This window comes from Magnolia sinica, chromosome 18, assembly GCF_029962835.1.
Source record: "Magnolia sinica isolate HGM2019 chromosome 18, MsV1, whole genome shotgun sequence".
NCBI lineage: Eukaryota > Viridiplantae > Streptophyta > Magnoliopsida > Magnoliales > Magnoliaceae > Magnolia > Magnolia sinica.
The window spans coordinates 1,599,105-1,743,283 of record NC_080590.1 but is presented as its reverse complement, the minus strand read 5'-3'; the positions used below and the strand labels follow the sequence as shown (position 1 = coordinate 1,743,283).

At 39.7% G+C, this 144,179-nt stretch overlaps 7 protein-coding genes and 1 non-coding gene across 14 annotated transcripts; 4 read left to right on the top strand and 4 right to left on the bottom strand.

The window, feature by feature from the left end:
* Nucleotides 1-24,685: 24,685 nt before the first annotated feature.
* Nucleotides 24,686-66,477, bottom strand: LOC131233135 (GPCR-type G protein COLD1). Its single transcript, XM_058229739.1, has 13 exons — nt 66,248-66,477; nt 65,263-65,363; nt 60,191-60,298; nt 51,327-51,447; nt 43,190-43,319; nt 39,940-40,018; nt 38,292-38,380; nt 28,521-28,613; nt 28,332-28,358; nt 28,038-28,124; nt 27,393-27,464; nt 26,447-26,580; nt 24,686-24,935 (listed from the first exon to the last, which is right to left on the bottom strand). The coding sequence occupies exons 1-13, from the start codon at nt 66,460-66,462 to the stop codon at nt 24,782-24,784; spliced, it is 1,410 nt and encodes a 469-aa protein (XP_058085722.1). The 5' UTR covers nt 66,463-66,477; the 3' UTR covers nt 24,686-24,781.
* A 12,677-nt stretch (nt 66,478-79,154) lies between these two features.
* On the top strand, nt 79,155-88,216 carry LOC131233968 (small ribosomal subunit protein eS10z-like). Its single transcript, XM_058230880.1, has 5 exons — nt 79,155-79,261; nt 79,342-79,390; nt 79,535-79,817; nt 79,901-80,039; nt 87,949-88,216. Exons 1-5 carry the CDS (start codon nt 79,259-79,261, stop codon nt 88,024-88,026), a joined length of 552 nt encoding a protein of 183 aa, XP_058086863.1. The 5' UTR covers nt 79,155-79,258; the 3' UTR covers nt 88,027-88,216.
* Nucleotides 88,217-91,773: 3,557 nt separating this feature from the next.
* LOC131233680 (pentatricopeptide repeat-containing protein DOT4, chloroplastic-like) lies at nt 91,774-93,895 on the bottom strand. Its single transcript, XM_058230470.1, has 2 exons — nt 92,971-93,895; nt 91,774-92,603 (listed from the first exon to the last, which is right to left on the bottom strand). The coding sequence occupies exons 1-2, from the start codon at nt 93,893-93,895 to the stop codon at nt 91,774-91,776; spliced, it is 1,755 nt and encodes a 584-aa protein (XP_058086453.1).
* Nucleotides 93,896-103,358: 9,463 nt separating this feature from the next.
* Nucleotides 103,359-111,802, top strand: LOC131232658 (protein FAR1-RELATED SEQUENCE 5-like). Its single transcript, XM_058229051.1, has 3 exons — nt 103,359-103,485; nt 108,868-108,918; nt 109,506-111,802. The coding sequence occupies exon 3, from the start codon at nt 109,514-109,516 to the stop codon at nt 111,776-111,778; it is 2,265 nt and encodes a 754-aa protein (XP_058085034.1). The 5' UTR covers nt 103,359-103,485; nt 108,868-108,918; nt 109,506-109,513; the 3' UTR covers nt 111,779-111,802.
* Nucleotides 111,803-122,188: 10,386 nt separating this feature from the next.
* On the top strand, nt 122,189-125,668 carry LOC131232520 (protein FAR1-RELATED SEQUENCE 5-like). Of its 5 annotated transcripts, none has more exons than XR_009164874.1 (4): nt 122,189-122,674; nt 122,834-122,889; nt 123,085-125,356; nt 125,461-125,668. XR_009164874.1 is itself a non-coding variant. In XM_058228810.1 (3 exons), the coding sequence occupies exon 3, from the start codon at nt 123,093-123,095 to the stop codon at nt 125,265-125,267; it is 2,175 nt and encodes a 724-aa protein (XP_058084793.1). In that variant the 5' UTR covers nt 122,189-122,674; nt 122,834-122,889; nt 123,065-123,092; the 3' UTR covers nt 125,268-125,401. The 5 variants fall into 5 exon arrangements, 1 of the variants encoding a protein (XP_058084793.1); XR_009164872.1 differs by having other exon boundaries at nt 123,065-125,356; XR_009164875.1 differs by lacking the exon at nt 122,834-122,889.
* A 5,180-nt stretch (nt 125,669-130,848) lies between these two features.
* LOC131233935 (protein FAR1-RELATED SEQUENCE 5-like) lies at nt 130,849-135,433 on the top strand. Of its 3 annotated transcripts, none has more exons than XM_058230809.1 (2): nt 130,849-131,305; nt 132,787-135,433. In XM_058230809.1, the coding sequence occupies exon 2, from the start codon at nt 132,795-132,797 to the stop codon at nt 134,943-134,945; it is 2,151 nt and encodes a 716-aa protein (XP_058086792.1). In that variant the 5' UTR covers nt 130,849-131,305; nt 132,787-132,794; the 3' UTR covers nt 134,946-135,433. The 3 variants fall into 3 exon arrangements, with proteins under 3 accessions (XP_058086792.1, XP_058086793.1, XP_058086791.1); XM_058230810.1 differs by having other exon boundaries at nt 130,849-131,523; XM_058230808.1 differs by lacking the exon at nt 130,849-131,305 and adding an exon at nt 131,558-132,459.
* Nucleotides 135,434-138,697: 3,264 nt separating this feature from the next.
* On the bottom strand, nt 138,698-142,231 carry LOC131232981 (uncharacterized). Its single transcript, XM_058229523.1, has 4 exons — nt 141,970-142,231; nt 140,864-140,978; nt 140,605-140,677; nt 138,698-139,330 (listed from the first exon to the last, which is right to left on the bottom strand). The coding sequence occupies exons 1-4, from the start codon at nt 142,169-142,171 to the stop codon at nt 139,058-139,060; spliced, it is 663 nt and encodes a 220-aa protein (XP_058085506.1). The 5' UTR covers nt 142,172-142,231; the 3' UTR covers nt 138,698-139,057.
* Nucleotides 142,216-142,289, bottom strand: TRNAV-CAC (transfer RNA valine (anticodon CAC)). The gene has a single exon. It is a non-coding gene; the product is annotated as a tRNA-Val (tRNA).
* Nucleotides 142,290-144,179: the final 1,890 nt, after the last annotated feature.

The following is a 144,179-nucleotide window of genomic DNA, read 5'->3' as shown; positions in this document are numbered from 1 at the left end:
GCAAGGGGCAAAGATGTAGGAGGAACGAGACTACATGGGTAAAGTCTCATACACATCAGCTATTAGGAGTCTCATGTATGCTATGGTGAGCACGAGGCCAGACATTCCTCAAGTAATGGGAGTTGTTAGCAGGTTCATAAACAACTCCGGGAAGGAACATTAGGAAGCTGTGAAGTAGATCCTCAGATACCTGGTAGGTACTAAGGATGTAGGGCTGTGTTATGGAAGATCAGAAATCAAGCTACAAGGCTAAGTGGATTCAGATTTGGCAAGAGATATCAATAGCAGAAGAAGTACTACAGGTTATATTTTTTCTCTGGATAGTGCTGCAGTCAGTTAGGTCTCTCAGTTACAGAAGATAGTATCTATCAGTACAATAGAAGCAGAATATGTTACGGCTATAGAAGGGTGCAAGGTGATGGTATGGATGCAAGGTTTCATGGAAGAGTTGGGTAAGAAGCAAGCAGATTGCAAGCTATACAGTGACAGTCAGAGTGTAATACACTTGGCTAAGAATTCTGTCTTTCATTCAAGGATCAAGCATATTGCCATCAGATATCACTCCAGACGTGTGTTACTGAAAGATAGATCGATTGCTCTGGAGAAGATTCATACAAGTGATAATCCTGCGGATATGCTGACTAACGCGGTCACACGGGAGAAGCTGAAGCTCTGTTCAGCTTTGATTGGTTTTTAGGCTTTAATACGGGGAGGTGGTGCACTCCGAATGTAAAAGACCAAGGTTTATGGCAATGTATCTCCAAGTGAGAGATTGTTGAGATATGGAGCTACATCTGGGGGCCGCTCGACCAGTCAAGTGCCCTGCTCGACCGGTTGAGTGGCCCACTTGACCAGTCGTGGACTGGCTCGACTCAAAGTCTAGCGAGTAGTAGGTTTTGGGTTTCGAGGTGCTCGACTGGTCGAGGCTCCTGCTCGACCAGTTGAGGTTACGCAGATTCATTTTTGAATTTGATGCGGACTGCAAATTTTTGAGTTGATTTTCGCAGAGGTACGAAATGGGAGTTGCCTAAACTATAAATAGGAATCCCTAGGACTTTTCTAGGTATTATTAGAGTTATTCCAAGGTGTGGGCAAAGGATTTTCTCTAGACTTCCAAGGGAGAAGTTAGTATATTGCCTTGTAATCTTCATTTTTCTTCATAGCGGAAGTTTGCATCCAAGATTTTTTACCCTTGTTTGGGATTTTTCCACGTATATCTTGTCTTGTGGTTTGTTTGGAATGCTTTGATTCTTTTTTTAGTTTATATTTCTTCTTGTTTATCGTTTGTAGGTGAGACCGGAGATTGGATCTCAGTTTATTACGTTGTTGGCGTGCTACGCAACAAGGGTAAAAAACCACGGATGCAAACTCCCACTTTGAAGAAAACGAAGATTACAAGGCAATATACTAACCTCTCCCTTGGAAGTACAGAGAAAACCCTTTACCCACACCTTAGAATTATTTCTCATACCCCAGAAAAAGCCCTAGGGACACCTATTTATAGTTTAGGCAACTTCCTTTTCGTACCTCTGCGAAAACTGACTCAAAAATCTGCAGTCCGCATCAAATCCGGAAACGAATCTGTGTAACCTCGACTGGTCGAGCATGGGCCTCGACTGGTCGAGTACTGCGGAACCCAAAAATCAATGCTCGCTAGACTTTGGGTCGAGCAGGGCACTTGACTGGTCGAGTGGCCCCCAAATGTAGCTCCACATCTCAACAGTAATGATATACAACAAAAATCCCACCCAATTTAAATCGCGTGGTCCATCCCGTAAAATAAAAAAACAAAACAAACAGAGACAGACATTACACATGACAACTTTTGGTACAAGGGCCTGAGTAAGAGGCACGTCTGGTTAGAAGTCACTGCGCATTTGACAGTGAGACTACTTTCTACGATCACTTACTATTAATGCGCACATGACGTAACTGCCCCCTTCCCTTGTCAAGAAAATGTAAAAACACCTTGGATGCATGCAATGATTCAAGATCATTAAAACGATGTGCCACAACTTAATTGGCCAGACACCACGGCCAATAGAGCAACTCCAACTTCTCCCACTTTTCTTTTAAACCATCCATTTTCTTATTGTCAATTTGGCAGGTACGAGCAACCGATGGCAACGTTCTTTAACTGATGATGGTACATTCACATGGCCTCCGCACTGGCCACATCTCACGGATGCACTGTTTAATATGATGAGACCGGATCCTCTGCAATTATTCCACAAAATGCTGCTGGTGTGGCCCGCCACAATCTACACATAGCATCAGTCAAGAGTCGCCCAACAATGAAAGTGGGTAGCCCAATATGTCAGAAAAATTCTATCATTACGTGGACCACTAAGTGAATCTGTAAGTTTTGAAGTAATTTCGACTAGTTTCTTTTAGTTTGGCCCATCATATGATTGTATGGTCCTAATCTTTTCAAAATTTCAATCATCGTGGTGGGGTTCACTTGATAAGTAAGTTGTGCACACAAAATGCCAAGCCATAAAAAATCAAATCACCTATGAACCTCTTATTCAAGTGGTGGCTAACGAAATAGTGGGCCCCCCTGATTATGAGAAGTCTAAGATGATCCTTGCAATGGATTGTATTTCATGAAAATATCAAGGTGGGGCCATGTGCAATAGTTGTCAAATACACTTGATCTATTAATGTTGTGATGGATTCTCGTCACATCCTATAATTCAAGTATAGAGTTTGCACCATCTAACTCGAGTTTTAGATCTCAACTGATACACTAAGTATATTTAAATCGGTTAAGTATATTTAAATCAGTTAATTGAACAGTCTATTCAAAGACAAGGGTTATGTTTATTTTAAGTTCCATTTAGGTTCATCTATTGTTATTCACACATAATAATTAAATACCAACATTTATAGAACATTTAAATTTCTTTCGCTAAATGCCATCAATTAAGTAATATATTCAGCCTACCATTTGTAACAAGTCTAAATCAAGTCAAATAAATGTAACCAATCCAATACTTAAAATCTTAGAATTTATTTCAATATGCAACGAATATTAGTTAAACTGGTCCTAACAAATAAATCTAAAAATAGATAATTAAGAACGGTCCAATGCGCCAATTTCCTCTTTCGACAAGTATGATTACGTCTCACATGAATCGTTCATAGGCTCAACGACATCCTCTTATTCCTGGCCAACTCATCAACTACAATTTTACATGTATGATTTTCCATCAATAAAACATAAATTGGCCAGGCCTAGAAAGAAAATCCAACATATTTCATACACATCAAGATTAAAATAACATAACAATATAGAATGCATAGTGGTATGGATGCATATGTTGAATGAGTGCTTCTGATGATCGCTCATCTATTTGGGTTGGATAATTATCAACCCACATTTACCCTTTAGGTAGACTTTCACCTTTTGGTAGGAATGGCCATGGCACGCATCTAGTAATGATTAGAGACGTACATGAACTAAGTTAGCTTGCTCGACTCAACTCGAAAAAGCTCGATTTGACTTGGTTCGAAATTGAGTTCGAGCTGATTTTTTGAGCTCGAAAAAATTTCAAACCGAGTTTGAGCTTGCTCGAGCTCGAATCGAATCAGTTCGATGACTTAGTTACTTTGATACTGATATTGCTCACCAAGTATTTGATGAAATGACTCAATGAAGTGTGGTCAGTGGCAAGGAAGGTATTTATATGAAACAAATAATATTTTTTTCTTGATTTTTATGTTGCTTAGAAGGTGTTTGATGAAATACGTGTAAAACCACTGCTGTTGTTTTACATACAGTGAGATTTTGAAGGTGCAGTCCATGTGTTTGTGAAAATACTGCACAGGTGAACTCGGCTCAATCTTGGCTCGAACTAGCCCGAGCTGGCTAGTCAGGCTAGAGGATCGAGCCGAGCTGAGTTCGAGCTGGGGTCAGCAAGTGGCCGAGCCGAGTCGAGCTGTGCTCAGCTCAACTCAGTTCGACTTATGTACACCTCTAGTAATGATTCTACCATGATCGACATTCTTTCAGGCAGGTCCCACAGGATCGACTATACGATATATAATGCAATGAATGATGTTACGTTTCACCATTTCTTAAATGTTTACATATGCCTATCTCTTTCATGATATACACATGTGAATCTAACGTATAAAATTACCATAATTCAACATATGAGCATAAGATTAACATGCGAACACAATAACAACATCGAGATAGCACATCAAAACAATACATCAACCAATTAAACAAATATAAACAAACATATTTTAATTCCAATGAAATCAAACACGTTGGGATCACTCACATGTATCTAGTGAAGATTATTCCAAAACATAGTCAAATCGATTCGAGTTTAAGTTCCCTAATAATCATACTAATGAAATTATTTACTAATATATTATTTCACATAGTGGGGCCCACCTTTGATTAGACAAGTTCCCACAATGAGGTCCATACAAAAGATCATATGTTGATCAATTGATTCTCAACAGACCGAACCCTTAATACGAGCTTGTAAGCACTATACGTTAGCGTATAGCCCACTTAATCATACCAAAGTACTTAACCATCGTTCAACAACCCATAATTGGTCCAATGTAAGTGAATTTACAGGTATTATAAGTTATTAACCTAAATATTACAGTTTGGAATGAAATGGATCATTCTATGGCACTATCGATCGATCGAATTAAATCGATGGCTCCTCGATCGAATCGAGAAAAAAGAAATTCAAATAGTAAATATGTCTATTAATCGACTTAAATCGATGACCCGTTAATTGAATTAATCATCGATCGATTGAATCGACAAATTAGAGATTTTGAGGTTTAAGTCTCTAGACCAATTTCAATCCATTTGATCAATCGAGCTCCGACTGAAGGTTAAATCAACAATCGTCGATAGAGCTAGGTATTAGACCAAGTCGAATCGGATTCGATCCAACTCGACCCGGTCCGGATTCCTCATGGGCAAACTCAAACTCGGACCGATCCACGACCGAGTCTGGGTCAACTGACTCGGACCAACCAGAACCTCTGCTTTCCTGAGCCGATCCGAGTCCGACTCGGTCATGAATACCAAGTCGGATCGAATTGGACAATGTTCGGATCAATATATCCTTTTCTGGACAATTCATTATGGACCCTACTTGATTAATGGACCAGTTTCCAGTGTGGCACAAAAACAATCCTCAATCGCACACACGTTAGGCCTGCTCATAATCAATATAGTTGGCATGTTACTTGCTTTCCAGAAGCAACAACTGGTTCACCCCATTCCATGGCCTTCTTCTCAAGTGTCTCAAAATCAGTCTTCCCAACCTGCTTAAACACCAAGCTATCCATAAGACCTAAAAAAGAGATAGGACAGAGGGGATGACTTGAGATAAGTCGCAAACCTCGATCAGCGCCCCAATTTCTGAGTCGAAACTCTTGTACCGCTTTTGAACAAGCTCATCCAAAGAACCATCCTTATAATCCATGAAAATCCACAGTCAACAATCCAATAAAACCCACATAAGTTAATGGTTCTGTCAGTGAACTCACCTCAATTAACTTGGCAGCATTGCGGAGTCGATAGGCCATGGTATCAATTCCAGAGATGTGTGATATGAAAAGGTCCTCAACATCTGTACTCTCTCTCTGCCTACACTCAAGTTTAATCAAATTAAAATGAAGGGCATCGAGCGCTGAAGAAGAAGAGGAGACTTGAAAGGAAGAAGATCGGGAAGGGGAGGCTGGAGAGGAGGAGGAAGAAGAAGAGGCTCGCTCATTCGGCCTAGGGTAAGAAAGGAGGGGAAAGGTGAAAATGAGCTAGGGTAAAAAATTAAAAGAAATATTTATACTACCCGCTCTGGGTCGAGTCGGGTCTATTCAGGCCGGATCCTTTCAGTTCGGGTATCCGGGTCGGATCGGTCCGAATATACCTCTATTCGGACCCGACCCAAAAAACGTTCGGATCTTGATTTCTACAATCGATCGCGCCCGATTTAGGCCATCGGATCTATTCAAAATGGTTCTGATCGGGTTTGAACGGGTCGGATTCATCAAATCGGGTCAGAAGTGGCCACCTCTAATCGTCGGATTAGATCTATTTTGTCAATTTAAATCAAAAAAATTGAGGATCTTTCTTATTTTTGGATCTAGGGTCTAATTTGACAGGTTGGAAAGATCCAAACCATTCACCGGTCCTCTCTTGCTCGATTACAAGAGAGAGGTCTATTGATCGATTGATCTAAACTACTCATGTTATACTTTAATCAAAAATATAAGATTGAATAAATTCAATCAGTACAGCCTACCATATGCTTAGTTCGATCAAATAATTAGGGACTTAATGTAGTTTAATTCCAATGATTGTATGGACTAGTTATATCATATTGAATCTCGCATGTCCGAGGATTCGGCACGATCAACAATACATAATAGATATAGCATATAATTTAGATTCATGTGGCCTAGCTAATAATTAGATCATATAGATATTTGGGGTCTCAACATGTTTTAACCCTAGAAATTGCATGAACGGTGTGGATCTAACTACCCACATCCCGATGGCCCATCTTGATCCTCTGCACCAAGTGACAACAACACTTGCATAGAAAATTAAGTTTCAATTATTGGATGTTACATATTTTATAATGCAATGACCGTATGGCTGATTTAGTCCGTTCATTACATTGCTCAAATAGTTACAACCTTAAATTATCGGAATTAATAATTCAATCAATCAATCCTAAGGGTATAAAATAAATCACCTCTCATCAGATGCAAGGAGTAATTCTATGTGCTGAAAGTCTAAAGCTATTTGCACAGGAATTTGAATATTTATTCATAAATGTGTACGATAGACGGATGGCTGATCTAAGCTGTCCATCACACAAATCAAAACTACAATACATCAAGAATGTAAGAGGACATTGCACCAACTGGGTATGTAGTGGGTAAGAGAGGAAGTTGAGAGATATGAAATCTCTCTGTCTCAAATTCAAATTTTGAAAAAATAAAAAATAAAAAATTAGCATTACAATTCCCAAATTATTTAGGCACTTAGAAATGGTACACTTGGCATATATTAACTCCGACTAAAACTATCTACTAAAAATCCTAACCTCTAATGTGTGGACACTTGTTTTTTAAAATAATCCATTTTAATCTTTTTCATCTTTACCTTTCATTCATTGTCCAATAATCTAATAGTTAGATAACCACATAAAAGTAGTTTTTTATTCCTAGCGCATCTACAGTTTAGACAATTTAGATTGAATTACTTGTAAATGACATATAAAATTTTTCTGATAATTATAAATGACTACATATAGTCCATTACACTGTACTAAAGTATTAAATTACTTCTTATTTTTTAGTCACTGAAAAACTTTGATACTCTGATAGGATGGGATGGTCAATACTCATATATTCAAAATTTGCAGAGGTTGTATCTAATGAACTAGAGCTAAACAGCCTGAAGTAGTTTGTAGCGCTTTAGAAGTTGCTTATTTTCTAACAGTCCCAAATAAAATTAAACGGATAAAATCCAATTAAACCAATCTTTGGCAATGACCTACTTACACTGGTTTCGATGATTTGGAAGGTTCAACTTGAATTATGATGTGTCTTTCGAATGCACTAGTACGATGAATTCGGCGCTGAATGGGTACTACCCCCACCAGGACCTCGCCGGATATGGATAGTCCTATCAGGGGCCTTGTGGGGTCCACTGTGATGTTTATGTTTTATCCACATTATACATCCATTTTGACATATCATTTCACAGCATGAGACCAAAAAGGAGGTAGATTGAAGGCTTAAGTGGACCACACCATAGAAAGTAGTGGGGATTAAAAGTTTTCTGTTGAAAATTTCTTGACGGGCACAGAGGTTTTGGATCAAGCTGATATCTATTTTTCCTTTCATACAGGTCTATGCAATGCGCTAGGAAGTTTTCAACTGTAGGAATTCAATCCCCATTGCTTGTGGTGTGGTCTACTTGAGCCTTTAGTCCGCCTCCTTTTAGGGTTCATGGCCTAAAATAAACTGTCAACGTGAAGGGATGGCGTAGATAAAACATATACATCCCAGTAGGCACCACAGATTCCCTGACAGGACCGTCCGTCTCTTGTAGGTCCTGGTGGGTTAGAACCCAATCCGCGACCGATGCATTCGAAAGACAAACCACCCTATCAAATAGGGATGGCATTGCGAGGTCAGGGTCAACCCAAGACCTGTATACTTACCTAACAGGCCAAGAGTCTTTACCCAAAGCCAACCCATTTAAACTTCAACCAGCTTAAGCCCGGCCCACCTAACCCATTTAATTGCAATTGAGTTGGGTTCGAATGACCCATCTAGCATGACCATGGTTTGAAGACTCAAACTAGTCTGATGCAGTTGCTCCTGATCCAGCTGATTCGGACCCGACTCAACTCAGGACTAAATGAGTCAGTCGAGTTACTGAGTCACTCAACCATGACCCAACTTAAGTGGTAAAAGATACACCCAGACCGGCCCAACTAGTAAATACATACATTGCATACAGACATCATATCCATGTGCCTGTGCTTATCTTGCATTAACTTGTTTCAAGCTAAGGTTTAGGTCAGATCTGATCAAAAGATCATCCTGTTAATATACGGCCGGTTGGGTTAAACTAAGCTCAACCCATTTACTTAAATGGGCTACATTTTGTGGCCTGATCCTAACTGCTTTCATTTAGCTTACCCCAGCCTGCTCAAGGAAGCTAGTTGACTCACAGCCAACCTGGCTCATTGGCACCCGCTGATATGAATATAGAGATAAATCTCGTCCTCGGGAATTTCTCAGCCTGGAAAATTTTAAGTGATTTTTATCACGAAATTCTTGCCAAAATAAAACATTTATGGTAAATTAATAAATAATTTGTAATGGTCAATCACCACTATTTCCTGTGGTGTGGTTCACCTGAGATTTGGATTTGCTTCAGGCTTTCAGCCCACGTCCTAAAGTGAACTGGAAAAACCGAATGGATGGCGTGGAAAAACGTAGCGGATTGTGTGACTTCAGTGGCGTGTTGATGTCACTAGGTTATGCGTCCCTCACCATGATGTATGTATTATATCTACACCGTTCATCCATTTTTGTGAGATCATTTTACAAATCGAACTGAAAAATGAGGCAGATCCAAAGCTCGAGTGGACCACTCTACAGAAAGCAGTAGGAATTTTTTTTTGGTCAAACTGATATTTGTGTTTTTCCTTCATCGATACAGGTACAAGTGACTTTATAAACAAGCCGGGTTACAAGTAAACATCATAGTAGACCTTAAGAATGTTTCAACAAATGGCAGCATCATTGTCTCAATACTTTCTTGATATAGTCCACTTGAGTTATGAATCTGTCTAATTTTTTACCCATGCCCTAAAATGATCGTGCAAAATGAGTGGACCATGTGAATATAACACATGCTGGGGCCATATGATCGTGCAAAATGAGTGGACCATGTGAATATAACACATGCTGGGGCCATAAAATCTAGTGACGTCAGCACACCAGGGAAGTCAGTAGCGTGTGGCACAACGGGAATCCGCTTCCGTGGGAGGGAACGGATTAAGTGAGACCCAGACTCACTTTAGACGGTGCAACCTTTTCTGTAGGGCCCACTTTGATGTATTAATGCTGTTCATCAGTTTTCTCAAATCATTTTAGGGTATTATCTCAAAAATAAAGAAGATCAGAATATCCAGTGGGCCATAATCTAAGAAACAGTAGTTATTGAATGCTAAACGAATAAAACCTTCTTAGAACATACCTTAATGTTTCTGCAGTATTTATTTGTCATTAATAGGGCCACAGAAGCCTAAATTAAGAAAATAGTGAGAATGGATTGTGTATGGATAAAATCATCCAATTTTCCAACTCATTTTATGGCATAAATCCAAGAATGAGGCAGATCCAAATATCAAGTGGACCACACTACAAGAAATAGCGAGAATTAAATATTACAGAGAGTCCTAAGAAGTTTTTAATGGAGGATGTTCGGTACTGTTTTTCTATAGGATAGTACGTTTACATTTAGATCGGCCTCTTTTTCCTATGGCTTACATGTAGATCTATCTCATTTTTGGGTCCATGTATTAAAATGAACTGGAAAAATCGATGAACAATGTGGATAAAACATCAACATGATGGTGGAAACTGACGCAAGGGAGGATGTGTAGAGGTTGATCACCGTCTTCCTCAAAGGTATAATTGTTCCAAATCCACGGAACTTCTCTACACTCCTCACATAGATACCTCAAATCCATAAGGAGAGATAGAAATTATAAAATAATTCTAATAAAATTCGTAATAATTTGATTGATGATGAAAAAAGAACTTACAACCTTTTAAATAATAACATAAACTCTAGGAAGAAGTTCGAAATCATACTATAACTAAAACTCCTAGAAATCGTGACTTACTATAAATAGTAAAATTATTGATGGTCATGATTTCCACTAGACCGTGGAAAAATACTAAGTGGCTCAAATGTGCTATTATCCTAATTATTCAAGCTTAACATATGAAGAGTTATAATCAAACAAAAACTTACTATAATTAGTAAAAACAAAAATAAAACGAAAACTCAACCATCGATTTGATAGAATCTCGCAAATTCGGTGTGCACAACTCGGTGTAACAGGATTGGGTGGCTAAAGTATCTCGTCCTACCTTAAAATCATATATGGCACGTCTAGATAACTCATCATCTGTTTTAAGTTCTGAAGGTCCGAATCACCTTACTCCAATCGGAGCTTTTCTAGTTCATCCTCACCATGATATTGTCTGTGACCCACTCTACATCATGCGGCTTGCAGAGCTTTGACACAGCTAGGTGGCTCGCTTTAATGCCAAACCGCATCAAGATCGGCAGGCATGCACACCCACGTGTGTAATCCGGATGCATTAGCTACCGACAAGCTGAGTAGTGAGACAGACTACTTAAGTGACGTCATCAAGTTTCATAGCCCCACCATTATGTATGTGTTATGTTGATGCAAAAATCTGTACCACCCACTGTCGAGCCTTTAGTGCTCTGAGTGAACCCTGTACTTGTACAAAGAGAAGACAAAGGAGACCCTGGCTCAAGTAGGGGACCCTCCGATGCCAAGGTCAGGCTAAGAAAATTGGGTCTAAGTTGTGTAGGGTAAAGTGAGGGTGCTAGATGTTGCGTACCTTCTACTGTAGAAATGACCTATATTTATACCCGTGAACCACGCTGAACGTGTCCGATAATCTCAGGACAGTCATCGCTACTACGAGATGGCTATGCGCGCAGTTGTCGACGGTTACCCAGAGATCGTGCGCTGAGCATAACTCTAGTCGTGCATTACTGGAGTGATTCATTAAATGATGTTGTTGATTAGGCTCTCATCCGAACCGACCTCCTGGTTCGGCTCTTACCCAGTGACCCGAGCCGAGCTCACGGGTGAGGCAATGCGTTTGAGGGTAAGGTCGGCCAAAGGTGGAGTACGATCTAGCTCGAGTGTGAAGGACATGTCGGCTTGCTACTGCTCCAAAGTCGTTCTCACGAGACGATGAGATGGTCGGGTCGGCATATAACTCTACCATAACCCTCCGAGTCGAATGTTTTCCTCAGCTCGGATGTTACTCATCCGAGGCTTTCTTCAGTGACCCCGAAGTTAACCTGATGTAGCTTGGTTCGGATTTACCCATAACATGTTATATCCACACTATTCATTCGTTTGGAGAGATCATTTTAAGGAATGAGGTAAAGAATGAGTTAAATCCGAAGCTCAAATAGACCCAACACAGAACCTAGCGAGGAGAGTGCCGCCCATGTTAAAACCTTCTTAGGGTCTGCCGTGATGTTTATTTGAGATCTAACCTGTTAATAAGTTAACACGGGAATGAACAAAGGGAAAAAAAAATATCAGCTTGATCCAAAACTTCTATGGCGCTGGTAGTTTTTAATGGTAAGCATTCAATCTCCTATGTTTTCTATGGTGGGGTTCACTCGAGCACTGGATCTGACTCGTTCTGTTGCTCACGTGTTAAAATAATCTCTACAGATGGATAGACGGTGTGGATACAACACATACATCATGGTGGGCCCACATCACTTGGTGACGTCACTTCGAGTCTCCCTAATAAACCTGTTCAGTGGCTAATCCGCGTCCGTGTAATCCAGGTTGTGTTGGAGTAGTGAACACGATACCTCTTCCTTGCCGGGTAGAGAGAGAGGGAGAGGGAAAGAGGGAGGGAGAGAGATGGCTTCTTCTACCTCATCCTCAGCTGAAGACCCCAAATATAATCTTCTCAAACAGGTCTCTTCTTTCTCCCTTTTCCTTTCCTTTTTCTTCTAAATTCCTCTCAGTTGCGCGACTGGGCTTTGTTTTCCTCTTTAAGCTTTTACGCCATGAAACACGCTATCGAGGGTTTTAAAAGAAGGAACAAAACTTGCGTTTGGGTGTTTCAGATAAGAAGTCACGAGGTTTCAATTGCGGAGTTGAATAGTCTCTCTTCCTCGCGCGTGTGTTACTCTCTCTCTCTCTCTCTCTCTCTCTCTCTCTCTCTCTCTCTCTCTCTCTCTCTCTCTCTCTCTCTCTCTCTCTCTCGTTCGTTCATTTCGCTTCCATCGCGACTCGGGATCGACCGTGTATTGCTAGCTACTGGGACCCACATGCGGAAATTGTCCAATGATCACAATCATCCATACTCTTGTCAATACAATAAATAAGCCATTACCTTTATAATCACGCTTCATTATTGATCATGACCTTTGATTTCATAGTTGAATGCGAGACATTTAAATTCTTCTTCTTCTTTTTTTCCTTCCATCATTCTAAATTCATCTACAGATAACGATTGTCACAATCATCCGCTCAGTGTAGTTTCATTAAGATAGCATGTTATGGCATAGAGTCGACAACATTGACGGTTCTGATCATTGGACCTCTCAGCGTGTAGGTCCCAGTAGGCGTCAACATAGGATGGATCCTGAGCTGGGATGGAGGCAAAACGAACTCCTCTCTTTTGCTTTCCTCATTTTTTCTTCAAACTATTAAAATCACCTTCCGAATATATATATATATATCTTGGTGTGATATTGAATCTCATTGAAATTATTCAGGGATGCATGTACCGACAGTACATTCCGATATTCCAGATGATTAAAAACATGAGTGTAATACTTTCTAATATTTCAGTGTGTTTTGATACATGTTCGGTATTGAATCATTCAAGTAATTTACAGTGATACATATTGAACTTTGCTACTTCAATTCCAATAAATGGAAATTGGGTGTATGGAAATCAACCAGGAGTTATTTGATAATTTGGGACATTTTATTTGATGGGAATCACAATAAACAGTCTTCTTGATCTTGGAGGTGTGTTTGATTCTAACCACCCTTTCCTATCCATTGGTAGAAATTTGGTATTCCCATTTCTAATTTTGAATGATTGGGTTTGGATGGACTCTTGAATTGAATTGCAATGTTTAGCTGGAACAAAAAAAAAAAAAGGAAATTTGAGTGAGTTGCGAGTACCTTTGTTTAATGGCTAGGCCAGGTTCCAAATTTCAATTGCATTACTTTCAGGAGGGGGGCGCAAAACTGCATGTCGAGGGCTTTTCCTCATTATGGATACTAGAAAATATCATTACTCATTTCCTCTTCATTGAAATGGGGGCTTGTGCAATGCTATTCGACCATGCATCTAAATGCAACCTTCCATACAAGAAGTGTAGTTTTCAGGTTTTGTCAGGATATTGACCCTAAAAAAATCGCCTCTGTCAGATTTGGTTGTGCAAACCTTCTATTGAGGTGCCACTCCCCCTTTGAATTGCACTCCTAACTCGCCCTTCCTAGCTCGTTATACTTGTGAGCACAAATGCTTCATTGCTTCCATCTCCTGCAACCGAATTTGTTGTTGCTTCCTTTCATTTCTTTGTGCAAGTATAGTCAAGATGCCAGTTATTGTTTTTGGTCCAGTATCCATTTTTCCAGGTTGTTGGGTCTGCTTATAAATATCTCAGGCAGCTGTTGTCAATCAATGTGGTTGATGTGAGGTAGATGATAGGTGGACAAGGTTATGATGGCAGCAACAACAATAACGAGAGTGATGCAGGCGACGAAGGTAATGGTGATGATGAGTAAAATGCTTTTTCAATCCAAAAGAAAAAGCCTAATTGAGTAGGGAGACTTGTACTGGTTCACATGTCCAATGCTTAATCCTATCTGCAATTGTCTTATGTTGTCACAGACTTAGGAGCTTGGGGAGGGGGTCCTTGCTCTTGCTCCGGTGGTAGACTCTTAGGAGTTTCAACACCTGGTCAAGGGTTCGAACACCCATAGGTGGTGAAACCCCCCTAAGGCGTGAGTGTTTGGTGGTGTGTGCGCGTGTGTTTTAAAAAAAATTTAATTTTTTTTTATTTTTTTTTAAAAGGAGCTTGGGGAGGTGAATTCCACATTACAAGGGTTCTCATTGACATGAGAACGCAATATTTTCTGTCATCTAGAGAAGAGAATGGATAGTAGTGCAAAGTTGCGGTCAGATAAGTAGCAGTAGAGGACCATATTCTGTGGTTGTGGTGAGTTTTGTTTTGTGGTGGAAAGCTAAAGATGTCGCATCTTTGTTCAAGATATATGGAAAATTTACAGAACTGTCATCCCTAGAAACATGGAAACTAGCAAGCCTCAACTGTATGTGTTTGTCAGATTCTTATACATGGACAATGTCTTAAAGGCCATTGGCATGTTGGGTGGGAGGAAGGTTTAAGGTTGGGTATTATCAGTAAAAATGGCAAAGCATGGAAAGAATGAAGGTGTTGGTGCAAGGAACCAGGCTTGAATGGATGGTGCATCAAAGTTCAAAATGACAGAAGAGCCATCTGGAAGATCTGGGAAGTTGGAGTATATATCAAGCAACTGTTGTGATTTGGGGAGAAATCATTCGGTGATGCATGTAGAGGGAGGGGACCTTGTAGCTGCTCAAGGGGCATGGAAAGAATTTTTGGATGGAAAAATGAGGGTAGTTGTGAGAGATTTCAACAAGGTCATTGTGGAAGTTTTGTGGCAGTAGGTTAATGATCAGTGAAAAACTATGATTTCAATGGGGTGAAGAAGTTAGATTAGATGTTGGTTCTGTTCATGCTGTCATCTAAGAGGGAGGCTATGAGGGTCCTCAGCAAGGGCTGGGTGTATTCAGACACCCCAATTGAATCCCTCAATCGCTGAAATGAAGCTGCAAGATCTTCTGGTAGGTCTGCATGGTTTTTAGATCTGGGGTGTGCCCTTATAAGCTTGGGATGGTGAGTTGTGTGTGGCTTTGGGCACTTGCAACAGCTCAGCGTTGGGCATCAATCCAAGTTCCATCAGAGGCATGGAAGGCCAGGAAGGTTATGGTTCTGTTCAATGGAATTGTGTGCTTTGAGATGATTGTGTTGCTGCTAGTGGAAGGCAGATGGTACACTTAATATTAGGGAGGAAGGACAACACTCCTTAGGAAGTTCGGGGAAGCAGCATACTCCAATGCCTAAATCTGTGAGCTCACCAGTTTCCATAGCCCAGTGGGATCACTGACCCAATGGAGGCCACATGGATAGTTGCAGCGTGATGGCTACAAACAAGACCATAGAATGTACTTTTGCTGAAAAGATCATGGAGAGGCTTTTATATTGACAACAGTGACTTGGTGATCACACGCCTCCACTTTGCAAAAGGCACACTTCTTTTACGTGAGGTGTCTATGGAGCATGATGGGGACATCAAAGGACGTACTTAGGTGTACCATAGACGAAGGCAACCACCCACATCAGCGCTGCTCTCTTTGTGGATGAGAGATGAATTTCAGATGGAGCCCGCCGGACCACTTTGAAGACCCCATATACATTGGAAGTGCTTCAAGAAGACCCCACTCAGGAATGATGCATGTGGGCTGCTTAGGAGAGTTTTAGTCATAGGATTTTATTTTTTTTTCGTGGCGATCCGGTCATTGGATCTTATCGATTAGGCCATCGAGCAAGATCTGGGGCACTTGGACCCTGATGGTAAGTGTTTTAGTTTTTTTTTTGGATGATGGGCCATGTCACTTAAGTGAGTGGCATGTTTATAATTTTTTTTTTAAGTTTTAACATAAAAGCAAGGGGTGTGGGACGTCCAACCCTATTGAAAAGCTTGAGAGAAAAAAAGTCTTCCTTTTGAAACTGTGCTCCTACTCTTCCTTAAGGGTTTGTGAGAAAACCATCACTTCCAATCGAATTGTTTAAGGATAGAAGCTTGCTTGGTAGTGGATTCCTCCAAGGTGTCTTTCTTCCTCTCTCTTCTCCAACAAGGTACACCATTTCTTCACTTTTCTTCTTCTCATTTCCTTACAACTCCTCTAAACCCATCAAAACCCAACCTAATCCATCTCCTTTCTCTTTCCCCCTACCCATCCACACATGAACACAAAAGCGCGCGCGCACGTGTGTCCATATGGGTTGCCATGTGTGGGGCCCCCTTTTGGTACTTTTCCTTCCCAAAGTCCCCCCAAACCCTACCTATAATGAAGCCCTAATCCCTAGATTTCTTAATCCCTATATTCTAAAATTTCCAAACCTCAATCTCTAAACCCTAAAACCCCTAACGCAAATCTGATTTTTTTGTAAAAAAACTCGTTCCCCAAATCTGATTTGGTGTCATTGTTTTCTCACGTGGATGTTGCACCACATATGCTAGATTGGAAGTCCTTACTTCCAAGTGGGCCACTCTCGTAGTATTTTATATCTCCGTGCATCGCGTATGTGATAGCCTAGGCCATTTGCATTGCTAATCTGAATTTTCTGAATTTATTATGTGGATGTGTTTGATTTTATATGTTGAATGCTGAAATTGATGCCTATTTGATCTCACATCTTACATCCTAGGTTAGTTTCACTCATCCTACGTCAGAGCAAGTTGTTAATTTTAAAAGCATTCTCAAGTGCTTTGAAGTGGTATCTGGTCTTTGAGTGAATCTTGGAAAGAGTGCATTGGCCAGCATGGCAGCAAGTGAGAAGTTGGTCAGGGCCTTATCGACATGAATAGGATATATCTATATTTCCTTGTGCTTTATGGGTCTCGCCTATAGAGGGGAGCTGAATATTGCATCTATTTGGGATACCATTGTAGAGAGAATTGAGAGGAACTTAGCGAGATGGAAAGGGGCCTATCTCTCATTTGGAGGGAAGGCTACGTTCATTAAAGCCGCTTCATCTAATCTACAAGTTTACTTCATTTTCTTTTTCAAGATTCCAGTGGTTGTGACCTCAAAAATTGAGAAAATCTGGAGGGACTTTTTGTGGGAAGGGAAAGAGTCGTCCATAAATTTCATCCTATCAATTGGAAGGGGGTGCAAAAGCCTAAGTAGTGGGGATTTTGGAATCATCAATGTGAGGGAGAGGAATTGGGTACACCTTAGCAAATGGTGGTGGAGGGTTGGGGAAGAAACGAGGACTCTATGGACATCTATGACTTGTAGGAAATATGGTGAGTTGGAGGATGGGTGGCTTTTGGGACCTTACTCTAGGCCCATGGGGTCAGAGCTCTAGAAAGCCATTGGCAATTTGATGTAGAGAAATTGGATGCTCCTTAGCAAATGGTGATGGAGGTTTGGGGAAGAAGCGAGGGCTCTGTGGAGTTCCCGATGTCATCCCAATATGCTAGCATATAGTATATAGCTTCATGCAATATAAACCTATACAACTAAAATGAGAAATCAGACCTTGCCACCCATAGCACATGTTCTAGATGAGAATAATAATTTTAAAAAAAAATTTAAAAAAAAAATAAAATAAAAGCTCTGCTTAGCCCACACGCATGCATAAGTCAGCTAATGCACACACCACCACATATGCTAGCATGGCAAACAGGTGAAATATCCAAGCCATCCATCAGGTGGACCTTACCATGTAGATGCTACTACCCAAAGATAAAGGTGGTCCATTCAATAGGTAAGCCATGATATTAAAAATAAGTTGACAGGTTATAAAACTTCCATCTGTTTTTTTTTTTTCGCATCCATACATTGGTTCAGTTAACTGTGGCCCACCTAACGGGTGGACTGATCTGATTCTTGGGGTAGGGAATCTACATGGCAGTACCCTTCTGATAAATGGCTTGGATATTGCATGTATCCGCCACCCTGGCATATGTGGTGGCATGTGCATTAGCTGACTTGTACAGTGTGTTGGCTTAGCAAAGCTAAAATAAAATCCCCATTTTCTTGCAAAAATTAAAGGGTGGAGATCTTGTGATGAATTTTGACGTGGTAGATGATCAAATGGAATATTGAATGGGCCTTTGGCAATACTAGTTAGAGCTTTGGAGGGGACATGAGTGCCTATTTATAGATAAATGTGCACCAAATTGGAAAAAATTTAAAAAAAAAATTAAAATAATTAAAAAAATGACTGTTGGGAAATATGCAATTGCATATTGGTCACATTAAAGTATGCCTTGGCATACTTGCCAAATTGCATATGCCATTATTGCATATGCAATTTGATCCACAGTATGCACATATGTGATCGCATTTGACAACAATGCTTACCCTAGATACAGAAACTAGGATAGTTCATCTTTAGAAACTTTCTATGCATTGGGACATTTGAGTGGTGCTCACAGCCTGTTGTGCTTACATGCCATTGTTGTTTTATGCAGCTTCCCGGTCATATTGGGCACTTGGGACTGTTGCTCTGGTGTGCCACCACATGGAATGGGCTGTAAGCTAAAAATTCTAGTGAATGGACAATCAGACTATCCAGCTGTTGTGAATTTTGCTGGTTCAGATCATTCCTCTGTTTTGGGCTAGCTGTTCCTTTAGTAGGCCATAATCAGATTGCTGCTACGGTCCAACCACTGTGCTTTTGGAATATGGCCTATTGATGTGTTGACCCACAAAATCAACACTCTTGATCACCACACAAGTTTCCCATAACCACGAGTCCCATGAGGTAGAAGTTCAATGCAACTTACATTGCGAGCTGAATAGTAGCATTTCTCTTACTTTATATTCCTAAATATCTGTCTAGTTTATGATTTACATATGTTTTATCATTTAATGCTTCTAAACACTTACTGTATGTACTATCTATCTGATGTTTTATCATTTGGTTATTCTGATTCTTTTACCCGATCTTGTTTGAGGTGGAACACCTGGTATTTGGTTATTATATAGTGGGCTTTGTTTTGATGACCTCAGGCTGTCTATCAAAAAAATGGTAATATCTTCTTCCGGACAAGTGTCAAATCAGCAATTGCATCCGAACAGAGTAAGCATTCCTTGAATTCCTTTATCAGCCTTCTCACATCATCATCATTATCTTCTAAGCCTTATCCCAATTACTAGGGGTTGGCTACATGAATCCTGTTCTGCCATTCCGCTCTGTCAAAGGCCATACTTTCAGTTAGGCCATAAGTCATTAAGTCTTTTCTTATTACCTCCATCCTTGTCCTTTCGGGCCTTCCCCTTGCCCTTTTAAAACCTTCAACTTGTACCAACTCACTCCTAACCGGCATGGTTCTTGGTCTCCATTGCACATGATCGAACCATTTATGTCAACTTTCCCTCGTCTCATTACCCATTGGTGCTACGCCATTCACTTCTAATTCTATCCTTCATAGTCTTGCCACTCATTCATCTCAACATTCTCATTTTAATTACACTAATCCTATGGACATGTTGTTCCTTAATTGCCTAGCATTTTATCCCATAGAGCATGGCTGGTCTTATAACTATCCAATAAAATTTCCCTTTCAGTTTGAATGGCGTACGACGATCACATAAAACTCTAGAGGCATATCTCAATTTCTTCTACCCAACTTGAATTCTACAGGCAACGTCCTTTTCAATCTCGCCATTCACATGAATTTTTACCCAAGGTATTGAAAGTAGTCATTTGGGGAAACTTCCTGATTAGTAATCTTGACTAATTCCCTGTTTTCACTCCCATTGTTTCTGAAATTGCACTCCTTATCCCTTATTTTAGTCCGACTACTTTTAAATCCTTTAGATTCTAGAGCTCCCCTCTTAGCTTTGTGTTTACGCTCCCCTAGCTTTGTTGTTATCTGCAAACAACATACACTATGGGATCCCTTCCTGCTAATGCCTCATTAACTCGTTCATAACCAATGCGAAAAGGTACAAACTCAATGCTGAATCCTAGTGCAAGCCTACAATAATTGAAACTCACTTCTCTTTACTAGTGGTCTTCACACTTGTTACCGCTCCCTCATATATCTCCTTAATCATGTCAATATATCATCTTGAAACTCCTAGGTTTCCCAACACCCACCAGATTAACTCTTTAGAGACCTTATCATATGCTTTCTCTAAGTCAATAAAGACCAGGTGATGATCCTTCCTCCTCCCCCTATATTTCTCCATCAATAGTCTAAGTTGGAAAATAACTTTAGTAGACCGAACCAAACTGGTTTCTGAGATATTCATCTCATGCCTTTGTCTTTGCTCAATCACTCTCTCCCAAAGTCTCATAGTATGGCTCATAAGATTAATCTCACAATAATTAGTGCAGCTCTGCATGTCTCATTTATTGTTATAAATAGGTACAACAATACTTTTCCATTTGGCTGGCATTTTCTCCTATCTTAGAACTTTGTCAACCAAAGTAACTCAATCTCTCATACACTTCCATACCTTTATTTGTATACCATTTAACCCAGGGCCTTTCCTATTTTCATCTTTCTCAAAACTTCTTTCACTTTAAATATCCTCATCGTACGAAATTATCTATGGTCTCTAATGTCATTTGAGTTTATGGTTCCTTTCATCCATCTACTCTCAAAGTGGTTGTTATTTAACAAGCTTTAAAAATAGCTTCTCCACCTTTCTTGGATCTCAATATCCTGTACTAGTAACCTCTATTTATTGCTCGTAATTCATCTAACGCAATCTAAGTCCCTCCCTCCCTCCCTCCCTACATTCTTGGCAATATTTTTGGCATTTGTATATTGTTAAAAAAAAATTATTGCTACAGTCCCTTGCCAAGCTTTCAAACATGAATGTTTTTCATAAATAGTTTTTAATACGCATCATTCCGCCACCAAGTTTTCTTAGATGATTGGCTTTTTCCACTTAAGTATTCCTAAAACTTCTTTTGCTACTTCCCTAATAAACTCAGCCATCTCATTCCACAGCATTTATTTCTTCCTTGACATTTCACTTTCCTTCTTCCATCAATTTATTTCTGAATGACATTGTTTCCTCCCCTCTTGAATCCAACCTAGTTTTTGGACACCTATTAATTTCACTCCATTTCCTCTATCTCTTAATGTAAACATCCATAACTATCTATATTGCACTATCAAACAAACTCTATCCTAGTATAACATTGCAATTCTGCCATATTAATCGTTTCATTTTCCTAAATAAAAATAAATCCATTTGGCTTGTATATGATCGCTTTCGAAAGTTATTAAATGTTCATCCCTCTTTCTTAAAGTATGTTTTTTTGCTTTGTGAGAGAGAGAGAGAGAGAGAGAGAGAGAGAGAGAGAGAGAGAGAGGATAGCATCCCCTATCTTATTACTTCTACCAAAACCATATTCGCCATGTACACTATCATATCCTCAACTCTCTCTTCTTCTTTTCTACGTGACCATTTAAGTCACCTCCTACCAATATCCTGTGTTCGGAATTTCTTACATCAGTTCATCCATATCCTCCCAGAATTTCTCTCAATTCTTTCCTCTGGCTCTATCTGCGGTGCATATGCACTACAAACATTTATTATCTCCTCTCTTAACACAAGTTTTAGTCACAAAATCCTATCACTTGCTCTTCTAACATCTGCAACTTTATCCTTTAAATCTTTGTCTCCCACTATCCCTACCCTATTTCTATTATTGGCCTTTCCTATATACCACAATCTATATTCATCATTTCTTTAGTTTTAGCCCTTTTCCACTGTCTCCTGAATGCAAGCTGTGTTAATTCTCCTTTGCTTCATCGTATGTACTAACTCCATACTCGTACCTGCTAATGTTCCTATATCCTATTTTCATTGACTATTGCTTCTTTACCTGAATGTGTCCAAAATGGAGTGGGAACCCTTACCGACTTCTTATAGTAACCAGGCATTATTGTGGCACAGCGCTTCCACGGTCTGTCATAGCCAAACCCTTTCTCACTACACTTGAGTTCTAATACAGTGGGTAGCTTACAAGGAATGCCCTAGCATGAGTTTGGAATGTCAGATAGTTCGGATTCATAATGAAAGTTATGGCATAAGTTTGATGCTGGCCACCAACCTGACACAACCTTCCTTTATCCAGGCTGGGGACCGGCTGCCAACCTTTTCACGTAATAATCATTTTCCTTGTTTGTATTTTTCTGTTTCCTCATTTTGTTGGCTGTGATGATTAGAGCAAGCTGATTTGGCGAAAGCTCAGCTTCAAAAGCTGAATTCTGCTTGACACCTCAGCAGTTCCGCCGCCCCTTTAATGGTGATTCCTGTACGTAGATGTACAAGCCCCAGGTACTATGAATTTACACATTGGGATGGTTCTATGTTATCTATTGGTGAGATTCTATTCTTAAAACCTTGGCCCAGCTAATTTGAAGATCTTTTGAGTTGAGATCTTTAGTTTTGCTACTATGTGTAGATTATGAGGTTGTGTTTGGATTCATTATCCATATGGATTGCAATTTTTAGTCTAACGAAGTGGAAACTAACCTAATTCCCTCAGCATTCATGTGGAGTGTGGATAGAATACAACTATGTTAATTTCAAGTTGGAGTTGGGGGGTAACATCACTGAAAATTTTTGGCTTCTTTGGCTTCTTAGTTTACCACCAACCATTAGTTTTTGACTTATCAACGCCTTTAAATTACACTGAATTCTCGTTCACAAGCCATCGATAACTTGCAACTAGGCCTGGCAACAGGTGGGCCCATGGTGGGTTCGGGCTTGGATTTTGAATGATAAGGCCAGGCCTAGCCTATTCGAAATTCTGATTTTTCCCTAACTAGGACTGGTCCATTGCCTTCAGATTTACTAATCATCATTGCCCTCAATGCCATCTCAGGTTGCATCTGAGATTTTCTTAAGAATTATTTTTTATTTGGTGTTGTTGGCAGGAATAACATATGATCTTTGACACATATCCCCAGCTAAGGTTGAAAATGGGCCAGGTGGCCCACCTGGCCTGACGGGCCACACCCAGCTTTGGGCTGGGGCTGGGGCTGGGCCTCACATGCATGGCCCGATCAGTTTTCAGGTCAGGCTTTAGCTCTAATCATTTTAGCCCGCCCCACCTAACTTTACATGTATCTGTTATACCCTAGAAACATGGCATTTCAATTCTAGGTTTGGCAATACATTCATCTTGAATTAACCATTGGTTTCATTCCTCCCAAATGTCTATTTCTTCGGGCAAGTGTGGCCCACTTGATCAATGGATATATTTGTAACATTCAACCGGGGCAATGGGGATTTTATCAACTTTCTGGCCATGCATAACCAATTTTTGGGCTCGGGCCTACTGTGCTAGGTCCATTTGGGTTCAGCCTTGGGTGTGAAGTGTTGGGCTGAGGCTGCCCTAGCCTCGCCAAGCCCGTTTCCACCTCTACCCGCAGCATGCTTAGGTTTACGTTTTTTTTAAGCTGACCCATACACTAAAAAGGAAAACGCTTGCATACCTTGCCCCAGGTACCCACTAGGATTTACTTTCTCTAACCTGGGGCAAACGATTTGAACGTACCTGAAATCCACCATTCATCAGGTACCCCTTTTTGTCCTTGATCCCCAAAATCAGAATGATTCAACACTCAGGTGGACCGCTCATAAACTATCTATAATTCGCATTGTATGGCCCACGAGTTTTGCAATGCCATGATTTATAGGTAATTCTTTCATCCTGAAGAGGCACATCCAATGAATAGATTAGATGGCATATCAATACCACGATTGGCCTTTCACAGAACTAATGGTGGACGGTCCATCCCAACAGCTTCCCATGGCATGGCCTACCTGAGCTTTTGATTATTTTTTGGCAATAAACTCTTATAAAATAGGGCATTGTTGGCCATCTAAGCCAAACAAACTGGCTAGTTGGTGAGGGTGGGAATGGGCTTGAGTGATGCACCGAGACCGGCTTTGGACCCTTCTTGGGACTTTTAGGACCATAAGCTGAGCTTGGATCTGGCATGTAAGGCCTGACATACATGCAAGCTAGGTAGGCTTGGGCTTAGATTATTTTCGCCCAATTTGATCTCCACAGCTAGTGGGGCAATTTCTTTCCACAAATCTAAGAAGACGCCAAGGATTTAAAACGAAGGACATTTAGGTAATTGCAAGACACCCCAGAGGAACTATGTCAATTTAAAATTTTGAGGAAGTTGCCAACACTGCGTGTGGGCCATATGGCGGGCATACAACACCAGAGTTCTCTGACGACTGTTGTTTATGTGACACCGTACATAATGTGAGGTCCTAACCACGTGTATCAATCGAGAATTCCGGTGGGCCACACCACGGAGAATTTAAAATCACACTTGAAGCTCAAGTTAACGTGGTGTGTCCAGTCTAGGTCCAACTGTAAATTTTCAGGCTTGAGCTTGGCCCTGTAAGTCAATAGCTTAGATTTTATAAGTCGGAGATCTAGCAACCTTATCATGGATGGCTTGCATTCCAAATACCATACCTACATAATGGGTGGGTTTTCTTAATTGCGGAAGGGTAAGAAAGAAGAGAAAATGGCATTAGAGCAAATGGAGAGGAAACCACAAGTCTACATTACTTTTTTTTTTTTTAAGAGAATGTTGCAATAACAAAATCAATCAATGGGGTGCTTATCAGTTTGGCGAGATGTGTAATGTGCAGAAAGCAATAGCAGTGAGAGGAAAGCACTCGCCACAAATATCGCATCAAACCAGCGATGGTAGAAATCAAACTGAATGTCTCCACCCAAAACATCTGTGATTATTATCCTGCCATGAGAATTTAAAATAAAATAAAATAAGGATTAAAACAATATAATGGAACATAAATTTTCAACAGGCCAATTCCTGTGCCCTAGCAGTTATAAGTTGTAATGTGGAGGTAAAGGCTAGAATCATCTGTTTCATGAGAGCTCCATCCCAGCTAATCCACAAAAAGACATCAAATAAAAAACTAAATACATTGGTTTGAAGATAATAGTTTTCAAGAGAACTCTTGAAAATATCTTGATCAGGGAAATATTGGATGAAACAGGATGAACTGAGAAGGTTATGACCGGCAAACTTTGGAAATTAGAACTGCTATTGAGAGTCGAATCATAAACTGAACAGTTTAAACATCTGAGGGGGAAAAAAAAACATTATTTTTCATGGTTTTTTGCTTTTACTTGAACAGGGTATTTGTCACAGGGTAACCTATTACGGATGCCTGTGAAGCTCCATCTCACACAATTGTTGTGTTTTTTTTTTTTTCTCTTTGATGAATGAGGAAATTTCATTTAACCCAAGAAAATCAAATATAGAAAGGGGCTGATACAAAATCCCTGGAGAATCCAAAATATACAAAACTAACAGACCGGCAAGAGCCCAAAGACTGCTAAGTGCTGACCTGCAAAGCAATCGCCCATATAGACATTGACTTGCAATTGTTCAGAGTTCCATTCATGACTATTTAAGGGGGCACATCATGTTAACCAAAAAAAAAAAAAAGCTTACAACTGGCTGAGCCCTTTTTACACCCAGGAAATATGCTAAAGGATTTCTGTGCATAGCATCCCCACAATTTTTTTCAGTTATTTTTATTCATATTCTTTCTTCTACTTCTTCTTCTCTTGCTACGAAATTGTGCCAGATCAAGTTTGTGTTTATAGGTATGATAAGTTTTTTTTTTTTTTTCATAAACCCAAAGCAGCACCAAAGCAAATTTCTGATGTTTTGAGAACATGGGTTTTTCCATTAAGGCAATATTTGGATACATGGAACCCAAGGGAAAATAAAGGAAATGGAGAAGGTTTTCCATCAATGTGACAATTTGGGATGTTTGGATAAAAGAGAGGATTCCAAGCAGCAATTAGTGTGCTTTTCCATAGTAGCAAATGAAACGATGTGGCCGTTATCTCACAAATATAAGATTTTCACTTGTCATCCAAATAAGATGTCCAATCTTGGAATCTCTAGGAAAATATTGCTCTTGGAAATAATGATTTCCCCCCTTCCCTTTCCATTGCCAGCTATCCAAACATGGCCCAAGTGATATCAAGGAACAAAAAGGTTTCACCTATGATAACAAGTAACGTACGGAATTTGGCAAACAATTATTTTGGTCAATCATAAACAAACTTAAATCTGCTAGCAAATTTATGTTCTCAGAACATGGAAAATAAACAAGTGATATCAAGGCATGATCCACACATGATACTATGCAAAGGAATTTGGCAAAAATGATTTTGCACAACCATGAACAAACTTCTTCTGCTAGCAATAATGGGCAGACAGAATACCTGTACTCAGTTGCTAAACTCTTCCTTATCAATAGAATTGATGATACGAAATACATGCCCATGATCTCAGACAGGAAAAGAACAACGTTAGTTGTTGATCCACCGCTCCCAACTCTTGAAACCGCAAAGAAAAACTGCACAGAGGCAACAATTGTGAGCTAAGACATTGGAAATCAAATTCTGTTTCAATAAAAACCACTCTTTTAATTATCTGTGCTATACCTCGTAATGTTATGCTGTCCCTGGAAATATTATTAAATTCTCTACACAGTCTGTTACTTGTTAAGAAAAATAAAATAAAATTGGATAATCTTGTGTTCTCCCAGTTGTGAATATTTTAAGTTTTTCCGAGCGTTGTTGAAAAGATGCTGTGCCCTTTGAAAACTGAATGAAGCTTTTCAAAACCTGAACCAGACCAAATGATCAGGGACCATACCCATAATTGGCCACCAAAATGGCTGGAGAACTGTAAAGACAGGCCCATTTAGTGATGAACTATTTTCTTACAAAAAAAGGCAAATACACTTGTAAAAGCTCAAAACCATGACCCACATTCAAAACCCCATGCCCTAACCACTATTCTTGCAGTGGATTAACTGTTAGTTCTTTTTATTTCTAAAATTTCCATTTAAGTAGATTTCTGGGTTGGAAAGTGGATTAACTGTTAATTCCTATTATTTTTAAATTTTACATTTAACTAGATTTCTGGGTTGGAACAGCTACAGCGGCTCAGACATGGTTGAACCAGAGGTTGGAGCGAACTACACACAAAAATGGTTGGGATTCCAATCCAGGTTTCTATAACATACAAGAGCAAATTGGATAATGTACCAATACTAATAGTGATGCTCTTAAGTTATATGAGGGGGAAAAAATTAAATATAAAAATATATAATTTATATAATTAAAAAAAAAACAAAAAAGCGGAGTGTTAAAAAAAGCTTACCTTCATAAGATTTGTTAGGAAACCACGGATAGAAATCACGACCAGCATCCCAATGAATAACAAAGAGATATACTGCAATTAAGGGAGAAATGGAAGGACAAAAATAAAGTCAACCAGCCATCTTTGATCATGCAAGAAGAAACTACATTGAAAGAACAACCATGCAAAGAATAATAAAGCAGCAGCGATCAGTTTGTTTTCTTCACCCAAACCAACTGCTACCCTGGTATACATCTATAACAGTCAGGATGATTTTTATATTTGTAGACCTCAACATAATTCCCAATCTTGTAATTGAAAGCCTTAAAGCATAGAATTTATTGCTAGTTTTCTAAGAATATGCAAATTCAGATGGAATCCCAATCAACAAATACACAGCACATATAATCTGGTGGGGCCAAGTTCAATATTAAAATTGAAAAAGTGAATACTTAAAAGGCCAAATAAACAGAACACCCATTGTAATTGAAAGTTGTAAAGCATCAAATTTATTGCTAGTTTCTGAGAATATGCAAAAGTGAATCTTCCAGCAGGTGCCATTTGCTAGAGAAGCATTTTATTGGGGTACCATCAGTAGATATAAATCAAGTTATAGTGAGATGAGAGGACCTTCTGTCATAAATGTGTTGGGTGAAAAAAATAAACCTGTGATAACAGTTGAGCGTTTATGCCTATATCAAAATACTGCAAGAAAATGCTGATTGCCATTGTCACCGGATCAACTGAACCAGCCTGTGAAACAAAGCAAAACAAGGACAACTGCATCATTTCCTAATTTCTTGAACCAATGCAAATAACAAAATTACAACATGCAAAAAACATGAAATGTGCGTGCAACCTAACTGGAATGTAAGACCGATATCTTGGAATAGATTTACAGGAGAATAGTTGAACAATTTTGATTTAAGAGGGATCCATAAGGAATTTACAAAAACATACCTCCTTGAAAACCACACTCTGCAAAGACTGCAAAAATCAACGATAACAGTCACATACCTCGCTCAATAGTATAACCGTGTAAAACCAGGTAAAGAAAGAACAGATGATAAAAGGACAAGAGCGTAATCTGGTCAGAGAAAAGATTGGAAAATGAATAAAGAAAAGATGCCTAAGGTTTCATATGCATACCTTAATCATTTTATACACACAGTACACGGAGCAAGCATAGCCCAGCAAATTCTGCAAGTGCCCCCGCCAGGTTCGAGAATATGCTGCGGCTTCCTGAAAATACACATCAAGTTAATATCCCAATCTGCAAAAGCATAGGAAAGCACCAGACTAATAACAACATCAGCTAGATTAACTGCAACGGCCAAAGATGGCATCATCATCATATCCTTGTCCCAGCTATTTGGGGTCAGCTTTGTGAATCATGTTTCACCAATGACCAGCTGCCTACCAGACATCAGCCCCCAGTAAATGGGCTGCTGAAGATGTTCTTGATTTCATTAATTGAGAAAAACAGTTTTGAAGGCACCAGATTAGATGGGCTACCCAACACCCAAGAAACAAAGTTGCAAGAATATCCTTTGACAACAAGCACCAATTTAGTTTTCTTAGAAAATGGTACTTCTGTCATTGATTGCTTCACCACTGCCCCAAAAAAGCAAAGATGAATGAAACCATTTTCATATATAACATCATCCTTCAAACCCACCCAAATTTCCAAAACCCGTGAGGTAGCGGAGTCCATCTTTCAACCAGCTTCGATGGAAAAACACTACTGTGAACTGAATTTACCAAACCTTGATGAAGGCTTGAGGCAATACACCTTTAATCTCTGTCTGGCCCATTCTGAAATTAATAAGCATACTTACGATCTTTTTTCTCACCAAATCATATGAAATTTCAATGTCCACTTCGTCTGTTTCTTTCCTACTAAATGCCCCACAATATTGTCAAAGGAAGCTTTATCCTATAACCTTGCCAAGGATGCTTCTTAATCTTGAGAGGCTCAGCTCGGCCCCAGCTCGAGCTCAGCTTGGCTCGGCCTTCAAGCTCAACATGCTAGCTCACCTCGGCCCAATGGTTCGAGCTGAGTCGAGCTTAGATTGAGTCGAGGCGAGTCGAACTGAGCTATCTTTAGTAAAAGCTAAAAGCCTAAAAACAAGATATGAACGATACATGTAATTTAAAGAACAGTAAATCCAAAAGTGTAATCTATTCAACACCATCAATATTTTAGAAACATGTCTAACAAAATATAACAAATGTTAAACCAGTAATTTAAAAGTGTAATCCATTCAACACTACCAATAACAATAGAATATGAATAATTGACCTCCTTCAAACAAATGGAGGTGCAGTCTCGCCTAGACTCTCGATCTCATCCTCTTCCTCTTCCTCTTCCTCTTCCTCAGCATCAAAAGTGCAACCGCCACAAATCGGTCGCAACCAATCTTGTGTACAAATGAACGCTTTAGTTGTTTTTTGTGCAAGAGAGCTTCAATACTTGCTCACGACCCTACTCCTCGTGCTAAATACAGATTTTGATGCCACCATTTTAATTGGAATTGATAAAATATCACATGCCGACAACGAGAGTGTAGGGTATTTTGCTTCACGAGCTCTTATCTTCTACCATTCCAAAACTTCAAAATCTGTGCTCGAGGCCTTCACGATTGGCTCTTTGAGATATATGTCTAATTCTGACTTGGTTATATGCTAGTTTAATTCTTCTTGCTCTAAGGCCGAAAAGTATTCATCAAACACATCGGCACTAACTGCAGATGAACTACAACCATTTTCAACTTGTTTAAGTTCCATGTCTTGTTTTCTAGCCAATTTACCAACATACAAACCGTACAATTCTTCAACCGCAGCACAAACATTGGCGGTTTCTTTTATTGACTTTTTAGGCGAATAATTCTTCTTGAAAATGAAACTAATCATCCCCATCTTGCTTCGTGGATCAAGAACACAACTCTAAGGCCATTAACAAATGACATTCGAACCACTACTTTTCGAATTTCACTTGCATACATGCAGCCATCATCCGTAGAAAATCTAGACCTGTGATGACACTTCTATGTAGAGCTTCCTTAATCTTCCAAAGGGAGGGAAGAAACAAATTTGCGGTAGGGGGATTTATTTCCAAAAAAAAAAAAATCTTCGTGCAGTTACAATAAAATTTCAAAAACCCATGAACCTATTCAACTCTTGTCCAATCATCTTCTGTAAGTAACCAAACATATGCTTTATCACGCGCTACATATTCATGGAATGCAAGTTTCAACTCCATAGCTGAATCCAACATTTCAAAAGTTAAATTCCAACACGTACATACATCTAACCTCAACGCTTTTTGAGACTTAATATTCAAACGTTGAAGTATATCATTTCATACAAAGTCTTGAAGGTGACCCCCTTGTATATTTAACACTCTCTTATATTATTTATTGTGGGATCAATTGATTGTAGCCCTTCTTGTACAATCAATTTAGTATGTGAGCACAGCATCGAACCTCGAATATTCTTCCGCGAAAAAATAAATTATTGATCGCCTTAAATTGGTTCTGCAAGTAAGAAATCACACTATCATTTGCAGACGCATTGTCTAATGTAACTGCATATATTCTCTTCTCGATGCCCCATTCTAGAAGACAATTATATATGCAATATGAAATAACCAAACCAATATGGGGGAAAGATGGCGAAAGTTTAAAATTGTCTAGCACATATTCTAATCTGCATCAACGTATTATGCAGTCAATAACATGTACCCATTCCTTGATTGGACACTATCCACAAATCTGAAGTCAAACTTATACATAAGACTGATGCTAAAAAAGCTTTCATCTTTGCTTTCTCATTTAAATACATCTTCATGCACTCTCTTTGCACCATTACACGTGAAACCTTCTCAACTTTAGAATTAAGGTATTTGCTATATTCAATCAAAACTTTGCTATCTAGAAATTTCAATGGTTTCTCTTCGACAATAATTATTCTTGCAAATTACTCTTTTAGCTTTTCTTTCCCAAACTTATGAGTCATGATGCTAGCTTAAGAGTGGTCCCCTACATATGGAGAAAATGAAAGCATTTGTTGGCCTCCACTCGTGGTTCTTAGTCTCATTGGACAATTTTTTATGTATGTGCTAGTGAGAAGATGTCCCCACGAAATGCTTGCCAAAAGTTATTTTGCAATGCTTACATATAACCTTTGTCCCACCACCTCTCATCTCTTCATAAAATTCATCCCACACCATTGACATTTTCATCCCTTTACCCGAAGCTGAAGAGTTTATGTTTTCCATCACATCTCCCTCCACAAGATGAGATGTGGTCGACGCACTATTACTGGGGTAATTGGGACTTCTTCACTAGTCATCTATAAATATAAAGATAAGAAACACGTGATATTTAGTAAATTCGATTCCACAATCTAAATGCACAAATCTAGTTATCCACAAATCTAAATGCACAATTCAATTCCACAAATCTAATGATTAGGGATTTCATCACATCCCCAATTCAATTCAAATCCCTAATTAGAGATTTGATAAAATCCTTTCACAAAATCAAATCCCTAATTTGGGTTTTTTTATTAAAAAAAAAATTAAGAAAAAGAAAAAGGTGTGGAAGAAGAAACCGTGCGAAGAGGAGGAAGAAGAATCGGGAGGGAGAGGAACAGAGAGAGAGAGAGAGAGAGAGAGAGAGAGAGAGAGAGAGAGAGAGAGCATACCTTGAGAGGGATAGAGATTGAGGTGGCCGCTTGCGTGCGCGGGTCGAGATAGACAAGAGGGGGGGACGAGGTCACAAGGGAATGGAGATGGAGGTGGCCATTTGCGGGCAGGTTTTGAGAGGGAGATGAGGAGGGATTTTTTGCATGGAGAGAGAGAGGGTTTCAAACTTGAGAGAGAGAGAGAGAGAGAGAGAAAGGGAAGCGAGCTTTACTCGTGGCTCGAACAGGAGCGGGAGGTGATATGAGCCGTCCTTAATCCTTTTAATCCAACAGTTCTTGGCAAACTAGTGCAAATGGCGTGCAAGACATGCGCGAGTGAAAATTTCACATATTATATATATATAAAGAGCGAGCCGAGTCGAGCTTCAAGCTTCGAGCTAAGCTAAGCCAAGCTACCTGTTGCTCGACCTTGGCTTGTTTTTTAATAAGCCGAGTCAAACAGGCCTCAGCCCATCCCGAATCCCCCTTTTGGGCCGAGGCAATCTAAGCTAAACCAAGTCAAGTTGAGCAAGCTTTTCGAGCTAGCTTGGCTCATGTACAACTCTAATCTTGACGCCAACACCTTGGCCAAAATCTTGCATGGCCCCACTATCAAGCTAATGGGTCCGAAGTCTTTTAATTGTTCTTCCCCTCCACTTTAGGAATTAGGGCAACAAAAGTCGCCCCAAGCTCGCCAGATAATTGACCACATTCATAAAATTTTGATATAAAGTCCATAACGTTGTTCTTCAGGAAAGAAAAGCATAGGAAATACATCGGGGTCAGGCAACTTGTCACCACACATGGAGTCTAATGCAACATTTACTTCTTCCAAGATACCCACTTCAAGCAACCTGGCATCCTCAGATGAGGGGTGTTGGAACTGGAGATAGTCTAGGCATGGTCTCTCTCATTAATCGGCAGAAAGCAATTTCTTATAGAAATGGACTATTACATTGCAATTTTGCTTCTTATCCAACATACGTTTTCCATCCACCAAATTGAAAAATCCTATTGGTCCGAGCTCGAGCACTATCCATGTTATGAAAAACTGTGTATTTTTGTCCCTTTCTTTGAGCCAAACCGCTCTAGATCTCTAACACCATCTACTCTCTTCTTTAGCCCGATTTGCATAATTCAACTGAAGAGTTGCCCTTCTCACTCTATCTGTCAGAGATAAAATCCCACTCTCCTTAATAACATCAAGTTCATGAATTTGTTCCAACATTTTATCAAACTCCACCTCTCGAATCCCAAGAGTTTCCTTCTTCCAGCTATTTATCTTATTCTTCAGAAGTTTAGGTTTCCTGACAAACTTGAACCCTGCATATCGTTCCACAATAAAAGGAGTTTTTCCACCAGTCTGAAACCAACTATTTGAAACCCTCCATCTTAAGCTAGGCAACCTCGAACCTAAAAGGTCTCAACCCTCGATTAACAGCAGTAACATCTAGAATTATTGGGCAATGATATGATACAATCCTAAGTAAGGTTTGGTGAGAAACTAATGGGAATTTTCAATTCAATTTGTCAACACCAAAAATTTGTCCAACCTTAATAAAATTGAAGTTTGTTGCCCGTTGGTCCAAGTAAATTTTGCCCCCTCCAAAGGAAGATCCACCAAGTCACTTCGAGCCACCCAATCTGCAAATTTCGACATATTGCGTGTTATGCGACTTCCTAAAGATTTCTCATGGCTAAATCTGATAACATTGAAATCCCCACGAACGAACAAAGGTTCATTCCATCTCTACCTAGCATTGTCCAGCTCTGCCCAAAAGGAATTGCACAAGCTATAAGAGCAAGGACCATATACTACTGTGAACATCCATTGAAAACTAGAAGATATCTCGCAACATGATTGAAACAGAGAAATCCCTAGAGAAAGAATCTACCTTCTTCCAAATATCAATGTTCCAAGCAACTATGATACCTCCAACAGAACCATTCGCGTTAACGACAACCCATTCCTTGTTCCCAAACCCCCAAACAGAATCGATCAAACCTTTGTCCACTGCCTGAAGCTTAGACTCCTACAATGTGATGATATTTGCCCTTAGACTTCTTACATAATTTCCTAACCTAGGTCCTTTTAGAGTTGCATCCTAGCCCCCTGACATTCCAAGATATGATTAACATTGAGAACTTGCTTTCCCCGATCTAGCCCTTTTTCCTGATGTAGGATGATGAAAACAATCCTAAGATGCAAGATGAGAGATCAATTACATATTAATTTCAGCAATCAATATATAAAATCAAACATATCCACATAATAGATTCAGAAATTCAGATTTATAACACAAAGATCCTAGGTTATCACATACGTGGTGCACGAAAATATAAAATCATTCAATAGTGGCCCACTTGGAAGTAGGAACTTCCAATCTAGCATGGGTAGCGCAACAATTACGTGAATAGACAATCATGCAAACAAAATTCTGGTTTGGGGAAAGTTTCACAAAAAAAAAAAAAAAAAAATTCATATTTTCATTAGGGTTTTGTATTCATGAATAGAGATTTAGTGATGGGGGTTTTAGGGATTCAAATGGTCTAGGGTTTAGGGAGTTTTGGAGGGAAATCAAAGGAGGGAAAACCACAAACGGGGGCTGACACGTGGCTGCCCGTAGGGACGCACGTGCGTGCTTGCGCGCGTGTGCACGTGCAAGTCCACACGTGGCTAGATAAAGGGAAAGAAAGAGAGGGAAGATTGAGTAGGGTTTTGATGGGTTTAAAAGGTTGTAATGGAAGGGGAAGGAGGAAGACAGGAGAAGAAAAGTAATACATTTTGAAGAAGGGAAAGAGGAAGCACCTTGGGAAATTTACCATCAAACAAGCTTCTACCCTTCCACAATTCAATTGGAATGGAAGATTTCTCACAAACCCCAAAATACAAGGAGGAAAATTCCTTCACACAAGAAAACCCCTCTTTTTTCTTCTCAATAACTCCACTAGGGTTGGATGTCCACCCCCCTGTGCTTTTATAATTAAAAATTCTGAATAATTACAACTATGCCACTCACTTAAGCGAAATGGTCAATCATCCAAAATAAGAAAACTAAAACACTTATTATCAATCTCATCCATCAAATAAATCCTTTATAAAAAAAAAAAACATAAATGAAGCAAGATCAGAGTCCAAGGGACCCAAATCTAAAAGATATGGTGACCCGATGGCCTAATTGACAAGATCCAATCGGATCAACACGAAATTAAAATCATATGACTAAAATGGTCTCCTTAGTAGCCCACATGCATCACCCCAAAGTAAGATCTTCCTGATGCACGTCCGATGCATGTGAGGTCCTCAAAATAGCCTGGCGGGCCCCATCTGGAGCTCGTCTCCCATCCACGAGGAAAGTTGCACTGATGTGGGTGGTCGCCTCCATATCTGGTGTAACTGAGTAGGTCCTCTGATGTCCTCATCATTTCCTCCACTTGCTGTTCCACCCATGTCATAGTTAATAGAGCACTCGAGGTCGTACGAACCCAAGGAGATGAAGCTTCAATCATCTCTTCTTAAGCACGGCACATCGCAACCTCCCAGCAATCTGATGCAGAGTTTCTCTCCTGGCATCCTTACGAGTTGCAGTCCTCCATCGTTGATCGAAGAGTGTCTTTGAGAGGCAATTCTAACTGGCTTTCCCGCAATGCAATGAGAATACCACCATCCTTTTCTTCTTTCGCATGTTACCTCAAAATCAGGTTGGAGGGAATTCTTCGAAGAAGAACAAGGGTCTGGGACTCCCATATTTTAAAGGAGGTCGAATTGACATGTCACGTGTGGTGGATCCACATGTTTGGTCTCGAATTGGCATGTCACTTGAGGTAAATTCACTCGTTTGGTCTGTTTGATGTGGCATAAGCAAGTCATGTGCAGAAGATGAGTCAACATCCACACGTGTTTCCATTGCGGGTTGAACATCCCTTGCTTTTAATGAAGACTCCTGCCACATGTAAAGAGCATGGGCCTCTTGAATATCTGATTGAAGCTTCGAAGCCCCCTCCATGTTCCCTAGAAGACACGTGTCCCAAGCCTAAGTCGGAATCTCTGTGAGGCGATCACCACAGCCAGCAAAGAGGTTCGGAATCCGAACCTCCATTCGAAATGAGGTTTGGGGAGGCACACCTATGTCCCAGTGATCCTACAACGCACCGAAGATCATGTGTTATCCCCTCAGCAAATTCAATCTCACCTATACCATCTTTGTCGCTCATAACATGGCACGCATCCCCCCTGTGAACTAAGGGCCCATTTGGCCAACTGCATTAGGTGGGATTAAGGTGGATGGAATTGTAAAAGTAATAATAAATGTATGTGTAAGGTATTGTTCCTGGATTGGGTGTATCTCATGTTTTCCAATACCATGTTTGGAATGTATGCAATTAAAAGTAAATCCCGGGATTTCCTTTCAAATTACACTTGGGTAAAGGAAAAATTCATCATCCATGGGATTTGGAAATCCCATCTCACACTTTCCAACACAAGGCTCATTTTCCAAAGTCTATAAAATTAATTTTAATCCCATCCCACACTCCTTCCAAACATGCCATTCCCAATCTCGAGGTGGGATTAGCCATGCAATCCCATTTAATACAACTTAATACCACTGGCCAAACAGGCCCTAAAGCACCTACAAAGCAAAGTAATTGTGCTCCAACAGCCAACGTCTCTCTTCTGCCATTGTTGTCGGATGAAGGAGAGGCCTCCCGATTCCTCCAAATATCGCCCCAGCGAAGAGGAAGACCCCAAGATCTCATCAGGATCTAAAAGAGCGCTCTTCCTTCTCACATAGACTCGGGCTACCTCTAATTCCTCTCCTTTCTCAGTAGCTCCATCTATGGCCATCACCTCTCCCAGACAAGAGGCAGCCGCAACGAAAAACTCTCACGACCACAACTCCAAGGGTATCCCCCAAATGAGATACCACTTCTGCTCCCTTCCAAAAAACGAGAAGTCCTCCCGCTTTCAGATCTTCCTAATCAGCCTGTCTTGTGCATGCCACCCACAACCATTACCAATTCGAGATTCCTCTCAAGGAAAACCCAAATCCAGACCACAACGTCCCCGATAGGTCTGATCGAATCATCTTCCCTAAATCATCCACACCAGTCTTCAAGATAGGTTTTGATTTGGGGAATGGTTATATTAAGGTCTGTTTCAGCAACAACCGACCACCAGAGCAATTCTGTAGCCTTTTGGAGCACCTTCGGACTCACCCTCATTTGTTTTCTACCACTAATATCTTCCACCAAGTAGCATTCGTCATCCTCCACTTGTAGATCCTCCTACTAGCGGGATTGAGGAGCCACTCCCATGATTGCATCCCTATAAGATGAGGGTTTTTCAACCTGGTCCTGTCCACATTACTTCCCTCCATGATTTGGATCTGACTTCCTTGCCGCTACTTTCACAGATTTTTTCTCCTAATTTTTCTTGATACCTTCCTTGATTTGGAGTTTTGGGCCATACCTAGCTCTTTGAGCCAAAAGCTTGCTACTGCTGAAACTTTTGCCATGGAGGAGCTTAATTGTGCAGGCTAGCTCTTCCTCTGATCCCATCTAAACGAAGGCAAATCCCCTTGGCTGAGATGAAAGTCAACCTCGACGGAGAACTACCTCCATTACCGCCCCAACTCTTCCGTACACACATGAGAAGTTGATGGGTAACCAAAACTCCGAGAAGCCAATGACGGAGAGAGTCGGAAAGGAAGAGATGTTCCATTTTTTACTATCATGCTTTGCCTTTTTACCTACTGTAATCTAATCGCGATCCTCCAAACCCTCGTTCCTCCTTCCAAATGTAGCTCTGATGTTTCCTTGTTGCTGTTTGTTACGATCACTCTTAACTCATCCTTCTTTCCTCTCCTACCACATCAATGTTCTATTGGATTCGAAAATGATCTGAATCCTACAAACTCAAATCCAGATTCTTCGGTGGGGTTTTCACTGGCAGCAAGAGCAGGACACCCTTCTTGTTTCTTGCAAAAGTTTATCCGAAATTGCTGGGATAAGGCTAAGATGTCAACAACGATCGAAGAACCATTTCATCTCACTAGAAAATATAAATATAAAAATCCTGAACTTGATCAACCATGGGCAGATAAGGCAAATAAAATCGAACCAAAGAAGCATAATGAAAACCCAACAAATAGATGAATAGAAGGTAAGCTAATTAACTCCAATAGTGAGGGAATGTGACAAGCATTCTTCCACATAAAATCCAGAAAAACAGACCTTGGCTTGGCGAAGCTCATAGATCTCCAGGAATAGCTGCTTCGAGAGCTCTTCTAATGCTTGTACTTCAGCTTCCATGGTTTTAATATCTATGGAATATCATGGAAAGAAAGAATCAGAGAAGGACATAACTCATGATCAGAAAATAATATAGTGAAAAGCTCAGCATGAAAAGCTTCCAGCTGCAAATAGAAAACAACTGCATATACTTGCATGAAAGAAGTTAAACATCTTTGATCTTTTATTATGAATTATCTACATAAATCATAGCATACATGCACACTCATGTGTGAGTTCAGACACCACCAAGGAATAAAAGCATACATGGATGTGGTCATCCCCACGATCACCAAAATTTACCAGCTTAGGAAAAATCATGAAAGTAATCTTCGATAAAAAGATCACCAAGTCCTGGAAACCCACCCCACCAACGTAATGATGTATCCTTGATTTGGGGCATGAATTATATAAAAAGTGGAGAAAACAAAACAAAGAGGTTTACTATGTTTCATTCTCATTTAGAAGCTTGCGACTCAGCCTGATAATGACCTAGAGGCAGTGTAAACCTCATATAAACCCATGATACCCAAGTCCTTCAAATCCTCCCAATACCCTTGTCAGATATGACAGGACATGGGTATGGGGATCCATCTCCTACATGGCTCAGCAATGCTTTCAAAATATGGGTATGCAGAGACACTAAGAAATATTTTATATTAAAATGATTGAATTTTATAAAACATCTAAAAGTAACTAAATTTTAAGTGTTTTTTGTAATAAACTTACTAGCATGTTAAGTAAACAGCCAGGTCCCCTTACCCCAAGATTTGGGGGTTGAGTGGGTCCAAAGATATGGACTTGTACAGCCACCCATAGACCCAGGTAACATGGTCAACAACATGGTGGCACCTCAACAAACTAGGCCAAGTTGAAGTGCTGGACTTCAATCTCCTACTGAGGCAAGCCTTGTACAGAAACTCCAAACACTTGTCCAGCAATGCGGAGACATAGTCATCAAAGTGGAATCGATGCAACCATTAAATTTAGACTCATTCATGCCGTCTATGTGGATGTAGAAAACATTAAGACCTGGAAAACTCAAGCCTACATTTATACAAGTGATGCTAGAATAATTGTAATGGAAATGTAAATTCACACATCTGGAATCGATTTTATCTCCCAGTCATTGAGAAGATCATTCAAAACAAATGCACATCACTTCGCCCAGAGTCTAGGTCCATAGGACAGGTATCAGGTAGCAGATGAGACTACGACGTAGTGTCATTCATGGCATGCAATGTGTTCAGGACCATAAATAGCAACAATGCTCTGGTTTACCTAACAGATGGTAGCAATTGATATCGATTGAAAGCAAGCCCAGGTAAATATTTCAAAATCACATTCATCTCTGAACATCAGATACACAACCATAGCATGCATCTTTTTTTATAGACAGTATCGCTTAACAAATGAACATTCCAATGTGACTTGTACAGTTAACACAAGGATAGTGTGCAAGTGACAAAAATAAGAAAGAGTACTATTTAAGGCCAAAAGATAAAAACCTGTGAAAGATAGTTGAGGTTCTTTAAGATAAGCGGAATAGGTATCATTTATAATTAGCATTAAAAAGAAAACAAAAACTTACCCTGCTCCTTTTGATCATCCTGCACAGAACGTACCACTGTTCCAACTATACGCTTTAAGAACGATCTAGCCTTCAGCTTCTGCAATAAGAATTTCTAATAAGCTATAGGGAAGCATGGCAGAAGCGTCTCAGAACTTCAACAGTGATCATTTCTAATTTCAAAGTGATTAGTGAAGAGTTTTCATTTTCAGACCCCTAAAATAATTGATACAGAGATAAATAATATATTTTAGAGGATGTACCATCAAGAACGACGAGCACTCTACACAAGATTATTGGATTAACATCAGCCATGCAGCCATTACTTACAAACTCTACTGGATGAATCATCCAATAGAAAGAAAACAAACTATAACTATAAGGAATGTACTTTATGCGTTTGACAAACTATTAAGTGGGAATATCAAGAATCAAATGCATTCATGTTGCTTTTTTTTTTTAAGAAAGGCAGCGTCAGTCAAGGAATTCTGCAGAGATAAATAGCCGAGGGAACATACAACGCATTGCTTCAAAACTTCAAGGTTTAACCAAATATAAAGCAGATGGATTTAGGGTTTTTCAACTCTTTATAAAGTATTTGTATCATTTTAAAGCATCTTTAAAAAAAAAAAAAAAAAAGACTCTACAGAGATCAAACTCCCCCCAAAATATATTACTCAGACCAAATGCCCCCTCATCTTAATTTTCATTCTACAAAACCCATACCTATTGCAACACCATCAAGACGCAACCAAATATAAAGCAGATGGATTTAGGGTTTTTCAACTCTTATAAAGTATTTGTATCATTTTAAAGCATCTTTAAAATAAATAAATAAAATTAAAAAAATTAAAAAAAATTAAAAGAAGAAGAAGAAGAAGAAGAAGAAGAAGACTCTACAGAGATCGAACTCCCCCCAAAATATATTACTCAGACCAAATGCCCCCTCATCTTAATTTTCATTCCACAAAACCCATACCTGTTGCAAAACCATCTAGACGCAAACCCCTACCGTAAACTGCTGCAAATTTTAGATATAATTTTCCAAATTTGCACTTCTCAAAGATTAAGAGGGAAACCAAAAAGACTTTCTAATATATTCGTCTCATGCCTTAGGCTTTGCTCAATCACTCTATACCAAAGTCTCATAGTATGGCTCATAAGTGTATTCCAACGATAGTCAGGGCAGCTATGTATGTCTCCTTTATTCTTATAAATTGGTACCACAGTACTTTTCCTTCATTCATCTAGCATTTTCTACAATCTTACAATCTTGTTGAACAGCGTTGTCAACCAGAATAATACAGTATCCCCATACACTTCCAAACCTTTATTGGTATACCATCTGGTCCTAGGGCCTTTCCAGTTTTCATCTTTGTCGAAGCTTCTTTCACTTTAGATATCCTAATCTTACGAAAGTATGTATGATCTCTAAAGTCATTTGAGTTTATGGTTCCTTCTATCCCTATGCTCTCAGAGTGGTTGTCATTTAATAAACTCTGAAAATACCTTCTCTGCCTTTCATTGCTCTCATTGTCCTTTACTGGTACCCCGGTTATCACTCTTAATGTCCCTATCCTTCTCTCTCTCATTTTTTCTAGTCTGAAAACATCGTTTCACCTTGTCTTTGTCCCAATCTATTGTAAAGGTCACGTTATTTAGTCCCTTGCCAGGCTTTGAAGCATGAATGTTTCTCATGAATAGCTTTTTGTACATCGTCATTCCACCACCAAGTTTCCTCATATGATTGACTTTTCCCTCCAGATTTCATAAAACATCCTTTACCACTTTCCGAATGCACTCATCATCTCATTCCATATAACATTTACTTTTTTCTCGACATTCCACTTTCCTTCATTTCTGAATAACATTGTCTCTCCTTTAAATTCCACCACCTGGTTTTTGGACACCTATTAATTTCACTCATTTTCTTCTATCTCTTAATATAAACATCCATAACCATTAACCTATGTTGCACTGTCAAACTCTCTCCTGGCATAACCTTCCAATCCTTACATATTGATCGATTTGTTTTCCTAAATAGAACTAAATCTATTGGCTTGTATTATTGTATTTCTCTTCTTAACTATATATTTTGTAGGAAAAATCAAAAGCTTATGGTTGTCCTATCGCAGAGAAATCTTTGTTATGGGTGAAACTCAAGAGACCAATGGGGTGGAATACAGAAGCTAAGAAGCATGGACCCCAGTTCTAGAATAAAAACTAAGCACGCAATACAAAGCCTCAGGTCGAGTGCAATTCCTCTTCCTCTGGACTCCCATCAAGATACCTGCAAAGTACATTCGAGAGGTGCACTTTTTTGGCACTTAGCACCCACATGTGCCAACATGTGAAAGAAAGAATCTGTTCATCAGATGGACACCACAATATAGATGGTTTATATCAAAAATTAGGTTAACCGGTACTAGGGAACACATATGTTGAACGAGATTGTTGGTTTGTTTCTTCCAATCGTCCGATTCTTTTATACCCATGTGGCCCACCTAACGATCAAGCTGGCCTGATTTTTTGGTAAGGCATCTAAAAAGTTGGGCACACCTGATGAAAGGCTTGGATTTTGCATATGTGCCAACTGCCACATGGTACATGTGAGCAGCAAGCACCAGAAAAGTGTGCTTGTTGCACTTTGCAATGACATGGAGAGAGGTCTTCACAGTAAATAGATGAACATGCCACCAGTGTGCTATTCTGGCCATTCATCAGTTTTGGCCCATCATGAAAATGCTGATACAAAACTCAGACCATTCCACTCATCAAGCAAGCTACACATGTATGCTGAATGATTGTTGGTCAATTTCTTTTCTATCCATCCATTTCCTTTGTGCATGTATCGCCCAGCTTAAGAGTGTGCCGTCCTGGATTTTGGGCCAGGTGAACTTCAAAGGTGTCACCGCCAAATGAGTGGCAATGATCTTACAAGACGAGTGGTGCAAATTTCCATTTAAATCTCAAACACATGTTAGGCTGAACAGCAAGAGCTGAGGTTTCTTTTCCTTTTATTTAAACTGTAGGAAATGGTAATTTTGGAAAAGATAATTGATATCTAAGCTAAGGTGAGGGGAGCATTTTGACAATTTATCAAAAGCAGGGGGTTTTGCAGAATGAAACCATAATGAGGGTGTATTTGGTTCCTATGTTCTATTTCAGGGGGGCATCTGGAAATGTTCCCCTGTAGATGTTTGTATTATTTTCGACTTTATATGGACATCTTTATCATTTTAATGCAGGAAGCAGTTAGATGTGTTAGTACCTCCTCTGACCCTTGAATGCGCTCTATCTCCATCTGTGAAAGTATGATTTTCTTTTTCTTTGTGATACAAGTCTCTATCGATTGCATCAATTGTCTTTCCAAGCCTTTGATGTCTGTTTCCTCAATCTCCCTACCACATTCAAAGAGATATGCTTAAAATTAGGACATCAAGAAAATAAAACAATTAGCAAATCTACTCCATCAATGTGCTATCCATATTAATTAAGGAGATCAGTTCATAATCCCAATTATTCATCGCGTGCTTAATTATAACCATCACAATGATGCTAGTAGACAAACTTATGTAATAACAAAAATTAATCAGGATAATTCCCTGGAAGCAATTAATGAGAAGTTGACCACCTTGACCCCAGCCACCATGTTAGTGGGATATAAAGGTGTCATTGTGACCAGTGTTCGAAATATCGGTATCGCGCAATGTATCGCACCCTTGGGATACAGATACGTATCGGTTATCGCACGGGATATATCGTTTGTATCACATAGTTTATCGCACTTTTTGGGAAACATGGGGAAACATTGGGAAAATGGTTGAATTTTTTAATGAAACTTTGGGGATTGTTAAAAAGGCCCTTAATACACACTTTTAAATCATAACATCTCAAAAAAAAGATGCACATAATAAATTTCCTTTGTATAGGATCCTAAGCTATGTGATGTTTAACTGAACTAACGCAATTATATTTAAATTGAATGTATGATATTTATAAATATATCATAGTCATATTTATAAATATATCATAGTCACATTTATAAATAAATTTCCTTTGTATAGGGTCCTAAGATTCACATTTTTTTTCAATATGGTCTTCATCTGTTCTCGCACATCCTGTGGGCACTTAAGGTACTAAACAAAAAATGAAGCAGATAAATAGCTCCAGTGGACCACATCAAGCTGCAGTGATAATGACACCAACCGTTGAAACCTTTCTAAGGGCCATCGTGATGTTTTTTTTACCACTCAACCTATTAATAAGGTCATTCAGACCTGGATGAAGTGAAAACACAAATTTTAGCTTGATCCGACACTTCTCCAGCTCTGAAGAAGTTTTTAATGGTGGAGGTTCAATCCCCACTGTGGTCCATTTAAGCCTCGAAACTACCTCAATTTTTGGTTCATAGCTTAAAATAATCATATAAAAATTATTAACGGTATGGATAAAATACTTACATCACGGTGGACCCCACAAAGGCCTGCCCCAGACGGATTACCGTCCGGGCGGGGGTAGGACGCAATCCGCGTCCCTTCCGCGCGTGGGGAGACGGATTGGCTACTCCCCCTGACACTGGCCTCATGGCTGGTGGTCAGTGCTCTATGGGCCCCACCATAATGTATTTGTTTCATCCATTTCTACAGATCATTTTATGGATTGATACAAAAAATCATAGGGATATAAATCGCAAGTGAACCACACCAAAGGAAAACAATAATGATTAGATATTCACCATTAAAATCCTCCTAAGACCCACTGTACTGTTTATTTGACATCCAATCTGTTGATTGGGTCCTAAAGACCCAGATGAAGGGAAAAAATAAATATCAGGTTGATCCAAAGCTTTTATGGCTCCCAAAACGTTTTTATGGTCAACGTTCATTCAACGTTGTTTCCTGTAATGTGGTCCACTTGAGTTGTGGATATGGTTCAATTTTGGGCTCAACAACTAAAATGATCAGTAAAAACGGATGGACGGCGTGGATAAACCACGTGTAATCACGATGGGCCCTACAGAGTTTACTCAGTAAGATAAGAGCGTAACTCAGTACGCATTTAACATATGTACGCCCGTCACTGACGGTGCACGAGACGTCACCAAGTTACGTGGGTCTCACCATGATGTATTTTTTCTATCTACACCGTCCATACATTTGAAGAGATCATTTTATAGCATGAGCCAAAAAATGGGTCAGATGCAGAGCTCGAGTGGACCCCACCATAGAAAACAGTGGAGAAAGGTTTCAACGGTGGAAATCACTATCACCATTGTTTCCTGTGGTATGATCTTAGATTTTTCTAAAATTTGGGATCAACCCTTGAATTAGATGGGAAAACGGATGGACGGCGTGGATGGACCACATACATTAAAGGTGGGCCCAAGTGAGTTTACTAAGTACGATAAGAGCGTACTGAGTAACGCACTACGACCAGCCTTTACCCCATCCGCGGAAGCGGATTGCGCACTGTGTACTGAGTAAACTCTGTGGGGCCCACTATCATTCATGCATTTTATCAAATCCGTCCATCCGTTTCATCATATAATTTCATGGCTTTAAACGAAAAATTAATCATATCCAAAGCTCAAGTGGAGCACACTACCTGAAACAGTTTGAATTGAAGTCTACCGTTGAAAAGTTCTTGGGGGCCCACAGAAGTTTTAGATCAAGATGATATTTGTTTTTCCATTAATCCATGTCTTTGTGATATTATGAACAGTTTGGATGACAAATAAACATCATTGGGGGCCTTATAAATATTTCAACGGTGGAAATCAATACTTCCACTGTTTCTTTTGGTATGGTCTACTTGAGATTTTGATATACTTTATTTTTGGGCTCAACCCGTAAAATGATCTGGAAAAACGGATGGACGGCGTGGATGAACTATATGACGTCACAATGGGCCCTACAGAGTTTACTCAGTACATAAGAGCGTACTGAGTCATAAGAGCGTACTGAGTGACTCAATACGCAATCCGATTTCCCATCCGCGCCCCTCTTTCACTTTCCCTCTCCGTTTTTTACCCCCGTCCACGCAGTCCGATCCGTCTTTCACGCACGAAGGGTTCTCCCCTCAGATCTCGTTCCAGAAGGAACATAATCGTCGATCTGGCCTGATTCCTTGCCAGAATCTCCGAGAAAGAGGGAAGTTGAAGAAAATGGCAAGATTTCTTACCTGTCGAATGGCCCACCTCCGATCACCGCTACAGCCAGGTACTCTCCGATTTCTTTCTTCTTCTTTTTTCTAATTCAAATTTTTTTGATTCTCCACAACCCGGATCCAATTTTTATGGTGTTTGTGGGTGGTTAGCTACAGTGGGACTCGTAAGTCCCCTGCAATCTACCCGTGACTGTCCGTGCGTCGATGTCCGACAATAATGGAGAGAAAATCGCGCGATATCGTCGATATATCGACTGATATCTGGATTTTGGATTTTTTGGTATCTTCCGGGGGTTATCGCGAGTGTATTGTCTCGCAGTGGTGCGATAACGATAATATCGGCCGATAGCATCGATATTTGAAACACTGATTGTGACTTTGGGATTTATGTAGCCGACCCCAACTAGTTGGGATAAGGCTACGACGATGATGATTGTGACTTTAGGAAATCTCATGTATGAAGGTATAAGACTGAGATTCACTCAAACCATAAAAGTCATTCTCCCCTATCACAACCACAATTTTTTAATAGGTGGTTTTACTAATACCAGATAAACATAACAAGAAGAGTTAAGCCCAATGCAAGTGACCCTCTCATCACTTATAAATCAGGCTACCCATAACCAAACAGGGAATGGGGAAAAAAGAAGAAGAAGAAGAAGAAAGAAAGAAAGAAGGAAAAAGGGGATCAGAACATTATCACAACCATCTACAAACACTCCCAATTTCCCCAAAGATTTTCCTTGGAGCAGCCTCGGAAGTGCCCAAATGATATTCATATGGAAGATCCTTCTTTTATACCATCAACCAACTATATGGTATTCTAAAAAATTCTGGCATTTCTCTCCTTCCACAACAAAGATAAAATCCATCACAGCACATCTCCCAAAGTGATTCTTTAAAGCCATCGAAAGGACAAGCTAACTATTCCACCACTGCATCTATAACCAAGTGGTCAACCGATTCCTCATCATTCTTACACATGATAAACATATTAGGGAAGGCCATCTTTCACTTTTCCACCTTATCTAGCATAAGGATATTGGCAGTAGCAACCCAAGTGAATGCTTTAACCCTCTCTTTTTCTTCTTCTTCTTCTTTTTTTTTTTTTTGGGGGGGGGGGGGGGTGTTGGGCTTCCATACCTTCGCACATGGAGGAGATGAACCTTCCTGTGTTGTCAACCCCGAGAAGAAAGATTTAGCCAAAAAAATGCAGTTGTATGACATTCTCCGAACTTTCCTTTCTTCCAAAATGTCAACATGTGCCTCCGTCGGTTTGCTAAGGAGGTTAGCAAAAAGCCTCGATTCCGGATTAGATAAATTTCTCATTATCCTCACGTTCCAAACCACAAATCCCCCCACCACCTCATAATGATCCTCAATCCTCCTTGTCTATGGCTAGGTTGAATAGAACCCTATAAGAGAACTCTAAAGATTCATCATATAACCAGACATTCCTCCAGAAATGAATTCTGCTGCCTTCACCAACCAACAATCAAATGCCCTTCCCAGTTCCCAACAATATTCAAAATGACCATATCATGAGCATCTTATTGTTTGCTCACCTTGCTAATTTCCTTCCACACAAGGGAGCCCATTGCATTATTGCCAATGCTTGGAAACCATCCCCTTTCCAGCATGCCATATTTTGCAAATAATGCAGTCCTCCATAATGCCTCCAGCTCTTCCCCAAACGTCCACCACTTGTTGTCAGCAGTGCCCAATTTCTTTCCCTCACATTGCCAATCCCAAGACCCTCCTCCCTTACAAACTTTTGAACCTCGTTCCAATTAACAACATCAAACTTATTTCCTTCACGCAGAAAATTTCTTTGAATCCTCACAATTTCCTTCAACAGTAAAGAGCCCCTTGCACTAGAAAAACACCCCCCTTTGGGCATGCCATATTTTTAAATAATTCATTACTCCATCATGCCTCTAGCTCTTCCCCAAACCTCCACCACTATTTGCTTAGTAGTGCCCAATTTCTTTCCCTCACATTGCCAATCCCAAGACCATAGAAAATTTCTTTCAGTCCTCACAATTTTGAAAGTCACAGCAGCAAGTAGGGGTGTAGACGGTTGAATACGGGTCAGATACAGATACAGATTCAGATATTAACCAAAGAAGTTGGATACAGATATTATCCAAGTAAGTCAGATATAAGTTAGACAATAGGGTAATTGGATATCCAACTAAATTTTTTTTAAGGTTATCAAATATCCAACTGATATTTAATTAAAAATTAAAAATTAAGTTAAACACCTAATAAAATCAAGAAAAATGCCTAAAAATAGAAAAAACAATTTTCACCATAGATACATACCAACTAAACTAGTAAAAATAGCAATTTCTGTAACATAATTAGCTAATATCAAGCTACAAATCCTAAACATTTAAGCAAAAAATTACCAATTTTGACAAAAAATAAAAGTGAATTAACGACAACGGTCCATATTAACCTCATCACCCATGTCAATGTTAGTCAGCATAGTAGAATTTTATATATCATATATTGGTATTTAATATTTTATTCAAAATATTATTAGTAGGGTAAATAATCAGGTAAGCGGATATGGATATGGTAATATATGTATCCGATCCGCTTAGAAGTTGAGTAATCTGATAATCAGGTAACTGGGTTTTTTTTAAAAAAAAAAATTGATAGGGTAAAAATCCCGTATCCTTATCTGATTTCTAATGTCATATATGTCAGGTAATCAGGTAAACGGATATCTATTGCCAGCCCTAGCAGCAAGCATTTTGAAAAGACAGAGGAAATAAACCAAGAGATTTGAGAAGCGGCTTTTTATGAGAATAATTTTTCCCTCGAAGGAAAGATACAACCCTTTCCATTTATCAATTCTTTCAACAATGGGATTCCCAAAAGAAGCAGTATTCTGCTTACCTCCAAGTAGGAGCCCCAAGTATGTACACGGATGATCCACATTTACATTACAATCTCCTCACCAAAAGTTGAACCGCATCTTCATCTACAGCCACGACCCACCACGGCCATGGCACTTTTCTTTTTCTTTCTTTTTTCTTTTTTTGAACAATGATGATATATATTAATCAGGCCGAAGCCAAAACTTACAAATATACAAAAATAATAATCATAATAATAACCCTAACCAAAGCTCCCCCGAAAGAACAAGAATACAAGATTGGAACATCTATGCTTCCCCCCATCCCTTCATGTTAAGAATTGCCCTATTGAAAACTTGCAACGGTCCACTCATTTTGTTGAAGCAGAGTCGGTTCCTTTCCCACCATAAAGCTCAAAGAGTCGCTAATAAACTTAAATGTCATACCCTTTTCCCTTCTTTCCCTATCCCCCCATCGTGCCAAGCAATGAGACATTCGAGAATCATCTTCGGGAACACCCATAGAACCCCGAAGAATTGGAGGAGAAGACCCCACACCTCCTTGGCAAATACATAAGGAATGAATAAGTGATCAGTGTGTTGTCAAATGCGACCGCATAATCACATACCATGGCTCACATTGCTTATGCCATGGTCGCATACGCCATGCAAGAAGTATGCCATGATTATGCAATGGCATAATCACATAATCATGGCATACTTTAGTATGATGGCATAATGGCCAGCAGTCAAGTTTCTTGTAGATTGTAATAAGTTGTAACTTGTAACTTGTATTGTATGCATCAACTCATCAAGATTCAAGTTATTAATACAATTTCTATATTTGTAGTTTTCAATAATTAATTCTTTCTTAGTGTAACTTGTTGATTATTTAAATTTGTTTTGTTATATATAATATAATATAACTCAACATATACATGACCTAATAGTCAAACTACAATGAAATAGGTAAATAAACCCAATCCAATCACTTGTAGTAATTATACATAGTTTTTCTTAATTTTTTAGAATTTTTTTCTATTTTTACCAATTTTTCGATTTTTAAATTTTCAAAAAAAAAAAAAAAAAAGCCATCAGCCTAAGCGATCACTTATGCGATTATGCGATGGCATAAGCGATCAGCCCAGGCTGATGGCTTATGCGATTTGACAACATGAAAGTGATCTGCAGATTCTGCATCTTCGAAGCACATCAAGCAAACGTTTGGGAGATGCATGTTTTGCTTACAAAGATTGGCACTTTTCTTATCTTAACCCAAAGATCTAAAACCACTTCAAACATCTATGGATGCTTTGCAGATTGCTGACTTGTTCCTCCACCAATGCCTTGCATGACATAGGAGTGTCATCAGCGAATTGAAGATGCGAAATCTCCATCTCCAGATTTCTGACCGAGTCCCTTAACCAATAACCATCTTGACGCCTGAGGCTCTCGACATCAGCAAACTCAAAGCTTCTGCCACCACTGAAAATAGTAAAGGTGGCAACTCCCTAATGAAGGCCTGTAAAGCTAGAAAAGGAACCCATTGGTGAGCCCTTCACCAAAATCAAGAACAAGGCTATGGAGACGCACGCTAACATCCACACGATCCAATTCTCCCCTAACTCACCAAGAGTGTAGGCTAGAAATCCCAGTCAACATGATCATATGCCTTTTCCATGTCAACCTTCCACAAAATTCCAACCTTGCTGCTTTTGGCCCTCATATCAAGGAGCTCATTAATAACCAAAATGCCACCCAAATTCTGTCTATCTGTTATAGAAACCCCTTTGAACAGCATATTACAGAAACCATGGCTTCACAAAGTCTGAAAGAGAAGAAAGTTTTGCACAGAAACCATGTGAGGAAGGGTTTACACTTTACACACACCAAACACCAATTTAGCATTCAACCATATAAACAAAAGTAATATCAGATCAGTGGCACACAAATTTGCAAATTCAAAGTATATTATTTTGTCAATTAGAACCAAAATTATTCTGGAATGAGAAAACATTGCAGTTTTTACATCTGATGAATCACAGGAATGTCATGAAAGCTTTTAGCTATTCTTTTCCATATAACGATAAGATGGCCGTTTAGCACCTAGGAGTCTTATACAGCTGACTCTTTAAAGCATGGAACGTATTACTATCTTCTTGCAGCAAGTAAAATTCTACAGGAAAGGAGCAAGCTACAATCACATATGGATTATTTTAGAGTGAACTTTCAGGAAAAAGAAAGTTGTATTAACACGATATTAAGATGTTGGGTGGAACATATGGCTAACTAGAGGATACATGCCCAGCTAAGCAATTCATCAATCAGGATGTTTCATTAAATGATAGAGTGGATGGTAAGTAGTATCTACAACCTGATGAACAGTGATAAATAACTGTATGGTAGATTGACAGCTCCAAAACCAGATAGTACAGACATGACAGTCACCCCTATCACTCCAATTCTGCTAACCAACTGAGGCGTCGTAAAAAACCCTGGAGACAGAAGTGGTCAGCATCTAGCCACTAGGCAGAAGGATCTTGTATAAAACAAAGCTGGAAAGTGGGATTCCTTTTATATGAGGCACCATAACCACAAAATGGTAAAAGAATTTGGAATAACCCACTGTGAATTTAGGTTATAGTACTAAGGAAGAAACGTGCATTGAAATTAAACAATGATGAATTATAAGGTCCTTCTGATCAGCAAATGTAGAGTTTGCTGGTGTTTGCAGATGCACACGATTATGTACATGTGGAGCTCATAGTTTTGGTGACCCAACCAATTGGTCCCATTTTTTATAGGGATACGCAGAAAATCTCCCAGATTGGAAGATTCTAAACCTTCAATATTTGACCTTCTCTTCATTGAATGTGAATCATTGCAATATTTTGTCATAGCCATCTGTTTGCAGACCACCATATCAAAGGCTCACAACTTCCAATGCAGGCATTAAACATCCACAGCCAGTACATCAGATCTACGGTTTGGATCATTGACATTTGGCCCACGTGTAATGAATATGGTGCATCAGCAAACTATACCATTGTTGATGAGCAGGACAATCTGATCCTCTTCACCAATATCAAAATGAAACTGGATTTTCTTTTATCAAAAAGAGTGGCAACGAATGCAAGTTGCAAACATTGATATTGCCATCAGTAAAATGGACAAGAGGGACAATGGAGTTAGATGCCAAAGGATGAGAGAAAGGCCTCTAACGAAATCAAGTGCATAATCCCGCGTTAGCATGTCGTGTGATATCTGGTGCATGTGTGTTGCATGATGCGTGCAAGAGGGGGATGAAGGATGGAATTCAATCAAATATCCTCAGCACACCTTTTTAGAATACAAAATGCGATTCAAAGCAGTGGGACACCTCTCCCCTCTGTTTTGAATTATTGTAAGTACCTCCCCTCTGCTAGAGACATGAGAGGAATCTACCAAATGACAACAATACCCTCATCTTGAAGAGTTCGCTTTGCCTTCTTGTGGGCCCACTGTTGTGTGTAAATGGTATTGATGAGGACACAGGTGCATTCAAGGTGTACCAACGAAGAAAGCGCCAACCACAAGTGCCGTCCTTGTGGATAGGCGAATATTGAGGAGCTGAAGACCTTTCACATGTGATTGGACATATAGAAGACCCCACTTAGGGAAGACACATGTGAAGGAAGATTGGAGAAAGAAGACCGAGCGCACAAAATTTCCCATACTTATGTTATTTGTGCATTTTTTGACTTAGTTAGGGGTCTTTTAGTAATCTTATATCTTTATTTGCTTATTCTAGGGGTATTTTAGTAATTTTATGTCTTTATTTGCTTATTTAAGTGGGGTAAAGCCCTAAACACGAATTTCAACTATTGATGAATGAAAAGCAAACCCTTTGGTTGCCTCCTTCCTCTCTTCTCTCTAATGGTGCTTCTTCTCTCCCCTTGATCTTCTTCTTCTAATTTCTTCTTGTGCCCCTCCAACTTCCTCAAGGTAATAACTTTCTTTCTTTTATTTTTTGTTTTGGCTAAGTCCTCTTCGATCAAAATCTTGAGAACCGATCTAAACCCTAAATCCCCAAATTCTCAAATCCCTAATCCGAGAAACTTCTTGGTTCTTCGGACTAGTGATCTTCATTGATCGATTGGGTGTGACCATGCAAGATCGGGAGGTCTCATCCTCGCCGGATCCAACCTAAGTAGTAATTGAATTCCATACTCCATGGTTGTAGTGATGGCCCGCTCCATTGCATGTTTCCTTTATGATTTTCTCAATTATGATGATTATTGTTAGAATTTTAGATCATTTATTCCTTTTATTGCTGTTTAATTATTTCCATGAGCATGCATCATAATTAGGGCTGTCCTACGTCAAATTTGGTATCAAAGCCTAGGCTTGCATGGTTTTTGTCTAGATCGAGTTATCAAATTAGAGTTTTGATTTTTAGGTTTAACTTAGGAAAGTTCTAGGTTTAGAAAGTTTTCAATTTTAGAAACTTTTCAATTTTAGAAAGTTCCTAATCTGAAAAATTTTCAGATTTGAGTTGTTTCCTGTTTCAACTTAATTGTGTCAGTTCATAGTAGTTTTGCATTCATCGCATTCATCTTGAAAGTCATAACACCTAGTAGTCTAGTTAGGTAGAGTTTGGTTCAAGTCTTCATTGTATGCCCACGAGAAGAGGTAGAGGTTTCGGACTTCAACCTACCATGAATAACGAGCAGTTATCTGAGCAACTTGCTCAATTGATACAAAAGATAACCGCCCTAGAAGCGGGTCAAAGGCGTGAGTTTGCCCGCCTTGAGAACCAAATTACCACCACCATGACTAAGGTGGAGCAACTAGAGGCGCCCCAAAAGGAAAACCCCGCTGTAGGGGAAGATGTGCACTCCCAAGTGGAAGGAATCATGGAAGAACGTGCTGCCACACGTGGTGGTAGTGAGGATAGAGATCGTGGTAACAGTCGTGGTGTGGTGCGAGAGGCACGAGCCACATGTGGTCATTAAGACTGTTATGATCCAGATGAGCGTGCGATGAAGAGTGTGAGAGTTGAGGCTCCAAGTTTTGATGGACGCTTGGATCCCAAGGCATTCCTTGACTGGGTTGCTGACATGGACCACTACTTTGAGTGGTATGACATGTTAGAAAACCGTCAAATGCGGTTTGCTAAGATGAAGCTTGTGGGTCAAGCCAAGCTCTTCTGGACCAACACCGAGCGTAGGGTAGAGAGAGTTGGTAGAGCCCCTATCACACATTGGTATGAGATGAAAGAGAAGTTGAAGGAGAAGTACCTTCCTCTCTCATACCGTCAAAGCTCCTTGACCAATGGCAATCCTTACGCCAAGGGTCAATGCCTGCGCGGACTACATCGCTAAATTTGAAGAGTATGTGATGCGATGTGATATCCGAGAAGACCCTCTAGTAACGCTCTCGCGTTTTAAGACGGGCCTTTGTGCGGATCTTCGCGAGCTTATTACTCGGCCCTTAACGGACTTAGATGAAGCATATCAAGTCGTGCAGGAGTTAGAGCAGTATCTGAAGGCTCCTGTCTTTCGTCGTTTTGAGTCCCGAGACTCCAATGCTAGATCTAGTTCCCAAGGAACTAGACCTAATATTGGTAATCAACCTAGGGCACAGGCGACCATTCCGCCTAAGCCTAGGGAGGACAAGGGCAAAGGGGTTCTTGGTGCCGGTCCTAGTAACATGAGCCAAGTGAGGTGCTATGAGTGTGACAACCTTGGTCACATGTCTAATCAGTGTCCTACGAAGAGCCGTGGGAGAGCCTTAGTTATAGGCGAGTCCGACGAGGGTGGAGATGACTAGGGTGATTATGAAGTTGAAGAGTATCACCCTGAAGGAGGACTTACTGATGAAGAAGAAGTGAATGGAGAAGCAACGCTTGCAGTAGTCAGGCGTGTGTTAGCTCAGTCTAGAAGTAGTGCTGATTGGCGTCAAAGCACTATCTTCTACACTATTTTCGAGTGTGGTGAAAAGAATTGTAAGGTGATAGTGGACAGTGGAAGTTGTCAGAATGTGATTTCCACTAGCACCTTAGATCGCTTAAAACTGAAATCCACACCTCATCCAGACCCGTATAAAGTTTCTTAGGTTGACAAGACATCCCTACCTGTCACCCAGCAATGTCTAGTCCCCATCGAGTTTGGGTCATACAAAGAGTCCCTGTGGTGCGATGTTTTACCTATGGATGTGGGACATGTTATCCTAGGTAGACCGTAGCTATTCGATAATGATGTCACGATCTTTGGCCGTTCGAATGCGTGTACTTTTATGTATAATGGTAAAAAGATCAAACTTAATCCCATGCCACCTGAGAATACACTAGGGAAGAAGAAGGATGAGAAGGCAAGTGAGCCTAGAGAAATGGGGAAATCCAAACCTAAGTCTTTACATATAATCATCGCAAGAGAGTTTGAATATGAGGCTAAGGAGGATTCTATGGTGTATGCCCTTGTGGGTAGAGTTATTAAACCTGAGGTTCCATCAGAGTTGCCGTGAGGTGACCTCGGTCCTGAAGGAATACGGTGATGTATTTCCGAAGACTTACCGAATGAGTTGCCACCTATGAGGGACATACGATGCCATTGATCTTGTCCCAGTGGGTCTACTCTACCGAACCTTCCTCACTACAGGATGAACCTTGCAGCATGCCGAGTTGAAGAAGCAAGTTGATGAGCTTCGCAAAAGGGTTTCATCCAAGAGAGTATGAGCCCGTGTGCTGGCTTGCATTGTTGACGCCAAAGAAAGACGGCACGTGGCGCATGTGTGTGGATAGCCGTGCCATAAACAAAATTACTGTCAAGTATAGGTTCCCTATACCTAGACTTGATGATATGCTTGACATGATGGCCAAGTCCACTATATTCTCTAAGATAGACCTCAAGAGTGGATATCACCAAATTCGTATACGCCCAGGAGATGAGTGGAAGACGGCGTTTAAGACGAAAGATGGGTTGTATGAGTGGTTGGTCATGCCCTTCGGCTTGACTAACGCACCTAGTACTTTCATGCGGGTGATGACCCAAGCTTTGAGGCCGTTCATGGAAAAATTCCTAGTGGTGTACTTTGACGATATTCTTATTTATAGTACCACTAAGGAATCACACCTTGAACATTTAAAGAAGGTCTGTAGTGTCCTTAGGAAGGAAAAGTTGTACGCTAATCTTAAGAAATGTGCATTCATGTCTAACCAAGTTGTGTTCTTAGGATTTATAGTGTCATCTGAAGGGATGCAAGCAGACCCTGAAAAAGTCAGGGCCATAGTTGAGTGGCCAGAACCAAGGAACATTCATGAGGTGCGAAGTTTTCACGGCCTAGCAACTTTTTATCGTCAGTTCATTAGGGGTTTTAGCACGATCATGGCTCCCATTACCGAGTGCATGAAAAAGGGAGAGTTCGTGTGGTCTAAAGCCGCCGTCAAGGCTTTTAAAGAAATTAAGGGTAAGATGGTGGAAGCTCTTGTCATGCGTCTACCTGACTTTTCTACAGTCTTTGTAGTAGCGTGCGATGCGTCTGGTGTCGGTATAGGTGGAGTGTTGAGTCAAGAAGGACACCCAGTGGCCTATTTCAGTGAGAAACTGAATGAGGCAAAACAAAAATACTCCACTTACGATAAAGAATTTTATGCGGTAGTGCAATCCCTGAGACATTGGCGACACTACCTCCTACCGCAAGAATTCGTTTTGTTTTCTGACCATGAGGCTTTGAGATATTTGCATTCTCAGAAGAAACTCAACCCAAGGCATGCCAAGTGGGTAGCGTTTCTTCAGGAATATTTGTTTGTTTTGAAACACAAGGCCGGGGTTGAAAACAAACCAGCGGATGCCCTTAGTAGGAGAGTGGCGTTGCTCAACTCCTTGAGAGTAGAGGTAGTCGGATTTGAGCAACTGAAAGAAGAATACCCAATATGTCCTGATTTTGGGGGTACTTACGCATCATTCTCTAGTGACCAGCATATTATGGGTGAATATGTTCTTAAAGATGGCTTTCTTTTCAAGGGAGACAGACTTTGTATTCCCGTATGTCCCTTCGTGAATTCCTCATCTGGGAGCTTCATTCGGGAGGGATAGGGCCATTTTGGTCGTGATAAGACCATTGCCCTCGTGGAAGATCGTTTATGCCAAGCCTCAAGCGAGACGTAGCCAAAGTTTTAGGGCGGTGTCGACTTATCAACCGGCAAAGCAAAGAAAGCAAAATACCGGCCTGTACACCCATTGCCCGTGCCACATGCTCCGTGGCGGACATTAGTATGGACTTCGTGCTCGGGCTTCCCAAGACTATAAAAAGCAAGATTCCGTTTTTGTCGTTGTGGACCGTTTTTCTAAAATGGCGCATTTTCTCCCATGTTCGAAGACGTCAGATGCGTCTCATGTTGGTCGTCTTTTTTTTGATGGTGTGGTGCGTCTCCATGGGTTACCTAAAACCATAATGTCTGATCGTGATGTTCGATTTACTAGCTATTTTTGGAAGACACTGTGGCACATTATGGAAACTCGTTTGCAATTTTCTACTGCTTACCACCCACAAACAGATGGTCAAACTGAAGTGGTAAACCGTAGCCTTGAAAATCTTCTACGTTGTCTAGTGGGTGAACATGTTAAGACTTGGGACCTAATTTTACCAACTGCTGAACTTTCTTATAATGGGTTAGTTAATAGATCTACAGGGTTGAGTCATTTTGAAATTGTAAGTGGTTATAAACCTAGAATGCCCATAGATCTCTTACCTATGTCTATTACCCAAAGGTCTTTTGAGTCAGACGATGCATTCGCATGCCATATTCATGATTTGCATACACATATTAGACAGCGGTTAAATAAGAGCAATAATAATTATAAAGTTTCAGATGATTCTCATCGTAAAGTGCAAGAATTTCAAGAAGGAGACTATGTAATGGTGCGAATAAGGCCAGAGCGATTCTCTCAAGGATCTGCAAAGAAATTATAAGCCTGTAGTGCTGGACCATTTAAGATATTACAAAAGGTTGGGTCCAACGCGTATCGGGTTGACCTTCCACCGAAATGAGCATTAATCCAACTTTTAATGTGGAAGATCTAGTCCGTGCCCATACTCCCATTATTGATACATCGTCCCTTTCATGGCCTTTTTCTGGAGTTTGCTACCCAACCCCTTCCACCACCTCCTCCACCCATTACCTATAAAGAAGCAATTGAGGAAATCTTGGATGACGAGATAGTATCCACGAGAGATGGGGGTTTCCAAAGGTATCTTGTCAAGTGGAAGAACAAACCATCGTCTGAATCTACGTGCTGTCGGGCGACGCATTGCAGGGTATTGATCCAGATCTACTCGAGCGCTACAAAAGTTTCAACTCGTCGGAGTCGAGTTTTTCTCACCCGAGGGGAATTGATGCGGACACAGGTGCATTCAAGGTGTACCAACGAAGAAAGCGCCAACCACAAGTGCCGTCCTTGTGGATAGGCGAATATTGAGGAGCTGAAGACCTTTCACATGTGATTGGACATATAGAAGACCCCACTTAGGGAAGACACATGTGAAGGAAGATTGGAGAAAGAAGACCGAGCGCACAAAATTTCACATACTTATGTTATTTGTGCATTTTTGACTTAGTTAGGGGTCTTTTAGTAATCTTATATCTTTATTTGCTTATTCTAGGGTATTTTAGTAATTTTATGTCTTTATTTGCTTATTTAAATGGGGTAAAGCCCTAAACACGAATTTCAACTATTGATGAATGAAAAGCAAACCCTTTGGTTGCCTCCTTCCTCTCTTCTCTCTAATGGTGCTTCTTCTCTCCCCTTGATCTTCTTCTTCTAATTTCTTCTTGTGCCCCTCCAACTTCCTCAAGGTAATAACTTTCTTTCTTTTATTTTTTTGTTTTGGCTAAGTCCTCTTCGATCAAAATCTTGAGAACCGATCTAAACCCTAAATCCCCAAATTCTCAAATCCCTAATCCGAGAAACTTCTTGGTTCTTCGGACTAGTGATCTTCATTGATCGATTGGGTGTGACCATGCAAGATCGGGAGGTCTCATCCCTCGCCGGATCCAACCTAAGTAGTAATTGAATTCCATACTCCATGGTTGTAGTGATGGCCCGCTCCATTGCATGTTTCCTTTATGATTTTCTCAGTTATGATGATTATTGTTAGAATTTTAGATCATTTATTCCTTTTATTTCCGCTGTTTAATTATTTCCATGAGCATGCATCATAATTAGGGCTGTCCTACGTCAGGTATCCAACCTGTCCAGCAGGATCACTCCATAAATATTGGAGGCCCGAAAAGTCAGGCTGATCCAATCAACCAACCAAAAACATCGAGATTCACATGGTGGTTAGCTGATGGTTAGATCAACGTGACTTTTGGGGTTCCCACTTTGCATGGTGGAGCAACTAGGTTGAACAGGTTGGATGACATGTATGCAATACGGCGGACCCATAGGTCTACAACTAGTTGCCCATAAAAGAAGGGGAAAAACAATCAATTGCTCAAAGAATAATGGTGCTAATAGATGGTGCTGGGGAATCTGCAAAAATATATAGAAGGGAAGGTATCCATAAGAAGTACAAACAGAGGGGGAGGTGACAAGTATCCCTTAAAACACAACTAAAATTTACATTGCAACGTTGTGCATGATTAGGACAGATGCAGGACACACACGAGAGTGGATTAGCTGTGGCCCCAACCTCACCCAACACGGTGCAGCCCTGCCCATGGGATCCACCTTGATCTATGTGTAGTATATCCATGCCGTCCACCCATTGAATGCCCACCATTAAAAACTTCCTAGGGCCCACCGTATTGTTTTTTTGCCATCCAACCCGTTGATAAGGTCACACGGACCTGGATGAAGGGAAAAAACTAATATCAGCTTGATCCGAAACTTTTGTGGCCCACAAGGAGTGTTTTTAATGGTCAATCACCGTTGTTTCCTGTAGTGTGGTCCACCTGGGATTTGGATCTATTTCATTTTTTGTATCATGCCCTAAATTGATCTGGAAAAACAGATGGACAGTGTGGGTATACTACGCATACATCAAGGTGGACCCCATGATCAAGGCCGCACCGTGTTGGGTGAGGTCGGGGCCGCACCTAATCCGCTCCCCACACACAAAGGGAGAGAGGGGAGAGGGTTGAGGGAGAGGGAGAGGGAGAGGGAGGGAGGATTGGCAGGGTATGGAAGGTGTTGGATCTTGAATCAAATAGCCACACATGCCATATTAATATCCGGCTAAAATGTAAATTCAAACCTTTATCTGGTGAAGGCATTGGAAAGTGAATGCCCATGCGCCAAAAAGCATAGAGAAATGCCAACAGGAACAAAATAGCTCCAAGTGCAGCACGTTCTTTCCTCACTCCTGAGATGAATAATTGATGCTTATTAATTTACAAATATAAAAACAAGAGCAATCTTCAAAGGAGAAATAACAATAAAAGAACAAAAACAGAGAGACATTGCTAAGAGTCATCTAATTTTCAGTAGTTGCCCTGTAATCCCAGCATTTCAGCAGTATGCAGGAAGATTAATACCAACATGAGAACGAGATTATTTTAAAGCGTGGTCATATTTGAACACCTCTACTTTTCTGCCAGGCATGCAAGAAAAATGGGCAAAGCATATTTAATTAAGTTTCTATAATTATCAAATCACGAATAGAGAAACCTCAGAACTCCAGCATACTTTGTAATTAATTTAATCACGGATCATTTTCACATGAGGGGCTATTTGGATTCACGGAAAGGAGATGAAAGGAAACATTGTTTCCCATGAAACTCAGTTTTCCTTGTTTGTCAAGCCTTTCTTTATGGGAATTTGTGGGAAACACAATTTCCCACTTTCTATCTTTGTTTTTTTTTTTTTTAAGAGGTAACAATTACTTTATTAAAAAGAGAAAACAGCGGGGATAAGAAACAACCCACTGAGATAGTGGGGTGGTCACCCTCCCATACCGAACAGATTACAACCCTTTAAGTTAACAAAAATTGAAGCCCACTCTACAATATATTGTTGGGCTCTAATGATGACAGATTCCGCCGAATTGGAGACATCCAATGTTGTCAAATCGCATAAGCAATTGCATGCGATCAGCATATGCTGTTCGCATATGCAATCGCACAATCGCATATGCCATGGCATTTATTTTTTTTCAAAAAAAAAATAAAAAAAGAGGGAAAAACTCCTCGCATATGCCATGGCATTTATTTTTTTTCAAAAAAAAAATAAAAAAAGAGGGAAAAACTCCTCTAATTAGTACACATGATTGGATTGGGTTATTTTACTTATTTCATTATAGTTTGAATGTTTCATTAAGTGATATATTTAATTACTTATATTATATTATATAAATTTTAACAAAACAATCAACAAGCTACATTAAAAGATAACTAATTATTATAAACTTCGAACAAATAAATTTTAATGATAAATGGATAACTTGAAACAACTTACAAGTTATAACTTACAACTTAATTTGCAAAAAGTAAGCACAACTTATAAAATACAAAAAATAAACATAATAGAAATAATTGTAGAGAGATTAGAGTAAGAGAGAAAGAGGTGTAAGAGAGAAAGAGTTAGAGATTTAGAGCTTTGGAGTAAAGAATAGTGAAAATGGAGGGGATATGAGTGCCTATTGATAGGCAAAAGTTCTCCGATTTGAAAAAATAAAAAATTCTTCCACTCTTGGCTATTGGGTAATACGCGATCGCATATGCAGTATGCGATCGCATATTGGTCGCATATAAAAGTATGCCATGGCATACTTGCCAGGATCGCATATGCCATCATGGCATATGCGATTTGATCAACAGTATCGCATATGCGCATATGCGATCGCATTTGATAACAATGGAGACATCGTTGAAACACCTTCCATTCCTTTCTTCCTATATAGACCACCAAACAACCAGGAGGGCCATTCTCCAAACTGTGTTCTTCTCCTTGCCTAGACTGGACCCAAGCCATGCTTTGAGCAATCTATCCGTCAACTTGGGGAAAGACCACGAAATACCAAATGAGTTTAAGATTGCTGTCCAAACCCGGTTGATGAAGAGGTAGTTTATAAAAAGGTGATCCACCGATTCTTCATACGCCAACAAAGACAGAGACATTTGCGATTATCATTCCCTTTTTTCTCAAATTATCTATTGTCAAAATCTTCTTCTTACCCACGAACCATCCAAAGGCCGCTTGGGGGAACTTTGTAGTTCCACACATGATCTGTCATTGTTTCTACTAAGGGAGTGGGATTAGTGCCCAGGGAACTATATAATGACCTAATCGAGAATTTCCCAAATCTATCGAATCACCATACTAGCATGTTTATACCCAGCTGATCTGGCTTACAACTGTTGATGCACCTAAGAAGGGCCATATATTCTTCCATCTCCCAATCTTGCAGATTTCTTCGACAGGTAGGGGATCCATATAATTTCTTCCCCACAAATGGAATAACTTTCGGCTACCGAAATGTGCCAATTTGAGACAAGACGAAAAATACAAGGGAAACGTTCTTTTAAAGCCACTTCTCCCACCCAAATGTCTTGCCAAAACAAATGTTTTCTCCTTTTCCTATGGTAAATCCGATTCCTTTAAGAACCTCTTTTTTTACAGATAAGATATCTTTCCAAAGAGTAGAGGCTCTATAAACTGAGTCCTTGGTCCACCATCCTCTCATTGAACGTCCATACTTACACTTAATTAACGTGTTCCAAAGAGTCCCATTTTCTAGCCTCCAGGTCCATTTACCCAAGAGAGCCCGATTCATGTGTTTAAGATCTCTAACCCCGCTTTCTATCTTTGTTGGAAAATAAACAAATTTATTTTCCCACCTCCACTCCTAAGAAACGCATTTTCTCACGATGGAAGGAAAATGGGTTTTTCAAGGGTTAAGCCGAAACATGCCAAATTGATGCAGACATCAGTGGTGCACCCTTTAGAGTGTACCAGAGGAGGAGGCGTCGCCAACAGAGTATAGAAGCAGAGAAGTTGATGTGGATGGACGTCAGGTCCATCGCACCCATTTTTTAACGCGCTACGAGTGCAGTAGCGGCATAACCGCACCTTGCCCGTGGGCCCATGGGACGGATTTCACACACTGTCACGCGAGTGTTTAATTTTAGGCATCTTTTTATTCTTTTCCTTGTTTTCATTGGCTTTATTACACTTTTTATTTTTAGACATCTTTTTTGTTATTTTTCTTGTTTTTAGGGGCTTTAGTGCACTTTTTGTTTTTTTCCTTGGCTTATATATACACTATAAGAAAACCTATTTTATTATTCAGTGAATGAGAATTTGTATGTTTTTTTCCTCTTTTACTAAAGATATTAGGGTTTTAGGATTGGCCCTTGAATGTTGAGGATTCCACCCCGATTTCAGGTTTTCCTTCTTTCTATATCTTTGGGGTACAAGAAAATGTAAGAATCATCCGTCTTCTTTTCTTTGATGCCCTAGAATCCATACTTTCTTTCATCTCGAACCCATCTCTTTTTCATCTCTTTCATTCCTCCCTAGATATTCCATTTTTATTTGAACGGAAAAGATGGATGGCTAGTTAGGAGAATCGGATCTAAACTTGATTGTGGACTGGTTTATGCTAGATCAGGGATATCTCCATATCCCTAGGTCCTCCATTTTTACTGTTTACGTGATTTTATGCTAAGGAGCATGATCCTGACGGAATGATTTCATCTCTGTGTTGAGATTTGATTAATCGACGTGGTTAATAACAGTTAGTTTATTACTTTTATTATTTGAATCTCTTCAACCTGATTATACATGCATCTATGGTTAGGCCATCACATGTCCCTGCATCACAAATGGTGGCACATGTGCCACCACATCCATCTTCTCTTGTGCACCCGTGTATAAAGAGCCCCACGTGTGCTAATGTGGAACTTGTCACCATCCATCTTCTCTTGCGCCCCACATGTGCTATTGTGCCATAAGTACCACCATTCATCTTATTTTGTTCCCCACATGTGCAAATCACTCCATATAAGGCAACATGCAACATGTGTTACATGTGTCATCATCCATCTTCAATTGCGAATATGCCACCTATGCTAATGGTGCCAATGTGCACAAGTGCTGCCATCAGCCACCTAGCTTTAAGTGCCCATGTGTTAAATGTGTGAATGTGTGTCTTGTGCCACGTGCCACCGTACAACTTCAAGCACCTCACATGCATCACATGTGCCACAGTTCACCTTCAAGTGCCCACCTATGCCATGTATGCCACACATGCCACTGTTCATCTTTAAGCATCCCAATTGTGCCACGTGCTAATATGGCACGTACTAGTGATATATATATATATATATATATAAAAAAAATCAAGAAATTGTTTTACCAAACAAAAAATTTGAAAATAGATTCTAAATTTCTAGAAAAATCTGGTTTAAGAAAAAAAAAAATGAAAACAATGTTTCCTTTCCCACAGTTTCCTGAAAATAAGGTTTCCCAAGAAATACTATTTCCTTTCCTACGCATTCCATGAATCCAAACAGGCCCTGAAAGTAAATCAAAAGCTACTATGTACTTAGAAATTATCCATTGAATACATTGCCACAAGTATTTGACAAAGGTCAGCACTTCGCAAAATCCAAGCTCCTCACTGTGATGACGTTGTGCACTTACAAAGAGGCAGATATTGCCACTGCCACAAGTATTTGACAGAGGCCAAAATTCCAAAATATATGAGCTTCCTACTCTCTTTTTTTCTTTTTTTTCTTTTTTTTGGAAGATTGAGCTTCCTACTGTAATGATGTTGTGACTGATAGAGAGGAAGATATTGTTCGTGCAAGCTTACGATATCAGTGGCAGAGAACATACAACCTTCCTCTTTTTTTTTTCTTTTTCTGCTTAGATCAATGAGTAAATGATTTATTCATTTCAAACTTACTATTGGAAGCAGGGTGGGCAATCAAGCCATTTCCCCATTATTTCTCCTGTCTGTACCATTGTTTGTGTGTAATGTGTAGTGAATCGTAATTGATGAGATATCCTCATCACACTGAGGCCCTCTTGGAACCCTGGGTTTTTTCATATTGTCATATACACATTTTGCATTATGAAATTTGATGCACAGATTAATTGCCAGAATACCAAGCTGTCTAATGCCTAATTCTGGATATAGAAATCAAGATTTGTCCATAAATTGTTTGGCTCAAAGTAAATTTAAAATGCAGAAGAGGCAATTGGCAATTCCAACTTTACAAAACACCAAGATGCATTCAAGAAAAGATCTGGTTAAAAGACTGATGTAAGCAAAGAGAAAAGCACCATACTAAGTTTCAAAAAAAAAAAAAAAAAACACCATACCATTGTTACAGAGCATCAGATAGCAATGATAATATGGCAACACGAAGACCAGCAACAGTATCAAACAAAACAGATCTACTTTCCAATTTATCCATCTCGCCCTGCAACCAGAAAGTAACCAAACATCTTTAGATCAATTGCACAAAGGCTCGAATAACTACAAATTAAGAGGCCTCTAGCAACTAATTGAAATTTTTAGCCTTTAAATTAACAGGTGTTATATAATGCCCAGGCCAAGAGATTGTATGGTACCATCAGTGCTTTTAGTTCGTGCAAGTGGGGCACATCATTCAGTGATCTAAACAGTTGATATTACAGGCTCCTCTCGCATGGTCCCAAAAAATCTCCCAGACGGAAAATTCCTAAACCTTTCGATTTGAGGGCCAACATAAAAACGGTTAAGAAAGAAAATGCAGCAACAGCTTCCATTTAACCATGAAAGGTGAAATATTCTATAGCTATGATCCTCAAATGAGGTGGGTTTTTGGTCCGCCACAGTATGTTCCGAGTCTCCTGTAGCACCCTAATTCGTTCCCATTGTCTGTGATCCGGACCATTGATCAGATGAGACCCAACTTGAAGGGGATGCACCATTCCCTAAAATCTCCCAGCACACATGGACGTTTGAGAAAAGTAATGAAATACAGCCACCATCAGAGATTGGCTTGCTACAGCTCATCGATCTGGGAGATGTTTTGGCGAATGCTGCATTCATGGCGAACCCAATAAGACCAATGTTCCAGATCATCAAACCGTGGGCCGCACTTGTACATATCATGGAGCCATACGACACTATGCATGTCTTGCATTGCATAATCAGATCTAATTCGAGATCAAGATAAACCTGAAACCCTGAATTGAAGAAAGGAAAACCCTATAAAATTCCCCCTAATGAAAATTCTTCAATCTCACGATATCCAAACCCTAGAAAAAATCACAGGTGCAGTGAGTTGCTGAATGAAAGAAACGAAAGACAGAGAGATACTCTTTGGAGAGTACGGGTAAGATCTCGAAGAGGACGAGCTCGAAAAGGTTGCAGGAGAAAGCGAAGACGAGGCTGAAGAGGATCTGAACCAGAGCCCTCTTCTCCTCGTACTCCTTATATAGCCTTCGGTTCAGGAACCAAAGCCCGGCCCACCCCAGCAGCCCCAGAGATCCAATCACCACCGTCCCTTCGTATACTGCCCTTCCCCACCCCATTCTCTCTCCCTCCCTCCTCTCTCTCTACCGTTTTTTCATTTCGCAGTCTCGCCTTGCTTTTCCAGTCTCCCTGAGTTTGGCGGCACGGAATGATATATGAGAAATGCTTGCGCGCGTGGGAATTTCCTTCCCATGCACGCAGTGACTGGCCAAGATCCCTTTCAGAGGCAATTATGGGATTATGGGAATGTGTAAGGGCAAAAGCGAGACATGGAACCTCGTCTTTTCTCTGTCTTCATGATAAAATGCATTTTTTTCTGGATTGGCGTCGACCATGGACTCAATGAGTCGAGAATTAAAAAACGATGAATCAAAATTTATAAATGAATTTATTAACAAATAGAGAGATTTTTACCGTAAAATGAATCAGTGGTTTAGATTTTACCAAATAATAACCCCAGACAGCAAGTACTCCCACAAGGTGCTTTTTCAACTATAAAATTACATTACTACCCTTTTCCATTTCCTTAGAAAGAGGAGAATCCCCAGTTATTAGGTCCGCCTGGCATGTGTTTGACATCCACGTGGTCCTGTGATGCGAACCAACATGTTAGGCGCATACCCGGGATTTAAGAGTAAATATAAGTAAATGACATTTGAGGTGCATTTACATTTAGATACGAGTAAATGCGTAAAGGTGAAATAAAATTGAAGTAAACAAGCTTGCATGAAATATCCCTCTCATAGATGATTTTAAAATGAATGAAAATGAAATACCTTTTTTAGCACCGTTTAAAAGTCAAAGTAGTAAACAAAGGTGTCACTAATGCACATGTTCACCATATGCGTGACATGTTATTAATACCCCAACATCATCTAATTATTGGTTAAATTATTAAAAGCACCCCCATAAAATAAAGGTTACTCATTAAAATGGATGGTAAAAAATTGTTGGCAAGTTATTTGGTTGCAATTCTTATGTTTATAGCCCACCTAAGGCTTCAAATTTCTTCATTATTTTTTACAAGAGCATATATTCCAACTGGTCTCCTACAATTATTCCGTTCAATGTCACATATTCACATTAATTAAGAATGCTAAAATTGATCTATAATATTACAGATATTCCTGTGAATATGTTGAAAAAATCCGATGTTTTTTTGCTCCTCCCATCCACTCACGTCTAAACACAATATTTGGATTTTAATTGCATTTCATTTAGTCTAATACAATAACAACTGAGTAAGTCATTTACCTCCAATCCCATTTTCCATATATATCCATTCACAAGCTCCCAAACAAGTTAGGTGAACCAACAAATATTGAGAATTAAATGACAAGCCAGGCCACATATGTGCCACTATGCGACATGCCAGTGTGCCACATATGCCATTGTGTCTATCCTTCTTCTATTGGGCCACATGTGTAAAGCATCCGACATGTACTAACATGCCACACTTGACACCATCCATTGCCCACATGCACTAATGTAATGCATGTACACATGCCACTATAACATTATCCACCATCAGTTTCTTTAAAATATCTTACGTGTGCTTGGTGCCAATGTGCACAGGTACCACCATATAACTTGAATGCCGCCATATCCAATATGCTAACAGGTGACTTGTGTCACATGTGCTATTATACACTTTCAAGTACCTCACATATACCATATATGCTACAATTCAGCTTCAAACACCTTATTTGCTACTTATGCTGCATGCACATATGTTAACTTGGCACATGTTAGTGACTAGATAGAATTTTTTTACCAAACAATAATCTGAAATTTTAACAAACAACAAAAATAATGTTTTATTTCTCATAGTTCCCTTGAATCAAGGTTTTCCAATAAACATTACTTCCTTTCTTATGATTTCCATAAATCCAAACAGGCCCTGATTGAAAATAATAATAATAATAATAAATAAATATACAATAAAAAGTATCTAAAAAATTATGAAATGCCATCGTCGTCGTCGTCGTCGTCGTCATCATCATCGTCGTCGTCATCGTCGTCGTCTTCTTACTCATCCTCTTTTTAAGGAAATTAAACATTAAAAAGGACAATGAATATTATAAAATTTTACTTCTTCTACTCCCATGTCGTTCTCTCTTTTCTTCAATAAAGACCTAGAAAAAATAATAAGAAGTATGTAGTCTAAAACATAGAGAGAATGAATGAGCTGTTTTTAATTTTTACTCCACTCCTTTTCTTCAATTCACCATCTTGCCCCGATAATTAAGACTCACCCAACCTGTTTTAACTCTGTCATGGTTGGCTAAAAAAACCAAGCCCGATTGAGTCACATAAGATGAAATGGGATATAATTCGATACACTTTATGGAGGTGCACGGTTTCCATTTATAATTAATTAAGAGGGTTGTTGTAAGAGATATACATAGCAGCTGAATATTGTTAGGCTAATTACGGTGTGTACAATTGGAGCAAGCTTATCTATAGACACCAAGATATGCAAGATCCTTATCTATAGTCATCGGGATATGCACGATCACTAGTTGCATTACGGGGTGAATCCATGAGATTTTCTCCACGCATGCTATCTCCTCTAACAACATACATCCCTGGTTCTCTCGACCCAATTATTAGTCCGGGTTGAGTTGACTTGGCTGGGTCCTTGGTCAAATTCAACCGGTTTGCAAGCCATGGTTGGAATTATGTTTTCCATTTGGAGAAAGAAATATCTCCTTAAGTCATGACAATGGGCATGTTTGGACACATGAAATACGAGGGGAAAGAATAGAAAAAAAGAAGTAATTACTCAGGGATGATCCTCACAATAAGTTCTAAAATATGGATTCTATTTTTAGAGTTAGCAGTTACTTGAATAGCACATGTAAGTCACATATTCCTTCTTTTTTTAAAGAAATGTTTGAACACACCACCTGTAAGTCTATTAAATAAGCAAAAAGTTGTACATGAATGAGCCTCACCTATCATATACATGGCTAGAGAGTTGATCATATATAAATACAATAAGAGAGAAACCAGAAGAATATAAGAGGCCATCAAGGATGTGAAGAAACTTTGGACGACAGCAACACATGGATACAAGTGCCTTCTAGCCTACTACCCATTCTAATATAGCTCCTAAAGAAACATTCCCTTGAATAACACCTGAACCGGAGCAAACGACCTCCTGCATAACCTGGCCCAAGCCAATATCATTGCTGTCCAAACCCGTGCATAGATCAGCAGCGCCCTTTACATTGGTTACAGCCAACAACAGGATGGTAAAAGGGCCGAAACAAGGACACAACAGTGAAATTAGCAACCACAACAACCCACAAGAATCAACCAAACCCACTCTGCCCTTCTCGACATGCTTTCATTCTCTAAAATCTGAGCAACCTGAACAACCCGCAATACTGAAACAACCTCAGCTAGCAAGCAGCTTCCCTACCACTCAGAATTATCAAACCAACATGTAAGTCCCACATTCCTCTTACAAAAGTTACCTAGTTTTTTGGGCACCACAAACAGTGCTGTGTATCAACTATCACACTTCATGGTGTGTGATGTTTTTGCAGGTGTAATATCCCTTTACCTGCAACATGAAACATGGGGTTATTGATAAAAGATGGAAAAGAAAAAAGTTTCACTTGTAAAGTGTTAAGTTTAGATTCTTCTATCTAGAACTCTGACATGAACAAAAAGCTACACATTTAATGGTGCATTTGTATGACATGAAATTTGCTATTTAATAATTATTTTCTAATATTAATATTTTTTTTATGATTCATTTTAAACATGCCATGTTTAGTCTCCATAGGAAATTTTTTAAAAATCACAAAATCCCCCCAAAGTAAGAAAATGATTTCTAAAAAAAAAAGAAGAAGAAGCTACAATTACGATTTACAAAATCTGAAATTCCTTTCACCATCCAATCACAAAGATGTTTACATTGTATATTTACAATTATGATTTAAAATTCCATCCGTAATCACAAGAGATGGTATATTTACCTTCATAGCTCACATCCCTCCCTCAGCAACAACTCATAATAACCTAAGATTTTCCTAATCCCCTGAGCATCCCTTGATAACTACCCAGATCTTACCTTATTCAAAAGACTCAGATCAAATTTAAAAGAAAATCAACTAATCAAGTTTAAAAGAAAACTATTCGAATTCAAAGGAAAACTAACTCAAATTAGAGAAAAAAAAACTAATTATTCCTATATACATGTGGGATTGTAGCACATTCTCTACTGTAATTAACATGTAGTGGCCATCTTCCTAGCCAATGACCAGATAAATAGAATTATTCGACCCAGGTGATTCAAGATAAACTGGCGTATGTGATAGGTGGCTCAAACCAATGACGGGACCATCTCATTATATAAAATGTGAACCTTAAAATTTCAAGACAACTGACCGTATAGTTAGGATGATCCAATTAATGTGATTTAGTGAATTGAAGATAGTGAGAAGTGAGTCCTGCATAATAAAAGATCCAAAACAATGATTGAAACTTTTCTATTACAATCAGCATGAACCATCCATTTTCCTAGCCATCGATCAGATTCATAGGACCATCTTATCAAAGTGACATTTGTAAGGGACGGGCAATGAGAAATGAGCCCCACTTAATGGAGAATAAATGACTAGACCTTCTTTGTTATAATTAATATATGCTATCCATTTTATAGCCCTTGGCTGGATAGATGCATTGTCTAATCAAGATGTTTTTTTGGGATGCAATCATGGGCCTAATGCAGCAGAAGATCCAGGTTGTAAGAATTGGTACTTGTGTTGATTTAAAATTTCTGTTGCAATAGGTCCCCATTTGACTATCTTCACTTCTAGAGAACGACTGAAGTGTAATTATTTATTAAGACATTCATGGTGTTAGAAATTTAATGAATTTGTGACTTAAAAATGGATTGACCAAACAGTTAAAACATTTTTTAAATTTTGAAGAAAATCTTATTAAATTGACAAATTGTTAATTTTCAACTATACAAAACCACAAGCAATGACAAGTTAACCCCTGAAGATTGAAGTCTAGGTGCTTTTCACCCCGAATCATGATTTTTAAAAACAGGGCAAAATTCATTTACAGTGGCATTCAGGTGCATTTTCATACAATTTTAATATCATGCTCAAGGAGAAGCATTTAGGTCCAATTAACTAAAATTTCAATTTTCACAACAAAGGAAAATGCCTCTAGGACAAGCATTAAGGTAAAGTGCCACTGGGATAGAATTTCGGTATATTTATCCTAAAGCTACAGCATTAAAAAAGGGTGAGTACATCAATAATAACCATTTATATGTAATTATCTAATATTTTAACATGAAAAGAGAGACAACTGTCTAATTATCAGCATTTAGAGCATTTGCCTATAGTTTCAATTACAAAATAAGGTTAAGTTCCTATTGTAGTAGGGATTCTAGAGCCTTTTTGTTGGAATATATGTTGAATTAAATAGACTACATAGAAAATCGAGAACCAAAAAAGAAAATATTGTTAACTACTTGTCTTGGGTCTAGGTCAAGTTTGGGTCTAGTTCATTTTAGTGTGATGTCCGGGTAAGGTTGGGTCAAGTCGGGTTGATTTTGAGAGCACCCACACCTAACCCATTCAATAATTCAGGTCAACCTTTTGGATCCAGACCCATCCATGGGTCTAAATTTTGGACCCAAACCCACTCATTGTCAGGCTGCGTCCAATGACCCATTGGGTCTACCCAACCCATTTGCACCCGCAGCCCTAATCTTTATCTACTTGAGTCAGGTGACAAGGGATTGGTACAAAGAAGCTTGATAGATAGTAGCTGCAGTCATACATGGTTCCAATTCCTCAAAAACTTAATATTTTTTGCCCTCAAATTAGTAATTTTCTTAGTGCAAAAACTATGTTTCTCTGGGGAACGATTGTCAGATTTGTTTGCAGGAATTAAAAATAGTGAACTGGAATATATGAAAACGAAATTAGTAAAAACTAATCTCATGGAGTATAGAGCATTATTGTAGTGTTGGACTTATGGTACAATAGCCTCTAAATACTGAAATCAATTTTATTATTATTGTTTTATTTCCAATACCAGAAATCAATTTTATAATATGCAATAATCATCAAAATATTTTTATGAACTTCATGATTTCTTTTATAGAGAATATATACATGTGGCACACTTTAAAGTGTGTCATAGGTATATCCTCTACAAATTTTTAATGACCATGTACACTCTTGGAGTTTCCATAGTTAAACAATTTTAGTAATTTCACCAACAACAGCATTTTTACTTTCTAAATGTTATTATTGTAAATTGTTCCTGCGGATACTAAATTATGCATGAATTCTGGTTAACTTCGTTGATGGGTCTATTTTGTTCTTTTAAATAACTTGTTTCTTATCCTCCATACATATCTATTGTGTCCATATCAAGATTCAAGCTGTTTTTATGTATACCATGAAAGTGATCAAACCTTGATGGCCAAGAGTTGAAAATCACGAGGAACTAATGAACAACAAAATTAGTTTGGAAGGTATAGTGAAACAATGACAAATAATTTATAAGATAGCATAAAGCTGAGGATATGGTCCCATTAAAAAAGTAAGTCCTACCTCATAATCAAAACATAAGGTCTTCTTACAATCTAAATCCATTTTGCTGATTAGGAGCTTCTTGCAGTCAGCATCCATTCCGCAGATTAAGGATTCCATAAACATTTGTTGCTGACTCTGCAACCATTGCACCAGAGATAATTAAGTTGATAATTAAAAGCAGAGCTGATAATCCAAGTGTTAAGAAATTTTATAATTAGAAAGCAGATCTAGAAATGCAGGAGCTCCACTTCTACAAATATATCATAAAACAACATAAGAACCCAATTATGGATTCAAAAACCCAAATTCATGTTTCACACAATGTATTAACCATATGAAAACAGGAGTGATGGGTTCTCAGCAGATGCAAGTTAACAGACCAAAAGAAGTTCATAAATGTTGGGATTAAGTTTTAAATGCATGGGTTTGCTGCTAAGTGGTTGTGAAGCCAAGTGGATTGAACTTTGAAGGATAACCTCAGAATATACAATCTTAAGTATGATTTTTGAGGAACACAGATGGGTTTTACACTATTGACTGACGGTTTATTTATTTTATTTTTTTTCAAAAATTGCTCAAGCAGATTAGTGTGATAAGCTCAAGGCATCAGATTTGTAGGACAACATTCGGAAAAAGAAAGCATTTTAGTAATGAAAGCATTCTACTCCCTGGAGTACAATAAGAAAAAAGCATTATATTCCATAGATGAATGCAACCCTACCCAAAGAAAGAAAAAAAGTAAAAAAAGTGGTATACCATATTCTTACATTTGAAACGTCCAGTGGGCAAAAGCACGGAGCTCTTCCCTGCCTTTGAAGAGAGAGCTAGACAGAAACAGCGATTTCGAGAATAGACAGCGGTGTCAAGAACTAGCTGGCTTGTTTGTATTGGACACTTTGAATCTTTTAAAGCACACAGTTTGTCAAGTCTTGGATCACTCTCCCTTGCTATGGTAATGCGTGAACATATCTGATGAAATAGCATGAAACAATGCCAAACAAATGTTACATCCTTTTTGTTAAAATGTCCAGTTATTGAGAAGAAAAGTATCCAAAATTAGTCATCCATTATATCCAAGAGTTCTTTCAACATTCTTTCAGGCCTGGTTTCATCTTTTGAATCAATCAATCGGCTCGTCGAGCGGCCATTTCAGTATTTATAGGCCACTGAATGCAAGCCACCACCAATTTATACGGTGATTAGTCTAATGCTATCATAATATAAGGTATAATTTGGCAACAGAAAGGCAGTACAAAAAGTGAAGTTTTACACCTGATCTAGGTAGCATCATTTTCTTTTTTATATAACACCACAATGTACAATCAGTTGAAGAAATGATTATCCTGAGCACTGCAACCAAGCATTCATTATTCGTTGTCATCATCTAGGACTTATCCCAACAAAATGTAAGGTTGGAGATGTAGGATACTGATCCCTGTACCTCTCGCGTGCTAAGCAAGCTCTCTACATTATGAACTACGTCCCCAGCCGGCATTGATTATTAATTAACAAAAGTGCCTTGCCATGCAAACTTTTTAATTCCAATTTTGTACAATTTAAATACAACATATTCCTGATTTAACATTTTTTTTGTCCTGTTTTTATGTTTCTTTGACTGTTTGACCAGTGCCAACCTACCTCATTGCAATTTTATTAAATTTTCAGCATTGTGAATTGCTGGGACACTTAATAAAAAATCATAATTTAGCAGTCATTTAGAGGCAAAGGCAAACAAATGTGGGGCATCGTGATGGACAATTCAAATCAGTGATTAGACAGATTCTACTGATCTAGGTTGTCCATCATGTGGAACCCACTGTTGAGTGCAAGTCAATCCCCAAAAATCACTTTGATCAGATCATCCAACCATCCAATCAATTATTAGGAAAATGGACTGTATTATAATACAAAAGGTCCAATCATTGATCTAGATTGTCCATCATTTGGAGCCAACCTTTCATTGCTTGTCCCTCATAAATGTCACTTTGATTCATCGACCCTAGCCATCCGATCAGTGGCTAGGAACATGGATGGTTTGATGATAGAGAAGATCCAATCATTGACTTGGATCATCCCTCATGTGTGACCCGCGTTCCATTGCCTGTCCCCTAACAAAATTACTTTAATTGGATGGTCCAAACGATTTGATGAATGGTTATGAAAATGGATGGTCCAAACGATTTGCTGAATGGTTAGGAAGATGGATATTCCAAATGATTTGATGAATGATTAGGAGAATGTATGGTCCATATTGATTATAATAAATAACTTCCAACCATTTTTGGTCTGTCCATCATGTGGGCCCCATCTTTGATTCCATGTCCATTCCAAATAGCTTTGATTAGATTATTCTAACTTTCCAATCAATGGCTAGGAAAATGGGTGGCCAATATTGATTATAACAGAGGAAGATCCATTCATTGATTTGGACCATCCATCATGTGGGACCCACATATTATTGCTCATTCATCTTAAAGTCACTTTGATTGGATGATCCTCACCATCGGTCAATGGCTAAGATAGAACAATCCACACAAATCATAATAGGGGGTTCAATCATTGATTTGGACCATCCATCATGTAGAGCCCAACTTCAATTGAATGTCCCACCGAAAAGATCGCTTTGATTGGATGATCCTTGCCATCTGATCAGTGATAAGTAAAATGGACGGTTTGTATAGATTATAATAGAGAAGATCTAATCATTGATATGAAGCATCAATAATATGGGGCCCACCTTTAATCTCCCTCTCTTAAAAGTCGCCTGGGTCGGATGATCATAGCCACTTGATGAAAATGAACAGTCCATAATGATTATGATGAAGGTACATTGATCTAGACCATTCATCATGTGGGGCCCATCTTTGATTGGTCATTCATCTTAAAAGTTGCTTTGATGGGACGATCCTAGCCATTCGATCCATGTTGATTATAGCATAGAAGATCCAATCATTGATTTGGACCATCTATCATGTGGGGCCCACCTTTAATTGCACATCCCACCCAAAAGATCACTTTTCATTGGATGATCTTAACTGTCTGATCAATGGCTAGTAAAATGGACAATTCATATTGATTGTAACGAAGAAGGTCGAATCATTGATATGGACCACTTGCGAGGCCAACTTTGATTGCCGTCCTCTTAAATGTCACTTGGATTGGGTGATCCTAGCCATTGGAAAATGGATAATCCATATTAGTTATAAACTTATAATAGAGAATATCCAATCATTGATTTGCAGTCCATAATGGGCCACCTTAGACCTTCCCAAAAGATCACTTTGATCGGATGACGGGAAGAGAGAGAGAGAGAGAGAGAGAGAGAGAGAGAGAGAGAGAGAGAGAGGACCGCATAGATTGCGCATAGATTGCCCACAAAAGAACATTTACAAGAGATTGTCCGTGTTTAGAGGAAAAGAATAGAGTGACCAGAGGATTGAAACATTCAAAATTTAAAATTTGTACACATCCTCGGCCACATCAAGGCCTGTTGTATAAAGGGTTTGGATGACTGAGACACAACCTCAAATTCAAATGCTAAAGTCTCGACATGCATTGCAAACCACTGATCAAATAGATTTTTCAGTGGCGCCTTCCCTTTTCCCATGCCTTACAAACCGCTTCCTCTCTTCTTGACTTGCATTGTTCCTGCCACATCAACTCGTTTCCATACATACCATTGGAAATTTAGGGCAGAGCAAGCCAGCATTTGCATGGGCCCATCATTTGAGGATCAAGACACTTACCTAGTGCGGCCCTATGCACATATAGTCATGCCCCAAATGCCTACTTTGGAACTCACTTTCCATCAATGAGAATTGGCCTACTTCCTGAGGCTCTGTTTGGCAGGGGATCCGCAAAACAGGATTTTAAGTCTTTCAGGCCCATGTCTTTCATGTCAAACTCTCCATACTTGAGAAGCACTGTTTAATTACATTTTCCAAAATTCTAGATGAACCTGAACATGGCTGTAAGTATGATGTAGAGAGCATGGAGTTTACTAGAAGCATGATCAGGCTCGATCCTGATTTTTCTACCCAAACAGACCCTAACGGAAGTGGCTTGTTGGACCACCATATTGAATCCCCATTTTTAGCCATGATGTGCATTGGTCTTAGGCTGTAACCGAGAGCCACAACCCATTTCAATATGGCTGAGCTGACCCCTTCAAAATTCACCAAGTCCATGCCCAACCAATCCATTTAATTTTAATTGGCTTAGGCTCAACCAACCAGCCTTGACCCAAAAGCTAATTTTAAGGATGGAAAATGGAGCTATATATATATATCGAAAATCACATTTATGCACCCATGCTTATCTTGTATTATTTTTTATTCAGTTCAGGGTCAGCTGGCCCATAAGGACGGGTTCAGTTTGATAGTTTTCAACTGAGTCCAACCCATTTACTTAAGTGGACCATATTTTTAGCTCGAGCCTCGCCCACCATCCATTTAGCTTGGCCTGTATTTGTCGTGGAAGCTGGAATGGGTACTTGGCTGGTAGGCTGGTTTGGCTTCGACCTAGAATCCTTATCTATTGATACAAGGCCGGCTTAGAGCACCGTATTTTCAACTCCTGGGCTGGTTCTAGACATACTTTACACCAGCTTAGGCCTCCTCATGAGAATGTTCTTAATCCATCCACTGATCAGGTAGGACGCATATTAATAATGAAATATATATTTAGAAAAATGAAACCGCTAGTCCACATGCAACATTCATGTGTTACCTAAATGAGGATTAGAATATGAATGTCGCCTTGCTAAGATGGAATATGAATTTCGCCTTGCTAAGATGGGTTGAGCTAATAAGACTGGCTCGAAAATGGATCGAGCCATCCCTGCCAGACCCAACAGCCTGGGCAAAGCTGGGCCGCATTCGATGTCCGGCCCGTTACTATCGGAGGTGGATTGGCTGGTGTACCACACACCAGCTATATGGCTGTTGTAGGTTCATGTCGTGCGAAAACGAGCACTGACGCTCCAGCTCCGAGTTGTATGAACGGTTTAAAGGAGATCAAAGTTACATGGGCCCCACAGTGATGTACTGACGCTCCTCCAGCTTCGAGTTGTACAAACGGTTTAAAGGAGATCAAAGTTACATGGGCCCCACAGTAATGTATTTATTATATCTATACTGTTCATCGATTTTTAGAGATCATTTTAGAGCATTATCGAAAAAATGAATTATATCCAAAGATCATTTGAACCACACTACAAATAGCAACAAAGATAATGATTTTCACCATTAAACAATTCACAGGGTCAACCATAATGTTTATTTTCCATTCAATCTGTTCATAAGGTCACAAAAACCGGAATGAAGAGGAAAAACAAATTTCATATTGATCCAAAACTTATGTGACCCCAAAAAGGGTTTCAATGGAAAACGTTCAATCCCCCACTGTTTTTTCCAGTGTGGTCCACTTGATAGTTATATTTGTCTTATTTTTCGTCTAAATATTTAATAGGAGCTCTCCAAATGGATGGGCGGTTTGGATATAATACATAACCCATGATAAGACTAACAGAACTTGCGATGTCAATACACCAGCTACATAGCTGGTGTGAGGTACACCAGCTAATACGCTTCCGTGGAAGTGGATTGCGAACTGAGTAACTCAGTACGCTCACTGCACTGAGTAAACTCTGTCAGGTTCACCATAATTTTTGTATTTTATCCACTCCGTTCATACATTTTATTGGATATTTTTAGGGCTTTAGCCCAAAAATAAAATATATTCAACCCACAAATGAACCACACCATAGGAAAAAGTGTGAATTGAAATCTACCGTTGAAAATATTTTGAGGGCCACAGGAGTTTTGGATCCAGATTATTTTAATTTTTTCCCTTCATCCAGATCACATGAACAGGTTGGATGGAAAATAAACATCACTGTGGGGCCTAGAAAGGTTTCAACGGTGGAAATCATTATTCCCACTGTTTCCTGTGGTATGATCCGCTTTATCTTTGGATATGCTTCAATTTTGTACTCAACTCCTTAAATTATATGGAAAAAAGGATGGACGGCGTGGATAGACTACGTACATTCATGGTGGGCCCAACTGAGTTTAGTCAGTACGATAACAGCCGACTGAGTAACTCAGTACGCAATCCAATTTCCGATTCCGTTACCATCCTCCTAAAGCCGTGGCGCACGTTAGAGACCCTGCGACGGCTACTATAAAAGCTGGTCATCTAGGGTTTTAAAGCCCTTCGTGATTACAGAGTGAGAGATTTCTAGGGTTTGACGACTCGCTCTTCCCAACTCGCAACAATGGTAACCTCCCTCTCTCTTTCTTCTCTTTCTATCTCTCTCGTTCCATTCTATCTAATGATTTCCTCCATTTATCATCTCAGATCATTCCAGAGAAGAACCGCAAGGAGATCTCCAAATACCTCTTCCAAGGTCTCACTTCCTCTCCGTTCTCCGTTTGGAGTCGACCCAAATAACAATCAGATCCGCTTGCAATTCGGGTTGCATCCAAACGCACCCTTCTTCTCTTCCCCTCATCTGATATGTCTTTCTCTTTTCCTCCTTCGTTTTTTTCAGAGGGTGTTTGCTATGCGAAGAAGGACTATAACCTCGCGAAGCATCCGGATATCGATGTCCCGAATCTCCAGGTTATTAAGCTCATGCAGAGCTTCAAATCCAAGGAATACGTTCGTGAGACTTTCGCTTGGATGCACTACTACTGGTATCTGACCAACGACGGGATCGAGTTCCTACGGAACTACCTCAATCTACCATCGGAGATCGTCCCTGCCACTTTGAAGAAGTCCGTCAAGCCTGCCGGCAGGCCCATGGGCGGTGGCCCACCTGGGGATCGTCCCCGGTTCGTCTGCCCTCCTCCTCCTGTCTTTCTTTTCTTTTGAGGGCAATTCCTTGTGAATTTGTCTTATGTGTGTGGAAATGCAGGGGCCCACCTCGCTTTGAAGGTGATCGTCCAAGGTTTGGTGGGGACCGCGATGGTTATCGTGGAGGCCCGAGGGGGCCTCCGGGTGAGTTTGGTGGTGATAAGGGAGGAGCTCCACCTGAATTCCAGCCTTCATTTAGGGTAATTGTGATGTTACCTTTTTCTCGAGGTTGTTTGGTTTCACCAAATTTCATGAAACTTTGCACCAAACTAAGACTGCTTATTCATGAAATTTCATGGAATTTGGTTCAACTGAACACACCCAGTATATGTTTTATTATCGTAAAATTGTTTATTGTTATAAGTTTTGTACTTGGATCTTATTGGCTGTTCTGCTATCACTTGTTTGTTGAGGTAGCTTCTTACGATAGAAAAAAAATTTATTGGTTTTGTATCCCTTCTGACAAAAGGAGAATGACCGCCCCTGTATTTTTAGAATGCATCTGTTGTTTGCATACTCTGCTATTGTGGCTTGATATGTTCAAAGCATGTGTTTATTGGAATGTGTTATGTGTGAGTGTGATAGATCTAACTGAATAGAGCTTTTGTCTGATGCCTTGTTTTTCTATGTAGACTTTTATAAAAACTCTGAAATTTACATTATTTGTGTTTGGTAGAACTGTGATTCCCTTCTGGTTGTAACGGGTTCCTTGTGGCACAAATATCTTAATGAATTTGTTGATTGATCTTGTCCTAGTAGCATGCTGCTATGATGTCTTCTACCAAATAAAGAAATGAAAAACGAAAGAAGTTTTATTCAAATCATCATAATAACGCATCACACCTCCCTAAAATAGCTTTACTGAGGCTTAAGAAGAGAGAATCCTTAACAATAGAAAATGACCAAACTGCCCCTAAATCCCATTATTACCATATGAGCCTAATGTAAACGGGCCATATCTCACCCAAATGGCCCAAGAAATGCATGATCTTGGGCTTGTTTGAAAGCTTATTTAATACGCTATCAAACAAGACCAATTTTGTGTCATTTGGACATCTTTTGGTGCTCCAAAAGAGGCCTCCCAAGGAAGTGAAATAAATACAAAAGAATTTATTAACTAATTCATGACTTAGTCTCACCCTAAAAACTAATTAAATAAATAAAACCTATGAAATTGATGACCATATGATTGATCCCATAGGCCCACAATTTTAGTTGATCGTTGATCCCACCCAATTGATTATCAGACGATTTACATGGTCCAGATCATCAATCAAGACAATTTGAATGGTAGGATTGATCAAATCTGAGATCGACCAACTTGTGTGGTCATTTGGTTGCATTAATTCCACCCAACTCATTCTTGAGTTTAAATTCGTGGGCATAATTTTCTATGTAGATTCTCGTATGTAGAGTGTCTTCTTTGCTTTTGCTTGTTGGTAGTTGATGCGGAGACTTGCATGCTTGACGGGCAGCTTGTGCATAATACAACATTGAGATATGCACCATCTTTTCTTTCCCTTATTGGTTTTCCTCTATGTTCTAGACGTTGATTGCGGACTCTTCATCACAGTCGGTTTTGATCTATGGGACTTGATTTACATTGAGATGGCACCATGGTGATCATGAAACTATCCATTTTTTCAATCATTGAATCGTCCATACTTGTTAAACCAATCTCCTCTACCTTGTCATTCGATGGTGGATCATCCATTTTCATTGGTGCTTTCTTTGATCGAGTTATTGATCCATCAGTACGTGTATCCATTGATTCATCGAGTAAGCCAATAGTGGATTCTTCTTGAGTCACCACACTTGCTTCACACACATCATGCATAGGAATTCCATAGACAATGCATTGAAGTACATAGCACTTTTCTTGTTCAATCAAGGCCTCGAAGCAAGCTCTTATCACCTTCTTGAATTCTCTAATTTCCTTCTTAAGTTCTCATAGATTATCCTCCCGTCTATTGAACATTCTTAGTTGTCACTAACATTTCCGTGCAATAGGAGGCTTTTAAATAATCGATATGTGGTTGTCATTGTTCATAATATTGAGATGGTGTTGAAAGGAATCACTATAAGGCACAAATGTGAAGATGGGTATGACCGACTCCGGTAATACGAAGGATAATCCTGATCATCGAAGTAACTCGGATAAGAATAATGCGATGGATATGGAATGTCATAGGAGTCCGAATAGGGGATAATTGTATGAGGCATTTAAACATCTTCCTATGCATGACATGTCTAAGAAAGAACGTGAAAGAATATAGGGTGAATTTTGGGCTTGAGTTCTAGACTTAAAGAGTTTTGGGATGGGCTTTGCGAGCAAAAAAAGGCAAGGGAATGGTTGGGTTGGAATGGGATTGGGATTTGGTAGGGTAGGAATTGGGTGCAATCAGGGTTTTTTAGGTGTTCGAGTTTTTTATTTTTATTTTTTACTTGGTATGGTAGGGTTTTCAGAAAAGGGAAAAGGTAGGATTTAGGGTAAGGGAAGAGGGAAAAGGAAAATAAAATGGAAGATGAAGGATTGGGGAAGATGGAAAAGAAGAAATGGAATGATTGAGATGATGAAATTGCCTTCTTTCAATTTCCCAAGAGTAGCATTTGCTCTGATACCAAATAATGCGTACCCTAAAAGGAGATGGCAAATAGATCAATGAAAAGAAGAAGGAGATTGTGGGAAAAACCCAACAATCCTCTACCCAAATGCTAGATATCGCGAAAAACTCCCTCTCCAAATCTTCTACCAAATAAAGAAACAAGAAAAGAAAGAAGGTTTATTCAAATAATATTAATAATGTATTGCACTTCCATAACATAGCCTCATATAAGCTTTAAAAAAAAAAGATAGAGTCCCTAATAATAGAAAATAAGTTGTCCTTAAATCCCATCACTACCTAATGAGCCTTATGTAAATGGGTGATATCTCACCCAAGCGGCCCCGAAGTTGCATTATCTTGAGCTCATTTGAAAGCTTACTCGATATGCTATCAAACAGTACCAATTTCATGTCATTTGGACATTGTTTGGTGCCTCAAAAGAGACTTACCAAGAAAGTGACGGAAATACAAAAGAGAAGTTTATTAACGATATCATGCTAAAGTGATTATTAACTAAATCTTGATCCAATCTCACCCTATAAACTAAGTAAATAATTTAAAACTACAAAATTGATGACCAAATAGGTGATCCCACAATCGACTTTAACTTGTGGGGCCTATGGGATCAGTTATATGGTTATCAAAGTTGATTGTTGATCATTAGACTGTAAATTTGGTTCAGATCATTAATTAAGATATTCGGGATGGTAGGATTAATTAGATCTTAGATCAACCAGCTTGTGTGGCCATTTGCTCGCATGACTTTTGGATTCTCATCTTAGCATGCACAAGTTGATTTTTGGGAAATTGTGCCACTTTAAGGCCCTTAACACTATACCTTGGGATTTTGGTCGAATCACATGTTTCCTTACTTTTTTATAAGTTTATGTTCTTTTATTCATTTGAATGCCCCTCGTAATTTGGATACTTGATAAGGATGAGGAATCCCCTTTCCCCAAACTTGAGATCCAGATTTACAATATATTTAACTTTGGACTAATCAATAATTTAGAATTTTTAGTGAATCATGTCAAGCAAGCAACAAATCCAAACTGTGGTATTATTAATGAAGTATTTTAATATGATTGTACTAATGAGCTTTTGGGCAATCCTTGCCCTACCCATGACACAAGATTTTGGCTTTTGAGTATTCGTTGACCAGATCCTAGTTTTACTCAATTATACCCTTAGGTAGACATTATTTACCATGGTTGTTTGACATTTCAAGATGAGTAGTTGTGGGGCTAATGTGAGATGATGTGAGTTACCCCTTCTCATTGATTGTAAGAGTTGGTTTGGCATGCTTGGCTTATAATGATTGCTATCAGAAGGAATGAAGACTTGTCAATATCAAGCTGCCTTGGACAAGTCATCTTGGCTTTGCATGAGAAAGAACCAAGTCTTTCCCAAACATGTATGTTTTGGGAAAAATCACTTTCTCACTTGTTGGTTTTTGCTAAAACCAAACATGTAGTGACAGTGTTGGCTCTGGTCAAATTGGACTTTGCAATTGAGTTTTTTAAACCTTAAATGCGTGTTTGGATGTTGCTCATCTTCATTTGTTTTCATTTTTGCAAAGGTAACTAACGTGTTAGTTTAAAGTGGTCTCAGGCAATGTTACATTGCACATAAATATTTAGGGACCATATCCACACGTGTTGATGTGTCACACATGTGCAAGGACTTAATTTGTCATGTTGAAGAGCCTTCACTTGCCCAAGCCGATCGGTTTTTTAGGTGGTCCCCGATAGTGGACCAAATTTAAACCATCAATTGAAACTTTTGCTGTCATCACACCCATCCAATTAAAAAATCAGAAAAATTCCTTTTTGGTTGCACCAAAACGCCCCTGTAGCATATATGATCTTGGATTGTTATGCTGATGTTGAATTCTTCATTTGGACTATATGCTGATTTCTTGGAGGATACTTGCAATGATAACCATGTAGTATGTCCTTTTTAGGGAGGGTTTCTAAAGGACAAGAGGGAAGATCTTGGGGCATACAGAGGGTAGTAATCACACTTCTATTGGTGAGAAGTTGTAAAGATTACTGGAAAATATTTGAAGTTGCTTAATTAAGCGGTCTCATATTGGGGAATTACCCAAAGGGGTTTGGGATGGTAATTTGCATAGAGATTGTATTTTTGGTTGTGTGAACGCTCCGGTGTGAGCAGTGGCATCACTTCCTCAGATTTGTCTTGCTTTCTTTTGGTGTTTGTATGATTGGGGTGTGATTTGACTCAAATGAGATATTACATAACACTTGGAGGCACGACTTGCCAAATGAAGCTTAGAATCTAAAGCTAGTTAGAAACCATAGAATTACTTATTAGTTGGGGAATCGTAAGACTCCTACAGTTAGTCTACGACTGTAGATTCCGAGTACGGGCGTTAGTGACAGAAGCAGAAGGGGCTAGGCATCCTTTTTCGCCTGTATGACGTGCGGTCTCTACTTTATGGGATTTTAAAGTTTTTTTTTTTGAATGCAATAAAACTCTGGTGTTGCTGTATCTGGCCTTACTTCAAAGAGCCGATGGCTTAGGGCAAGCAAAAAGAGAAATGAGGCCTAGCATTGCTTCACAGAGCCAATAGCTTAAGGCAAGTAACAAAGTAAAAGTGGAAAGAGGGAAATATTACGAAATAAAGATAAAATGAAAGTAAATGTTGCAGCATGAATAAAGAAGTGGAATGTTGTAGTAGAATCACATGGAATGGCTGCGCACTATGGAGATGTGAGAGAGGAAAGAGAGACTCGATACTCATTTGTGGAACAGGTGCTTGAATATCTCCAATACCCTCCCTACGTCATCGAATCTGGACTATTAAAGAAGCTTAAGTTGGCTAGAAACTGGGTTTGTATGGCTTGGATGTGTGGTTGGGATGGGGCGGCTGGGCTTCTCTCGTCTCTCTTCCCTTTGGCTTTGGAGCATCATACTCACCTTACACTCGTTTCAAAAAAAAAAAAAAAAACCTCATCGTTCATTGGAATAAACAAAAATGTCTCAAACGACAACCGTTATAACCTGTTTATGGGCATCTACACCATGACCGATGGTGATGTCAGCCCCTTTTTGTTTTTACGAACCAAGAGGTGTCAAACACTATTTTGGAAATCACAAGTAAGGTGCATCGTCAGTCCTTGTTGATCTATGGTCCACCTAGCTAACTTCTGATTTTTTAAATGGTGTCTGACATGTAGTTTCGTAAAAATAGAAAGTAAAGGGACTTACATCATTGTCAGTCACCCAGGGACCAATGGTGATGTGGCCTATAAAAAGGCCACAACAACTACCATTTGAGATATTTTGTTCATTCCAGAGGGCAACACTAGGTTTGATTTCTCTTTTTGTCTGTTTTGAGCCATCGGCTTTGTGAAGCAAGGCTAGATTACTCTTTTCTTCATTGTCCGCCCTGGCCCCTATGGGTTTTGCGAAGTAAGGCCAAAACTAGCAGCGCTAGAGTTCAACCACATATTTGAAAATCCTATAAAGTAGAGATCGCACGTTGTACGGGTAGAAAAAGGTGCCTAACTCCTTTTTTCTGTCAGTGAGGCCCTTACTTGGAATGTATGGTTGTGTAGACTGACCACGGGAGTAAATTGAGTTGGAGAATTTTATGATTCCCCAACCTTGAAAGCGATTCCTTGGAATGTATGGTTGTGTAGACTGAACACATGAGTAACTCGAATTGGAGAATTTCATGATTCTCCAACCTTGAAAGCGATTTTGTTGCTTCTAGCTGACCATAGATTTAGAGCTTCATCCAAGTAATGGCGACTCAAGTCAAACATATCATAGTTGAGTCAGTACGGTACCTCACTAGTGCACAAAACATGAAGGAAAGCTGTGGATGTGAGGGCATCGTATTTATTCATGCAGTTGTTACACCCACCAGTGGTTCCAGTGTTTATTTTGATTCAACCCTGTGGCAGCTGCTACATTCTTACAAAGACTATAAAGCCCTTATCATGTTAAGTTGGACAGTTTGGGCCCTGCACTTTTGCAACAAATTTGCACTTGTGTGGGAGGCGGTATTTACCACCTCCCCCAAATTATTTTTGTTTAACCAAGACCACTTTTTATTGGTATCTCAGTCTGCTGCCTCCCCCTAACCAAGACCATTTTTTTTTTTTATTGCTATCTCAGTCATGTTTTGGCATTAATTAAAACAAGAGAAAATGGGTGGCATTCAAACATGCCTGAAGAAAACAAGTTTGAATGGCATGACAAATTTGCACTTGTGCAAATGATTTTTGTTTGCCAAGACCACTTCTTATTGCCATCTCAGTCCATTTTGGCATTAATGAGAACATAGGCAGGATTCAAACATGCCTGAAGAAAAGAAGTTTGGATGACATAACAAATCCCCATTGTTAATACCGAACTTGATCTGATGTACATATTTGGAACTTAAAAGAAGAGGAATTAGAGGACTTCCAATCACTCTTGGGCTTGGTGAATGAGTTTCGGTCGTCGCCTCTAGAAATGGTTAAAGAATCTGGAACTAGGATCCTTGGGGCAAATTCATAGGGTCAATCATTGAATGGGCTTCTCTGTCCTCCAAAGTCTGGAGGATGTCTCCCTTGGATGTTTGTAATGAATCGTCAAATATTGTGGCACGGGGTCAGGTTATGGATCCAAATTAAACACTTCATTTTATCTAGTGGTCCTTTGCTCTCCTTGCTAGGTATCTTGACTTTGAGTGTCACTTTCTGCATTTTGCTTTGTTTTCTGGATCTTCTGATCCTTCGTTAGTAATACAATTTCAGTTACTAATTCGAAAAAAAATAAAAATAAAAATCAGCAAACTCAAGACTCATTCAACTCGATGTGATTCTTCGCACAAGCCTGGCACCAACTGTGATCCTTGATTTTTCCTCTGCCTGCTAATCCTAGGACTTTCAACAGCATCATGTGTCATCAAATCGTCAACTTGCTGCATTGAGACTTTTGCATCTCCCATGGAGGCACTTTTTTCTTGCTTATTTTGGCATTCTGACCCTTTTTTTAGTTCAGTGCTTGCCAAAACCAGCAACGCTGTTGCACTGCACCCTTCCTAGAATTACTTGGCTTCCTCCTGCAGGGGTTGACGATTGAGTGCTTGGCTGTTTTTGTAACAGAAGTAGGTGTTCCTGTTTGGAGATGATAGCACTGACAATGTCTTTGCAGTGTTTGTTTATGTGGGTTGCCAACTGATGGCTCAGTGGTAGAAACTGTGTTTCTACATTGAGGTCAGGGGTTGGAGAACCCATGTGGTGTATGTGGGAGTGTAAGAGACTGTATTCGCAACCTTTCAAAAAAAAAAAAAAACTGATCATGCTTGTTTATCCCCTCTTCTCCTGCATTTCATCTAAGCATGCCTTGTGGGATTGCTTACTGATCATGCTTGGTTATCCTTCTTCTGCATTTCATCTAAGCATGCCGTATGGGGTTGCCAATTGATCATGCTTGATTAACCTCCTTCTTCTACATTTCATTAGGCATGCCTTGTTGTAACTTGCAGGGTCCTGGAGGAAGGCCAGGCTTTGGGCGTGGAGGCGGTGGTTTTGGTGCAGGTCCAGGAAGCTCCAGTCTATCTTAAGCGCATGTGTTGGTCTGGAGTCCCCTAATTTTGCACACTTGGGCTTTAGTTTCAGATTTTGGCAAGCAGACACCATGGATTTTATTGTTTTGATGATGGTTGAGAGGGTTTTAACTCCACTAGATATGAGTTCATTTTGAGTCTTTTTTTTTAAAAAAAATATAATGTGATGGATGAAGCTCCCACTAGATATGAATTTGTTATGAGATAGTCTATTTTTGATAATGTGGTGGATGAAGCTCAGAAGTAGACCTACACGGTGCAGTTGTCACTTTAAAAGAAGAGCTCAAGAGCATGGTTGGTTGCTAGTACAAGTCCACATCTTTCTCCAGTGCATTTAGTTTGGATTAGAGAACTGATCACCCAGAACCGGCTGTAGGTTGACTTACCTACAACACCCAATTTTTACAAGCATTTTGCATCTGTTAGTTTCAAGGACATTGGTAAAAAAAAATAAAAATAAAAATCTGAAAGGCATATAAAAAAAGGATTTTAAACTAACCTCCAACCTGTTTTAGGTGATCACTTCTCATCTGATGGTTGAAATAAAGTTTGGAGGATGTGAAGTGTCCCAGCAAAGCCTTCTTGTTCTTCTTCTTTTTCCCCCTTCTCTGATACTGTTATCAGGCTCACTTGGAGCGGATGTTGGGAATTAGCGCTGCTTGTTGCTTATCTAAAGTCAGCAATTATGCTTTGCTTAAATTACCGCCACCGCCTGATTGGATATCATGCAGGGTACCCCCTTTTTTAGACTGACAAAATACACCCATAGATTTTTATGTGGTGGAACTACTCATGCGATGGATACAGCTCATATTCTGGTTGCAATGCGTAGGCTACAACAATGCATGCGTGTGCTGCTAGTATCTTCATTCTTCTTCTTTTTTGTCATTTTGCTGGAAAGTAGGGGTTTGTCAAACACCAACCCATTGACTAAGCCAAGCCAAACACTTGCCTGATAAATGCATGCCATGATGCGCGATTCATGTAGATGTGAGTTTTCCCGCTGGAGAATATCTCTGAGTGCACGCATGCAATTATTCATGATGTTCGAGAAACCTGAAATCTAACTCGAAGGTCTGCCACTTGTTCTTGATTTTTTAAAACTCAAAATATCAATTTGTAGGTCAGTTTTCCACTGATTAAATTGCCAAGAGAAATTTAATCATTTGCCTATATTGGCACTGTCTTTTTTCCTGATACAAACACATCTCCATGGGTATGTACATTTAGATTTGTGTTGTGCAGGTCTGATTCACAATAATATTCTGATTATTACTAGATTTTTTTCCTTTCAAGAAGTTACTTTTGACCAAAGTGATAAATATGACCGAGGTTTTAAAATATTGTGTGTTTATCAATTTTAACTTGAATATTAGTAAAATGGAAATTTACAAAAAACTACCTACTTAGTCTAGAATTTACATCTCGGTACTGTGATGTTATGTGAAATCCACTATGACAGCCAAGTGTCTCCTCGTCTTAGGCCCAGGGTCCAAAAATAACCCCATCAGTAAATCAGCCTCACCCGTGATTCAGGTGGACCACGTGATTGAAAACAGTTTGTAGGGTAACTTTGACTCTTCAAACTGTTTCCCTTGGATGGGCTTGATGTTTGGGTCGTGGGCCTAAGTTTTGGTGTGGCATCTAATGACTTGAGTGGATTTTATATAATCTTTGCAGTAGGCCCTGTAAAATGAAGGTTGGAAGTCTCTCCCAACCTTTTCCTTTGGTGTGGCCTCCCTAAATCACGAGCCAATATGAGTTTTTAGCCCTTGGTCTACTGTAAGAGTACACATCCAATGGTTGAAGTGGATCTTATATTCACATTATAGTGGACATCGTGAAAATAAGGTTGGCGTCCCTCTTCAATTGTTCCATGAAATAGAGATTTAAAGGGAATTTATCCCACCAATATATTTTTTGCAGGTCCGCCATAATGTTTATGTAAGATCCATTTTGACAATTATATGTGTAAAACTATGTTAGGCACCCAGCCAAAAAAAAATAAAATCTGCGCAACTCGTAATCAGGTGGCCACGGGTGCCCGTTGGGAGAGAGATGTTGACCTTTATTTTTATAAGGCCTCTTGCAATGATTATATGAAATCCACTCCAACCATTAGATGCTATGTCAAAATTTAAGCTTAGAGCCCGAACATCAAGCCCATCAATGATTTATGTGGGTCACACAGGGGGAAACAATTTAGAGGGTGAGGGTTGCCCTATATACTGTTTCCAATCATGTGGTCCATTTGAATTATAGATGGGGCTAATTTTTGGGGCAGGCCTAATATGGGTTGTCGAGATGAATTTCACTTGAGCATCACAAGAGGTACTCCATATGTAGCTACTTAGATAGATGGGGTAGCTTATTGACATCCTTTTTGAAAAAGGAACCCTAATAAAAATTCTATATGAAGGAGTGGTTTTTTGTAAAATTCCCAAATAATCAGGGAATTTATTATGTAAATAATTATATTTCAAATATATTTACTAATTTGAGAAATTTTTAACATTTTTAAAAAGATTTTACCAAGAATATCCCAAGAAAAACCTCAAAATTTGAAAATCTCCAAAAGAAATTTTTGTGCCGTGAAATTGCCAAGTACAAGATTTGTCACTATGCTCTTGGCCCCGTCCATTTTTTTCATTATTTGAAATTTTGTAACTCATGTTGAATTTCAGTGTGTACCGAACTGAGTTCCTTTGGTGAGTTTTTCTTTTTTCTTTTAATCCAAGGAAATACTGATATCCTTGAAATACCAAATAGGTTCTAGAAAGGAGAGAAATAAGGATAGTGCTAGAAAAACTAATCCAATCCACTGATATGGTGAGGGATCACTCAGACGGTTTCATTTAGGCTGGGATGCCTCCCCCATATGGCAAGGGATCACTCAACACGATCAATCAATGGAGGTTTTGCTTTCAAGTTTTTGAGTAATATCTAATATATATATATATATATATATATATATATATATATATATATAATGTCGAGTCCTGGTAGTTGAATTGAGTTTGTCAAATTCCATGCATTTTTTTATTTTTTATTTTTTGTCTATTTTGTCCGAGTCTTGACTCAGCTGTGACCATTGAGCTTTTTCTCAAGTCTTGAAGCAATTTGATCGAGTTGAGAGTGACTTGGCCAAGTCGAGTTTGTTCAGGTTCTGAAACTAGTACTGTAGGTACTGCACATCTTAGAGCTTCCATGAAGTATGCTTTCTAGTTACACTGGTATCACAAATTATCGATAGTTAATGTTAGTTTTAGAAATTGCTTTAGAATTGCATTTCTAGGGCAGAAATTATTGACAATTTGTTTTTGGATACATAAACTCGCTAGCAATCAACATTGCAAGTAAGAAACTTGATTGCAACAAAACTAAAACATGTGTCCTCTACATTTCTCTCCCATTTTCAGCAAGTTCTTGAATGTTCTATACACTGCATCTAATTGCATGGACCAATGTGTTTTAGTCTCAAAATGATCATGGACACATCATTGTCACCGTCATCATAACCTTGTTTCAGGAATTTCAGTCGGCTTTGGAAACCTTAGCCAAGTTAGATTTGAAATAGTAATTCTCATAATTGCTTGGCAAAAGTTCAATGACCGGCTTCCCACTTAACATCAGCCATTTAATCGGGGTCAAGAAAAGCTGAAGAACACCTGGCATCAACTGTCCTTTTCATCTCAATATCCAAACCAGAGACCAACTGGACCAATTCCCCTACTTCCATGTGTATCAGAATCTCTTAGCAACCAAAGCAGTATCTCTTATCTGGTCTCCAATCCCATTCAATGTCTCATAAATAGTTGTGCTCTTGGGATGTCTTGTATCTCCCACCATGAATCTAAAGCTCTCCCCTCTTACCTCCACACAGCTCCATCCTGCTTCTTCTAGGACCTCACCACCCCTCATTTCCTCTCTCAACCTCACTGCATCATCCCATCTGCCAACCGCTCCATAAACATTGGACATAGCCACTCTCCAAGCCTTGCTTCCTGGATCTAAAACAGAAAGCCTCTCCACAACTCTCTTTGCAATCTCAACTTCGCCAAAAAGCGCACAAGCACCCAATAGAGCTCCCCATACAGCCAGGCCAGGCCTCATAGGCATCTCTTCTATGAAATCTTCGGCTTCTTTGAGTCGTCCCGACCTTCCCAAGAGATCGACCATGCAAGCGAAATGCTCCATGCTACGCTCAATGCCATAGTCCCTACTCATTTTGTTAAAGCACTCGTATCCTTCTTTTACCAGTCCTGAATGCCCACATGCTGCGAGAATGTTAAGAAACGTTATTGCATTTGGAGGGTGAGCCCCAAATCTCTCAAGCTCACTAAAAACCCATAGAGCAGAAACACCATCCCCATGGATTCCGTACACTGCAATCATTGAATTCCAAGAAGCCAAATCCCTTGTAGGCATGTCCTCAAAGATCCACTTTGCAAAATCAATCCTGCCCGACTTGGCATACATGTCTATAAGGGAGTTCCCAATATAAACATCACACCCGAATCCTGAATTTGTTATGTATCCATGGATGATCTGGCCTTGTTGCAATGATGCTAACTCTGCACAAGCTTGGAGTCAACTCAACATTGTGACAAAATCAGGGGCCAAAACATCTCTTCCATTGCTGTGAATTTCAGTGAGAAGTTGCAGAGCATCACAAGGATGGTCGTTCTTCACATAGCATAAGAGCATGGTGTTCCAAGAGATTACATCTCTTCCATTCATCATTGTAAAGAGCTGATATGCCAAATCAACCTGTTTGGTTTTTGCATACATATCTATGAGAGTTTTCCATCATGGTGTACGGGAAAAATCCATGCTTAATCAAGAACCCATGTATCCCTTTGCCCCATTTCAAAGAACCTGAATGGGCACAATCTTGAACAAGGGTTGCCATAGTCTATGGGTTGAGATATCGACATTCACCCGTAAAACAGAACTGACCAAAAATCTTCACACCTTCAACAAACCCATTTCTAGAATACATTTCCACAAAAGAATTCACCACAAAAGGATCACTACACAAATTTGTTTTTACAACCCAGCCATGGATCCACCTAAAAAATTTCAATTCATTCACCAAAGAGATTGCATGGATGATGCTGATGATAGTCACTGCATTTGGCATAACACCATCTTCTTGCATCTCAAAGAACAAAACCAATGCCTTCTCGACAAGTCCTTCAACAACACAACCGGAAATTATAGACGTCCAAGAGACAACATCTCTACAACTCAATCTATCCATCAATTTCCCTGCAGCCACCGAGGACCCAGATTTCGAGTACATGTCAATCAAAGAATTCTGTATAAACTGATCACAGATGTACCCATTTCGAATTATATAACCATGTATCATCTTACCCATCTCGAGGCCCTGTTTTTGGGTACAAGCTTGTAGCATGACCGAGAGAGTGAATTCATTAGGCGGTGGCCCACTCTCCAACATCTTCTTGAAAGTGGATATTGCCGCATCATGCAATCTGCTCTGGCATTGACCTGATATCATTGAAGTCCAGGACACAACATTTCTCTCGGGCATTCGATCAAACAGTCTAACAGCATCTTCCAAACTCCGGCATTTCACGTACGCATCCAGAAGTGAATTGCCAACGAACACGTCGGGATCAAGGCCAGATTTCAAGACGCCTGCGTGAATGCACGCTGCTGATTTCAGATCGCGATTGGCCGCACAAGAATTCAAGAACTGGACGGAAGCTATGGAGTTGCGAAAGGGATCTTCAGGTAGTAGACGTAGGGAATCGATGGATTGGGGCTTGTTTGATTGGAGGGTGTTGGTGTGTTTGGCGGGAGAAGAAAATGGCGGGAGTTGTAGAGAGACTGAGGGCATTTTGGGAAGGGAAGAGGTTTTGTTTCAAAAGATCCAAATGAAATGGAAGAAGCGGGAAATACATTGCACAAAGAGAAACTTTGATACACTGGGATAGTGTGGTGGTTGATACGCGAGCTTTAAGAAATTGTATACGTGGTATAAAATTAACTAAAAATAAAACCGTCTAAATCGTGATAGATAGATCATTAATTTTTTTTTATTCATTTTGTAATTGGCCGATTGGTGAACATTTAATTGACGGTAGGATTTTTAAACAATAAACGGGCCCTATCCAACTAATCAATGAAAGTTAAGTAGAAGTTAGAATATTTAATCATCCTATTTACAGTGGTTCCTCAATTTCGGAGGTTTAATTTGAGTAAATTTATGCCGCGTGTACAATTTCAGAGCTTCTGCATATCAAGCTCCATCGGAGTATAAATAACTCCACATGGTGGATCACGATAACTGGCCGTAGGATGAACTGTTCGAAGGCCGCATGCCCTGTGAGGAAGTGCATCCAGGCCGTCCAATTAGTTGGTCCACTCTGTTGATGACCCTCAACTGAAAAACAAACCAAACGTGCAATCTTCTTAATCGATTTATACCAGGGAACCTATTTTCATCATGAGTTGTGACCATAATCATCGGGAGCGGATTATGTGCGGCCCCGGCCTCACTGAAGTTGGTATGGCCATTACCGTGGGGCTTACCTTCATGTATGTTGTTGTGCTCAGAAATTCAAGTATAAAGTGTGCACCCTTGTATTTGAGTTTTGATTTATAACTTATATATAAAATGTACTAATTTCATTTGTTGATTAGTTTAATTAGAGGCGAGAATTACATTTACTCTAGGTTTTATTGAAGTCCATCAATTTTCGTTCACACATATATAATTCTTAGTAATATTCAACCATGTATATGTAAATCTCCACACTTATTCATATAACCTCAATTTTAAACATTATTTATTATTTTTAGCAACCAATTAAAAATATGCTCATTCTAGTCTTAAAATTTTAAATCAAATGGAACCAAATCAAATTATCAAAATCCTATAATTATTACTAGTATGCTAGATGTTAAAAATAAAATCATATGTTTAAAATTATTTTATTTTTGCTAATTCATCTTCGGACAAATACGGTCATGTTTCCCATGAGTCATGTTCAGGTTTCACTACATGTGCTGGATCTTGAGCAACTTCATCAACATATCGCCATCTATACAGTTTTTTCATCGATAAAATGGTAAACTGATTAGGCTTAATGAAATAACCCAATATGATTCATATACATACCAATTAAATATAGTACAAGATATAAAATGTGAAATGGTATGAATACACATGATGTATGAATGCATCATATAGGGTGATTGTCCATTTACTTGTGTTGGATAATCGTCAATCTGTATCCACCCATTGAGTAGGATTTCACTTTTTAGTAGAAATTTATGCGTGATCATATGCGGGAGAATAATTACATTCCATGGATTGACAATTCATTATATGATTATTAGAGTGAAGACAATTATCACATATACAGCAAGAAGAAAACTATGCGTGATTATATTATGAGTGATAATACTTACCAACAACCATCAAACTCTCCCACATATGACCTGTATGACTATGATGAGTGGGAACATCAATATTGGAGAGATGAACCAACAATCAATTCTAGTGACTATCCTTTTGAATCCCCTATCTTTAAGATCCAACCAGAAACAATCCACGAGGATTCACTTCAGAATTTTCTTTTTCATATGAAAGCTCAAGAACAATTCAACCAATTCATCACACGGTCATTCGCAGACATTAGAAAATCATTAGAAGCGATCGAATCCTCCATTCAAAGAATTGAATCGCACATCAATGATAAGGAAGAGGCTAGGTTATCCCAACCTCAACCCAATCTAAAAACACAAAGCGAGGAAAGTGCTCTTAACTCGTTTGTGGAGAATACTAAAATTGAGAATGAGGAGTTGGATTGTGTTGATGAGCATACGATTCAATTTTCCGAAGAGTCAATCTCGACGACTGTATAAAGGAATGATCAAGAGATACTGATATTTTTCAAATATAATGATGCTGACACACTCCACCCACATGACATACTTGACCTCGATAAAGAGGAAGAGTTTAGTTTATTTGAGCCTCAACCCAACCTAGAACACATTGTAAGGAAAATGACCTCAACTCACATATGAACTATATTGAATTAGACAATGACGAGGAGTTGGATGACAACCAATAGTTTACAGCCCAAATTTTCCAGGAATCGATCTCAATTATGGTCCAGGTAAATGATCAAGAGGTACAAGGAATTGTCGACTATAATGATCTACTCCACCCATTTGAAACATTTGATTAAATATGGAGGATGAGTTCCTTCCAATTGAACTGAATGATTCTTTTGAAGCGTGCTCGGCCTACTCCCCTGATTTAAATGATGATTTGATTAGGGAGATAGACGACTCACTTAATATGATTCCGGTATTTAAAACTACCCAGCGGAGGTCACCATTTGAACAGTCATCCCTTGATAATACAAAACCTTTACTGATTAGTATTAAGGAACCGAGTCTTCTCCTTAGATCTTCGCCTGTTGATTCTCAAATTGTCAATGCATGGCAAGACAAGATGCATTCGGTGACGACTGACTCTTACCAAGATGAAGAGTAAGAGAGCATGTTTCTCATTATTATAAAAGAATAGGAAGAAGTCATTGGGCATATCATTACAAACCTCAATGCCGAAAACAAGACCCTCTCAACTCTCTGGAAGAATGTTTGGCACACTTTGCAGATTCAAATGATCCCATGATATAAGACATAGTGAATGCTTTGCGAGACAATACCTCGGTAGTTGATACTGACTGAGGGAATCATTATTCTGAAGCTCCTCCTTCCACAAATCCTGAATGTTTGCTATCAAAGGAGGAAGAGCTGACAATTGAACTGAAGTCTGAAACTTCGGAATGCATTGAGACTATACCACATACTGATAATTTCTCTGAATTTCACTTACTTATAGTCTTTGATTCACCATATTGTACTAACTTGGAAAATTTGTCTGCTACAGGTGAATCATATATACTTTGGATACCTCAGGCGATTCGACGATGATTTTTTGTTGAGGTCCATAAATTTCTCTGGAAATTCATGCTCCAGGGCATCCAAGCCTATTATAAAAAAAGTTTTTGGATGATCTTGTTAAGAAACCTACTGAAAAATTTATCAAGATACTGGCCAGAGGAGGAACCTTACTACAGATTGAGTAGCTTTCCATCGCTTTCCCAGTTTAGGATTAGTTTATTGCTTTCATGGAATTTAGGATTAGGATAGTTTGTTTTTCAATAAGTTTAGTCTCCATGCTAACCCATCTACAAGTTGAGTTGCTTGGAAAAGCCTCAAATCTTCTTTCTTCGGGTACTATATTTCCATTACCATTACCATTCCTTTCTTTTTCATTACCTCATGTGCATTAAATGCTTATATCTTTTACATTAAGGGCAATGTAGATTTTAGGTTGGGGGGTGTGAATTAGGTAAACTAATCAGTATTTCCTTAGTTTTCGAGCTAAAATTTTGAAAACTTTCAATTTTTCAAATTCAAAACCTATTTGGAGAGTGATAGTTTGTGTAACTAAGAATGCATTGGGTAGGATAATAAGATGAAGATTGAATCTTAAATTGTTGAAGTTTGATCAACGGAGTAAATTATCACCGAAGTTCTTTCACTTGATTAGGAGAAGTTTGCATATCATCTTGATCTAAAAACACAAAGCACATTCAACTCATTTTCTGTGAATTATGCTAAAATTTTTGTTATTGGCATGTGAATCACTAATAGATGTTGATAATTGAGTCTGGAGAATTTTATCCACCTTAAAATATGAAAAGAACCAGTTAAAAAATAGTGAGATCAACAAAAGGTCATGAAAAGATTAAAAATGAATAAAAAATCTGAAAATAATAAAGATGAGAAAACTGAATGAATAAAAAAAAATCGTCGATATAAAATTTTAAAAAAAATGGAAAAAGAAGAAGAAGGGGATAAGTTTGGAATCAGCACTTGGTTATTCAATTAATCTGAGGTGATGAACATGGTTAATGAAATAATAGTACATTTATGGAAAATAAGTTGACTTTCACTGATCACATTGAAAAACTTGATATATAAACCAGTGCTCTGATTTAATCGATAAAGAACCTATTTGATAGATTGCTTGTATGATTCGGCTCTAGGTTTTCAAAATTCCACTTTCTCGTCTTAATTCTACTCATCTATACTAGATTGCACAAATAATTGATTTCTAACAAAGGGTTTGAACATGGAGAATGGGAAATTTCCTATTGTACGACCCATTTATGGCCCACGAACCTTTTTAAGCTAACTTCTTTGTAGCTCCCAAGAATAAGCCCCAGCTGTACAGACAGCTTTTCACAGGTCGAAAATGCCCCCGCCTTTCCTTTCGAAAGCGGATTGGCCGGTGCTCGAAGACGAGCGCTAACGCTCCTCAAACTTTGAGTTGTACGAACGGTTCAAAGGAGATCAAAGTTACATGGGCCCCACAGTTATGTATTTATTATATCCACAACGTTCATCCATATTTCGAGATCATTTTGGAGCATTATAAAAAGAAAAAAGAAAAAAGAATCATATCCAAAGATCAACTGGACCACACCACAAAGAGCAACGGGAAAATTGATTTTCACTATAAAAAATTTTGTTGGGCCCACCATAACATTTATTTTCCATCCAATCTATTCATAAGGTCACAAAGACCTGGATGAAGAGGAAAAAAAAATTTCATAATGATCCAAAACTTTTGTGACCCCTAAAAAGGTTTCAATGGTAGACGTTCAATCCTCCACTGCCTTTTACAGTGTGGTCCACTTGATAGCTAGATTTGTCTTATTTTTCGTCTCAAGCCTTAATTTGAGTTTGCCAAATAGATGGATGGTTTGGATATAATACATACCTCATAATGGGACCCACAAAAAGTGGTGGGGATTACAACAGGGGAAATTTTTTTTTTTAAAAAAAAACCAGCGAGTCGGGTCGACCGGGTTGGGACCTGGTTGACCGGGTCAGTGGGATCCTATGGCTACAAATTATAACTGTAGCCATAACTATAATGCCGCGCCAGTCTATGCAACTTTTTTTTTTTTTCATGGAGAACTTTTTCCTCCCTTCATTTTTCTCTAATACATATTTATATAAATATGAATATATAATCATATAAAAAAAATTTCTCTCTTTTTATTCATTTAACAAGCATATCTTCTAAACCAAAATGAGTTATTTGACGTACCATATATGATCTTGGGGTAGGAGAAGCTACTTTAGCCAACCAACCCAGTCATTTTCATAGATTCCATCAGGTCGATGGTCAAAAATCCATTTCAATTACTTCGCGGTCAATTTAATTCATTTCATGGTTAATTCCCTTTACTTCATGGTTAATTCCATGCATTTCACAGTCAATTTCCTTCACTTCACGGTCAATTCCATGCGTTTCACAATCATTCCCCTTCACTTCACGGTCAATTCCATGCATTTCGCGGTCAATTCCCTTCACTTCACAGTCAATTCCGTGCATTTCACGGTCATTTCCATTAATTTCACGGTCAATTCCGACGATTCCCCTTCGCTTCACGGTCAATTCCATGCATTTCACGGTCAATTCCCTTTACTTCACGGCCAATTCAATGCATTTCACGGTCAGTTCGCTTCACTTCACGGTCATTTCCATGCATTTCACGGTCAATTCGCTTCACTTCACGGTTAATTCCCTGCATGTCACGGTCAATTCCCTTCACTTCACAGTCAATTCCATGCATTTCACGGTCAATTCCGGCGATTCCCCTTCACTTCACGGTCAATTCCATACATTTCACGGTCAATTCCCTTTACTTCACGGTTAATTCCATTCACTTCACGGTCCATTCCCTTCACTTCACGATCAATTTTGGCGATTCCCCTTCACTTCACGGTCAATTCCACGCATTTCACGGTCAATTCCCTTCACTTCACGATCAATCCCATGCATGTCACGGTCAATCCCCTTCACTTCACGGTCATTTCCATTCATTTCACGGTCAATTCCCTTCACTTCATGGTCAATTCCATGCACTTTGCGGTGAATTTCAATCACTTCGCGGTCAGTTCACTCACTTCACGATGAATTTCACGCACTTCTCGGTTAAGTTCAGTCAAATCGCGTTCAATTTCACTTACTTCGGGAGCAATTTCAATTACTTCGCGGTCAATTTCAGTCACTTCAAGGTCAAATTCAACAAGCTTAACGTGAAATTCAACGAGCCTAACATGAAATTCAATGAGCTAAACATGGAATTCAATGAGCTTATGAAATTCAACGACCCTAACACCGAGTCGAATATGAAATTCACAATATTAACATCTTCTATAGTGATTAACTACATGGGTTTAAAGTTTTCAAGTTTGAGTTGAGAATAATGTCAGGGCAGCCTAATCAAACTAAAACTTAATATTTATAGTAAAAACGAAAATAAAATAGGCTTTCAGCCATCGATATGATGGAATCTCATAAATCTGCTAGGTTTGTTGGTTCAGTGAGCTTTTCCTACCCCAAAATCATGTATGGTATGTCGAAAAACTCATTCTAGTTTGCAACATATGACTGTTTTAAGGTTGAACAGAAAGGCAGCAAGTCGGGGTCGACTCCGATTGGACCTAGTCGACCCCATCTGTCTGTCAGACAGTCGAGGTCAACCCCGACTTGTTGCCTGTCTGTCAAACCTTAAAACAGTCGTATGTTACAAACCAGAATGAGTTTTTCGACATATCATACATGATTTTGAGGTAGGAAAAGCTGATTTAGCCCACCAACCTAGTAGATTTATGAGATTCCATCAGACCGATGGCTGAAAGCCTATTTTATTTTCATTTTTACTATAGATATTAAGTTTTAGTTTGATTAGGCTGCCTCGACATTCTTTTCAACTCAAACTTGAAAACTTTAAACACATGTAGTTAATCACTATAGAAGATGTTAATATTGTGAATTTCATGTTCGGCTCGGTGAATTTCTTGTTAGGCTTATTGAATTTCACGTTAGGCTCATTAAATTTCACGTTAAGCTCGTTGAATTTCATGTTAGGCTCATTGAATTTCACGTTAGGCTCGCTCAATTTCACATTAGGCTCGTTGAATTTCATGTTAGGCTCGTTGAATTTCATGTTAAGCTCGTTGAATTTCACGTTAGGCTCGCTCAATTTCACGTTAGACTCGTTGAATTTCACGTTAGGCTTGTTGAATTGCAGTGACAGATGCAAAAGCCTAGGAAATTATTATAAAAGAGAGTGAGGACAACAGAAAATTTCAAAAGGCAACTAGGGTGAGACAACGAGTCAAGGTCGACCCCGAATTGGTACCAGCAAGACGGGGTCGACCCCGTTCCCCCTCAAAGCTCCTTGGAACATACCTGAGTTATATATTTATCCTGTGATTTTAGTTTTCACCCAGACTTGTTGAGCAAACTATAGATTCTTATTAGGTTTAGTATCATTAAATCGACAGATACGACATTAAACACCTGCGCATTCCAATAGTGACATCATGTAAGTGCTAATGACCACTATTAACATTTTAAACATTACTCAAATTTAGCAACTTTAAGTATTCCATTAGAGCAAAATTTGTCAATGATACATAAGCTGACGCATTACATGCACGAAGACAGAAAATGCAATAGTCGCCAGTAGATAGAAAAACTTAAGGAAACTATGATCTGGGGTCTAGACCTTTAGGTCTCGAAAGATTTGACTATCTTATTTTAAAATGTTAAATCCAAGTATCAATGAAATGCATGGAATTGACCGTGAAGTGAAGGGGAATTGACCGTGAAATGAATGGAAATGACCATGAAGTGAAGGGAATTGACCGTGAAATGCATGGAATTGACCATGAATTGAAGCGAATTGACTGTGAAATGAATGGAAATGACCGTCAAATGCATGGAATTGACCATGAAGTGAAGCGAATTGACCGTGAAATGAATGGAAATGACCGTAAAGTGAAGGGAATTGACCATGAAATACATGGAATTGACCGTGAAGTGAAGCGAATTCACCGTGAAATGCATGGAATTGACCGTGAAGTGAAGGGGAATTGCCGAAATTGATTGTAAAATGAATAGAAATGACCGTGAAGTGAAGGGAATTGACTGTGAAATGCATGGAATTGACTGTGAAGTGAAGGGAATTGATTGTGAAATGCATTGATTGACCGTGAAGTAAAGAGAATTGACCGTGAAATGCATGGAATTAACCGTGAAGTGAAGGGGAATTGCAGGAATTGACCATGAAATGCATGGAATTGACTGTGAAGTGAAGCGAATTGATTGTGAAATGCATGGAATTGATAGGAATTGACTGTGAAATGAATGGAATTGACCGTCAAGTGAAGGGGAATCATCGGAATTGACCCTGAAGTGAAGGGAATTGACCGTGAAATGAATTGAATTGAATTGACTGTGAAGTGAAGGGGAATCATCGGAATTGACCGTGAAGTGAGGGGAATTGACCGTGAAATGAATTGAATTGACCGTGAAGTGAAGGGGAATTGTCGGAATTGACAGTGAAATGAAGGGAATTGACCGTGAAATGATTGAAATTGACTGCAAAGTAAATAAAATTGACCGTAAAGTGATTGAAATTGACCGTGAAGTTAATGAAATTGACCACAAAGTGAATGAAATGGATTTTCAACCATGGACCTAATGGAATCTATGAAATGACCAGGTTGGTTGGCTAAAGTAGCTTCTCTTACTCGAAAATCATATATGGTATGTTAAATAACTAATTTTGGCTTGGAAGATAAGTTTTGTTAAATAAATGAAGAAAGAAATGAAAAAAAAAAAAGAGATTTTTTTTTTATATGCTTATATATACATATTTATATAAATATGTATTAGAGAAAAATGTAGGTAGAATAAAGTTCCTCGTGTTAAAAATAAAAATAAAAATGTATGGAATGCCAGGGCACTACAGTTATGGCTACTGTTATAATTCGTAGCCATAGGGACCACTCCAGTTTTACATATCTGAAAAAGCAGCGGCATGTTTGTCTAGTAAATGTGTGTCGGTACAGCTGGGGCTTATTCTTGGAAGCTAAAAATAAGTGGGCCGAAAAAGGTTCGTGGGCCATAAATGGTTCGTACAGTAGGAAATTTCTCATGGAGAATTGAGAATTGCGCGAGTGTATCAAGGAAAGCTTGTAATAAGGGAGAAATGGGGGAATTCACCGTTTCTTACTAAGCCCAACCCAACCGTTTCAAATCCAAACATCTTTCGCCAAAACCCTGCCACTTTCCGCAAAGAAGTCTTTTCTCGCCCTTCATAATGCGAAAATTCCACCCCTATCCTTTAGCTCTTCTCTATCGCTGAAGCCCTAGAAATCCTCAGAAAATTCAAGAAGTCTCTGCCCTAGTTACTTCCTCAAATCTAAATCCTTGGCTGTTTTCCCCAAATTCAGAGGGGGAGAGAAGAGTCAGTGAGGGAATTGCGAGGGTTTTCTATTATTGGTATTTTTTATGGCGGATTCTTCGGAGAGAAGGTGTGATTTTCATTTCGCTTGATTTTTATGAATTGATTCATATATGCTCTTTTATGTATAGTTATTTTAGCAAAAAAAAAAATATTTATTGATTTCAGTCGTTTGATTGCAACAGAATTGCATTTTTGGTAGAAATTTATTGATTTTCTGGGATGTATTTCTGTCTTTTGCGAATTATAGTTTCATGCACCTTTTCTTTAATGATTTTGATGGCGTGGGTAACTGATTTCAATCGTTTGCTTGCAATGGCGATTGCATTTTTTTTGTTTGGTAGTTTGTGGTTTCTGGGATTTATGGTAGCTCCTTTTTTTTTTTTGAAAAAAAAAATCCAATTACAAATTCTATTGTCTGTGAGAATTATAGTTCTCACCTTGTATGTGGGGTCCATGCTACACATGGGGGGTCCTATCATTTGTTCTGGCGGGTCCCATGCCTTCAATCGCCAAGCAAGGACTATTGCTCGTGGGAACTACTAAATTCATGCCTTCAATCGCCAAGCAAGGACTATTGCTCGTGGGAACTACTAAATTCATGTTTTTCCCCCCCACCACTTACTGATTAAATTCTATTATTGTTTCCCACTACACTGTTTTTATTCATTAAAACAGCGTGTATTTACATCCAACACACTTTCTTTCCTGCCAATGTGTCAATTTTCTAGAACATCTGGGCCATGCTAAAGGTGGGCCACACCATGAAGATCAGCTGGGGCAAAAACCAGGATGGTCCCACTCATCAGTTAGGCTACATTGTCACATTCAGTGGACAGATGATGATCTTAGCCAATGCATGGTCGTGGCCACCTAATTAGTCGATTGGCCTGATCATTCATCGCCCAGGGTGATCTTTATAGAATGGCTTGGGTGTTCTACAGAGGTGACATATTGGTGCAAAGGAAAGCGTTATGTGAAAATTCTCATGTCGTGGTTTATGCGCACAATTCCACCCTCAGTTAAGGAATTGCACTGTTTTAGTTATTTGATTTTTGGGAATTGATGCAGTGTGAAGCCCCCATAGCAGAGGTCCGCTGTTGGTGAATTTGGACCTCCCGTGGATTCCATCGCCATGTCAATTGTAGTTCATTTACTAACTCTTACCAAGGCACAACCTGTTGGGTATATATAATTCCACTTGTTCGGGTATTTTTTCAAGGTTTATCCACTTCCTTCCTTTTATGGTTCTTATTTTTTCTTTCCTGTGTTACAAATTGGGCAAGAGACATCATGAGAATTGACAAAAGGGAAATGTCACTTAGCTCTAGAATTTTGGAATTTCTACTAAGAGTAAAAGCTCCAACATCCTCAATTTGGAACAATAAAGTATAACTTCTGAAATTCTCTCTTTAGCACCAATAATGCACCATTTGCTATTTCTATACAAAAGATAGCTTTACCCACAGGCACATTCTTTTAGGGCCTGTTTGGGTGCCACGTAAAAATGACTTCATATCATTTTATTTAATCGTAATTGCGTATTGGAGATAAATTGTTTGGTAGGGATAAAAATGTAACCAACAATTTATATAGATATTATCTCTAATATGTAATTGATTTTAACTAAAATGAGATGAACTCATTTTTATTTGGCAACTAAACACACCCTTGGGGTCGTCGAAAAAATGTATTTAAATATTTCATGTTTGATGTCTGTCTAGAAGGGACCTCTTGTTTTTCCATTATTTATATGAATTCTTTTTGGGGCCTGTTGTGAAATCTCTTTTAACTCACACCATTATTTTTCTTGGGGTGTATTACTGGACTGCTCTTTCAGCAGCTTCTTATGTGCACCTCTGCTCACTCCATTGTTGCTTTATCATTTATGAGAAACTTTCAGTACAAGAGAAGTGTACTACAGTGCATGTAGCTTCAAGGGCAGTTTCCTGTGCTATGCGCTCTTGAATTTATATCTGCCTCGTTTTTGGGCTGAGGTCCTAACATGAGCCAGCACAATTGATGGACAGAGTGGATGCCAACACAGACATCATGGAGGAACCCATTGACTTTTTTTTTTTTTTCATGGGCTCATAAGAATCTGGCTGTGAGTGGGTGGGTGCCAGCTACTTGCTTCCAAAATCTAAATGACATAATTTCCCTTGGTTGAAGATGCAGAGACATCAAAGTGCCTTTTGAAAATCCATAGCTACTTGCATTATATATTCTCTTCGAATGACTAATTGTGTAGGTAAAATTTGGCCATAGCTACTTGCATTATATATAAGCAGAGATGACATTTTTTTTTTTTCAAGGGCCGTTTCGAAATATCTGTTTACTTGCAGCACATGTTGCTTGGGGTGTAAGTTAATTATTTGAGTGCTCTTTTAGCAGCTTCATATTGCATTTCTGCTCAGTTCCCTTGGTTCCTGTATCATGTATGAGAGTTTTTCAGTACAAGAAATGCATGCTACCGTGTGCTTCAAAGGTCTAGTTGGTTACGGAGCTTTTATTTCTTAGTTCACATCCACTCTCCTTGAATCCCTGGTTCTCTCTCACTCCGTCTCTTTTATCCTTTAGTACTTTGTTGTTGAATCAGGTAAGCCGAGAATAGAGAATATCGAACTTAGCTGAGAAAGTGTATATATGTATATATTCTTTTTCTCTTTTTTAATTTGAAGGATGAAATGATGTTATTAGGGTCAAATAGCTAAAAAGAAACAGAACAACAAAGAAAACAAAAAAATAAAAATAAAATGAAAGACCAAAAAGAACAAGAAAAATCAGGGACTCTGCTTGCCCACTCCGATATATCCGAGGGAGCCTGATTAATGACCCTCCTTGAAGGACACCTTTGGTTATAGAAGCAACGATTGTTTCATTCCAACCAAATAGACCACAACAAAGCCAGCCTCGATTTGCAACGGCCAAGTGATCCTCCCCCTCCCTCATGCGAAGTTCTAAAAAGACAATCAATAAAACTAGGCATCGCCCAGCAAATGCCCACCGATCGAAGAATACCCAACCAAACCACTTTAGAGAAGTAGTAGTGGATAAATAGGACAGATTCCTCAACACTCAAATACAGTAAACACACATTTGTGGGGTTCATCGAATGCTTCTGAAAGTTACCCGCAGTTAGAATTCGGTTTCTCCCCACTAGCTAGGCAAATGCTGAAACCTTGGGAGGAGCCCCACACGACCAAACGTACGACGTGCAATGCCAATCATCTTTTTGGACAGGGTGAGATAGAAGCTGATGCAGGGAATGAACAGAGAATCTACCAGAGCTTTCAATGTGCCAAACAAGTGAGTCTTCAACACTTGGAGATGTTGAGATCCCCTGTAAGTGAGAAAGAAGACACAATAGATCCTCAAATTCATTGTCATAGAGATCCCTCCTATAAAGGGGGGCCTAGGCACCTCTCAATTCGGCCTAAAAAAACGGCTAGCAACTGAAATGTTTGCCACTGGTCATAGACTGGCCAAAACAGGAAATGAAGATCCAAGCGTCGATTGCCCGCATCAGACATCATCCCAAAACCTCACCTTAAACCTCTCCCCAACAACAAAGCTAAACATAAAAGGACCTTTGGGGCAGTCTAAGCAATCGCCTTCCACATAAAAGAGGCTCGGTAGAGGGAAGAGTCTCTGATCACTGACCATAGGGGTTGGTTGATGCAGGTCCACAACCCATTTAGGGCCATCCAGGTCCACTGTAGGGCCCAAATTGCTTAAGCCCATCTAGGCTCACTGTAGGGCTCAACGAGACGTAGGGCCATAGCCCACCTTAGAGCCCAACATGTGTTAATTTTTGGGTTGATTATTTACAGATTTGGGAGCTTAAATCAAGGATTGTAATATACTATTTTTGGGAGATATGGGAGACTGATTAGAAGATGTGATTGATATGGGATGGTTTTAGAGATATAATTACTTTCCATGTTTGCTTTTATTATTATGCTTTTACCATATTAAGGAAGATTAGATTAGTTTATAATAAATTGTAATTGGTTTGAAATCAAATTCTTAGTTGGGGGGATTTTAATTATAGATTCATTTAGGATCTATAGAAGGGGGTGGTGGTGTAGGAGTTTGTCATTTGAATATTTCTAAGTGTGAGGTATCTTAAAGTTCTTGTAAGAAAAGAAGGTTGATGGCAATAAATTTTCTCCCTCCATACTCCATTGTTCTTGTGGGTATACTTTATCAATATTTTTGCAATTTGGGTATCGAGATCTCATTGATTCGATAACCAAGTTGCACCATTAATGCATATTTTTTCACAACAATTTGCCTCCACAAACCTGAGGACTTAACCCACACACACACACACACACACACACACAAAATAATTTGCTCTTCTAGGGGCTATGTTTATGCTTCATCCTCTGCAACACTTTGTCCTACAAATGAACGCCAGTTTTCCTAGACAAAAGGGGAGACTGAGGTAGGTGGTGGGAAAGGACCCCATGTGACATCCAAAAATCTAAGCCAGATGAGAAATTGACTCTGCTGCGGTATGCATACCAAGGATTTCGTTTTTTAAAAAGATTGATAATGATATCCGAAACCACTTCAAACCAAGTACTAGCCATTTTTAGATTAGAAACCATTCACTCCTCTGCCTCACAAACAAGGATGGTATAATCTTCACTGTATTAGAAATAATCTTCATCTTCTTTCAAGCTATGTTTTAAAACCCGGATCAGTCGTTGACCCCCTTTTTTGGGCAGTTCGACCCAACTGCGCAGAACCGCTCTGGTTTATTCCTTACCAGAAATATAAAATTATACAAGTAGAAAGAAGGACAAGCAATATGCTCTTGACCTTGTGGTCAAAGTGTTTGATTTTCAAGTTGAAGTCATGTGTTTGAGCTTTGGCTGGTGTATTGGCCTCTTCTTCTTCTTCTTCTTTGTTGCAAAACAGTCATTACCCCTGACTGACCAGGTATTATAGTGACCTGGCCTTTTTGGTGGGCAGTTCCGGATCTCCTGGTCCAATTCAGCCCAACTGTCTGGTCAGGTCTGGGTATTGAATACTTGTTTTAAGAAACAATCTATTGCAAATGCATAATTGAATGATATTGTCCAAAAGGAGGGCTACGGCTGCACTTAGACGTCTCAAGTACTTGATCATTTTTACTGATATGAACCCCCCTAATCGATGCATATTCGAGAAACATGATTTCCATCAAACAGACAACTTGATTTGCCATTTGATTCATTTTTTACTTCGAAGTCTCCGATATTGCAATTTATATCCATTCTCATGTTTTATTCAATTAATGATATTTCTGCATTTGCTTGTCGATTTTACATAAATATTCTTTGCATAAATGCGATAATCAAATTGTTACTTTTTTCTCAATCTTTTGCAGTTCTCTAGCACTTATCATGCTCTAATTCATGGTTATGTTTCGGTGTCCTCTAACATGTTATAGGAATTTCAGGAGTGTCAGATTCTGCATTCGCAACCTCTGATACAAGCTGTTCGCCATCTTGTAGGTTCATGATGCTTTGGTTTTCATCCTTTTCTGTTTGCTCTTTTGATGATGATCCTTATTTCATCACCGGATAACTAGTATTTACTTACAACTTGGCTTGGCAGTGATGTCCAACCAGTCCCAATCCAGTAAAGGAGGGTTTGTTATGTGTGCAGCCACTCACGAAACTTTGGCCATCAATCATGAAAATGCTTGTCGTGGGTTTGCTGGTTTGCTCCCCACAGATGCGAGTTCAATTCCCTTCCCTGGGATTACCCGATGCATGTGATTTGTGGGTGATTGCGTCCGCAGGGATTAGTCTCTCCTTAAAATGGGGCAGGGACACCCTGTTGCCATTTTTAAATTTGAAATAAAAAAAAAAAAACAAAAAAAAAAAAACACATGAAAACGCCTGTTTCAAATCTTGTAATAGGGTTTTGTAAAGCAGAACCCAATTGGCTAGGGCAAAAAATTAACTACAAAGTAGAGGGAAAAAAATTTGGCTAGGGCAACACTATGGTGATGATGGTTGAAGCACAAGTATTTATTGTCCTTCTGTACCTCTTTCTTTTGGATGCTTAAAATATAACTCTTTTCTTTAATAGATGCCATCATGGAAAACACCAGAAACCAAGATAACGCATTTGTGGAATTTCATATGCATCCTCAAGATGATGCAACAGATTGTCGCGTGGCTACGGACATCGAACCTTTCGTTGGTGATGACAGTGTAATGATGGAAACTTTTGAAGGAGATGCAGATATTGAACCATATGAGGGTATGGTGTTTGAATCCGAGGATGCTGCGAGGATATTCTACAATGCATATGCAAGGCGTGTTGGTTTCGGCAGCCGTATTAGTAGGAACCGCCGTTCAAGGAAAGATGGAAAGACCATTGCTCGGAGATTTGTTTGTTGCAAGGAGGGCTTTCGTGCAAAGAAACATCAAAACAAAGAAAACAGAGTTAAGCGGCCTCGAGCGATCACTAGGGAAGGCTGTCAAGCGATGATGATGGTCAAGAAGACAGAGCTCGGGAAGTGGGTCGTTTCAAAGTTTACTAAGGACCATAATCACACACTGCTTAGTCCAAATGAAGTTATTTTCCTTCGATCGCATAGAAGTGCATCCAATCCTCCAAATTGTCGTATCAGAGTTTTTGATGGAGCAAAAATGGGTATGAGTAATACCATGACAGCATTCAATCCCGATTCCAGTGGAGTTAGCAATATCGGATTCACTAGGCAAGAATGTGGAAACCACAATCAGATTGGTCCGAAAAGGAGGCAGAACCTTGGAAGAGACACTGAGAATGTCCTAGACTATTTCAAACGTAAGAAATCTGAGAATGTTGCTTTCTTTTACGCAATAGAAGTTTATGAGGGTCGGTCCTCGTGCAGTATGTTTTGGGCTGATGCAAGGGCGAGGATGGCTTGCCATTACTTTGGTGATGTGGTTTACATTGACGTGACATACAAGTCGAATAGATATGGAATGCCATTCGTTGTATTCACTGGAGTAAACAATCACCAACAGTGTACGTCGTTTGGCTGTGCACTACTTCTAGATGACACTGAATCATCATTTGTTTGGCTATTTCGGACATGGCTTGGAGCAATGTCCGGACGTTTCCCAGACACAATTGTTACCGATCAAGACCCAACAATTGGTGAAGCAATTGCTCAAGTATTCCCAAACACCCGTCATGCCTTTTGCAGGTGGCACATCTTAAATAAAGCCCCGAAACAGTTGTCTCATGTATACTATGCACATCCTGCTTTTCAAGCAGAACTCGAGAAATGCTTTAACCTGACCGAGACAATTGAAGAGTTTGAATCTTGTTGGGGTTCACTTATTACTAGATATGAACTGAGGGAAAATGAATGGATCCAATCGTTATATCTCACTCGCCAAAGATGGGCCCCTGTGTATTTGCGGGAAACATTCTTTGCACCAGTGTCTGCATCCCAGAGAAATGAATGTATAAACTTATCTTTTGATGGGTACATGAATGAAAGCACCGCTTTGCAAGAGTTTGTTATGCTCTATGAGAGGACCTTGGACGGTTGGTATGAAAAGGAACTTGAAGAGGATGTTCTGACAGAGCATGCCAAACCAGATTTGAAAACAAGACTGCCCATTGAAGAACATGCGGCAGACATTTATACGAGGACAGTTTTCCTAAAATTTCAAGAGGAAGTATCTGAAAGCCTTGGTTATGTTGCTGATAAATTCAAGGAGGACACAGCGATGAAGACATACAGGGTGGCGAAATATGAGGAGCATCGGAAGGCACATACTGTTACGTTCAATGTGTCTGAAAAGAGAGCAAGTTGTAACTGTCAGATGTTTGAGTTTTCGGGTATTCTTTGTAGACATGCATTGAAGGTCCTCGAGATGTCGAATGTCACAGAGCTCCCTTCTCATTATATCTTGGACCGCTGGACGAGAAATGCCAAGAGTGTGGTTGTGTTGGATGAAAGGGGCATTGAAATGCAAGCAAATTGCCAAGAGTCTGAGAACTTGCGGTACAATAAGTTATGTATGGAAGCCATTAGATGCGTGGAGGAAGGGGCAACCTCTGGAGAGAGTTACGATGTGGCACTCTATGCTCTAAGAGCGGCTTGGGAAAAAATCGTTTCCTCAAAGGAGAGGTTAGCAAGAGCTGCTCATATTGGCACTACTGTGGTGAATGGTGGTAGTCATGCACCAGTGGTCAATGGTGGCAGTCATGCTCCGGTGATAAATAGTGGTACTCACCCCCTAGCGGTCCACAGTAGTAGTCACGGGGATATTATAAGCGGACAATGCGAAGTAGATGATACGACAAACCATTTAACATTATGTGACCCTCACCAATGGCACTCTTGGCAGCCCTAGTTCCAATTCTAATGGTTTTTGCAAGGTAGTGTTTTGGTCCGTTTCTTCCTTTTTTAAAGGAATGGTGATATATTTATTTTTAAAAAATGGTTATTATCATGGTTATCATCGGAACATTAGCTTTAGGGGTTATTTGGATTTTGGCAAAGTTGTGTCGTGACAAGCAGTCAGAGCAACTGTACATGTGCATAGTTGATCAAGACCCTTATGCATTGAACCAATGCACCTTTGGACAAGTAGTCATGGATATGCGATGGTTGGACCATGGATTGGGGAACTACATTTCAGTGACACTTTATTATGGTGTATATGAGATCACACTTGTTCATACGCATGTGTGTCACGTTCTAATGTGCCATGTGTGGCTGTCCAAGTTCAAGCATCCCACATTTGAATATGTGCCACCAACAATCTTCAAGCACTAAAACATGTGACATGTGTCAATATGCAAGTGCTAAATGTGCACATGATCATGTAAATGTGCCACCAACCAATTTTTAAGTTTTCCACAGGTTTCACAATCTATACTGTCCATGTTCTAGGGTGTTTGATAAATACGGGATGGAGTAACTAGTCAGCAACAAAACATGTCCGTGACTGGCTACCCCTTTCAACGCTATGGATTGCTGGTCACACCAGAACTTTGCCTGAATCCAAACAAGCCTTTAAGGTTTTTGGTCCATTTCATCTTTGGAACGTTTTATGGTTATTTTCTCTGGTCTTTGCTATGGATTGCTCGTCATGCCAGAACTTTGCCTGAATCCAAACAAGCCTTCAAGGGTTTTGGTCCATTTCATCTTTGGAACGCTTCATGGTTATTTTCTCTGGTCTTTCCTTGTCATAATGTTAAGTTTACATTTTCTGAACCAGATAATTTCTTTCACAAATTCAAGCGTTCTCCACTTGATTGAGGTATGCACTAATGATTTTTTTTTTTTTTTCCCAATAATCAGCATCATCGGGAGTTTTGATTCCTGACTGCTATCTTCTGTATTTTAACTTTTGTCTGGTTTTGCCCGAATCATTTTGTAGTCCTTGGTGTGCCAGGAGCAGCTGTTATCTGGACCTTGAGATCCCCTTACATGTTTCCCCCAAGAATTTTCTTTTCTTTCCTTCTTCCTTTCTTATTGTTTTTTTTTTTATTTTTTATTTTTTTTTTATTTTAAAGTAGTTTGCTCTCGTGTCAGTGTCACTTTAGCCATATATACATAGATGTGCATTTCTGTATCAGTCGAATGTTGCAAAAATTGGAATCGGTCATGGTCATGGCTTATTTAGGGATTTCAATCTCTATTTTCTATTGTGAAATGCAAAAAACCTATGTGCAGACCACGCGAATTATTGGTGTATGAAGTGCTATCCAGTCCTCGACACTCAAAGCTTCTTGACCCGTGAACCATGCATGCGGCCTAGGAAATGTTGAATTGGGGCCGTCTAACAAGTGGACGTGGATTGGCTACTGACCCTGCCAGTAGTCAATGGCTAGTGGTCGGTGCTTTGTGGGCCCCACCACAGTGTATATGTTTCATCCACGCTGTCCATCCATTTTTCTAGATCATTTTATGGTATGATCCCAAAAATGATGTAGATCCAAATCTCAAGTGGACCACATCACAGGAAACAGTGTTGATTGAGCACCCACCATTAAAAATTTCTTGGGGGCCACAAGTTTTGGATCAAGCTGATATTTTGTTATTTCCCTTCATCCAGGTCTGTATGATTTAATCAACAGGTTGGATGTCAAATAAACATTACAGTGGGCCCTAGGAGGTTTTTAATGGTAAGCATTCAATCACTACTGTTTTCCTGTGGTGTGGTCCGCCTGACATTTAGATCTGCCCCATTTTTGGGATTAAGCCATAAAATGATCTGGAAAAATGGATGAACTGCATGGATAAAACACATACATCATGCTGGGGCCCACAGAGCACCGACCACTGGCCACCTGGCTAGTGGCAGCGTCACCTGCAAATAGGTGGAGAAGAAAGAGAATTTGCAAAAACGCACTCCCACCTCAAAAAATGGGCCAAAAAATTGATGGCTAGGATCTAATATGAGAAATTATTGAGAGATGATCAATCTATTGTGGGTTGATGATCATATAATGCCTCATTTTGAAAATTTGAAAACTATACTATCCTCCTTGGCCCTCAGTTTGTACAAGCGGGCCATCACTCTACAATCTAGACCATTGATCTGCTGGACCCCATTGTGGATAACCTCCCATATTTGAAGTCTCTGCCTGTAAAAGCGGGCCATCGCTCTACAATCTATACCATTTAAGTTTGGACCGTTGCATTATTCTTTCTCGATCTTTATGTGTGCAAGCCATTGATTGTGTAAGGCTCACCCCCACAATACATGATATTGTCCGCTTTGTCGAAGCTCACGGCTTTAAAACGCATCATGTCTGTTAAGGGAGGAACCTAACTTATAACCATCACAACTTCAGACAACTCTTCTGATGTGGAATAAAGTTTCACCTTTAATGTGGGTACAGTAGCCTGCCAACCATTGGTAGCTCGCCCAGGCCCGTTAGGCCCCGCACACATCAGTGTCCGTCTGCATGTGACCACACAGTGACGGGGCGTCATAATATCCCCCACCGAGGGCAGAGCCGTCATCGACTTTGATGCTACTTGTAAGGCCCACCCCCAAAGCACATGATATTGTTTGCTTTGCCGAAGCTCACTGCTTTAAAACGCGTCATGTCTGTTTAGGGAGAAACCCAACTTATAGTCACTACAACTTCGGACAACTCTTCCGATGTGGGACAAAGTTTCACTTTCATTGTAGATACAATAGCTTGCTAGCACAGTAGCCTGCCAACCACTGGTAGCTCGCCACGTGTGCCTGCCCACATGTGACCACACAGTGATGGGGTGTCATAGATTGAATTCTTAGGATTGTATTTCTCAACCTTCAAAACGAAACCCACGACTACTTAGATTGGATCGGTTTTGAAGACCTTCAAATAATCCTTCATATTTTAGGTACTTGACAAATGCCTCGAGAGTATAATTAATTTATGATCCAAATAGCTAAGACCAAGACTAGCTTAACCTAGTCTGCCTACCCAAGATTAAGAGAGAGAAACTTTGATACTTTGACAGAGTGTGATGGATGATATGCAGGCACTTGTTACTTGGAAATAACATATGTAGCATTTTAAAATTCCAACCATACTGATCAAATTAGGAGTGCTAATGAAAATTCTGAACTAAAAATGTCACACCCCGAAATTCGAGTATAGATTGTGCACCCTCAGACCTAAGTTTTGAGTTGTAACTTATACACAAAGTGTACTAACTCAATTCATTAATCAGTTTAATCAGAGGTGATAATTACATTCGGTCTAAGTTTCACCCCAGCTATAATCACATACACATAACATTTAACACCAATCAACCAGGCAAATATAAATCTTGACGACCCTTAAAATAATATAAATCTTAAAAATCATTCATTTATTATATCATTATAATATAAATATATTTATTCCAGACTAACATTGTTTCAATGAGATAAATTTAACTAATTTCTTAAAATCTCAAAATCAATACCAACATGCATTATACACTAATCAAACTATTCTAACAAATAAATCACATAATCAGAAATGATCTAATGCTGCCACTTCATCTTCAGTTAAGTATGGTCACGTTTCACATGGGTCGTGTTCAGATGCGGTAGATCCTTCCGGTTCTTGCGCCACATCATCTGCTAATGGCTCCTCTGTACGGTTTTTCCATCAATAAAAAGGTAAGCTAGTCAGGCTTAGTGAAATAACCCAACATGGTTCATAATCATAATAATTAAAATAATACAAAAAATGTATGTATAATGATATGAATGCAAATGATGTATGAATGCATCAGATGGGATGATCGTCCATCTGCTTGAGTTGGAGGTCGTTAACCCGCATCCACCCGTTGGGTATGCTTCCACCTTTCGATAGGCTTGGGCGTAGCCCACATTTGGTAACGCTTTACCAGGATCGACATTTCTTCCAGGAAGGGCTCTTAGGATCGACTATAAATTATGTAAATATAATGAATGATGTATAGTGTATGAATGTATCGTTTTCATAATTGTCATAAATATCTGTTTTGATAAGAACATTCATATGTGAATTTAATGTACAATTATCATAGTCATATAATTTGACAAAAATTAACAAGTGATTTACCATAGTATACAATATTGCAACAAAATACTCAAATCAATATATCAATCAATCAAACAATCACACATAATTTATTTTAATTCCAATGAATTATGAGACACGTCGGGTTACTCACCTGAGTCTAATAATGTAAAATCCATAAGGTAATTTGGTTGGTTTGAATTTAGAGTTCTTATCAGTTATATCAACAATATTATTATTGTAAGGCTCGTATCCTATATCGTACAATTCTGTAGGCTTTCGCGGTCCTCTAGTCGAATTCCGACAACCCGCGACATTTAATAGGTGTTTGCGTTACCCTAAGTCGCGTCCTTTATATCTATGTCGACTCGACTCGAAACTTGTATTCTAACGACCGTGCCGTTGCCGCTGTTCTAACGCAGCGTTTTATGCACCGATGCGATACCCAGGCCAGGAGTTGTGGGCCCGCGTTCAGTTCGAGAAAAATACTGTGCATTTTCAAATCCTCAGAGAATATCCCATCAAATCAATCACCTCACATGTCAAGTACAAGTAACCCCAAAGTCAACTCTCTCTCTCTCTCCACCCATCCCTTTTCAAAAACACCCATCACTCACCCATCACTTCATCCATCACCCATCCCTTACATCACCTCTCTCTCTCTCTCTCTCTCTCTCTCTCTCTCTCTCTTCACTCCTAAGCAACCACACCAATAAGAGAGGTGGACGTCCAAGCTTTCACGGAGAAAGAAGCTTTGTGTGGCCCACCTTCCTATCACCCAATCCCACCCTCCAAGCTTCATCTCAACCGTTGAAATTTATCCCTTGAAGCTTTAGAACGCATCGGTGGAAAGATGAGTTCAAGATCTAACGGTGGGTGATCGTGGTGTAGAATCTTGATTTGTATGTAGGGCCCACTTGTGGTGAGACCCATCTTGATGTTTGTGTTGTAACAAAGGGGGACCCATAGTGGCGGGGTCCCTCTAATATGCAGATCTTCGTCTCCTCTCTCTCTCTCTCTCTCTTTCCCATCATGGGGCCCACCTTGATGAATGTATTCTACATCCTCACCGTCCACTTGATTGGGACGGTGGGACGCCACCATCATACATGTGCTGCATCTATGCCGTCCCATTTTGTGGAACGCTGGACCGTCCAGCAGGCAGACCCACCTGCCTGGACAGGCCCGATTGTAGAGAAAACACAAATCTCAGGTTGATCAAACCCTTGGTGGGCCACCACGTGGGACCCACCTGACGGCCATGTAGCATCCAAGCCGTCCGTCTGCTGGCCTGGATGAAATGAAAACACAGATATCAGCTTGGTACAAGCTGGTGGGCCACATGTGTGGACCCACCAGATGTATGCCGTTCATCCAGATTAGGTGGGACCCACCTTTTATGTATGTGTTTCATACACGCTGTCCACACGTGGATGGACATATGATCCACACCGTCCGTCACTGGATAGTGTTGTGGGAACCACCGTAATATGTGTTGTACCCACCGTCTAGTAACTGGACGGTGGTACACACCGTGATGCAATTGTTTCATGAATGCCGTCCATTTTTTTTAAAGGGTGTGGGGACCCACCTCACACATGTGGCACATGTGAGGGTGGGGCCCACCAGATATATGGATCTAATCCACACCGACAACAAGTTTTGTGGGTCCCGCCTAATATATATGTTGTATATCTAGACCGTCCATCTGGATGGGACCCACCGTCAATGCATGTATTGTAGATCTGCATCGTCCATCTGGATGGTGCCATGTGGGGCCTCCCTTGAGGTATGGGTCTTATCCAGCACCGTACAGCAGCTGATAGATGGTGGGACCCACTCTTGATGTATTTGTTATCCACGCCGTCCATCTATGTGGACCCCACCTACTCAGCTGCTGCTATTCGACGTCAACAATTCTGTGGGTATGATCTAAGGTATGTGTTATACTCCACGCTGTCTAGCGATGGGCCACGCTGACGTGGACCCACCAGATTTATGTTTATCCTCACCGTACATATGCTGGATGGATGGGGCCCACCTTGACGTTGTTATATCCAAATTGTCTATCTATCTATCAGGTAAACCTCATTGCAAAATTCAGTGGAAGATTGAACGTCCACCATTGAAACCGTTTTGGGGTCACAAAAGTTCTGGATCAATATGTAATTTATTTTTCCCCTTAATTCAGGCCTTTGTGACATTATGAACAGATTGGATAGGAAAATAAACGTTATGGTAGGCCCTGTGGGATTTTAATGGTGAAAATCATTATCTTTACTGCTCTTTGTGGCATGGTCCAGATGATCTTTTGATACTATTCATTTTTGGGTAATACTCTAAAATGATCTGTTAAAATAGATGAATGGTGGAGATGGTGCCGCCTATTGATACAGCCCACTTGATGTATATAAGGCTCATTGGTGCGGCCCATTAATACTGTCCACTTGATAAATACGAGACCTATTGGTGCGGCCGGTTGATACGGCCCATTTGATGTATATATGAGGCCCATTGGTGCGGCCCGTTGATGCGACCCATTTGATGTATATGAGGCCCATTGGTGCGACCCGTTGATGCGGTTCACTTGATGTATACGTGGCCCATTAGTGCAACCTGTTGATGCGGCCCATTTGATGTATATGAGGCCCATTGGTGCAACCCGTTGATGCGGCCCATTTGATGTATATGAGGCCCATTGGTGCGACCCATGTGATGCGGCCCACTTGATATATATGAGGCCCACTATGATGCATTTGAGGCCCATGGGTTGAGGTCCAATATGATGTATATATGGCCCATGTTTGAGGCCCAATATGATGTAAACTCGGCCCATGTGTTTGTCCCTATTGTGATGTATCTGAGACCCATGTATTGCGGCCCATTTGATGTATATAAGGCCAATATGATGATGCCCATTGTGATATATATTAGGCCCTTGTGTGAGACTCATTATATTGTATGTGAGGCCGTGAGCCCTACTATACGTTTGGTTCTATGTGGGCCACTCCTTAGGAGCAATGTTGGTTAAATGTCCACATTAATGGCCAATGATGGTTAAATGTTCACATTGTGACCTTCCTTTAGGCCCTCGTTAGGCCGATTATCGATGCCACTTATCGAGGTCGATTATCGATGCCGATTATCGAGGCCAATTATCGATGCCGGTTATTGATACCGATTATGAGTATGTGATGACATAGGATTATGATACATGCCCATACACATCATTCGCATGCTTGTTATAAGGAGCAATTGAACATAGCATGTGCCGTTGGGTTGATTGTTGCCCCACATGAGCCCGCGGTACGCGCAGGTTTGATACATGACTGGATGGTATGACTCGTGCGTCTCGCATTTTATGACATGATTATTTGGCGCCTTAGCGACATCAGGATTGCGGCCTCCACAGGCATATCGTGGATGGTTAGATGGGACACCAAAAATATTTGGTTTGAGCATAAGGGTATTTTGGATGTCTGTGGGTGAAAGTCCCTAAACCTCCGTGGTCAGGAGATGTCCTAACATCTAAACCGAGTGGATATATATATATATATATGAGTGCATGAGGGTCGTATAACAGTAGGTCGCGTCTCCCACTATGTCGTGGTCGGTTAGGAGGGAGTATGACCTTACCTGCTTGAGTGAGGAGGCGATATCTAGGTTGAGTTTTACCAGCTTGAGGAATGGGTCTGCTATCGACGAGCCGGGCCCGATATTGGCAGGTGAATAGTAAGGTCTCTTTCACTTACCCAGTTGTGCGCTTGGATAGGAGCGGCAAGCTGGCGTAGAGTGTGATAGACCCCGGTGATGATCCCATATATGTATAGTACTAATATGTTGACTTATTGAGCAGGAGTTGCATACTCATTCATTCACTATTCACTCGGGCTGGTGGTGCGCAACTATTTGTTACGTGTACCTTCGTAATGGCAAAGATTTCGGTTGAGGCGCGCGACCAACCTGAGATCAGGAGTTTACCACATTGAGTATGACTATTGACTATCCAAATTTAGGTATGAGACTGGTTTGGATACAAGTCTCTTGTGATGGACCCTATAACCTGCGATACTACATACTATCATCTCGACTTCACACTCCAGTTTCGTTATTTCATTCGCACATCATATTGCATTACATCCATGGCATATGACATTTTAGGTTGTTATGTTTTTGCATTTATATGGCCTAGATGATCCTGACGGTATTTGTGGACTCATCAGGTTAGGATTTGCATATTGCATTCATTCTCAGTATATGATAATTAGTTTATTATGTCTCCGCATTGCATAACTGATATATGTTGCTTCCTCAGTATATGATATTGACTTATTATGTTTTGCATCACATAGCCTGGATAAGGCCGGTGGTATTTATGGGCTTATCAACTTGTTTTCGCATTACTCTGATATTGTACGATTTATGGATTGCCAGTATTTCTGCATCTTCTAATATTTCTATGCTTAGCATGTGCATCGCACACACTTACATCAACTTCTAAGCTTTCTATAAGTTTATGCACAATAAATGCGTACAGGTGATGTTAGGTTGCAGCCTCATTGAGCTTGGAGCGTGTAGCGGTCTTCTGGAGCTTTGATTTTCGATATATATATATTCTTTTCGGCATTGTATTTAAATATTTATATTAGTGGATATGTGATGATGATGTTGCCTTTGTGAATTTGGTAAACTTGTAGTTATGCTTATTACGAGTTAAATGTATATTGGAAAATCCTCATTGTAGGATCCTAAGATTGGAATCTGGCATATGGACGTTGGGAGCCGAGAATGGGATACTACGGAGGCTGTTGGCACCGGATTCGGCGATCGAGAGTTTTGTAAGTCCAGTTTATGAGTTTAGGGCACGACAATTATTCATTTGGTTATATTATAGAGTGAGACCCACCTTTGTTATATCCCAGGTGGCCAAACTCCAAATGATCAAATAATTAAAATTATATGCTTATTAAATTTAATTATCAAAATTTAGATTTTATTTTTAAGATCTTAAAATTGAATGTCAAATGATTAATCAAGGTGGCCCACTGGATGATTGGATCATCCAGATTCTTTAGGTCTTGGCATATCTTGCCTCTACACATGTGACGAATGGTATGGATTTAACTACATATACACCAATGACCCATATCGACTTTTTACGCTAAGTGATAGCAATTAGTTGCGCAGAAATCTAAGCCTTTTTTATTAAACATTTATAGATTTGACTAGTGTGACTCATCTGATGGTTATCGATCTGAAATTAAAGGCACAGTCATTTTTTGGTACTTAGGATCAAATAACCCCTATATCTGAAATCATAAAAGTGTCGCTTAACCTCTCTCCCAAATTAAAAATGTTTCTGCCAACTCAACTATTGACTTATTTTTATTTTTTATTTAAAAATAAAATATTGAAATATTTATTTAAGTTTTTTTTTAATACACCAAAATTTAGGATTGTTACAAAAAATTATACTTATTTGATCATCTGGCTATCGGATTGGTGGATATTAATTGGACAGTTAAAATGAAAAGTACTTAATGGGCTTATTTCAATAAACAAGTGTCCTCCGATCAGAGGTTATTACCGATACAATCTGGTTTCTGGGATGTAAGTCAGCGACAGTGAGTTCCAAAAAGCAGTTGGTTAATTTTATTGTAACATATGCCATGTTTACGATTTCCATGTGCCTGCTTATCAAGCGTGATAGGCAGCCAGAGTAACAAATTACTCCCCTCTTGTGCGGGCCGTCACGAGGTATTGGACCATCTCCCGATACAGGTTGGACCCTGGGCGGTAGCCCAACGTGTTAGAACACCGGACCATGGCGCTCAATTCATCCTATCAAACAAGAGGATCTTTGGTGAAAAGATAGATACTTGGTGGAGTACGACAGTCCATACCCATGCACAGCCTTTTTTTATTCTGCCATGCATGTTATCCCATCCAAGCCCTCCAAATTGTGGGCCCACTTAAGAGGGGCAGGGAATTATTAACTAGATTGATTATGTTATTCTTGCCTCCAATGGATGAACATTCGATTGTTGAATTTCGGCTTCCAAATCGTTCATTCAAATTATAATAATTTCTTACCAATCAGTGAGATTATTTGGTCCATGATCATTGCATAATAATTTTTTGACCCATTCCACGGTTTAGATCTAATTTTATCATGTGCACGTGCACATTACCCATGTGCATGTGCATGGACTTCCATAATCTGACGGCGTACTGGTCATCTCCTTTATAAATGACTTCAGTTCCGTACAAAGTGCCATAAACAGGAGTGCGTACTGGCCCCCTGCGCGTACTCCAGAGGGTCTCCCTCTCCGCTTCTCCCTCTCGGCAAACCCAAGCTTTCAAAACCGTCCAGATGCGAAAACCCTAACACCCTTCTCCATTTCCGTACTCCAGAATACCCCTTTTTCTCCTTCACAAATCCCCAAATCCTCAAATCCCAAACCTATCCCGTCCCTCCTCACCTCACGACCCTCTCTTTCTGCGGCGGCGGTAGCAGCAGCAGCAGAGAAGACGGCTCCCTCTCTTTATCTGTCACACCCTAGAAATCCTCGGAGCCTCCGATCAGGAAGCTTCGTCGAGAAGAGATTTCTCAGCTTCCGTCTCTTTATAACCCTAACGCCTCGAACGCCGATCTGCTGGTGTTTTTCTTCGATTGGGTGGGACAGAATCTAGGATTTCGCGATTCTGGTGTTCTCTTTTCGTGATCTGCTGTTTCTAGGCGGAGAAAGGTTTGATACTATTACTCCTTATATGTAATTTCATTTCGTTCTCTTAGTAATCGGAAGATATGCTTTTTCTCTTCTTCTTGTTTTACATACCTGCTGAAATCAAACGATCATCCTATGCTCTGATTCGTGTCGTGTTTGGCTTTTTTTGTTACGAGATAGGAATCTAAGCGGCCATCAGATTCCAGCATTCTCGCTGATTTCAGCACGTATACTAGGTAAGTTTTCATTTCTCTCTTTCTCTCTCTGTCTCTGTGCTCATGTGCGTGTTCGTGTTGTATGCGTGTTTTTTTGGTTTTCCCACTATATGCACCTTTAAAAAAAAATTATTTTCAAATCATTAATATATGTTCTTTTCTATCTTTATTTTTGTTTTTTGATGCCCGAAAATAGATTTCTATTTCCGTTATCAGTGACCATCATGGAAAACGCCGTGAATCATGACAATGCGTTGATAGAATTTCTCATGCGCTCCCAAGACGACACAACAGAATGCCGCATCGCACCGGTTACGGAACGCCGTCGGGCTGAGGATCGTATGATGATCGGTGGTTTTGAAGGAGCTGAATACATCGAACCATACGAGGGCATGGAGTTTGATTCCGAGGAGGCCGCGAGGGTGTTCTACAATGCGTATGCACGGCGTGCTGGTTTCGGCATCCGCCTCAGCAACAACCTCCGCTCGAAGAAAGATAGGAGAACAATCGCTCGGAAATTTGTGTGTTTCAAGGAGGGCTTTCGTGCGAAGAAGCATCTGTATAATGTAAACAGAATTAAGAAGCCACGGGCAATCACTAGAGAAGGCTGTGGGGCGATGTTGATGGTGAAGAAAACGGAGCTCGGTAAGTGGGTTGTTACAAAATTTGTGAAGGAGCATAATCATCCATTTCTTAGTCCAAATGAAGTTATGCTGCTTCGGTCCCACAGGAATGCATCTGATACTCCAAAAAGTCGGATGAAACATTCTGATGGGGAAGCAAGTAAAACGGTGTCCATTTTTGGTGTCGAAGGCAGTGGAATGAACAATGCTGGTTATGGAGAGCAAGATGTTGGAAACCATGGCCAAACTGGCCCAAAAAGAAAGAAGAACCTCGGAAGAGATATTGAGAATGTCCTGGACTATTTCAGGCGCATGCAGTCTGAGAATCCTGCCTTCTATTATGCAATACAGGTCGATGAGGCTCGGTCTTCGTGCAGTATGTTCTGGTCTGATGCGAGGTCGCGGATGGCTTGCAACTACTTTGGTGATGTGGTTTACTTTGACATGATATATGAGATGAATCGATACGAAATGTCAGTTGCTCTATTCACTGGAGTGAACCATCACCAACGGTCAGTGTTGTTTGGCTGTGCACTGCTTATTGATGAATCCGAAGCATCATTTGTTTGGCTATTTAAGGCATGGCTCGAAGCAATGTGTGGGCACCATCCTATCTCCATCATCACTGACCAAGATGCGACTATTGGAGCAGCAATTGCAGAGGTTTTCCCAGAAACCCATCATTGTTTTAACAAGTGGCACATCTTAAATAATGCCCCAAAGCAGTTGTCTCATGTGTATCTCACATATCCCACCTTCCAAAGGGAATTCGAGAAATGCATCAACCTAACTGAGACAATCGATGAGTTTGAATCATGTTGGGAGTTGCTTGTTGATAGATATGAGCTAAGGGGGAATGAATGGCTTCAGTTATTATACAGTGCTCGTAAAAAATGGGTCCCAGTGTACTTACGGGGTACATTCTTTGGACAAATGCCTACAAGTCCACGGGGTGAAATTATAAATTCATTCTTGGATGGTTACATGAATGCAAACACCAATTTGCAAGAGTTCGTTTCACAGATGGAAAGACGCTTAGAAACTTGGTATGAAAAGGAACTCGAAGAAGACGTTCAGACAATGCATGCCAAACCGGATTTGAAGACGAAATTATTGATTGAAAAACAAGTGGCAACCATTTATACGACACGAATGTTTCAGAAATTTCAAGAGGAAATATTTGAAAGCGTGGCCTATGCTGCAAACAAAATAGCAGAAGATGGGGAAGTTAGCACATTTAGGGTGGCAAAATATGAGGATAATCAAAGGAGGGCACATACTGTTACATTACACGTGGCCGAAAGAAGAGCAGGTTGTAGCTGTCAGATGTTTGAGTTTTTAGGCATACTTTGTCGGCACATATTAAAAGTTTTCATCATATCAAATATCACAGTGCTTCCTCCTCATTACATCTTAGAGCGCTGGACAAGAAACGCAAAGGGTCGTGATGTTTTTGACGATCGAGGTGTTGCAATTCGAGCTAATACTCGAGAGTCAGTGACCTTGCGGTACAATAATCTATGTAAGCAAGCCATTAGATGTGTGGAGGAAGGGGCGACTGCTGGAGAGAGTTACGATGTGGCAGTTCATGCTCTACGAGCAGCTTGGGAAAGAATTGTTGCCTCCAAAGAAAGGTTAGCTAGAGGTACACAGCTTGGCACTCCTGTTGGTGGTAGTACTCGGGCAGACATTATTCCTGTGCAGAGTGAAGCAGATGATACAACAAACCATATAACTTTGAGTGACCCTCGACAATTGTACCCTTGGCATCTGTAGTTCCAGACCTAACAGTTACCATTAACGTGAAGTTACATTTTCTGATCTAGATAACTTCTCTTGCAAATTCAAGGCTTGGGAACACAAATGTATGTATTAGTGATCTTTCACTATCTATCATCTTTGTGAGTTTTATCTCTTGATTGTAATCGCGGCTTCTAAATTTAGATGTTTTTTACTTGAATATTTGTAGGACTCCTTGGTGGCTGGGAGCTGCTTCATCTGGACCTTGGATGCTTTTTAGGTTTTTTGGTTTTTTTTTTCCTTTGTTGTTTTTATCTGATGTTTTGCTAGTTCTTATATAAGCTTCCTTGTGAGAATTTCTCCTCTTTTAGATATGTAAGAACCAAAACAAAAACATTGAATGGGATTAGCTTTTTCAGATATCTTATTTTTGTGGATCTTGGGTGCAGTTTTAAACTAAATAGTGTGCGTTAGTATGTCTACTTTCAGTAATGATGGTGATTAATTTGGTTTTTGCAATTTTCTTTTGGTTTCAAGTCTCTATAAGATGAGGCTTCAAATGCAATAAAGCAGTTGTTTTTTACATTCTGTTTCTTGGTTTATGTTTTTCTCGAATCTTGGAAGTTTCGTTCTGATAGAAGAGAAGCAAAAAGCTAGAAGCTGGGGCGATCTGGGAATCAACCACCCAGAACTGGTATCTCAGTCAGTTTTTAACAGGTTAATTTCCACAGTCAACCACCCAGAACTGGTATCGCGGTCAGTTTTTGAAATGGAGTTCTTAACATATATGCCAGTAAACCGTACACCATTGCCATGCTGCAGTTCTTCCTGTGGTGCACTTTTCAGTACACATGCATACTATCTGTCATATTTGAATGCCTGCATCCTCTGCACATTGGCACGTGTGGGTTGTGCATGGGGGTTGGCCATGCATGTGTGTGTGTGTCAATTTCGGTGTCTGCATTAGTGTCTTCATCTTAGCCATGGCCCAGCTCTTTGGGGTCTGTTTTATGAATATGTAGTCCTTGTATATGCACATAGAGAAATGGTCACATACATGGAATTTATTTCAACTCTCACTTGCAGCGCTGTCTGGCCCACCAATGTGTCTTGTATGTTGGACATCAGAGCCGTGCATGTTCTAGATGACAAAGTGCATTTCCTGCAAGCTAAAATGCTGTAGGCGTTTGGTAGAACTTGAGCAAGGTAAAATGCTGTAGGCATTTCCTTCATTCCTTGCATGTTCTGATCACGGATGGTATGTTCTAGATGACAAAGCGCATTTCTATCACTGGCCATCAGTGTAATCTCTGATCTGGTTGACACCATCACCATCTCCACAACCATCGGCTCCCGCATTAACTGAGAACCTTCTGCATGAATTCTCTGCAGATGGAGTGCAGGGTTTGCAAAATGCTTGTAACTGCCGACGTGGTAAATTCCTGCAATTCCTTATAGATTGATGGATTTGTTATTTCCTTTAAAAAAATTGTTTCTTGGTCAAATCTCCTACTAGTTGGTTCTTTTTTTCTCTGTTCCCAAAAATTAGCTTTTGTTTTGCTTAGAAGTGTGCATGACTGCAAATTTCTCTACTTGGAGAGCAAAATATGGTGGAATCATCTCTCCACAGTATAAGTGGTAGGTTGAATTATCATTTGGGAATAGTTGCTCCTACTGTAGATGGATCGGATGATCCTAGCCATCTGATGGCCTTCAAAGTGACAGTAGAAAACAAGGTAGTTTAACAGTTGAATGACATTATTCAGAAGGAAGTCATGGATAGTATGGTTGGTCTAATAGGTGCAACTTAGAACCAGTAAGCCATCCGTGATAGGGTGCCCACTAGCTAACCTTTAATGCACACAGTTATTCTATTCTATTTTATTTTTAAAAAAATCCACGCACCCCGCCGCACACCCACGCATGCCATAGTGGGATTTCACCACCTGTGGGTTTCGAACCCACCTTGTGTTGAAACTCCTCATAGTCCACCACTCGGGCAAGGACTGGAACTCTAAAGCATACAGGTTGCTCTACCAATTTTCCCGATCTTCCTGTTCTATTATATCATCCGCAGCCTCTATAAATCACAAGCTAAACAATGCTGTCTGGAGGAATTATGTATGTTCAGCTTGAATGGGTTTTGGTGATCCTGAGCATTGGTCTGATGCGATGTACTGGGTGGACCAGGGCCTAAGTATCTTATTGATCGCCAGATCCTAGTCATAATGTTGTGCCCTTATGTAGTTGAATATAGACAGTTCCCTCTATCTGTTCTTGACCTTCAATATGCAGGTGACATTCTAAGGTTATTATTATTTTTAATCAAGGGGGTTCTTGGGCCATGGTCCATTCGAGATGTGACCCGACTTGCTGATGATCTGGATCGTTGAATCATTTCCACACTTTTTCAGACTGAGGTGTACCGTGCATACCTCCGGGAGGATGATATAATTCCTCTTTCCTCCATTCCCGAATCTGATCATCTTATATTACACTGGTAACAACTTACTGAGATTCACCTGCAATAATATGCCCCCGTCCATTTCTATCACTGCCCGTTGGTATGGTTTTTCGATGAATGTGATTGGCCAATCATGGAACTCAAGACAACATTAATGGTGTTTCGACACTGTCCGATGATTGAATTTAGCGGATTGAATGTGAAGTGATACATACTGAGGTGTTTGAAGTCGCGTGTATACGCAAATTAATAGATGGTTGGGATTGTTGATCAATGTGATTTTTAATAGGTGGCATATTCCCAGTTGGAACTTGTGGATGGACGGACAGGATTTCATCCACATCCGCAGGGTTCATCCCAGTCTTATTGTGCAGGCTTAGTTCTTTACGTTTCTCAAGACCCAGCTATTTCATCATCTCGGTGTTTTTCTAAGAGACTTTTTGTGTGTAAATGAATAATAATAGTCTGATCATGCACCCATGAATCATGAAGGGTTGCATGGCATTCCCCACAGCAGCGCTTGGCGTTGTTTGGTGATCTAGACCATTCATTCATGCAGGGTGCATGACATTCCCCACAGGTTGTATATATTTGGCGATATAGACCATTGAAAGGAGATCCATAGTGGTGGAGCATGGCCCTAAAATCGTACTAGATTGAACTATGTTACGAATCCATTTCGTGACCATCAAATGGCTGTGAAAACTAAAATGGTGGGCTATGGTCCATTTTAATAGGGCCCCACCATTTGGTCATCCAGATACAGGATTGCTGATCAAGTATGTCTCGGGGGTATTTATAGTAAAAATGGAATTAAAATAAGAAATGATGGTCGATCAGGGGGTATTTCGCAAATCTGCCTTGCATAACCCGTCGTAGCGGGGTTAGTTGGTTGGCTAAAGTAGCTCATTTTAGTCCAAAATCATATATTTTATGCTTGATAACTCATTTCAGATTGTGAGATATGCCGGATCTAAGGTCCGACGGTCCGGATCACTTCTATCACCAACCAGGCCTCTTCTAATCCATCTTGGCCATGAAACTGTCTGCAACCCACTCTACATCATGATGTTGTCCTCTTCTACACATGGACTATCAACAGCCGGTTGAGTGTCAGCCCTAGTGTATCGTTCACCAGCGGCACTGTTACATATCACCCTTTAAAGGTCTGTTTTTGAGCTGATACAGGGCGATGCACCCGTATGATTCAAGGGCGACACCGATACGTATCGGGCCATACGTACATGTTTTGTACGATACTTTAAACCTTGGTTGGTACTATGCTGCGTAACTCGGACAACGGTTGGTCGATCTCAAAAGCACTGGTTCACATTCAACTCATAGGAAATACCCCACCATGATTACCCTCTGGCACAAAAATCAGGTCAATCCACACTCATCAGAATCGATGGACGGCCTGCAGATATGACCCACCTAATGAAAATATCTCTCCGATTTTATGGACACGGGACCCACTTTTTGTGCGGGCCATGTCTTTAAGCATGTGATACATTGGCGGGAGCGACAGTGGGTCCTGGCTCTATAACCTATGTAACACATGTATTCCGGCCAAAACTGCTCCAAACACCTGTAGTCTGTGGACGCGGATCGCGTCCTACTCCTACCCGTCCGGGCAGGGTTCTGTGGAGCCCACAGTGATGTAAATGTTTTATCCACGCCGTTAATCGCTTTTATCATACCATTTTATGATATAATTCTAAAAGTGAGGCAGGTCCATATCTCCAGTCGACCACACCAAAGGAAGCTGCAGTGATAATGACAACCACCGTTGAAACCTTTCTAATTGCTACTGTGATGTTTTTTTTTTTACCATTCAACCTATTAATAAGGTCATGTAGACGCGGATGAAGTGAAAACACAGATATAAGCTTGATCCGAAACTTCTCCAGCTCCCAAGAACTTTTTAATTGTGGAAGTTCAATCCCCACTTTGTGGTTCAATTAAGACTTGAACCAGCCACATTTTTTGGATAATAATTTAAAATGATCTGAGAAAAACGATGAACGGCGGGATAAAACACTTACATCACAGTGGGCCCCACGGAGCCCTGCCCGGACGGATTACCGTTAATCCGTCCGGGCGGGGGTAGGACGCAATCCGCGTCCGTAGTCTGTAGATAGATCCTTACCTAAAGAGCGGGTTAAAGAATCATTATAAACGGTTGATTAGTCACTATAAGATGTACGGTTAGAATGAAAAGTTTCCGATGATCTAAGTTTAACGAACACGTCAACCAATAACAGTCTAAGGGTCTGTTTGGGCGGTGGGATTAGAAGGATGGGATCCGTCTGGTCGTGTGGCAATTCCACTCCTGTTCGGGAAGAATAGAAAAGCTTGGAGTTACATTAAATAGATTTGCATTGGGTCACGTGCCAATTTCACTCAATGTTAGCAAGTTGTTGTAGGTCCCACCATGATGTGTGGGCTATATCCACACCGTCCACCCATTTATTAAGATTATTTTAGAGCATGGACCAAAAAATCAGGTAAATCTAATACTCAGGTGGACCTCACCATAGAAAGCAACGGAGATTGAATACTTACCGTTGAAAGCTTCTTTGGGGCCACATAAGTTTTAGATCTACCTCATTTTTAGGCCCATGCCATAAAATGAGGTTACAAAACAAATGAACAGTTTAGATATAACACATGTATCTTATTCTCAATAATTTCAAATGATAGTGGGTATATCCATTTAATGTACCACCGTATTATCAACAAAGCAGGTATTAATCTCATCCCATGGCAACAGGGACAATCCCTGCCATGGGTAATAATTATGTTTTTTTGAATCCCATCCCACCAAATCCCTTCTAATCCGACCGCCCAAACAGACCCTAAGAACATCCCATCAATACGATTTTATAATTCACACCCGTCTAGTGTGTGGGCCTTATTATTTAGATGGTTTTGATTATTGTATTTATATTCCAGGTGGGTCCTTACTCTCGCCCCGGTAGTATACTCACCAGGTTAAGGGTTCGTGTATCCACAGGCGTGAAGTCCCACGCGTGTGCGTACGTAAAAAATAAAATTAGTTCGCACGCGTGGATGCGTAAAATTAGTTCACACGCTGCCCGAGTATCAAATACTCCCCTCAAGGGAATCTCTCTCGCAAACACGCTCTCCGTCGCTCAGCAAGACCAAGGCTGCTAATTAGACTGCGGTGTGCGTTTTGCACCACCAAATCCAAAACCCTATAGCTCTCTTTGCTTCTCCATCTTCCGACACCTAAGATCTCTCCCTGTTCTCCTCTCTAATCCCTAAATCCATCCATGTCACTCCTCACTTCATCTCCATAACCTTCTGCTGCTGCAGTAGAAGAAGACGAATCTCTCTCTCTCTCTCTCTCTCTCTCTCTCTCTCTCTCTCTCCGAACCCTAGAAATCCTCGGAAGCTTTGGAAAGAACAGATTCCTCAGCACCGTTGTCTATTAAACCCTATCCCCTTCTTCAAATGCTATTTCGAGCTTGATTCCGGCGTTCTAGGGTTTTCCTCTTCCGGAAAGGCCGCTGTTTTGGCGGGAAAGAGGCGGACGAAGGAATCGTGCGGGTTTTTCTATTTTCACAGAAGAAGCTGGTAATAGGAGGTGAGATTTTGAGTTTTTGAGGAATGATTCGGTGGAATTGGCGCTACAGTACGCCCTTTAAGGGAGGGAAGTGCAGGCTCGGATCTTCTCAAGATCCGACGGCCCACCATTTGGGTGGTGTACCGCGAGCTAGTCCCTACTGAATTATTTTACTTTGAGTTTTTGATCTTGTGTTGAATTGGTGACAAAGTTATCTGCTTTTGCTGACTGATTACAGAGTGAGTTTTGCTCATGTCCTGTTGTACGGTCATTTAGCATTGCTAGACAGAACTCACATGCGGGCCTACTTGGTTGATTGGAACCGTGCATCAGCTGACTCTACAGCGGATTGGCCTACGGTCTAAAATCATGCGGACTGGATGGTCCTGACCATTGGTCAGTGCCATTCAAAGTGGATGATTGAAAAACATTCAACCGGAAATAATCCACCAGTCGGTAATCAGGATCATTGTGATTGCTGGCGTGTGGCCTATCCATCGTATGCCTAGCTCATACAAGGTTCCGATTATCCAACCATGGGTGCATGTGGGTCCCATCCAATGATTATTGCTGGGGGGCACTTCATCACGTCACATGCTCTTGATTCTATGTAACATTCAGCATTGTTTTAGTTAAACTGCTGTGGATCACTAGAACTGCTCATGCTCATTGATTGCATTCAACCTATGTAATAGACTATTAGATAGTGTTTGATTGTAATCAATCTATGTAATAGTTTATTACATTGCATTTGCGCCTATGGGAGTTTTATTCTCTCATTGCCAGTCCCCAGCTTGGATAAAGGAGGAGGGCTGTGTCAGGTTGGCAGCCTGCATAAAAATTATGCCATAACGTGAAGCAATTAAGGAACAACATGTTCATAGGATGTGTAGCTGAAATGAGAATATTGAGATGGATGAGTGGCAAGATGAGCAAGGATATAATTAGAAATGGATGCGTTGAAGGTTATGTAGGAGCAGCACCAATAGGTAATAAGATGAAGGAAAGTAGACTTAGATGGTTTGATCATGTGCAACGAAGGAGACCAAGAACCATGCCGGTTAAAACGAATGAGTTGGTACAAGTTGAAGGTTCTAAGTGGGAAAAGGGAAGGCCCGAAAGGACATGGATGGAGGTAGTAAGAAAATACTTGATGACCTATGGTCTAACTGAAGGTATGACCCTTGATAGAGTGGAATGGCTCTACTGGATTCATGTAGCCAACCCCAATTAATCGGGAGAAGGCTTAGATGATGGTGATGATTTTTTATTTTTTTTATTTTTTAAATTATTATTATTATTTAAATTATTGAATCTAAGCATTATCAGATTCCAGCATTAACACAACCTTTGCCTTTACCAGCGATATGGTATTAAGGGTTATGGATGCATTAGTTTTAGCCCTTTAATTTTGGTCTTCCCGCAACCTTTATTTATTCATTTTTAAATAATTAATATTAGAAATTGTCTATGCATTTCTCTCTATTTCAATGACTTACCAGAGACCATCATGCAAAGCGCTACAAATCACGACAATGCATTGCTAGACTTTCACATGACGCCGGGTGCTGAAACTCGTGGGGGTGAGGATCGTGCAATGATGGAAAGCTTTGAAGGAGCCGAAAACATTGAACCATACGAGGGTTTGGAGTTTGAATCTGAGGATGCTGCAAGGGTATTCTACAACGCATACGCGAGGCGTGTTGGGTTTGGGAGTCGTATTGGGAAGAATCTCCGTTCGAGGAAAGATGGAAGAACTATTGCGCGGAAATTTGTATGCTCCAAAGAAGGCTTCCGTGCAAAGAAACATCAAAACAACGCGAACAGAGTTAAGCGACCAAGAGCGGTAACAAGAGAAGGCTGTGAGGCGATGATGATGGTAAAGAAAACAGAGGTTGGAAGATGGGTTGTTACAAAGTTTACAAAGGAGCATAATCACGTGCTCCTCAGTCCAAGTGAAGTGGTTCTCCTTCGATCCCATAGGAATGCTTCTGATATTCCAAAAGGCCGGATTAAAGTTTCTGATGGAGGGAGAATGGACGCAAGTAAAACAATGTCTATTTTTGGGGCTGAAAGTAGTGGAATTAGCACTATTGAATTCACAGAGCAAGACTATGGCAACCATAATCAAACCGGTCCAAAAAGAAAGAGGAACCTTGGAAGAGACATTGAGAATGTCCTAGACCATTTTAAGCGTATGCAATCTGAGAATCCTGCATTCTTTTATGCAATAAAAGTTGATGAGGGGCGGTCTTTGTGCAGTATGTTTTGGGCTGATGCAAAGTCGAGGATGGCTTGCAATTACTTTGGCGATGTAGTTTATTTCGACACGATTTATAAGATGAATCAATATGAAATGCTGTTTGCTATATTCACGGGAGTGAACCATCACCAACAGTCGACAGTTTTTGGTTGTGCACTACTTCTTGATGAAACAGAATCGTCGTTCACTTGGCTATTTAATACATGGCTTGAAGCAATGTCCGGACACCATCCTGTCTCAATCATTACCGACCCAGATGCGGCTATTGGAGCAGCAATTGCGCAGGTATTCCCGAAAACCCACCACATATTTAACAAGTGGCACATCTTAAATAACGCCCCGAAACAGTTGTCTCATGTATATGTGGCATTTCCTACTTTCCAAGGGGAACTTGAGAAATGTATTAACCTAACGGAGACAATTGATGAGTTTGAGTCATGTTGGGAGTCGCTTGTTTATAGATATGAACTTAGGGAGAATGAATGGCTTCAGTTACTATACAATGCTCGCCAAAAATGGGTTCCAGTATATTTGCAGGGCACATTCTTTGCACAAATGCCTTCAACTGTGCGGAGTGATGTTGTAAACTCATTTTTTGATTGGTACGTGAATGCAAGCACGACATTGCAAGAGTTCATTATACAATATGAAAGAGCCTTAGACACTTGGTATGAAAAGGAACTTGAAGAGGATGTACAAACAATGCACTCCAAATCAGAATTGAAAACAAGGTTGCCGACTGAAAAACAAGTAGCGGGCATTTATACGAGGAAAATGTTTCTGAAATTTCAAGAGGAAATATTTGAAAGCCTTGGTTATATTGCAAATAAAGTCAAGGAGGATGGGGCAATTGCCATGTACCGAGTGGCAAAATATGAAGATCAGAAAAGAGCGCATACTGTTACTTTTGATGGGGCTGAAAGGAGAGCCAGTTGTAGCTGCCACATGTTCGAGTTTCTAGGCATTCTTTGTAGACACGTGTTAAAAGTTTTCACAATATCAAATGTCTCAACTCTTCCATCTCCTTACATCTTAGAGCGCTGGACAAGAAACGCCAAGAGTCGGGATGTGTTGGATGAACGGGGTGTTGCAATTCAAGCTAATTCTCGAGAATCTGTGAACTTGCGATACAATAATTTGTGTAAGCAAGCCATTAGATGTGTGGAAGAAGGGGCAGCTTGTGGAGAGAGTTATGATGTGGCACTCCATGCTCTACGAGCAGCTTGGGAAAAAATCGTTTCTTCGAAAGAAAGGTTAGAAAGAATTGCACAGCTTGGTGCTCCAGTTATTAGTGGTAGTAATCAGGGAGACATTATCGCCACACATTGTGAACCAGATGATACAACAAATCCTTTAACTTTGTATGACCCTCGACAATTACAATCATGGCGTCTCTAGGCTTGGGCCTAACACTTTTTATCAGGTCTGGCATTAATCTAGTCTTTTTTTTTCTTATCTTTTCATACTTTTCATATATTGCTGTCTTGTTATAACTTGGACATGTTTTTTTTCTGATCTAGATAACCTTCTCTTGCAAGTTTGGGGCTTCTCAATCGAAATGGGTATGTATCAGTGATCATTTTCAGAAATCAGAACTCCTTATCATCATTGAGGATTTCTACGACTTATCATGCTCTTGTTGCTTCTAAACTTTGATGTGTTTTTCTTCAATAGTTTTGTAGGAATCCTCAGTGACTGGGGAGCAGCCTCTTCTGACCTTAAACTATTTAGATGTGTCTTATTGATAGTCTTCATCTGATTTACTTGTTCCTGTGTAGCCTCCTTGTTATTTTTTTTTAATGGATATGTAAGGACTAAAAGTGAAGACTTTGAACAAGATTAGACTTTTTTAATCTTATATATAATTTTAGATGTATGGAAGTGTATTTATGTGACTACTCTTCATGAAGTTCTGGTAGCCAAAGATGACAAAAATGGTTTCTTCTATTTGTTTGTGTTACAAGATGAGTGCATCAGATATGGTGAAGGGGTTCTTTTTTATTCCTTTTCATTGTTTATGCTTCTCTTGTATTTTGAATGTTTGGCCTCTGAGAAAAGAAAAGTGAAGCCGGGAACCCGTTGCTCAGAATTGGCATGTCTGTCAACTTTTTACCAGGTATGAGAATCTGCATTTGCCAATATAGATGCCTTTCTTTTGTTGATAAGTTGATTGCCATCATAGATGTAAGATGCTGAATTGAGCTTCTTAAATTCTTTCGGTTTTAAAGTGATGCACACTACTCTCACTTATTTAGACATAAAATGATACTCTGCTGCTATCCTGATAGTCTTAGCAGTTCTATATTCCTCTGCTATATTATGCTTTCTCTCTTTTCTAGTATAGATGTGCTAACATTTATTTATTTATTTATTTTATTATTATTATTTTTTTTATACCATGGAAATAATTTACCAAGTACCAGATTAAAAAAAAAAGTATCTTTTTTAATGGGACTGATAAAAAAAGAAATAACTTACAAATGCTTGTATGGTATTTTGCTTCCTTAGCCAAAATATACTACATAACAAAGAAAAATCAACTGAGTGAGCCAAAATATGCATGTTACTCTGGAAGAGTACTCCCATTTGCTTTGTCAGAAATTGATTGACGCAATCATTCAGGCAAACAAGATGCATCTTTATGGTTATGCAAGTAACACACAACTTTCAGCTTATTTAGGCACCGTTACCTCCAGATTGTTTGTAGTGGAACAAGTAATTCAAAAGCCCCACTTAAAGGTCTAATGATTAAGTAGATACTTACAGGTCTAATGATCATCAAATGGAATATCGTGTCTTTGGTTCTGGAATGGACATTAGTGCCAGACTTCGCTGGTTTATCATAGGCAGAGCTGAGTAGAGATTGGGAATCAGTTATTTTGCAATGATTCCTTTCTTGGGCCTGGCCTAGAGAGCCATGGTTTTTTTATTTGTTGCCTTATAAAAAATATAAAAAAAACTTTTTGCTGTTTTGTTGTTGGCTAAGCTGTCTTTTGATATTGGCAGGTGACGAGAGGGTCACCATCACCCGTCGCTGTTGATCTTTTTGGGCTTTGTTTCTCTCTCTCTCTCTTGCTCTCTCTCTCTCTCTCTCTCTCTCTTGATATTGTCAATTATAAAAAAAGAAAAAGAAAAAAGGATATCTAAGTCTTATGATGTGTGGCCATTTTCCTAATTCCTATGACCACAAGATTTCTTATTTTGTGTGGTTGTTTTTTGTTTAAAAATAATAATTCTCAAATAAGAAGTTCTTCAGTAGGATTTAGAATGTTGATGATGCTGTAAAAGGCGAAATATATTGGTAGCTAGTATGATTTGTAGATTATTTGTAGTGGAACAAATAATGTCAAATTGTTAAATAGATAATCTAAATCTTATGATATATCTGCATTTTTTAAATGCCTACAAGTAAAGCCTTTTTTTATTATTAAATTATTTCTTGTCGTTTTTATTTTCATTGTTGGATTGTTATTGTTGCATTACCATTTTTCACCAAGCGAAGAAGGATTTCACTGAAAAATTCCAGATTTATCGTGCCTCCATACTATAGAATCTTTCAATTCCGGATCAGGATGGACTCCTTGAAGGTAGGCCAAAAGGTGTGCAGTATATATTGTATGTGCTTGATATTACATAAATTAAAGTATAAATATCTACATCCTAAGTATAAAATTAAAATACAGCGTAGTCAAAATTAAGAGTATAAACCAGAATTTCGGGTCTGTAAAATTAGCAATCTGGATCATGACCCATAGTCCGGTTTGCATGGAAAATGTGAAGGAGTTGGTGATTTAGGTGACATCCTTGTTGGGCATTTTATTCATTCTGTTTTTGCATGTTATCATGGCTGATTTGTTTTGCTTACGATTCATAAGAATAAGATTGTTCTAGAGCTTGAGAATAAGTCATCAGATATTTCCTCCTTGTTCTGTAGAAGCCTCATTTAATGTCATAGTGCTGCTGACTCATCAGGAAATGGACATGTTATAAGAATGAGGAATGGTTGGCACATCATCGGTCCTACATAAGAAGATGTGATCACATGTACCTTTTATGTGTGAGTATGTGCACTGTGCTTAATGAATTTAAGATTTCGAAGACTCTTTGCTTGAGCTGACAAAAACCCAACGATGGTGGCATCAATAGAGGGTCGGCTGTAAAGAAGTTTAGTAGTGGAAAGAACCGCATCAAAAGCAGATTGTAGCAATCGGCTTTGATGTTCATTGTGACATTCGGTGGTTGTTGACATGGTTTACTGTTTTACCCACGGTGAGTTGAATAGATTGATGAGTTTGTAGTTCTTTCTAAAACATGTTTCGGTGATTGAAGATAATGGGAGAGTTATGCAAAAAAAGAGGAAGAAGGGATCCATGTTGAGTCCTGTTTACAGATTTGAGACTAATCATGTATGTATTTGCCAGGATTGAACTTTCCCTGAGATTCATAGTTGCATTACTTGTAGATTGGATTAGGAATTCTCTTTCATTCCAAGACATAACATGTATCCATGTGTTTCATTGTAGCCCAGCGTTCATTCCTAGCAATATAGCCATCCCTAACACTTCACGGTAATCCCAGGAGCCTCTTATCCAGTCACAGGAGCCTCAAATTCATTTTGTCCGATCACAGCAGGGGAGCAAGTAAAAATAGAAATCTCCCTTTGGGTTGATGGATAATCAGGCCCAAACTGATTTCTTCCACAGTACACCTCAAGGTGACATTCTACTGCGGATTTGAATCCCTTGCCCCCCTATCGAGAAGCATAACTAATGGACTGCAAGACATTTGTTTTAACTCATTGATGTAAATTGCCTAGTTTTTCCTTATTAATCTCATGAATATCTGTGCGTGCTCTGTGAAAGTCGGTCATATTTGCTGTTGCATCATATGCCTGGTGCCTATTCTGTGGAGAAATGCTAAGGCGAGTCATAGTGAAAATGCCAATATGGCATTTGTGTGCAAGGTCCAGGCGACAAAAAAAAAAAAGAAAAAAAAGAAAAAAAGAAGAATGAATCCTGAACTCAGGCAGGCCAGGCCAGGGAGCCATATGCACGCATTGAATATAGACTGTTGGTATTGTTTCCAACCATAGATTATTCTCATGCTGCCCGGGTACTGGTTGCTTATGGAGTATAGCAATGATTGTTTCCAACTCATCAAGTAGAATATCCATTTATATATCCGAGGATGGTTGTGCATATGAAAATCAAGTCTAGAAACTTGGGGAAAGAGCATCATGGCTAGAATCTGAGAAAGCATCAATTTTCGAGTAATTCCACAACTGATTAAGCACCCACCTTAGACTGTACACGCATTACAGGAACGACCCCGAAAAGAATGTTACATACAATTGGATGAGAGAATCACCCACTGAATACTTGTGAATACATTTCCTCTCATCTTCTTTGGCCAATAACGTGAAAAGCGATGGATGCAAAATGATGGGAGTGGTCCAAGAGCTGATGCCATTGAATCCATTCATGGGGAGAACATGATGAATCTGAACTTACCTAGTTGATGGGTACTTCGAAATCTTGGACAAGAACAAACCCGACAGTGTATGCAGAAATCAAAACTGGAGTAGGGATCATCTCCACAACGTTTTGGATCTTGGGCACCAATCGACTTGCCCTTTTAGTTATTTCTGTCATTGCAGGGGCGGCGAGGAGAGCCACTAATATCTTGTTTATAACAACATTCTGCATATATTTCCATGTCCATCCCAGAATTAACTGATAGAACTGTTCGCGGTCTATCCCTTCTACCTTTGCCTCATGAAACCGCTGCATTAGTTGTGAAGACAACATAAGTTCCACGCAAGTTTCCCATAAAAAGCTCAAAGCATCAAAAGGAGAAAAATATGATGAAACAAAACAATAACAACAACAAAAGGATATGCTGCATTTGAATGTGCAAACAAATTGAATTGTCAATTCTAATCAATCAAAAGGAAAATTATAGCCTGTTTGGGAGCTTGTAAGTATTTGGGCAGAAATTACCATACAAGAAAATGACAAATTTTCCAGTTGAAAACATTCCTCAAGAATGTGTTTTCATAGGAGAAGTCCTAAAAAAAATTCCCAGCTCTCCTGTTTTTTTAGTTCTCTCCAACTGATTTCTTGAAAAATAACATCCAAAGAATCACGTCCTCTCCTTTTTATTTTCCAAGCTCCCAAAAGGTCTGATGGTTTCTCCTCAAATCATCAAAGCAATTCATGCTCTAATGCTCCAATACTATCTCCTCACACACCTGATTGGTTTGCTATAATGCTGCGTTTGGATGCACAGCAGAATCGAATTGCAAACGTACAGCTTAACCAAAACGGCATGACAGAATCGATGATATTTTCTGACCCTAATATTCATAGGAATTAGCCCTCGAATTGCGGACAGTTTCTTTCTAGTCCAACCTCTCTCTCTCTCTCTCTCTCTCTCTCTCTCTCTCATGATTGCGAAGTAAGGAAAAAACAATATAGTAATTTCCACTTATTAGACTACTAATTACAGTTCAATTCAATATTGAATCCAACTGCCCTTTCTAGCTGTTGAGTCACCTTGTTATCTTCCCCTTCATTGACGCTTCATCACCTACCTTAATTTTAACTTTTCTATGAAATGTATTGTACATGCATCATTTTTTGTTCTATCTTCCCCCACCCCAAATCCATCTAGCGTTAGTTACTCATCCAAGAAGGCCAAATATCACGAGTTCGTGAATCATTTCTTTCATGGATTGAAGACTCGCCTAAGTCAGGCTGTGTCAGGGCATATTTTCAGTGCTGATCCATGGTGCTGAACTGATGGGACTCGCATGTGTTTGAGTCAACTCGGAAGAGTTGCATCTGACTTGGAAGAGTTGTCAATCCATGATTTCCATATGACACAGGCTCCGGAATTCAGATTCATACTAGGAATCACAGCCCTTGGATGCGCTATCATCGATGTAAGTACACAGATTTATGTAACAATTACAACATAGACAGGGTTAGTTGAATCTTGAAACATAGTAAGTTGGGTAATATAGTCAAAATTTTAATGGAAGGTGTACAATGCATACCTCTACTGTGGCTGCAACTACTTCAGCAGAGGGTGGTTCCTTATGGGGCCCAGGGAAATGCTTATTAATCACACTGCAATGAAAATAAGCTTGATTTGGTAGAGATCAAAAAAAAAAAAAAAAAAAAACCATGTGAGTCGTCTGACTCACTCCCCAACTTGACCGAGTCACTACTTTACCCAATACTGAGTGGGTCGGTCCGAGTTGCTGTCTCAAAAACTTAAGATACAAAACTGGAAAATATAGTGGACTTTCATACTTGTATGCCAACAAAATAGCACGGTGAAGATCTGCGGGTACCAAACCGTGCCTGCCATTTCTCGCCACACATTCGTCGAATACCTTGTCACATATCTTCCGCAGATGTGGCTTGCCTGACGCATGTATGGAGAACAAAATTCATTTCACAGTGAAATGAAATGGAACACTACAAGGAAAAGGATTTATACAAATGATACTTCAGAAAATGTGAACAGTGTGTCTTGTTGCACACCGTTTCTACAAGTTGGCCCCATGCTTTGTTCATCCAGACCGTTGATTTTACCGGGCCCGGTGTGGCAAGGGATGGCCCAATAGTCTCCCATACTTGAAATCGATACCTGTACAATCTCTGCCCTTTTTTTTCTTCATTCTCTCTCTCTCTCTCTCTCTCTCTCTCTCTCTCTCTCTCTATTCGTAAGCCACTGATCAACGTTTTGGAAAACTCCAATCCAGAAGTTCTTTTGGGGAATGCTCCGACCACAGTGGGCCCATTTGTTCAACGGTCTAGATCACCAAACCAAGGCCCTATTTGTATAGAAGCCTGCAACAGGGAACTGTTCATTTTCGGTCAGCATCAAGAATTCAGGATCTATTATTCCTTCCTACTAAAGTAATGTCAAATGATAATTAAATAAGAGAACATGATTACTAGTTCGTGGCCCCACAACTGTACATAGGCCTCATCAACCACAATGAGAACCGTTCATCTGGTTGGACCAATCGTGGATGGTCAATGTTCAGGAATCCCATCAATTGGAAGATGAAGAACTAATCCAATAGGGTGCAAAACCTCGGCCTTCTGAATTCTAACCGTTCGTTTTCAGGTCATGGTGGGAATCACGTGATCGCTGAATGAGTGGCGCTTTCACACCTCAAGACATCCATGGTAGAGGAGGAAGGGTTGTGATCATAGAGCGTGATCCCCACATGCATATGGTGGACCGCCTGTGACAGGCGGACAGGCGGTCCATGCATACATCCCCACCAAAATAATTCGCAAACAGAATCGCAAATCTTCTAATAAGACAGACGTTCTTTTGTAATTGCAATCCAATTCGATAGTGCATCCAAACGCAACTAAAAAAGATGGAAAGAAGAACCGACCTTGAACTCTCCCCCAGAGCCCTACGAGCTTTTGGCCCATTATTGGATTTCGCTGAAATGCACAGATCTCTTGATGGAGAGAGTTATCAGATGGAAGAGACCAAAATCCCAAGAAACATAAAAGCAATTGCCATTTGTAGACTTTGATTCCAAGGGAGGAATTTGAGAATGCGAAGTGCCTTGCGTTGAGGGAGGAGGGCATTTTCGTCCAACCCAAAAACTTAAAAAAAAAAGAAAAGAAAAACTTGTCTGAGCCCGGGTTCGAACCGGGGACCTCTAGTGTGTGAGACTAGCGTGATAACCAACTACACCACCCAGACATTGTTGATAATAATCTCAATATTAATTTTGGAATTCTCTTCACGGCATCAGGTTCTCAAGCTATTTGGGGTCCACTGCGATGTCCACTAGACATCCATTCCATCCATCACTTCCGTAAGCTCACAATAGGGACTCGATTCGGTAGTGACATCGCCACGGCTCCCTCAATAGCGGTTGGTACTGGAAAAACTCTGTAGGCCTCACCATGATGTATGTGTTTTATCCATGCCGTCCATCCATATTTCGAGGTCATATTTTTGGTCATGACACCAAAATTGAAGCAGATCCAAATCTCAAGTGGACCACACCACATGAAACAATGGTGACTGAATGCTCACCATTAAAAATTTCCTATGGTTTATCTGCCATCCAACCTGTTGATTAGGTCACACAGGCCCAGGTAAAACACAAATATCAGTTTAATCCAAAACCTGTGTGGCCCGTAAGAAGTTTTTAATAATGGGCGTTCAATCACTCCTATTTCCTGTGGTGTGGTCCCCTTGAAATTTGGATCTGCCTCACTTTTGGGCTCATGCCTTAAAATGAGCTCACAAAATGGACGAACCGCATGGATAAAATATAAATCATGGTGGGGCCACAGAGCGGTATCTCCCCCCGAATCCGAGTCCCACAGGAGGACAGGAGCTAAAAATAAAAAATAAAAAAAGCAGATCCAAAACTCATTAGGTGGGCCACTCGTAGACAAGACTGTATGTTGTCCATTGATTTCAACGGTCGAACCTGCCTGAATTTTGTACCAGGTGATCTTGACAGTAGGGCGTACGACCCACACAAGTAACATGTAGACAAGAAAGATTGTACAAAACCCGAAGTTGTGGTACCTTGGCCTTGGGTGATCATTTCTCATCTGCAAACTCTCCCGCACGCTGGAAGATCCTGTTCCTCTATCTTTTGACTTTTTCGAACTGAATGCGAACCGCTGCTATGTTTGCAGGCCAAAAATCGGAAGGTTTCGACTGTCGTGTAGGATACATGTTTTGGTCACAACTTGATGCACGATAGAATTCCCCAACAGAAAGTGGAACGTGTGATGCCTATCAGCGCATGTCCCGTGTCCTGTAATTCCTCTTTATAAATGTTTTGTTTCCCGTGCAAATGGTTTTTGTACTTGGAGATGACTCGTCAGTCCCCGTTCCTGTCACAGATGCTTGAGTGGGGGCTCTTTAATCTGTCGGCCTGACTCACCCGATTCAAGGGTAACTCGTGATATTGAGAATTTGGGTAGTGCCGAGTTCGAGTAGACTCGTCTTCCAGTTAAAACATGGTTCTGACAATCTGGCATGCCCATAGTACCACAACTAGTATACAGGGATGATGATATGAACTGTTCATATTTTGAATTTTACTATAGTCGCCATCTCAAGAAACATTTGTTGGCGGATGATCGTCTGTGAAAATAAATATGAAACATTGGATTTTTCCTCTTTTTTTTCCATGTGGCCTGTATTCAAATTGACGTAGAACGTGTCACAGAAACGCTCCTACCATGATTGGGCCAAAAGAAGGTGAACCATAAATTGGTCCTAACTTTTAATATGGGGATCGTTACCGGGCGCACAACCTATCAATTTTTACTGAAATGGGCCATCCGAAGTGAACGGACCCACATAGTGGATCACATCTGTGCGGATTGCGTACTGAGTAACTCAGCATGCTAAGTGCATACTGAGTAAACTCTGTGGGGTCCACCATATTTACATATTTTATCTACTCCGTCTATCATTTGAACAGATAATTTGAGAGCTCTAGACCAAAAATAAAGTATATCTAAATTTCAAGTAGACCTCACCATGGGAAACAGTGTGAATTGAAATTCTACCGTTGAAAATTTCTTGGGGGTCACAGAAGTTTTGGATCAATCTGTTATT

What these genes read in the sequence shown, in the direction of transcription:
- LOC131233135 (XM_058229739.1), bottom strand. Translation starts at nt 66,462, where the DNA reads ATGGGGTGGGGAAGGGCAGTATACGAAGGGACGGTGGTGATTGGATCT. An exon ending in TATTTATCACTGTTCATCAG is followed by an intron (nt 43,320 to 51,326) that starts GTTGTAGATACT and finishes TGAATGTGGTAG; the next exon opens with GGAGATTGAGGAAACAGACA. An exon ending in AGAGTGTGGTTTTCAAGGAG is followed by an intron (nt 28,125 to 28,331) that starts GTATGTTTTTGT and finishes TTTGTTTCACAG; the next exon opens with GCTGGTTCAGTTGATCCGGT.
- LOC131233968 (XM_058230880.1), top strand. An exon ending in CCACCTGGGGATCGTCCCCG is followed by an intron (nt 79,818 to 79,900) that starts GTTCGTCTGCCC and finishes GTGGAAATGCAG; the next exon opens with GGGCCCACCTCGCTTTGAAG. An exon ending in AATTCCAGCCTTCATTTAGG is followed by an intron (nt 80,040 to 87,948) that starts GTAATTGTGATG and finishes TGTAACTTGCAG; the next exon opens with GGTCCTGGAGGAAGGCCAGG.
- LOC131233680 (XM_058230470.1), bottom strand. Translation starts at nt 93,895, where the DNA reads ATGCCCTCAGTCTCTCTACAACTCCCGCCATTTTCTTCTCCCGCCAAA. An exon ending in TGGTCAGTTCTGTTTTACGG is followed by an intron (nt 92,604 to 92,970) that starts GTGAATGTCGAT and finishes AAGCTTGTGCAG; the next exon opens with AGTTAGCATCATTGCAACAA.
- LOC131232658 (XM_058229051.1), top strand. Translation starts at nt 109,514, where the DNA reads ATGGAAAACACCAGAAACCAAGATAACGCATTTGTGGAATTTCATATG.
- LOC131232520 (XM_058228810.1), top strand. Translation starts at nt 123,093, where the DNA reads ATGGAAAACGCCGTGAATCATGACAATGCGTTGATAGAATTTCTCATG.
- LOC131233935 (XM_058230808.1), top strand. Translation starts at nt 132,159, where the DNA reads ATGTTCATAGGATGTGTAGCTGAAATGAGAATATTGAGATGGATGAGT. An exon ending in GACCTATGGTCTAACTGAAG is followed by an intron (nt 132,460 to 132,786) that starts GTATGACCCTTG and finishes ATGACTTACCAG; the next exon opens with AGACCATCATGCAAAGCGCT.
- LOC131232981 (XM_058229523.1), bottom strand. Translation starts at nt 142,171, where the DNA reads ATGCCCTCCTCCCTCAACGCAAGGCACTTCGCATTCTCAAATTCCTCC. An exon ending in GCTATTTTGTTGGCATACAA is followed by an intron (nt 140,678 to 140,863) that starts GTATGAAAGTCC and finishes TTTTCATTGCAG; the next exon opens with TGTGATTAATAAGCATTTCC. An exon ending in TAGTTGCAGCCACAGTAGAG is followed by an intron (nt 139,331 to 140,604) that starts GTATGCATTGTA and finishes CAACTAATGCAG; the next exon opens with CGGTTTCATGAGGCAAAGGT.